At 36.8% G+C, this 118,833-nt stretch overlaps 2 protein-coding genes and 1 long non-coding RNA gene across 3 annotated transcripts; all 3 read left to right on the top strand.

Annotated features, from left to right (window-relative positions):
• Nucleotides 1-16,402: 16,402 nt before the first annotated feature.
• LOC122525272 lies at nt 16,403-22,706 on the top strand. The gene is made up of 2 exons (XR_006305741.1): nt 16,403-16,852; nt 22,618-22,706. It is a non-coding gene; the product is annotated as an uncharacterized LOC122525272 (long non-coding RNA).
• Nucleotides 22,707-22,722: 16 nt separating this feature from the next.
• Nucleotides 22,723-68,172, top strand: LOC122525271. The gene is made up of 4 exons (XM_043647951.1): nt 22,723-23,158; nt 52,256-52,374; nt 59,172-59,265; nt 63,413-68,172. The coding sequence occupies exons 1-4, from the start codon at nt 22,937-22,939 to the stop codon at nt 63,578-63,580; spliced, it is 603 nt and encodes a 200-aa protein (XP_043503886.1). The 5' UTR covers nt 22,723-22,936; the 3' UTR covers nt 63,581-68,172.
• A 30,296-nt stretch (nt 68,173-98,468) lies between these two features.
• Nucleotides 98,469-105,226, top strand: LOC122525481 (synaptic vesicle glycoprotein 2C-like). The gene is made up of 12 exons (XM_043648304.1): nt 98,469-99,095; nt 99,231-99,284; nt 99,566-99,727; nt 100,025-100,187; nt 100,449-100,570; nt 100,684-100,922; nt 102,579-102,742; nt 103,031-103,208; nt 103,401-103,518; nt 103,833-103,992; nt 104,462-104,589; nt 104,857-105,226. Exons 1-12 carry the CDS (start codon nt 99,050-99,052, stop codon nt 104,919-104,921), a joined length of 1,599 nt encoding a protein of 532 aa, XP_043504239.1. The 5' UTR covers nt 98,469-99,049; the 3' UTR covers nt 104,922-105,226.
• Nucleotides 105,227-118,833: the final 13,607 nt, after the last annotated feature.

Raw genomic sequence — 118,833 nt, 5'->3', positions numbered from 1 at the left:
ACGATCGTGTCGAGCGTGCTACCGCCGTTAAAGCTATGAGAAATATTTTTGTCGGATGTGAACACGGTTAAGGCGTCTTATGGTAGCTCGTAAATAGGTTTACGCGAATATCTCGCTACCGAGGAATGAAAATTCCAAAGGAAGATATTTATTACCACCGGATAGCACATTCTTTTATTTATATTTTTTTTCGCGTAGTTATAGAACTACAATCTGATTTATTGTTCATTTTTTTTCATAATATCCAAGGGATTTTTTTTCAATATTATTTCATTAGTTATAATTCTGTCGCGAAACAAATTAGCACGAAACGATAGTGTTTCTATTCGCATGCGTTTACAAGAACTACTGTAGGCCAATATAGTTTGTTAGTTTAGGGTGGCACTCCTTGGCCCGCATGGAACGGATTAAACGGTATAGGTCGTGACTTAACTTACTGTTAGTTAAACCGAGAGAGAACTTTGATGTGCGATTCCAAATGGCTTGCTATGTTCACCGCAGCTTCGAAACCTGGGTCAGTATAAAGAGATTCAACTCATATTCCATAACCTACTTCCTCTCTCTCTCTCTCTCTCTCTCACAGCCTTTTGAGATTCCATTAACGGTATATGACCGTCGGCGAAAATCAATATTTAAATACGCAAATGGAAATGGTCGGTTTCGATGGCAAGAATGAAGGTTTGTGGAAGGTGTATTCTTTTCTTTTTTCCCCCCCCAAGATTCGAGAGATAGTACTTTGTTCGTTCTGGTTATTATGAGAATGGAGTGAATGTAAAAAACGAAAAGAAAAAGTAAATAACAAGAGGGAAAATTTAATTAATCATTTATTTTGCCTCGCGTTTTTCTAATTATCGAGAGAGCTTGATTACTTGGAAACAAAAAATATGTTGCCTCGACAGCTTTCGTAATTAATACTTATACGTATTTGCTTATTAAAAAGTCGTTCGATTGTTTAAGATTATGGACTTTTTTTCTGTTTAAAGAAATTTTGGAAAAAGAGTAGTTGTTAGAAAAGGTACTTTTTAGGCTTGATAATAAAGACGACGAATTAAGGATTCTTTCATGTAAATTGTCGCTGATATGATTTACGGGCAATTTGAATGGAGAATGCCCCATAATGTTGGTTAGCATAGATTTGAATAAATTGTAAGTTATGGCTTCATTAAGCTCGACGAATTTTTATAAGCTTCTTTCGCCTGGTCCAAGTTTCCTCTCTCACTCTCTGGATATTGCGAAGCTTTATGAGACGGTGAAAAAAATATAAAATGGAAAATACTCGTTGCCACTTATTTGGTCCCACGAGTTGCCAGCGTTCACCACAGATGTTTCTTCGTCGATGTACGCTACCCTGATTGGACAATTTTAAAATCCTTATTTTGTTTTTTTCTTTGCGTCATCGTTAAAGACGAACATTTACCATAAAACCAATTTGCCAAAGTAAGTTTTACAATTTAAAGTAAACTTCATTATGTATATCGTTAATAATTCTCATTTTACTTACCGAAGATTTTCATAAATGAGTAAGAAAAGTGTAACTAGATCAAAAAGGACGAGTTAATGGTATCGAACGAATTGGGAAACTACTTTGGCAAAGTATGGGAAACTATATTTAATCGACGTTGCTATTGTAAATAACATCGAACGCGACACGTGGTGGATGCAGTTGTTGACAAAGATAACTGCCGCATATAGAGATGTTTTGCTTTTCGATTTAGTAGACAAAATATAAAGGATTCGATCCCATAGAGTTTAGTGAGCATCACTGGCCCATAGTGGGTTTGAGTTAGCTGCCGTGGCGGAATTGTGCGTGGATCAATAAATCGCGCGTGGAATGGAATGGAACGGTTCGCTGGAGATGCGGAGTAGCGAATAAAGGGAGCTTACGTTGGAGGAATTGGGATAGCAGGGGGAGAGTGCCGGTGGCTTCGATGGGAATTTTGGGATAAAGTCAAGCCAGGCCAACGGGACTTTGTCTTCACCGATCGTCGATACTACTCTCAGTTTCCGAGCTTTTGAATACGCAGATTCGATCGCAGATTCGATCGCAGAATCTGATCGTCCAATGCCTAAGGGGGTTAATCCTTTTCTACGAACAAATTATCGAACTGATTAAATTCGGGGTATTACGAAACAACGAAGAAAACAGGAAGGGATAAGACAAATATAAGTTCATCAATTGGTTCCTTCGAAATACTCGAATAATCCTTCTTGTTAACTACTTACAGCTGGATGCTTATTTCTAACGATTTTCCTTGACTATGTTGAATGTCTTTAGCGAATGAGAATTGTACTTTGTGTGCTGGTAATTATCATTAAAAGTTTCTTTTCATTAAGCAATCCCCCCTCCCCCGCCCCGACTCCCTGTTAATTTCTATCTAGATAGGGAAATGAGATGGAGTTAAGCGGACAGAGTTTCCGACTAAATCATCAATCCGACGTCTGACGTTCGAACAAAATATATGCGAGTTTATATTTAAACGGTGTTTAAAAATGTTCTCTACCGGTCTGTAGATACTCGAGTACCTTGCTTGCGTTTAATCGATTTCCCCGAGAAGGACGTTGTGAAAATATAAGCTTTCCGTGCATCCAGTTATCTCGCACAAGTTCGGTCGTCTGAAAAATCGGTTTGCAAGATCTCGCGGGCACTTAGCAAAGCTTAAAAACCAATTAACCATAATCCCAAAGGTTTTTGGGGTTGGAAGGTTGGATTCCGAGACGTAGGAACGGGGATGGGTATCTTTGCAATGAAGGTGGCTTAATGAGCCGAGAATATGTATCCGTAACTACCCCTCGAGGATCTTTACTAAACGCTAAATTCAACGCGTAGGAAGAAGATTCAAAAGTGTACTCGTAACTATCAGAAGGAAGGAAAGGAAGACCGGAAATAATTGTAGGACCAAGCTGTATTTTCCCTTTTTACTACTTCCAAGTAGATTCGAGAAAGTTTTCGTTAGAAAGCACCGCTGCTCGCATTATTACTAGCATTTGCTTTTGCAGTCAACAGCCGGGTCGCTTCGTTAAACGTAACTCGACAAACGAATATCCGGCCAAGCTGGACGAGGAAGACCGACCGACCCATTTCTCTCTCCTTCTATCTTTCTCTTCTAGTTGGTGGTACTGCTAAGAGTAGCAAAGCTTGCGAGATGGAAGGTCCTTGTTCTCTCTCTCGCTCTCTCTCGTGCTCATCAGAACCGTTAGTCGATCTCGAGTTCTCGTTCGTTGTAAGTTTTGACGAGCATCCGTGCTTCTTCAAAGCCTCTCGACTCGAAGGATCTTGGAAAAAGTGTTGCTCGTGCCAGTTTCCTTCTCTCTCTTTCTTTAGCCTAGAAATACCGAGTCAAAGTTCTCTACCTTTTTGATTTTTTCTCTTATATCATATCTCGATGCTAAATTAATTGCGCATTTCAATAGTCTCGAGTAACCCTTTGAACGATTTTGCAAGCTCGACGCCAAGTTAATACACGTCGTACCTATGATAACTGTTCGTTCTTCGATAAACATTTATATATAATTTTTCTATATAAAGTGTCAAGCGAACGAGAAAAGGATAAAAGAATGAGGTCATTATTTTTAGTACTTTTGCACGGACAACGTGCAGAAGCTTCGAGTATTAATACGTTTTATTAATAGTTAGGTTCGATCGTCGTACAAGGTTGTCATCGAGAGGTAGAAATCAGAGTTCTAGACGTTAACGTCGATGAGTGACGTTCGAAGGGGAAACTCGAGGGTGATCTTGCGATCGATCGAAACCTTAGAAGGATCCTCCTAAAGGATAGGAAAGCCCATTGTTTGCTTATTAGGTTTCGCTTGTCCTCGGATACGAATTCACGGTCGCGTTCGGCTACATTCGCGTAATTGAATTCCGGTCGTTCGGTCGTCCAGTTGCGTATTATTGGGTCAGAGGATACGCAGGATCCTTCCCATTTCCCATGCAAATTGAGTAGACAAGAACGATCCCACCACCCATTCTCGCCCTCGAATTCAACAGCTTGTCCTTCTCCTCTTAGGTCTACCTTCGTCAAGGAGAATGGCCAAGGATCATTATTAATAGCTGCTGACTGTGTGACACCTTTCAACTTGCAAAGCTATGTTATTTTATAAGATCTCCTTTCATTAATTTATTGCCTGATAGGGTCGATGTTTACGCAAGTACCTTAATATCTAGTTATTAGAAAATCTAACAAACGTTTAGCGCAGTTTAAATATGCACGGATTTAATATATTCCCTTATTACGAGCAGAAAAGGTAAGACTTCAAATTCATTGACCAAAAAATACTAAAAACGGGTTGGTACATAAAGAAAGAATAAGGTTTCCGAGACAATCGTATTATGAAAGCATATTGAAACAATGTTCGAAATAGAGAATATTACTACGCGATATTCTTTTAATTATTAACGCATCACGGTGAATTGCATAGGTGTTTTGGGGAATAAAAATAAAGATAAAGATAAAAATAAAAATAAAAATAAATATTAGTAGAAGAGAGAAAATGAATGAAAGAGAGAGAGAAAGAGAGAGAGAGATGGATAGATCCGATTATATTCTCGACAAAATTGAGTATCGATCGCGCATTCCGTCGTAATTGTAGCAAATTGTTCCTCACTAGGGGATTTTGGGAAAATCTGGATCCTAGCCAGTGAGCACACACTAGACACACTCTTTCGCGTGTTGTTCTGGTACATATTCGCGTTCCTTTTTTCTTTCATTCGGAGCCTTCCATAAATTCGCGTACGCTCGCGAGAAACTCGACGACGAGGTTTGAAAAAGAGAAAGAGAGCGGCGTTGTTTTTCGCAAGTGTGTTTTCAGATAGTAGGTACTCGTAAAATCAACGAAACACATTTTCGTTTTCCTCTTTTCTCGCACGCGCGCGTTGTCACTTTCAGATTACACGCGGGACCCACTCGTGTCGAATTATTTCGTTGAACGTTAACGAGCATTTCGAACGATTTTCCACCAAAGTACGATCATTCCTCTGTCCCCTCCGCCCCGGAAAACGGAGAAAACAAAAAAAAACATTTATTAAAAATAGTCGCTAACGAGTTCTGTAATTTATTTGATTGTCGTGCATCGATCGTTCGAATTCTCATCCTCCCTCTCTCTCTATCTCTTTTATACCTTTGCCGCGTATAGTTATATGTATATATAGATATTTTGTTTTTTTTTTATTTTTTCCCCTGTTTTTCCTTTTTTTTTATTCGCTAGGACGAGCATGTCGAGACCGATCAATTACAAGGGATGAACGCGTTCGTATCGAAGGCGTGGCGATTTTCAACGCTCTTTCGTACCGTGAAAACGCTCTCTCGGTCGGCGTATAAAGCTGGTTAAATTCAATTATCTCTAAAGCGTAATTTTCTGGATAGGATATCCGGTTTAAGAGTAAGGCCCGTATACCAACGTCCATCTCTCTCTCTCTCTCTCTCTCTCTCTCTCTCTTTATTTTGCATTACGCGCCAGACTCGTGAAACTTTTCAGCAAATTCAATTTCTCTGTTCGCGGATATTGTATTGAATTTTTGTTGAAAAATGTAAGATAGAAAAAATAGGTAGGAGAGCATTGAAACGCGATTTAAAAAAACATTCATTTTCGAATTTACGAAGCGACGCGAGGGAGGATATAAAAAAATATCTATCGCGTAATACGTAATTGATATCAATAATTGGAAGTTTTCTTTTTTTCTATTTATAAAGAATGGAACCTAACGAATTTCGCTTATTGTACGTACACGTGGGAGTATGTTATACAGGATATTACAGATTCTCTCGATGTTTGAATTCGTCGATGCAACCGAGGGAGGGTCGAAGTACAATGCAGCTCGTATTTCGTTCTCTCGACAAGAGGTGGAGGAGGGAGAAGGAGGAAGGGTCATGAATCATCGTTCCATGGACGCCTCGATCCCCCGTTAAAAGCGCTATAAGACAATAACAGGCTGTATAAGTTTTTTTTCTCCCTCTCTTTCTTCTTCTTCTTTTTTTTTGTCAAGGTTGATTATTAATCAAGGTGAGGGTAAAAGAGAGAGAGAAAGAGAGAAAACTTTCCAGTTAGGGTCGTACGCGGAGGAGGATACGCGTTAAAGGCTCGTCTACGCTCTCTCGTTTCATTATTGAATGCAAATAGGTTCGTTAGGAGTTCGTTTTTGAGCGCTTGGTAGAACGTAAGAGGAGTTCCTCTAAGGACGCGCGACCCTTAACCCCGTCTACAGGGATTTTGAGGAAACAATACTCCGAGCCCTTTTCGAGATACCGACTACTATTATAATACTTTCAGGTGAGACGAAGAAAATTAATTCTCGCCGAGTTTCTAACCGTTTCGAAGGACTGTCAGGTTCAGCCAGATAGGGCTAAACCCTCCTTCGGATAAGTTTTCGGTTTAATTCCGAATTGTCTTATTAAATGCTCGTTAGGATCGATTTATCTCGTTAGTACAAGTAGAATTTCATTATTAATAGATATAATCCTATTTTCCTACGAGATCGAATATTTCACGAAAATCTTTCATTTTTGATTAATAGTAAAATTTTACAATTACGGATACAAATATTATATCTCTTTGTTTTCCTTCCCTTTCTTCCTTTATTTTCTTTTCTTTTTTTACTATAATTGAATAATTATTAGAGAAAGATAAGATCTTGGAAGAGTGTGATTATTTTCGTGAAAAAAATTATAGAAGAGCTTAACGCGAATAAATGTCTTGTATAAGCACCAAGTAGTGGTACATTAAGAGGTGGTTTATGGTTTTCACCATTAACAGAGAGACTTAATACCGTCGTATAATTTTTAACGATAGGAAGACTCCTCTTAACTTTATTCTTATTAATATTACTCCGAGTAGATTTTTTGTTTTCTTTTTCTTTTTCCTTTATTCCTTCCTTTTCGTTGCTTTTTCTCCTTCTTTCGTAGTTGAAATAATTTCTTTCTTGCTAATAATTATACACTTTTCTAAAGCACTTTTATCTCTATATCCCACTGCTCATTTTCTTTTCGAGATAGGTAGGAAATTAGTCGTGAAAATGGTTACGATTATTTCAACGTGTAGCGTACAAACTGGGCAGGGGAGGGAGGAAAACACATTAAGAATTACAGAGCGTTCAATGCTCGTAAAACCAGAACATGGAACGAACGTTACGAATCTGGAAAATCATCCTACCATGTGACTAGATTTACGTTTTACGATCGAACTGGGATCGAATCATTGAGTTTAGTTGAATTTTCTCTATCTCTCTTAATGTAACTTTACGTCGATACACAAATCGTGATTAGTTAATCAAATTCGTTATCGAATAGCTAGATTATTTTCCAATTAAGCTTTGTCAAACAATCGTAATTCTATCGTTTCCTTTTCTAAATTTATCCAAATACGCGTGGCTGATTATTATACGAGTTAGTGGAGAAAAATATATATAAAAGAAAGAAAAACATAATTTAAATCGGAACAAGTACATTAAAAAAGAAACATTTCTAAGAGAAACAAATCGAGATGGATGGATAAGAGGTACGTAGAGGAACTTTAGGGAAATAATTGTTTGCAAAGTAAAAGTTACGTTATCTCGGATGCAACCACTGCGGTCTCTGCTAATTATTCCATCGAAATTAAATGTAAACACTGCATCGGAACTGTAACGTTCCATTACTAATTTAGCCATACAACAATCAAGCTATTTGTCTTCGCGAGTAGATCGTTCCATTATGAGGCGAAACTAAACGGTCGGACATCGTGCTACCGTACAGAGAGAGATAGAGAGAAAGAGAAAGAGAAAGAGAGAGAAAGAGAGAGAGAGAGAGAGAGTTATCCGTGTATACAGTCGGTTGCAAAAATATTTCCAACTTAATTTAACAAAGTTTAAAACGAATTTTACATTTTACAACAGTAACATGATATAACGCACCTGTACATTAAAACGAAGTACATCTGACACGCGATTAGTTATTGAAATAATATATTATTAATTTTATTAAGAATCTCGTATCCATTGGAATGGTGGTTCGATTTCCGTCCAGTATATTGCATAGCTATTTTCATACTTTGAGCGCCGAAAGAAATGTAAAAACGATATTAGAAAAGTATCAAATTTATTTCTCGTATACGTGCGCGTTTCATATATTCTCTATTGACGCAAGAGTGTTTGAAATAATGAAGAAGGGTATATATCCCTGACACCCTCCTTCCTGTGGCAACACGGCCGGACGACGATCGAGATGATAGCAATTTGCACTCCTCTTTCCTGAACGAGAACCCTGAATCGGTTGGAGGACTTACGGAAGAGAGCTTGCTGACGCGAGCCCGTGTCTATTTCATCGTACGTGCTTGTAGGATCTTCTCCTAGAGAGAGATAAAGAGAGAATCGCGTACAATTTCTTCCATGGACGATCATAAATTTCTTTGCACCAACATAGAAGAAAATCGTGCTCGGTAAGTGGCTTTATCTTGTTACGTTTTCTTGGATTTCTAGACGAATACTACTTGTCGAGAGTAAATCGTGAGTTATTTTCGGGAAGTAGTTAAGATCGATTGCATTTTCTTTTGTAATTTACTTCTTTTTTTCTTTTATACATCATACAGTTTGCCAACGGGAATTGTAAGATAAAATAGATCTTATTTAGGAGAAAAACAACGGATTGTTGCTTCATTTCTCGGAAGAGATATTTTGATCGTGGGAAATAAAAAACATGAATAAAATATAATATATATTATAGGATTAGAGTAAACGTTATCCTTACATAATACCAGTTAAGTTTCATCTCGACAATTTAGGGTTAAGAGATTGCTCTGACCGTAAATGTTGAATACTGTACGCCACCGCACTGTACGTACGTCTGTGGATATGTACTAACAGAACTCGGTTTCTCTCTCTTTGTCTGTCTTTCTCCAAAGAGAGAGGGAGAGAGAGAGAGGAACGGACAGAGTTATAGAGGAAACTGCAGACGGACAGAAACGATCGTACGCGAAGCAAGAGACAGCTTACCGCTTAGTTAATTCAACCTAAACCACCTCTTCTCTTTCAGTCTGCTTCTATATCTCTATCTCTCTCTCTCTCTCTCTCTCTCTCGTTGTATCTGTCTCTGTCTATTAAAGTCTTAGCGGTATCCTTGCACACCCTCGATCCTGAGCTGAGCCACCCTCGGTCACCCAAGGCCCAGGGCCAATCCCAGGGCAAGTTCGTCGTCGCATTGTCACGCATTGTGCGAGCCTTGGGCTTTGTCTAACTTCCAACGGTACTTGGATAGGACAATTGCTTCGTCCTCGTTCTCGTCCTCGTCCTCGTCCTCGTCCTCGTCCTCGTCGTCATCGTCATCGTCGTTGTCGTTGTCGTCCTACAACGTGTCACACAAACGAACAAGTTTCGTTTGGTACTTTGGCACGCACTGTGAACTTTCCCGTTCGATTGAATATACCTATTTAACAGACTATTATATTCTCTTAACGAGATCAATTTATCTTACTTTAAAAATGTAATTTATAGATTAATACTAGATTTACGGATGTTTTATTCGCTATTTTTAAAAAACTTACACAAACATATATTTTAGAAAAATAATATTTAAGTTTTATATATATATATGTAGCAAGAAAATTTGAAATCAGTCGAATTGGCTAAAGTCCTTAAATCTAGCGTTTAACGTAAATTCTTAACTTCGAGATAATTTAGATTTGATTATCTTTGAAGATATTTAAAGTGTTCCCTCCCTTTTGGAAAGTGATCTCATTCTTTTCACGTAAAAATAAAGTTTCTTTCCTAAGAACAATTCGAAACTCGCGCGATCTCTTGAAAAGACGCGAAACGGTATTGTCCTTCGGAGAAGTCTTACGAACAAAAGGGTGCCACCAGGAAGGGGTCGCCGTCTTCCACGTTCTCTGTGATATGTACTTTTTATATCGAACGTTTCTCGACAAAGTTCTTCTTAAAGACGCCTGTAGCTGTAGCAGCAAGACCTTTCGAGTTTCGTATGTACTTGCTGAAGTCGTTTGTACCCTAACTTTAAAATGCTTCGAATATCGAGAAGGAAGGGAAGAAGAAGAAGAAGAAAATACGAAGAAAAAGGAGAAGAGTTCGGTGTTCACGTTGGGTGTGCACACGGGGAGGAAAACAAGGGGAATCGAATTTCGATCGATCCCAACGGAGAGAAGAAAGAACTTTCTCGGGGGGAGGAGGGTGGGGACAACGAGTGAGAATCGTTTGAGTTCGAGTGGGAAGTCGTTAAGACGACATCGGTGATTGCTCGATGATCAATAAGCTAGCCTCTCTAATTCGAGAGACTAATTAAGCTGATTAATCTGTCAAGCATCGTCGAGTTTCAATGCTTGCTTCTTTAAATTTCTTCAGAAAGGAAATCTTCCATTGAATCTTTAAGAGAGAGAGAGGGAGAGGGGTTCTATTTTTTGTTTTTTGTCTCTTTCCCTCTCCCTTCCTCTCTTTTGTCGAATTTCTCGATGAAATGGTACAGATATGGCATCGTTAACAAGAAGGGGGATATTTCTGATAAAGATTGCCCGGAAGCAATGCTAGTTTTGTGGGAAGAATTCTTGTCGATCGTAATCAGTACCGACTGAATTCTTCTTCTTTCCCTAGAGAAGAAAAAAAAAAGAATTTTGTTTCTATTTTTTGTTTTGTTATATTTGTTCGATTGATTGCTTTCTCGAATAAAACTCGTGGATTAATATAGGTAGATATTGGATATTAATAACGAGCATATCTGGTATCTCTCTTTCTCTCCCTCTTTCGGTGGTCGGAGTTTGCAAAGAGTCTCGGGGACAATTACAGGTCGCATATGCTGGTGGTTTCAACCGGATAACAGAGAGAGAGAGAGAGAGAGAGAGAGAGAAAAGGTTCTTTCCGTGTCCGTGCAGCCGTGTAAGCAACGTCTTCTCAAATATCGGATACCCGAGAGCGAACATCCTGACATGGGGACCGAAACTCTAACTCGGATTCGAATCTCATTCGAGTATAAATTCCATTCGCGATCGAAGTTCCGTGCATTACCGAGGGAACAGACGTATATAGAATTGAATGTATCGTAAAACCGTTATCAAATCGTCCCATACTACTCCCATCGATAAATCTAATTCTATTAAATAATCGTTCTCAAATAGATAGGTTTTTAATCTACGACTAAAATCTAGTAGACGAGAATTAAAACGAAAATGTCGTAGAACGTATTCGATTAGACGTAACGAATAAAATAATTAAAAACAAAGTTGTCAACTAATTCGTGTGCTCTTTTTTATCCAGCTGTTATTTTTTGTTGTCGTTGTTGTTGTTCTTTTTCTTCTTCCTAAATCGTTGGCATAGAAAAGACGAAAAAATGCGGATGTACGGGAAAGAAAAGACCGCACGAGTACTTTGTATGCCTACTCGTGATACAAGTGGTGCATTATATACGCGGTGTAACACGCCGTGTTGCATCCGGAGTGTGGAACGTGTTACTTAACGTGCCCCTTTAAACGAGACCTTCCGGCTCGCGAGTGTCAAAGACTCTCGTTTCCCGCGTGCGTGATTCGAGTGTTTGCTTCGTCAATTAGGCACGTATTTTTTTCTTTCCAAAAAATCAAGCCTAAATTTTTATTTTTACCTATTTTACATAGTCGATGACGATTAATATATTTGATTTTATATAGGTAAAGTAGCGAAACGTTATGCGGAAGATGATAATAAAAGAGATTCATTATTCAAAGGACACCTCGAAGTATAATTTTGTGAAATGGAAGTAGAAACTCTCGTTGGTATTTATACGATTCGTCTCATTCTCTCCCACTTTCATCCTCGTGGAGTTAGAACAAAGTCTCGTAGGATAGTTCGTAAAAAGTGGTAGGAAACGAGCGAGGAGGAGAGATGCAGTTTGCTTTCGAGGACCACGAGCCTCGAGCAACTTTCCTCTAGAGGAGATAAAAGCAGTTGTCGGGAGTCGCGAACGAGCCTGGAAATGCCGTCATTCCTATGCGAGCTCGTCTTCAAGAGCTTCGAGAGAACCTTATGGGTTGCTGCTTCCCTCTCTTCGAATATTCCTTTTTTTCATTCTTTTTTTTTTTTTTTACTTTTGTCCAAGGAAAAAATAGGTATCCGCCACGATTGGATCTATTAACGAATTTTCGTTAGATTCCTAGATAATAATTTAGGTCGAAGATACGGTTTTTTCGATCGTAACACAAATAGATGTCGCATTGACATTAAGAATATAATTAGATTGCAGTTTGCAAAGAAAGAGAAGAGTTCGTTCACCTTCACGGAATCGTAGAAAAGGGATCGTGCTAAACATGTGCCACCTAAATACGAGCACGATGTCACCGACACGGATCTAAAGATAGAAGAGAGGAGGCACGACGTCGAATGAAACGCTCGTTTATTATTGCTCGGCGAGTAACTGAGAGTTGCTAAAAGAAGAGTTAAGAAACTGAACCAACTAACTAAAATCTTTACGTCCAAACTATTTTTAATTCGATAATAATTGAAAGGAAAAGTTTATATGTGGACACTACATAAATGGTCGTTTATTTTATTTATTTATTTACGGGATAAACCCATTAATACGAAAAGTTTACAAAAGAGGTCAGGTAAAAAAGAAAAAGAAAAAGAAAAATAACAAAGATAAAACGACACGATAAAACGATTGATAAAACCTCTACAAATTTTGCAAACAAACACTGCGTCAGATATCATCCTTCTCTTACTCAATATAAACGTATATTCGTATAACTGAAAAAAGCTTATCGAAAAGTTACTCCAAATAATCAGGACGATTTTGAAATACTTTATCGCGTTTTCTAAATCTATTGAAATTCCCTATTTTTTTCTCGTCAGGTTTTTTTTTCTATACGCGTGGTCCTGCAACGAGGAGGAGAGACACGTGCCAAAATCACATGTGCATTCTTTTAAACTCGCACTCTCTTCGTTGGAAAAAAGAGAACGAGAGGATGGCGGAACGATATCGAGTATCGACTTTCGATGCACGCGCATCTTCTTCCTTTTTTCTTTTATTGTCAGTTTCTATTCCCCCTTTCATTTTTGTTACCGTTCGTAGTTGGTATTTCCGGCGTTACCTTCCATTTTCCTTCTCGTCGTCGTCGTCGTCGTCGTCTTCGTCGACAATGACGAGAACAATAAAAAATATATGTTCCCTTTGAAAAAATATCTCTCTCGAAGAAAAACAGAGTTCGGGGGGCGGGGGCGGGGGGGAGTAGGGGGTGGTAGTGGATACGTCGATCGTCTCGAGATGACATAAATTCTTAAAACAAATAGTTCGATCGTTCCTTTCCTTCCTTCGCAAACCCCACCCGTTATTTCTTCCCCTCTTCGGTCCTTTCCACTCTTTTTCTTTCTCTTCGATATTTCCTCGACCTTTTTCCTTTCGACCATCAGGGATGGTTTTTGTGGAAAAAAAAAAAAAAAAGAAAGAAAAGAAAAGAAAAAAGAAAAGATACGAGATACTACTTCGTTTCTCCGCCACGCTACTACACTCTTACTTTGAAATATTCATTTTTTCGTTAGAACGAAAAAAGAATACGAGCTAGACCTTTCGTGTTTATCGCACATCTAACGTGAGAATTTCTACGTTCTTTTTTTCTTTTTTTTTTTTTATTTTCTTCTCTCTCTTATTTTTTCTTTCCTCTTCTTTTTATCTTCTGTGTTTATTTTTTTACTTTTTTTTTTCTTTTTCCAAAGGGATAAAACGCTAGAAACTTGTCGGGAAAAATCGATAATGGTATATAACGTGAACCGTTCCATCGAACGAACAGAGTTATCAAAGAATTTTGCTACCTATCCGACCTCCCTAATAAAGCATTAGCAGCTTTCGCAAGGGTGAATTGGTTGGGCACGTCGATAAAATCGGGGATGCGAGTTTATAAAATATGAGATCAAGTAGGGACCTGTTTAAAGGTATTTAAGGGGATAGGTTTGAAGATTGAAAGAGATCGAAAGTCGATAGAAATATATTTGCTTCGGGGAGGAAGAAACAATCGTTTCAATTTCTTCATTTCAATCGTCAAATATTTACCGGGATTTTGCGACTCCATTTTTTTCCCCCGCCTAAATGTTTTTTTTTTATATAATCCTATATACTTTCAGATTAGTCGGTCGTATATTTTTAATCCTTTACTGTCGGACTCTCTCTGGATATTTTATTTCAATATTTCACACATTGGAGCTTTTTATATATTATTTTTCGCATATCTCTATTTTTAACTAAATTACGATACTTTTATTTCTATCTAATATATGCTTGAATAATTTATATAACAGATTAAATATATGTAACGTAAACGTTTCGATGACAAGTAAAAATCGTCTCATTTCTTGGCTATGAAAATCGGAGGAGTTGTTGGGGGTCAGTGGCACTCGTGTATCCGTAGCGACAATATCTATTTTCGTGACGCTTGTAACTTATATGCGTAAAAAGAGAGAGTGAGAGAGAGAGAGAAGGGAGAGAGAAAGAATGATATAGTTAATTTAGAAAATTATTTACCTCTTTAGAAATATATTTCTTTTCACTCGTCGGATAACGATATAAAATATTAAAAGATTCAACACGGTCAGATAAACGTACACACTCGTGCACACATCTACGCGCGATTTTCACCGAAGTATAATAAAACGATATAATCGCAGAACAAAGGGGGATACGTATTTGTGCGTTAAACGAAGAAGAAAAGAAAGGAAAAGCGAAGCGGATGCTTCCTCGTGCACTTTTATAAGATTCACGGGCCGGTAGTAGCGTTCAGATACGATGAAAAGTTTTCGGATAATACGTGCAACGCGTTTTTGCGATAGACCGAGGCTTTTCGGGGAGGAGACCGAGTAAAAACGAATTTTTCTCTTTGGCATCCTCTAATTTTTTCCTTTTTCTTCAAAGAGATTACCGAATATTATCAAAAACGGTAAGAGAGAGAGAGAGAGAGAGAGAACAACGGATGAGAGGTGGAATCGGTTATTTTTCTATATTTTCTGTTGTTCTTTCAAGAATCCTAAATAATATGTGCGGAAACGCGAGTGCCGTGTAGGATAAATAAAAAATGGTAATAGGATTGAAGGGGGGGGGATGAAAATGTGTGTGTGTGGAGTGTTTGTAGACTATGATCTAATTAGAGTAGCTTTTGCATTATCCTTAAGAGGCTGATGCTTTTGATCTTGAATCTGATTAGAATAGTCGTCGTAGCTTTGGTGCATATCAGTCGAGTACAGTAACCATTCTCGGTGCAGGGAACAATCGTGCATCCTCCGACGAAGGAGAGCTCGAGGCAACGGGATAAGCCAATGAAATAAAGGACAGATCTGTATAGTACCTTGTCTGACAATCCTTGATACAAGCAGTTCACGGAAACAAGATATATTATATTGTGTGTTATATACTAATATCTACAATCCATAGAAAATGAGTGTAAAGATTCTTGAATAATTTTCAAAATCAAAATAAACCTTTTTGGTCGTAAGACAACTACGAGTATCGAAAGACAAAAGTGTTATTTGCAATTTTACAAATATTTCCGGATAACGATTAGAAAAATTAGAAAGAGAAATAAGGGAAAGAGAGGGAGGGAGAAAGATTGATTATTTTTGTATCTCGAAGATTCTCGGTGATAACAAGCTAAAGAAGAAAAAAGATTAGACCATAATTCACTGGGTGACGCGTTGAAATAAATCTTGTGCGCGTTTAAATTAATCGTCCACGTCGTCTATAGTTAGAACTCGAGTGTAATTAAAGATCGTTATCGCTTCCGTCAGCACGAAATTCCTTGCAGTTCGATCGTGGCAAGATTGCCGAGAGTTTCATCGACTGTCACGATTAAAACCTGGGATTATTAACTATCGAAAGTTGCGTAGATATTACGGAGCATAGTATTTCGATTGAATTTATAGTTAACAAGTAATACAAAGTAGACGAAGAAAGAAAAAGATATCATTCGATTGAGACGAAAATATTTCTTTTTTATTTGTAGTAAAAGTTCGCGTTATAAACTGCACAATGGATCGTTTTTTTGTAACATTTACTTTGGAAATATTAATTTAAAGAACGTACGAATTTTGGGTTCACCCTAATGAGCAGCGTTCGTGTCAATTTAGCAGGACGGATTTTGATTCGCCATCGATCAAAGTAGGTTCGAACGTGAAATACTTTATCTAAGGAAGAATCGCATTTTGCGTGTAATATTTGCGCGTGGGTGGGTGGCGCGCATGGGTGGTTGGTGGCGGGGGTAGCTAGAACGGGTGGTGGTGGGTTGTTGGAAGCACCATAGTCGTCGTGGTCGTAGTCGTCAGTCAGGGTTGCGCCGTCGAAAACGAAGGAAGCGCCGCTCGCCGCCGTCGCCGCGACGTCGAGCGACGACGAGTGTGTGCGGCCTTTTAGTTTGCGTTCGTACGGTGCCAAAGACGGTGCCAACAACGGTGCCAACTACGGTGCCAACTACGGTATTTCTCCCCATACTCTATTCTTTTCTATCTTTCTCTTTCTCTTGCTCTCCGTTGCTTTTTCCATTTCATACAATACACGTATACAAACAGAAATTCTGATTCAACGCACGTACACGCATATACACGAGGACAGAGAGAGAATTTCGAGACAATTTTCTTCACCTTTCCAATTAAATTCTTTTTTTTTCCCCAATTCAACCCCTGTAAAATACATTCCTTTCTTCGTCTTCCCTTTTTATTTCTCTCTTCGTTTTTATCGTTCTTCTTTTGTTTTATTCTTCTTCTTTCTGGTGCATAATACGCGAGAATGATCGTCGGGATTTTTTCCTATCGTGTGTGTTTGACAATCGTGAAGAAGAGATAAAACCTCGTGGACAAGAACGTCAACTGTGGAACCTTCGTCTCTGCCCGTTTTCGTTCGAGGAGACGCATAGCTCTTCTTTTGGACCAAAGGTTCGTTCTGTCTATGTTTTTATTATGTTTCTCTCTTGTCGTTTCTTGCTTCGAGAAAGGAATTGAATTTTTAAATAGCCGTACGCGCCTTTTCTTTCCTTTTCCTTTTTATTTTTCTTTTTCTTTTTATTCCTGAGTTTAATCACACTCGAAGCAGATGTTCTACGGTAGGGGATTTAATTGGCGGAGATTGATACCTCTCTGTCTTTTCATCTCTCTCTCTCTCTCTTTCTCTCTCTTTCCTCTATATTCCGTCTACGTTTATAATTTTCTCTATCTTCGTCTCGCGTACGCAAGAACGGCAACAGCAAGCTCTCGCTTTCGATAGAACTTCGCAGTGAGAAATTTCCATGGCAACCGATCGTGTCTCACGCTAATACAAAGCACGAGCGTTAACGAACGTTACACTCGTGGATTGTCTGCAAGAGAAACAGACGGAGGGACGGACGGACAGACGAACGAACGGATGGATGGATGGATGGACGGATGGACGGACAGACAGACAGCAAGACGAACAACCACGCAAGTGCCCTTAAATAAACGATTCCAGTTTAATCGTCCAGTTAATCCTTTCATTTGTCGCTAGTATATGTAAATAATAAATCAACAAAAAGATAATAAGATTTAGGTAAAAATGAAGAATGAAAAAGAAGGGGATCGCGTTATTAGTCATTAGAGGAAATTACAATATTTTGATTGGAATAACAGGGCAAAGTTATTCCGTTGTTTTCCCCTTCGAGAAGAAAAATATAAATCATTCTGTCCCGAGACATTCTTTCGCTTCTTCCTTATCCCCCTTCCTATCCCCGTTGATCGTTATTGAAATTTTTGGAATGTCTTTCATATTTTTTCCACCCTCTAACACCCCCTCCACTCGAGACACGCTTCACTGCGTGGGCGGATCGATCTCCCGCAACGGAGAGCCATTTTCTCGCGCGCGCACAACACACACACACACACACACATATATACAAAGTTTTCCTCATAATGAGATTTTTCCACGGAACGAAGAGGGATTACGATACCACAACCGAGATATTCCTCTCCTTTCCTTTTATTTTTCTTTTCTTTTCTTTTCTTTACTTTTCTTTACTTTACTTTTCTTTACTTTCCTATTCTCTTACCTCTGTCACTTGACAAATCCTTCTTTAAACTGAACAACACATAGTCGTAGACGAAGGATGACAACGACGACTACTACGACTACGACTATGTACTCACGTAAATCAAACCTGTCGCACGCACGATGCAGGTGCATACGATACGTTTGTTTCCCTCTCTTCCCCTCCCTAACATTTTTTTTCCAACCGTTCTTCCCCGCCCCTTCGTCGTCAATCGATTGTGAAAGCTCGTCGATATTTTGACAACTTTTAAATTAACTGTTGTGAAATATATATATTATATATGTATATATAGGAGACAGAATTTAATTTGTTATACAAAAAAAAAGTATAGATTTTAAAATCATTTCTCGTAATTCTTTTTTGTTATGGTTTTTTTTTTTTTTTATCGTTGAGCTTCGTTTATTTTCTCTCGCTCGTTTCTTTTGGTCGAAAAAAAATAACTACCAAAAAAAATAAACTGACCTGCTACGATATTCACTCAACAAATGTCGTATATAGCAAACGTTTACGCACATCATTGGACCGAATTACGAAGTTGCACCATCACACTCTCGTACAATTCTCGTTTCTATGTAGAAAACTGAATAACCTCGCGACTCGTATCGCCTATCCCACGTTTGTATTCCGCGGTACGAGTTGGCGCTCCGACGATTTTACGACTATGGTTGGATGGGTTTAGGAGAAATACAGGGAAATACAAAAATAGGGTAAACGCGAACACGGACCTTTGAAACAATGCGCGTCGAACCGAGTAGAAATTATTCTTTATTTTCATATTTTTATTATTATTTTACCATTGAATCATTATAAGACGATTATAATTGACGAATTAATTATTATCCAGAAATAATATTTGATTCCAATTGAATCGTCAAATATTATGAACAGTAGACTTTACGGACTGAGCCAATTTGACACATTTCAAATTTTGTTATATATAGATAAAATTGAAATATTATTTTCTAAAAATATATGTCGATTTTTAATGCCCTAAAGAAATATACGTACCTCTACCCACTACTTCATTCAAACAATGTTTGTAAGTTTTAAAAAAGCATCCGCAAATCTAGCGTTAATAATATAAGGATAATCAACGTATTTGATTTTTGTTGTTACTATAAAACGCACTGTACGCGAGAGTGAGGTTGATTTAGTCGATTTAGTCGATTTAGTCGATGGGGTACCCGTGTACGAGCTCGTTTGGAAACTTTATAAATCTCCCTGCAACGAAGTTGACGTAAATAAACGTCGCGTCAGTGCACATCCGACGTGACGGTCGGCCGGCAACTTTGAAACGCGACTCCAGATGTCCAAAGGAACGCGACGAACTAACTTTCTAACGAAGTCGTAAATTCTATGCTTAGAAAGCATCCTCCTTTCACCTTTTTTTTATTTTCTCAGACTGGAAGTGTACATTTCTGAAAATGTTTACGATAGTTTGTTTCATTTAGTTAGCTGGCTAGCAGCGAAAGAGATGTAATATTTTAACGGGGAAATAATATTAATGAATCCTTTATGGGAAATTTTTCGCTATTATATCGTATTTCATATTCCTTTCTACACGACTATCGTCGTCCTTGCTATTTCTCTCAGATTTCATCGTAAAAACGTAACGAGCTAGGAAGCTTTTTATTCGATTTTGCGGTAAAACGAAACAGGTTCTCTTCTGTATCTATGCACATGTCATATATGTACTTCTGTCTGTTAAAAGAAAAATAATCGAGATAAAGAAGAAAGAGAAATATACTAAGCGAGCGCATTAACGTTATGTTTTCAGGGACTAAAAACCTTTTTAGCACGATATCGTATAATATACTCTTAATAATATGTTAATATATACCGCGTAGAAATATATTAAATGGTTTTTATCTTGCATTTGCAATCGCGGTGGTCGAGAAATTTATGTGACTTTAGTATTCGTCAGGAAGAGACGTTCCTTCGACATAAGTCTTACAATTTAATTAAACTGTCTCTCTCTCTCTCTTTCTCTCTCCCTTTCTCTCTTTCGGTCTCTCATCACACGAGATAGCGTCGAAAAATCGATGCGTCGCGGTTCATGATTCCGCTCGACTACGTACGAGAAGTAATTCCAGGGAAACGAGCTCTCACAGTCGGTTTGTTCGTGCGGAAAGCTGCGAGAAAGGCAGGAATACCTGGAAAGAGTGAAAAGGTGGAATTGAAAGTTTCCGAAGGGTAGATATTCGAACGGTAGGAGGGTGGAGGGGTGGTGCTTTAGGCGGGACCGCGTAGAAAATTCGTGATTTCGATGCCGACTATGGGACTACTAGTCCTCAAACTTATTCGATCAGGACAATCGAATTAGTTTTCGATCAAACTAAGTAAACGTTCCACTTTTGGAAAATGAACTTTTCGAGATCGGAGAATTGTTTGAAAGGGAATACCTAAGAAGAAGAGATTCTACGGTGCAATATCTGTCTTTGAAAGAAAAAAGAATGGTCTTATTTGCATGATGCCAGCTTTGCGATTTGCGAAAGGCAAATGTGTGTTTAACGAGAGAAATTTCAATGCTTCGAGTGTGTCGATACGAGTATTCGTCCTCGGATCGAACTCGTCCTAAAAACGGAATTGCAGGATTCCAACTAGTTTCTCCGTTTCTACATTCGAATTGGTGTCTCTCATCTCTCTGTGTTTTGGGACACCAGAATCCGTTGTAGCTCGGTGTCGAACAGAATGTTCGTTCGTTCGTTCGTTCGTTCGTTCGTTCGTTCGTTCGTTCGTACGAGATAACCGACGTGTTCTATATCCTTCCAAATTGTTTTTAAAAACTTTTCAAACTTATCTCTCCTACGTTTGAAAATACCAATCGATTATGTTTCTTTTTCATCGAGAGATACATAGTAGTTATGTATTTTTATTCGAATTTTTCATATTCCCATTAATACGATTCTATTTTATTGACATTGCAAATGGCCGAGTTGAAAAGTTTATGAAGGATAGAATAGAGATATCAGAAGAATCGTTTCGACGAAGACTTGATAAACTACTACCGCTGTAGTAGCATCGATATGAAAAATGCAAAGGAACGAGAATTTGCTAATATAAGATGCAAGCAGTGACGCGTGAGAGATCGGAAGAGGTAAAAGAGAAAAATAGGGAGGGATGGGTTGGAAGAAAGGAAACTGACGAACAAGATGAGAGATGAGAAAGTCCTCAACGAAGATATAACGTTTATCGATAATATTTTTCTGTAATATTGAAAAATCTTTTATCCGAGTAACATTTGACTCCGAGATCAAACTTATTTCTAGACGCGTTAATCCTTTTTTTTTTTTTTTTCATCAGGAATCAATGAAAAATGAAGAAGGATCGACTTTAGGCGTGCACGCGTGTGCGTATTTCAATTATACGAATATGCATACAAATTCACCGAAATCGAATTTCAAACAGGACGATTAACATTTTCTTCCCACGCGTATTTCATATCATTCTTTTTTTCTTTTCTTTTCTCTCAAAGGATCATTTTCGAAAATAACTCTCTCTCTCTCTCTCTCTCTCTGTCTCTCTCGTATTTCTACGGCAATAGTTAGGAAAGTATGGTGTTCCGAGGGCGGACAAGAATTTAATTCGAAGCGAGAGAGAAAGAGGGAAGAAAGCCAGTAGGAGGAAACTTTGGAAACTTTTGCAGCTTTGCTTTCGGAAAACGAGAAAGAGGCGTTTCCATGTTCTTGTCCGTTGACCTTCATGCTGCACAAATCATATTTCAGTTCGAGCATAAAAAGACGTATCGACCGATTTTCTCTCCGAGATCTACTTTTTTCTTTTCCTTTTCTTTTCTCTCTAACGAACTCCGCGCCAAATTTGAATGTAAAAAGTTGAAGCTTATAAAGAAAATGAATTCAGTTCTATCTTTTCTTTTTTTCTTTTTTTCTTTTTTTTTAAATAAAGTAAGTAAAACTTTATCTTCAATTAAAAGACCTCTAGATTCTTGTTTCTTAAGTTCTTCTTGATTTTCTTTTCTAAAGGAGATACTAGAGGAGGAGTAGGGGGGGGAGGAGAGTTATCTTCTTATCGTTACACTCGGGCATGCTTTCGAAAAGGAATCGAATGCGAGAGCGTCGATCTGGGCTTTAATTAAAACTCTTCAGAAAGCTGTGTGTACGTCTTGTCGCGCGAGGATGAGAGAAAGATAGAGAGAGAAGAAAATAAAGAAAAAAAAAAAGAAAGAGTGCTAGCTCCCCGTAAAAAGAACAGCGAAAAGGCTTTGTGAGAGAATCAGCTTCGCCTCGTTCGTTCTCGAGCCTTGGCTCTTTTGTCCGCTCGAATCCGACGAACGCGCTCGAAGGAATTTAGATTTAATTGACCCGCTCAACGATTAAACCACCCCTCTTGCTCGATTCAACTCTTTGTAGAGAGAGAGAGAGAGAGAGACGCAGCGGTGCACGTGGAAAGAAAGAAATACCGAACCCGACGCCCGACCGTGGCTAAAGCCGATTGGATTTTCTTTACCAAGATAGAGAAAGAAAGAAAGAAAAGAAAAGAAAAAAGGAATACTCAAAAGATAATCTTAATTATCGCACGAGAAAAGTATCGGTTCCCTCTCTCCTGAATTTTGTTTCCTCCCTAGGAAGTAGAATACCAATCCTATTGAAATCTAACTTGATGCATTTTCTGTTTTTTTAGGTCCACCTGGTAGTAACGGTACGCGGTCAGTAATGACAAAGATATTAAAAACTTAGATAAAAAGAAGACATTACGATCTCGATTAAAAATAAAATCAAAATCAAAAGTAAAAGCAAAAGCAAAGGCAAAGGAAAAAGGAAGAAATCGGGAGAAGGGAAAGATCGTAGAAGAAGGAAGAAAACTTGGCAAAGCATGAAGACGCGGGACGCGCAAGTCTGCAGGAGGAAGTGAGAGTCGTGTGTGTGGGTGGATCCAGGTGGCAGGTGGCAGGTGGTAGGTGTATTTGCGGGAGTCGGGCTAAAGTGCCCGATCAGTTGTGATGGTCTCAGGGTGGTGCCCGTGCGTGCCGTTAGGGCGCCGGGAATCACCGGCCCAACAACAACCGCCATCATCATCTTCGTCGAGAGGATTCACAAACGACGGTGCTCCCTTCACCGTCAGCGCCGCGACGGACCGAGCAGAAATGGTCCAAATGTTCTATTACGAGAATCGCGGCAAGTGTTGTAAGAAACTCCTCAGATACAACGGCTATCCGAATAAGGTTAGAATTTTTAATATTTGCGCGTGTGTGTGTGTGTGTGTATTTTATTTTCTTTCTACTACATTTGATATAACAAACAACGAATCTTTCATTCGTGATTTATTTAAGAAAATGCTTATTTTCGTAGTCTACTACTGTGGATGTGGAATATATTTTGCGCAGAATATTTCTCCAAGAAAATTCAAGACGAGTTTATAAAGCGCGTTAACACTCCGAGAATGAAATTAATTATTTGATGAGCTCCTCTCCTTGACGAGTTTCGCTTGGGAAAGCACTTAAACTATATTCTCTCTCTCTCTCTCTCTCTTTCTCTATCTGAGAAACTTTTCTCGCTGGACCTAATACGATTCCCGCGTATATTTACATAAATACATACTGTACAAAACTTTATATAATAATAATAATAATAATAATACAATAATATTATATTATTAGCATTCGTTTTATCCGAAACGTTTCGTTTATATCCATTAGATTATTATCGTTTATTTAACCGTTCGCAATTCGAATTCGTACATTTGCTATATAAGTTCTAACATCTGACGATACTTGAACCTAAATTCGGTAATAGAAGGTATCAAAGTAGAACGAAAGCGAGTAAGGATCCATGAAGGAATACGCGTTACGTTTTCCTGCTCGGTAAGAAGGAGCTATCAAAGAAAGATGACCCAACCGAGATAACGTTCCATAGGAGAGGAGTTTCCTAAAAGAGAGAGAGAGAGAGAGAAAGCAAAGAGCAAGAGAGCTATTCCAAGTTCACCGCGAAGAAGGTAGCAAGTTTCCGAAGGCCCCAAGGGAAATAAATCGATTCGATATCTGAATAGCCATTATGCGGACGTGGCTTCCAGGTGAGGTAGGGTTGACTGGGGGGGGTCGAGGGGAGGCGTTGATAGAAGAAAAGAGAGAGAGAGAGAGAGAGTTTGTTTGATATCTCGGAAAGAAGAAGGAAAGTGTGGAAGAAAAAGGGCTCAACCTTATCCGTGATACTCGTGAAACTGGGCTAATGCTTTGAGTTTCAAAACTCTTTCATATCATCCGGAATTTTCTTTCAATAACCGAGTTATTATTCATCGTAGCCATTTATAACCAAGCTCGCATTCCTTTTGTTCTTTCTCAAAAATGGTCGCCCTAAAACGTGCTAGCGAGAAGGAACTACTGGCAAAGCTTTGCGACGAAGCTTTTCATTTGCAAGAAAAGAGAAAGAATATCCGGGACGAATTTTTATGAGAGAGAGAGAGAGGGAGAAAGGGATGGTTATCCTCGATCGCCGATCGCCCGTAAAATATTGCTATGATCCTCGTAAAAATGCGCTTACGTTGTCGAGAAAAAGCTTGCTAGCTCGTTCCGCTTCTTTTTTTTTGTCTTTTCCTTCCTTCTTCTTTTTATCTTCATTTCAAATTTGAATATAGAAATGTAGATTTTTCTTCTTCTTCTTCTTCTTCTTTGACTTATTTCTATCTCTTACCTAAATATTTATCGGCAAGAATTACTTGTGAAAGTTTTCCTTTCGGCGTGAAAGAAACATCGTGTAATATAGTTTTGAAAATGGCAAGATAGAAAGAAAGAGAGAGAGAGAGAAAAGTGTATTTTTCAGTTTGCGAAAGTATATCTCTGGAAATATAAATCTCCCGTGAAAGAAACGTAAAAGAATTTTCTTTTCTTACAAGTGAAATACGAAATAGTATACTGCGAAGATATTTTCTTCCTCGTTTGTGATATAGGAAGATGGAGAGAGAGAGAGAGAAGAGAGAGAGTGTGTATATTTGCTTATAAGTTAATCTTATCGTTAAGCAGTCAGTGTTAAGGTGCTTTCCAACCTTGGAGTACCCAATCTATCTCGAAAGTCTAAAGTTATCGTTGCTGTTATACGAAACGAAACGGATAGCGCGTAGAATTAATGCCCTGGAATAAGAGAGCTCTTTCGAACAATCTAGAATACTATGCGAAAGGAAAAGCAGATTTCGCGATTCCATCTTCGAAATAACCAGCCTCTGATTATGATTGCGTATTACGACCGTGTCTGTTTTATCAAGATTATACTTCAAGAGTCTGTCATATAGACGTAGAAAAGCTAAAGCTAGGCATACTTACCCATCTCTCTTCTCTCGTCATTTTACCCTTCATTTCCCGTAATATCATGATTTATCTTTTGCAAATTACTACCCTTTTTAAATGATCATTTTAGAAAGCATAATAGAGTACTCGAAACATCGAAATAATTATGTACGATATACGCTAATTCATTTTTTTAAGAAGCAAATTTAAATAATATTTTTTTTCTCTCCCTTTTTCTCTCTCTCTTTCCGTTTGTCTTGTAAATTTGTAATACAATTTTCATTAATACTAATGCATAGAACATATACTATTTTTTTTTGTATCGAATACAGAACACCGCGTGTTCTAGAAACGTATCTATCGCGTTACAGAAAAGTTACGTGTACTATAATCCGTGTAATACCTCAAAAAGAACATTAGAAATATTTGATTGAAAAAGTTTCAAAACCGAAATAGTATTATCGTATCTGGAAAGCCTGGCCCGATCGTTTATTTTTCGTAGCTTTGACGCGAGGGAAAAAAGGCTCGCTTTATGGGGTGTTAGTTGATCGAAAGGAGGGGAAGAGGGAGAGGGAAGGTTTGTAGATCTCTAAGGGCGATTGATAATCCACGCAGGCAGGGAAGCGTGGAAAGGACGAAGGAGAACCATGTCCGTAACCTGTAATCCAGGGTGCAGGAGAGGGGGAGGGGGAGGGGGAGGGGGGAGGCGGTACTTCTTGCAGGAGAAAATCCTTTGAATATGTATGAGTACGATTTCCCAGGCTGATTCGCAGTATCCGCAGTGAGTTTTGAAAGCTCTTGAGTTTGCGCGATGCCAACCCCACTGCCACCAGTGGCTTCTCTTTTACCTCGACTTCGCAACCAAAAGGGAGAAAGGAGACTATCCCTTGTGGCCGATCGTCCTGCGGTTTCTATGCCCACTACGGTTATTTGTATTCCTAACCATTTATCGTTATTAGTATTACCTATCGGATTTTTCTTCGAATAAAACGCAACGCGATATAAGAAATATTAATCCTTTTGCGATACGAATTACATTTCAATTTTGTTACCGGCAGCTTTTCCAAAATGCTTATAAATATTTGATTTGAAATTTACGCGAACTACAAAAAATATGGCAATTTAAAGTGCAAAGGGTTAATATTAGTCGAGATTCGATGACAAATGAAGAATAAGAAGAAGAAGAAATAAAAAACGAAGCGATTTATAAGAGCAAGTGGCAAGTACTTGACAATTAAATTTGGATGATCTTCGTTGAATGCATTGTATACGTCTGGGTGGGTAGACCATCGAACGGAAACGTCTTTTTCTCGTTATACTTTGATACTTTTTTGTTGTTTAAGTAAAAGTAAAAAAAAGAAAGAAAAGAGGAAGGAAGGTCGTATTGTCTCTTTCATTGAATGCTTCAAGCGCTACTTTCGTCTCTCTGACTTACTCCAAGAAGACAAGGAGGAAGAAGACTTGCCAGCGAGGCAAGCCAGGCTTTCGAAATAAGAAGGGGAAAAAGAGAGAAAGAGTCTCTTTTTACGTCGCCGCGATTACAGATATCCGACTGAAAAGATTTTGCGACCCTCTCGTAGTAGTTCTTCGCAAAGTCAGACCGTATCTCCTCTATATCTCTCACCCGGAAAAGAAGAAGAAGAAGTAGAAGAAGAAGAAGAAGAGAAAAAGTGCCTTGAGGCTTGGAGAAGGAAGTCGAGAAAGAAAATATCTTTCTTTTACTCTTTCTCTCATAGCTTTACGATCTTACTTTTATTTTGATTTTATTTTATTTCATTTTATTTCATTTCATTTCATTTTATTTGTTCTCCTTTCCCGACTGTTATTTCCAACGAATTATGGGACGATATTCTTAGATTCGTAATAAGTTTAGATCCCTTTATTTTGCGAAAGAAAAGATTAAAACAGCTCATTTGCAGGCTGCTTTTAATCCATCACTTTGAATGTGATTAACGAGCCGAGCACAGTCAGTAGCCTCTCTTTCTTATTGTATTCCAAGGCAGTGACACGTGTTTCGTTAGGATAGTCAAGACTAGGCTGTGTAGGTATAAGAGAAAGAGATAGGGAAAGGAAAAGAAGAAGAAGAAGAAGAAGGAGGATGATGGTATAGACGCCATGATGCTTTTCTGTCGTCCCGTTCCTTCCTATACCCTATCTTTCCTTGATTAATTGTTCTTTCCTATAGCTCGGATGATCAATGTACTTGTACATATATACGTTGAGGAATAATGCGAACGTCCGAGGATTCCAGCAACATTTGTAGAACCGGATACGGAATTCCTCATGGCTACACGTTTCCCTTTGCAATTTGACGTTCGTCCGAGCGTCCGAACGTTCAAGCTATTCTATCCTATCCTCTCTTCCCTTTCTCTTTTCTTCTTTCTCTCTTTCCCTTTTACTCTGCAACGGTTATTAACGAGCCACCTTTTCGCGGTTAGCCGCGTTTCAAACCCACCTCCGCTATGTATGAATATACCTACCTACCTACCAACCTACCTACCAACCAACCAACCTACCTACCTACCAACCTACCTAACGTTTTGCCCCTCGAGCTTGCATTTTCGGCGTCCGTGCGTTTTCCCACTCCCTCGCTTTTTTCCTTCTTTTCCTTTTCCTTCTTTTTTTTCCCCCCTATTTTTCTTTTCTTTTTTCTTCTTTTTTTTTTTTTCAAAACTCGCGTGGTATTTTTCATGCCGCTCGGTTTTACTCTACGTTCTTACGGTACTTGGAATTTTTCCGGAGCGCGAAAGGCATGCGCAAATGTATGCACGTACGCGTGTACGTACAATCTATGCATATAAGTTATCCTATGTGTGCACGAGAAGTGTGGGCCAAAAGGCAGCTCGATGTTGTGGTCTCTTTTGCTTCCCAATGGAATTTTGTTACTTTACCTTTTTTTTTTTTTACTCTTTTTCTATCTTGTCTTTTTTTTTTATTCCTACCGAAAACGATATATTTTACGCGTGAGATTTTATTTCTTATTATCATACACGCATCCACATTTGAATTTATAATAGTTTTCATAGAAAATGTATTTGTAAATTATGTTTTTTCGTTCTTAAATTATACGAAGAATAGACAAAAAAGCATGGGGGGGATGCATCTTCTCCCTCTCTCGTTTTCTCTTTCAGATAAATATCGAAACACGTTCGTTGGATTTTTCCACGTAATTACGAGTTCCGTAAATGTTATTCAAATTACAGTTTGATCGTAAATGCACAAATGAACTGTTCTCATTTCTCTCTCTCTCTCTCTCTTTCTCTCTTTCTCTGTTGTTTTCCAAACTCGTTTAACTTGGCCGTTTCGATGTTAAAACTGGAGTCCGATCTTTTCGTTTCTTTTCCAAGGTGTTTGCCTGGGCCGCATCGAAAAATCCATTCGCGTCGACGTTATTACCAATGCGTTTAAAACCAGATGCTGCGCGTGTTGTCTTCTTTCTTTTATTTTCTCTCTCTCTCTCTCTCCCTTCCTTTTTCCTCATCTCGTAGAAACATAAAGATTTTTTGCCTCGATCGCTTGTAAATAAAACAAGCGTCGCGAATGGGAGACATAAAAAAAGAAAAAAAGAAAAGGAAAGAAAAAATACGCGATGCTGGAGGTCACCCATAGCTCGTTCTCTCTCTCTCTCTCTTTCCTTTTTTCTTTCTTTCTTACTCTTTTTTTGCTCGTATAAATTTTTACAACAACCTGGATACGACGCTTCGAATTTACTATCTTTTCTTTTCCCTCTTGTCTTTTACTGTGTTTTTCTCGTTTCCACGGTATACTGGTTTGGCACTATAAATTCACCCTTTTGCAAATCAAATTTCTGCGTGCTGCCACCCTCCCCTCCTACCTCTTTGCACATCATATGATCCTCTTACAAAACTCAATTTGCGACCAAAATTTTCCTTTCGTCCGTAATTTCAAATTTTTTAACAGGAGAATGTAACTTACTTTGAGCCGACGCGATTTTTCATGCCACTTTCTTGGATATCCACACGATCCTGTTACTAAACCTCATTTACGAGCAAATTCTTGGTAGAATAGATACGAGATTGCTAAACGTGAAATATTTGTTCTCTTCGATAAAGAGATATTACTTTTTCTTTCTACTTTTTGTTCACTCGAAATTCGCGAGTTTAACGTTTTTTTTTTTCAATGGTCTAATTAATTCGACGAGTCAAACTAATTCAGGTGTCCGTCCGGTCCTTTTTTTCCTTCAAACGTAAAAGTTTAAGTAGAAAAAAAAAAGGGGAAGGAAAGGAAAAAAAATGGAGCGGAAGAAAATTTGGGAGAAAGTTTCATACATTTTGACATTTCCCTCGTGGTCTATATATGCATACCACCGACTTTCTTTCTCTTTATTTCTATTTTTTTTTTCTTTTTTTTTTTCTTTTTTTTTTATCTTTCTCTCGCCACTTCTGTCCGTTTCTTTTTTGAATGAGATTGCATAAAGTTTCGGCCGGTAATCAGCGACTGAGATAAGATGGGTGATCTTTTATGAAAGCGTGTTTCTCATTTAAAGAACGTCATTATAGCTTAATGTATTAACAAAACAGAAGTAATTAGTGACCGGAGATGAGAGTTTTCAAAGTATACATAGAAGATTCATGTTATTACCATAAAAAGTTTTTCTTTTAAAAGATGTATATATATATATATATATATATATATATATATATATTACCGTGTGGTATATATCCTTTGTACATTTAGGTATAAATAAAAGTATAAACAAAATGTAAAAGGAAAATGTGTTTTCAGTGCTAAAACTGTAACGCATTTGTCGAGACAATTTTTTCTCATAAAATGTTTAAATTCGCGTATACGAATAGGATTTTTACGTTTGAATGATGAAAAGTCTAGTTAACGAGTCGAAAGTTTTAACAAACAAACAGTTCGATGAAATCAATGCGGTGATTATCGTGAAATAATTTTTCGAGAAAAATTTCTGCTTCGTTGAGGCATCAATTGTGTTCAGGTCTCGTTGCACCAAAGTAATTAGTTTTTAACTAGCACGAGAAGTTGGGTTCTCTCATTAGGGTGTCCTTCGAAGCTTCTCTTCCCCTTGTGACCTCTCTCTCTCTCTCTCTCATCTAGGGTAGGAAGGAAGGAAGGAAGGAAGGAAGGAAGGAAGCGGTGGCTACCCCTATTTGCACTGGCCACGCGAACCTCTTTCTCAATGAACGTCGGTGAAACTACTTTTACCCAGAAATAGAAATGAAAAGTGAAAAATCTAAATCATTCATACGAGTGAAAATCTAACTTTATTAACCAATCACAATTTTTGGTTTCGAATTTCTCGTTCGAAACTTCATCGGATCGATAAATAACAACCCTGGCAAACAATTGCGCGTTAAGCTATTACGTTTAGAGAGGAAATCATTTTTAAGCGTAATTATAACGTCGGGACGATAATAATATTGAATTTCAATGCTACGTTTAAATGGAATAATGATTTAATAATAATGCAAGTATTTTAATATATGAGAAAACACGGGTCGCATCGAGAGAGTAAATGGAAATTGAGTAAACTTTCGAATGATTCGCCCGCGTTCTTTGTTGTTTCAACGAACGATTCAATAATTAAGTATATTACGTGTAACATTAATTATTATTATTATTATTAAATAAATCATTTGTTATTCGCGCAATAATTTCGTTCGTAAATTTTTTCCAATCATAATAATAATAATAATAATAATAGAATAATCATTCCGCGATAATCTCGCAAAAGACAATGAAGTTGTTTCGAGAATGGTGACGATACGGTCTTGAGTCGGGATCGATAAATTCTCCGGACAAATTGTGGGTAACACAAGTAGTATAATTAATGACAGAATGGAACGAATTGAACGGAATAAAACGATTTGCCGAGAACGATAAAGCCGAGTGTTCGTAATAACGGTCCGTCTCCCGATAATGATAGAACATTACAATAATCGAGCTTCTTCCGTAGGACGTAGGAAGGAAATAAGGGCCAGGCGTGTCCCTCCTATAGATCCTTGAATATATCCTTACGGATTGGGATCGGGATCGGGATCGTAAAGAGTAACGACGCGATAAAACGATTCACGTGGAATAGAATATGCTCGAGACACGATAATAAAAACCTGCCACGCGAAGATGATCTTTCGCGTGAAAAAAAAAGAAACCATTACGACGCCGAAACTTATTTTTAGAGATAATCCACAGGATAGATGCAAATTTTTTTTTTCTAAACTAGCTGCGTTATAATGAATTCACGTTAAAGAAAAAAAAAGACAAAAAATCACCTTTACTAAAGTAGAAAATGATAAAACTAGCGCGCAATCGTTGACAATGAAACCTACGACGGAATGGTTCTTTGAATACTCTAATGAAATTGATTGGTAGGAAAAAAGAAAAGAAGAGATCGTTAGAATAAAATCCAATTGACGGAGAGTTTAATATATGAACGGTTTTAAAAGACGTTCAATAGAGTGATTCTCTGTAGGTAGGATACACAAGTACATCGACTAATCATTCTATTCGGTGAGCGTATTCGTTAAATCCATCGACGATGGAATAAAATACGAAGCCGAGTCATGGTTAGACTACGTGGTTTTAAGAGAGAAAAGGCAGGTTAAAGGAAAGCGAAAGAGGGGACACAAAAGGCTTGCTGGATGAAGGGAGATAGAAACAGAGACGGAGAATAGAAGAGAATACGGTTAGCAAACGAGAGGGAGAGAGAGAGAGAGAGGGAATCACGGAAAAGAGGCAAGAGGGTTGATATTCCAGGCTGCACCCCCGTAACCGTCCCAGCACATCGCCATGGCAACCGACCCTGAAACACCCTCCGGTCGTCGTACTACCATCGCAGCTTTGCTTTCCGATGCTAGTAATAATGTATCCTTGCTCTCGTTGATGTAGGTCGCAGGACGTGCAACCTGGACTTTAGAAAGAAAATGCGTGCGAGAAAGTAAGAGAGAAAAAGAGACAACAGTTTGCATGGTTTTACTCAATGGCCAGGAGCTTGCTATCGTTGTAACACGACGTTTTTACGAGCCTGACCAATCTTCTTCCTCCTCTTCATTCTTTTCTTACTTTTATTTTTATCTTTACGTTGTTTTATCCAACCTGTCGTGTCGTATCCCAAAGTGTTTTATCGAAGTTTTATTATGTAGTTTGGAAAATATCGCGATAACGTTTATATATATATATTCCTGATACACGAGAAAATATTTTCAAAATTCTAAACGAGATTAATGTTATTTAAACTATCGATATTATTACTATTCTTGCGAAGAGAACATATCGCATTCCTTCCTTCGTCCATTAAGCAAAGATGTTTTACCAACAACAAAGTTGTATTGTCTAACCGTCGACTATAATTTCCTCGGACTTCCCTGTTTGCTTTCCTAGCGTGCATATAAACGCATTTACGTTGATTACGTTTCACGAAGATTCGTTCGAACGTGATTGTACGCGTACGAAGAAAATTTCTCTCGATGAAAATTTGTAGTAGTTAATAATTGACTAATTTGCGTTATTTATCCTGCGTTAATGAGGACGTACAAATACTTGATTTAAGAGATAATGCGCTATTTACATTAACTTTGATTTATGATCTATATAATAAGCATAATGATTTACGTTATTACGTATATATAAAAGGAAAAAAAATGAGTTTATTAGTTATTTCATGCCGCGTTATTTGAAATTAAATTAATTCGGTTGAATTTTCACGATGTATTGTCAAAAATGAATCGTTGGATAGTGTTTGTTATTTCAATATTATAAAGAATTCATTCGGCGTTTAAATGTAATCCTTGAAATATTTGAAAACAAGAGATGTGTATGACTTATAGACCACTTTCATAATTATATGGGCACATGCGTAGATCGGATCATAGAAATTATTTCCATTTATTATCACAGATATTATTTATCCCGAGTCTATTATTCGCTCTTATCGTGGAGATAGGGAGGATAAAAGTATATACACGGGTAATCGTTTATCGCGGGGTTGTTCGACGATGTTATGTGACGATAGTCGATAACATACGCTTCGTTAACGAGCACCTAGTACACGCGTGCTTATAGTCTTTTGCACGTCGTTACCGTGGACGGGGGGTGACGGAGAGAGGGGGTACGAGATGAAGTTCTAGGAACATAATACGCGTAAAAACTTGCGACTATCGATATTTTCTACAAATTCTTACTACTTTTTTATCACCTTGAAAAACTTTCTATGTCATTTTATTTTTTGCGTCATAGATTATCGTCGAAACGAAAAATCTTCGATCTCGAATAATATCGAGAACGAGTTATAAGTAATACTCTTATTAAATTCGTGTACACACATATATATATAAATATACATAGTCAGGATGAAATTTCAAAGAGTTAAGCTTTTTCTAGAACGATGAAAATTTCGATCGAGCGATCAGGTTTGCAGAAGCATTCTCGAAACACGCTAATTGGTTTAAACTCAATCGTCGATATTTCTTAACGTTTGTAAAAAGGACGAGGGATTACGACGCATCGATTAGATTCTAATGAAAATTTCTCTCGATCTTGACCTAGATACGGGACAAAAAAACATTTCTTATTCTTCGTTCAATTCTTAAACGAATATGATTTTCAACTCGACGACGACACTGTGTACTCGTGTACTCGTTAACGCGAACATTTATAATTCAGGTGATCGCTCGATTGAGAGTTTAACGATTTATTAAAGCTTTGTAAACGTTTATATGCCCCTGTGTGTGTGTGTGCATGCGTGTTTATGGGTTTGCTCGCGTAGTTGCATAAGAGAGAGAGAGAGAGAGAATCAACGACGATCGAGGTATAGTCATTAATCGTTGTCGACGTTTCGCAAACAAAGCGGCTCGTGGCTTTGGACGTTTCTAACGCATATAGAAAGTCCATCGTGAAATCGTTTGAACGCTATTCGATCGAACTCGCTTTGCTTCTCGATGCGCTTGGACCAAACTCAACATAGGTAGTAGTATTCTTCCTTCTTTTCTCTTCTTCCATCCCGACGACCCCTCCCCCGCCGACAAAATCGATTATCTGTCTTTTCGCTTTGCCTATCCCATCTAATGTTTTACAAACTGACGTGAAATTACTCTGCCATTTGGTTTCTCTCTTTCCTTTTGTCTACGGAATAAAATCCTTCCTTCTAGATACAAAAATACAATCGTCCTACAATTTTATTTCGAGCTTTTAAACGATTATAAATAAAAAAAGAAAAGAAAAGAATATACGAGTTTATTAAATTATGAATTATTTCGCGCGGAACAACAGTTTGCAATTATGTCGATATAACGGTTTACGTTCGTAATTATTAATGTAATTATTTTATTGTTTTATTTTGTATTTTTTTTTTCTTGTCACAAATGCAACGCCGTTAATTTTAAAAGCAGGTTGTTTCGAGCATTTGCATAAGACTATAAATAAATCTCATTGTTTTTGTAGAGAATAAAATCGGAAAATAGTAATATTTCCGATAGCGAAGCATGGTATAAAGTAGGAAATAAATTTTCTGGAAAATGTAGTATGTTATTTAACTGGAAACGGGAAGAGAGAGAGAGAGAGAGAGAGAGAGGAATATTCACCTCGATTTTTCTTTTCTCTATTTCTTTCTATCACTCATTCTCTCTTTTTCTCCGAACAGAATCGAACGTACTCATGCATATTCCTACGAGTGAATATTTCAAATTTTTCCTACCGGATCTCCTCCTCGTAAAATACTTTACAAGCTTATGCTAAGAACCGACAGCGTTCCTTTATCGTCCATCCTCCTGATGTTTTCATTCCGAAAAAGCATCGAAGAGAAATAATATTTTCTTCCTTAGCTTCTTTCTCTCTCTTTCTCTCGCACGTATAAAGCATACACGCAAAGACGTATATGTATGTTCACGAGGGAGAAGAAAAAATAATGTTTCTACCGAAAAATAGCTTTTGTTTCGCGGACGAGCTCGATGGGTTCATCCATAAATTAAAAGTCTATATAGAAAAGTATGAAAAAAAAGAAAAAGAAAAAGAAAAAGAGAAAGAAAAAAAAAAAGAACAAACGAGAATTGTCTGGACCATTCAGTTGAAAAACAAGAAAAGGAGTAAGGTCAGTGTTAGTAAAAAAATGTGCGCGCGTTTCTCAGTATGCGTGGGAGAGACGGAAAGAGACAGATAGAAAGAGAAAATGAAAATGTGAGAGAGAGAGAGAGAAAAGGTTCGTTCCGGGTGGTTGTACTACGACGGCGTTGGTAAGTCGGGTGGTGAGCTTGGCTGCAGGGGGTGACTCGAGGGGTTGAAGTGCGGTGAAGGGGTTTAAACAAAGGAGGGTCGTTAGAAACAAGTGGTGCCGATTAAAACGCCGACGCCACTCGCTGCGATGCATCGACAAACACGCGACGACGACGACGACGACGACGACCCTCTGTGTTTTTCCCTTTTCTCATCGTTTTTCTTTCTCCTTTTCTTCGTCTTCTTTTTCTTTCTTTTTTCTTTTTTTTTTTTTCTTTTTTTTAATTGCCAGGTAACTCGGTACCTCTCAAGGGCACCCACACGACCATTAACGTTCTGTCTTATTCCCGTTAATGCGCGTGGAATTTTTGTTGTTTTGTTTAAAGCATAAGTGAAGCAAACAAGGGTTGGACGAAATAACGAAGGGGAGTTCTCGTCGACTTTATTTTGTTCTTTTATTTTATTTTCATTGATTGTTAATTGATCATACCAACGATAGTTTCCATTTTGCTCGCAAAGCAACTCATTCTCTCTCTCTCTCTCTCTGCTTTTATCCATGCCAACTCACGGCCCAGAAATATATATATATATTTATATATATGTGTACATGTATCGCTTGTTGGTGGCTGCTGCGAAAACTGGGATCGCGATTTGTATCGTTAGAGTGCTTCAATTAACAGCTTTACGAGATAATAAAATATAATATTCGTTGGACGCACTGTTACTAGTAGTTCATCCTATGAACGATTTACAACATAAAGCTAAGTAAATAATCGATGAACAAATCGTTAAAAGTGAATGTTTTCGGAATACGGATTTAATACAAAAAAAAAAACCTAGTTTCAAATGCGATCAAATAATATTCGTATGATAACTCGTTAAAATTGATTAGGATAATATCGTTTTCTCTCTCTCTCTCTCTCTCTCTCCTTCAAAGAAATGAATAAAGTTTGTAGGAGATTCTACATAAATTATTATAAAAAAAGAGAGATTATCGGAGAGCTTGTTAATCTTTCGAAAAATTAGCATCTCTCTTATTTCGAATAATCGACGTGGCACTCTATTAAGATAATAAAGTTGCCGTTCTAGAACGATGTAGCTAAGATAAGTTATTAAGAGGGGTTGGTGTTCAACGTGGCATCTCGTTAACGTGGTATCGTACTTGAGAATATGCAAGCTCGATGAAAAGGAAGACAGATATAGAGACCGAGAGAAAGAGAACGTAATAGGGAAGTTGGTAATTCAGTGAATGTAAATGAATTCCCGTAGAAGAGCAGCGATTTCTTGGATGGTAAATGAGAAATGGCAGGGTGAGGGGGGTTGGGGGCGGGAGAAAGAGAGAGAGAGAGAGAAAGTTGCGTCGAGGGGTTGCGTCTAGGAGTAGAGTGCGTCAAAGGGATTGATTGAAATCAATGCCGCGAAGGAATCTTCGTAAAATCGAGGCAGGAAGTAGACCGATGATTGCCTTTAGAAAGGGGAACATTTCCTTCTGCTTCCGCGTCAAAGTAGTTCATACAATTCTATAGTTCGAGGTTTATTAAATCGATGGTAGGGTACCGTGAAAAGAGGGAGAATAAATCATTGGAAAAGTTTCCGAGAAAATCTTCTGGACAAGGATTTTTATTCGACAGCGATTGAACAAAATTGTAAGAAATTGTTATTTTTTTTTCTTTCTTTTACATCTTTTTTACTTTTATTTCTTTCGATAATGGTATTATATATATACGTAGGCAAGATTCGAGATATATTTTGCGATAACTATTTAATAGATATTTACGTAGAAGAGAGAATATATAATAAAAAAAGGAAAAAGATGCGCGCGTCAAAATATTTTTCATATACCTACGTAGGGCATCGATATTTTCAAGCTCGAGAAAGCGGTGTTGTAGAAGGTGAGATTATTTGTGTAATCCCGGCAGCTCGGGGATGGGGGAGGGGGTGGTAGGGTATCGACGGGAACGCAAGTAAGTTTATTTTTCATTTCGATGTAAAAACACGCACGGTGTAAGATTACGTGATGCTTAAATCGGATAGATAGGTGTTCGTTCGGTGTTTCGTGAAACGGCCGCTATTATGCCAGTGGGATAATCTCGTCCTATCTAATTAGGTTTCCGCTAGGGCAGGTGTAAAGTATCGCTGACCGTACGATCCCTGGGATCGAGCCATACGCGATTTCTGGGATTTTCCTCGAAAGCCAGATTTAATCTTGATATATATTTATCGTTAAACGTTTCTATCCGAGGAACATTTTCCCAAGCAGTTAACTCGGAAAATACCTTTTGGTCCTTTGTCTTCGAGAAAAACAAGTTAGCTTTCTTTGGCTGACGTTTGCTAAACGCGAAAACGTCTCCAAATAATTTATTTCATAATGTTATCGCAGCTCGAATTAATACGATTTATCAACTAATAGCTTAGTATTTTGAATACTCGGTGAATATAATTGTATTGTACAATCGTGACGATTGATAGAATACTCTACTATACCTATACCTATGTATATTAATGAAGTAGTTTTAGCGAACAATATGCATATACGTACGTAGAAGAGGAAACGCTAGTCTATTAATCGCGAAATTTATCCATAGTGACATGAAATATAAGCGAAACTCGCATTACTCTCTCTCTCTCTCTCTCTCTCTCTCTCTCCGACTCAGCATCTCGTATAAGCTAACAAGTTGGCGAAGAACAAGTAGCTAATTAAGTACTTACTGAACAATACCTAGGCTGCGTCCAAACATGGATCGATAACGCGTCGCCCCGTGGCGCTTAAACGCGACATCCTTATAACAGATGCGCATAAATTTATCTGGGATAAACATTATGCACAATTGAAACAACATTGTTACTAACTTAGAATCTTTCCCTATCTTCGACCCCGTAACTTTAAAGTTTATACGAAAGGATTTGTTTTTGAAATCCCCGCTTAGCAAATTTTTCTACGCTTGTATAACATAATTGTCGAGAAACAAGAGATGCTTTTGAATAATCGATATTCTTCGATAAAAAGAAGACAACATTTTAATTAGATAAACTTTATGAAGAATTTATATTGAAATTTTTATTATCAAGTAAATACCGATCTCTCCAATAATTATGATAATAATAATCATTTTTATTCTATTATAAAGAGAAACAATGTATTCTCGTTAACACGTTCCCTGTCATGCTGTTTATGATGAGATGAGATCATTTCTAGGCCACGTGTATCATTTTCGGTAAACGCTGTAAAGTATAATAACTTTCTATAAATAGCTCTGTTTTAGAGAAAAATTCAGCTTGGCGTAGAAATGCATTTTAGGGTGTATTGATAAAAAACGGTAGATAATTTGGGGATGCAATTGGAAATATGTAAAGAAAATGAATAGAAAAATGAAAGAATATTTATTTAAAGATATCTGTTGATAAAGTAGAATGTTAACACGATGTTGTATGTATCAGCGATCGATCATCGGTAATTTGTATTTAGATTGACGTAGGAACGCGTGGTGTACGTGCACAGCCATAGGATTAGCAGTTTCGCCGGTCAATAGCTTGGACAGGGCCGAGGCCTGGCATTTACGTCAGATCGTGCATAACGGTTATGCGTGTCAGACGACAACTTGCGGTAACAACGTGCATCGCGTCTAATCGCGCAGAAGAGAGAGAGAGAGAGAGGAACCTAGCTAGAATCTCTGCTCCTGTACGTGTTCGTTCGAGATTAGAGAGTTTCGTGAATGTCAAAGGATCTATTCTGATCATACACCTTGATTTAAATGACGACAATGTGATATTTTTTTAAGAGAAATATCTCGCGATAATAATGATGACGATTATGATCTATTTCCATTACGAATCGATTATAATTTTTCTTGCAAACAAAAATATAAAATAATCTAGACGATTTAGACGACAATTGATTATTATTGGAAAATATTTCGTTAGATGGTACATATCCACGAGTTATTCCGTTGTATTCATTGAATAATTCAAAAATGCAAACTTTTCTCCACCGAATCCTATAGAAAAAAATAAAACATATATATGTACAGGCTACCTTTGTGTTCTCCAACGTATAAAAACTTTTCTTTTTTTGTTTTAAATTTATTTTTATATTGTAGTTAGTTCTCGCATTTCATTGAATTTCAACAAAATAATCCGAATCTATTATTACAACCGAGCGCATTAAAGAAATATCGGGAATTGTAGGAAAAAGAAAAGGAGAGAAAAATGATATTTTTATTCGCGAAAAGTTCTAATCAACTGGATGTTTTTGTGATGTTAAAAAAGGGAAAAGAGAGAAACAAGTATAAAAAAGGGTAGGTAGGTAGGTAGGCAGGTAGGTTTAAGTTGGAAAACGTACTTTCGACGTTATCACGTTCTCCGAAAGCTGGAGAGACGTTCTCTCTGACAAATGGATCTCTGGTTTCCTAGCTCGAAGTCGATGTCTTTCGTACGTGACGCCATCGTTCCCGACGGATCGCTGCTAACCGAGATGGATGTTGGACGATTTTCTAGTCGACAATATCCTTCTACTTTGCTCTTTCTCTCTCTCTCTTGCCCATTCAAAGTTCACGTGTACTTTCGAGAGAACTTGCAAGGCCTAGAACTCATGTTTTCATGGTATCCTTATATGCTTCGTATTACCAGAGACTAGGAATCACGGTAAGTGCGATATCGAATATCCTTGGGCAGGTCCGACCAACCAGAAACCTAAAGGGTTTCAGCCTCGACTGATTTCAAAGTGCAATTCAAACTGCATGTGCTGCTTTTAACGTGAAAGACGCCCATCTCTCTCTCTCTCTCTCCATCCCTCTTTATCTCGCGGTTTCGTATGACAGCATTTGGTTAATTCGAGGTTGAGCTTCTTCCCGTGTATGTATAGTACTTTATTCGATATTCTACGGTTAGTAGCGGAAATTATTCGTATGAATGTATACACATCACGCGTGCGTATATAATACATTCATTAAGCTAAAAATCGTAGTTTGAATTAAAATTGTATATTTTCTTTCGAATAGATCGGTCATCTGCCTCAATAATATAGAGGAAACTTATTCGACACGCGATATTTCGATTACATTGTATTCGTATTTATGAATATTCAGTAGGATCGATCCTACTCTACATGTGTGTTTTGATTTTATGGGATATTTAATATTTTTTTATGACAATGTACGTACGAAGGATCGCGTTGCAAATGATTAATGAAAACGTACGAAATGCACGTTCATTCTCGTAAACGCGTTTAATGCAGTATACCTGGGAAATGTGAAGTTGGTTGTTGGAATATTTGAAAAAATAAAAGCGAAAAAATAAAATGGGTAGGAAAAAGCTGTAGCTCATAACGTTTCTCTCGTTCAACATAAGCAACGAAATCGAATACGCGTGAAAATATTATATAAAAATTCTTATTCTTTCGTTTGATATCATTTCCCAATATGAAATGTCACGCGAATTTTTACACGTATCTCCCCCGACTGTTCGGCGCTACCTGGGTACACGTATAATACATATAATGTAATATTATTTTAAATATGGTATTATATATCTTTTTTTATCTTTTTTTAATTTTCCATTTTGCAACTCCGCGTTTCGTAATTCCGCGCGGAGATCGAACGACGTGGAATAAAATAAAAAATAAATGTGAAAACAAAAATTGTAAAAGATGTGGGAGGATTCCATTAAAATATGTGGCGAAATGTTATTTGACCGTAAAAAAATAATAAATTTGTACTGGAGAAATTTGGTACGGATGAAAACAAGAAATAGGTCGAACAAATTTGACGTAGAAGCGTCCGTTGATTAGAGAGGATAATGACGGGCAAGCAGGATTACCGCATTAACGCGACAGTCGGATCTTTTAATTAACGTGCCGCAATGTACATACAGTAGAACATTCAACGTGTATAGCTATAACACGCTTGTATCTATCTCTGCACATATTCATATATATATATATATACAGACAGTTTGTTCTCCAGTTATATTATTTTCCAGTTAGAACCGAAACCAAAGGTATAAACTAGCCCGCGTTGAATCAAATAAAAGAAAGGAAAACAAACGAAATAATAGGCGAACGGCATTGCGCCATTCCACGCAAAAAAAAAAAAAAGAAAATGTTTAAAATTTTGCAAACCATAGCTGAAAACTGCAAACCGGTTGTTAGTTTTTTTCCTATGTTTAAGCAAAAAAATAATAAAAAAGCGGAGGAAGGATCGCGATAGGAAATAGCGGAAAGGGGGATCGTAAAATGGAACTTCGGGATAGTCGTAACTATTATTCCTTTTTCTGTAACTTTCTTTTGAAACCGTCTGATCACTTTTGATCGGGAATTCTATAGCCTTCATTCCTGTCTGACAAGCGAAACGACGTTTTATGGATAACGGATATTAAGCGTAAATTCAATTTCACATGCAAAACGATCGATCTTGCGTTATTACGCGAAGCTCGTATATCTTCGAGGACCTATTGCGGAGCTTTCAAATTATTATTACCTATCCTTTTGTTTCCTATATGTGTAATTTGAGATTTTTAAGAATCAATCTTTCGCATCTCGGATGGCTCATGATGCGCGACTCGAAAATGCATCTATCTTTTTCTTTGATTAAAACACTTTTTCTATATATTTGTATCGTAGAATATACATTTTGCTGAAATTAATACCGATTTCTCTGGGTATGTAACATAGTTAAACATATATTATTAATTTGATATCGATAGCGCGATTAGAAACGGTAGACAAACGTAGCTCATATTTGATTCATAATAGGATTAAACTGTGGCGCATAGAGAATTTAGCCGTACCGAATTCAAAGTTGTATATGCCGATTGTGTCTTCTAATCCCGTAACGTCGATTTGAAATGTAGGTTCTCGCATGTTACGCTTGCCGATCCCAGAGAAAGCTCGCTAATATTTCATGCTGACAAGCAGATGCTACGAATCGGAGCAGTTCGATATATATCGAGAGAGCTATCCGCAAACGATCCGCAAACGATCCGTACCTTAACTCTAAATCAATCCCCCAAGGACGTAGTCGTAGTCTCGTAGTATTCGAAGATTGCCTCGACGACAGAAACGTCCTTTGACTGGAACCTATCTTCGAGAAGATTTACCATTTTCTCTCAGTAATAATCTACGATTTCTTCTTCTATTTCCTTATACCTTATCGGATTCGTGAAATATTGCATCCCTTCTTTCATCCGTTATATCTATATTGTGAAAAATTGAAAAACAATTCGTTCTTAAATATTCTCTTGGAAGTTACGCAACATTACATTTATCTTCGGTATTGCATTCCAGAATTTTCCGTCATCGTTCGTAACAAAAGCTTTATCGAACAACATTCCAATAGAAAGTATATCTCCGTCAATTCGATTTAAATATAATCAAACTGAAAAAGAAAACAAGGGTTACAAAGGGAAGAAATTAAAATGGAAGTAACGAGATCAGGCGGCGTTCGGTCGGTCGAGAGAGAGAGAGAGGAGAGAAATTCGAAGGGCTGCTGTTGCTGCTGCTGGTGCTGCTTTTAAAGCCGCGTGTAACGCGAAGCGTTTTGGTCCTGTCACGATAAGAGCAACTGAATTTGCCGAAATGTATATAGACGCGTGGGACACGAACGTATGGAGGAAGACGAGAGATATAGACATTGTAGGAGGGAGAGAAGGGGAGAGAGAGGGACGTTGGGATACTACTGGGATGCTGGGCCAATGGACCGAACCGGCAGATTATCGGATTAGCCGGCATATCCATGCGCAACGTGGACAAGCCGGTCGCGTGAATAGCACGCGAGCTATCATTCACTCCTGCGCTATCCTCTACCTTCCCCCCTGCACCCCTTTCCACCACCTTTCACCCCTTTTCCTCCTCTTTCAAAGTCGACTCGCACGCTTCACCAGACACACCGCGTGTATCCGAACAGGATTTTCCTAAATTAAGGCGGGGAATTGCACGACGTCCAAAGTCCTTCTCCCTCGATCGTCTGCACCCTCTCTCTCTCTCACCGATTCTTTTTCTAATCGGAAATGACGTTTACGATGACTCGGAAAATAGAACCGACGAAGTACATTCTTACGGTTCATTTGTCGCGTTAGATTTATTTCCATTTCATTATCGATTTTTTCCTTCCGATAATGGGAAGACAAAAACGTAACATAAATAATAGGATTTATTCCAACAATCTATTTCTTTTTTTTTTATATCCCCCCCCCCCCTTAAAGAGATATTTATACTTTCGATGTTTATTTTATCTTTTTAAGTCGAATCGCGTTTAAAAGATTTCTTTTTCTTTTATTCTTATGGAAATAAAATCTTGTAATTCTTTTCCCCTGACAAATTTATATAGATAAAAGAGAGAGAAAGAGAAAGAGAGAGAAAGATAGAGACAGAGAGGATAGAGATTATATCACGAATCGGAGTTTTGCAACGAGTTTACTTTCAACTTCAAATAACTGTGAAATAACGGGCTATGCAGTGGAAGCGCAAACAAGTCGATGAAAACACTGTGTATCGATAAAAATATCCGTTCATATAATATCTATAGATGCATACATGTATACGTGTATATACGTATATTACATAGAATAGAGGAAATATTCGCCCTATCCGTTTCGTTATGGGCTCCTTACTTTGTACGATCCTTTCGGCCACTACCCTCCATAAGAATTTTTATCGATAATAGCCTATCGATATATAAAACTACTTTCTATTCTCGTTTTTAAAAGCTTCCCGTTTGGAAGCTGACTCGAAACTCGTGTTTTATTCCAACAAAACTCCTCCTCCTCCTCCTCCTCCTTCTCCTCCTCCTCCTCCTCTTCTTTTTCTTCTTCTTATTGCTTTAAAAGTGGTATAGTCGGCAAAGTAAAACAAGCAGGAGTTCGAGACGTAAGAATAGAATAGAATACAAATTCGTTTTCGATGATTCTCAAAGGCAAAGAAGAGAAACCCACTTTTCAAGTATTTTTCCTTTAGTTTGTTACGTTTTAACATGGAACAATACCTTTGTTCTCTGTTATATATTATATATACTCAATTTTTATTACGAATAGACGAATTGTTCTCATAATAATCGTTCGTAACGTTTCACGTATATAATATTTTTTCTTCCACATTGTTCTTTTCATATTTTTGTTGTATAAAATATAATATTATTTTTGGAATAAATATTATTCACCGTAAAAGTAATAGTTCGTGCGTGCAACGGTCCAGAGTTAAATCATCATCATCATCATCATCATCATCATCATCATCGTGCACCCCCTTTACGCGTACACGTATATGGGATAACTCGAAGGGAAATTCTCATGGTGGTAAAAGAAACGAGCACGAGTCGGGACGACGTTCGGGAAAATTTCGCTCGTAAAAAGAGAGAAAGAGTCGCGTGTAAGAATAATGTCACGAAAAATCCAGGGAAACGAGTAGGATGACGTGATGGGGTGCGAGTAAGAGAGGGGAAAAAAGTAAAAGAAAAAGATGAAGAAAAAGGTGTGTTGCCAAGAGGAGAATAAATGTCGTGCTGACGTCTGGTCGCGCGTGGTGTTGTCATAAAAAGGCTGCAGTAGTCACCGTAAATGCAGCAACCGGATTGGACAGACGTCCTTGCAAGGAACTAACGCGAAATCTTCAATTTTATTTTCTTTTTAGACTTACGTTGGGACGATTTTTGTGTCGCGAAAAATATGACGCTGCTTCGATATTGGTTTAAGAATAATATTCGAAATATTAACGGTACTTTCTATTACAGATCATATTCATATATTTCGTATTTCATTATATTCGATCGATAAATTGCGCGTCGAGATTTGAAATGTAAAGTTTTAAATACAATACAAATACGATTCGTCGAATTTCACATCAGTTCTCTCGATGAACATATATACATATATATATATATAAAAGTAATTTCAAATTATTTTCATTTATTTTATAATTTCAATATGTGCGTTATCGATTGATTTTTATCCAATTTGTTTGTTCGCATATAAATATATACACATATCAACGATGAAATATATTTTCAATTTTCAATTGAAAGGGAGATAAAAAAGAAAATGAAAAATAATTCAACGGAAAATTACAGGTTTATTTTAGTTTGTGAAATAATTGAAAGTGAAGGAAGAATCGTCTAAGCATTTGAAATGTTCTTTTTATTGTTCGAGATAATCGTCTTTATCCTACGTAGAATAATCACTTTAGGTCAAAGACACGTGAAACAATGGATCGAAGAAAGGTAGTGAGCAAGAGGAAGGGTTGAAGGTTGGGAGGTTGGGAGGTTGGTAGAGGGTTGGAGTTCAGAATAAACGTGTTCGCGCGGATAGCTTGAATTCATCTACCTTGGCAAGTATTATGGAAAATCGGATCAAGATTATCGTAATGGACTTTTCGAGAGGCGACCATCGTTTAATCAGGTTATTCATCGGAATCTATATTCTCTCTCTCTCTCTCTCAAGTTCCCCCTCAAGTTCCCCTCTCTTTCTATTTCTCTCGGATTGTCTAGTTTCTCTCTCGTCTAAAATTTGGTACGATCGGATAAGCGGATGGGGAATAGTATATGTATACCGAACGATGTCGAAGAACGTTAACGAGATACGGATCTTCGGCTTATTTAGCTTCGATGGTACGATGATTCTCTCTCTCTCTCTCTCTTTACGCTCCCTTTCAAAATCAAGCATGGTTTCCATCACTATTGTAGATTAAAGTTTCTCCCACCTACCCTTACAATATTTTCCTTAAGATTCTCAATCCGATTCGTCTTCCTTTGTTTTCTTTTTTTGAAAACACAAGTGAACCATCGTTAAGTAAAAAACGTTCTAGCTACTGGCAGAAAAGAAAATCAAGGAAACGCGAGTAGTTTTCAGGGAGGTTTACTATTCTAAATTTGATATGAAATATGAAATCAAAAAAAAGTTTATTTAAATATGATTGATTATTTTAGAATTGGTCGTGGAATTTCAATAGGATATTATTTGTATGGGATGCAGTAGATGTAGTAGAGAGAGAGAGAGAGAGAGTGTTGGAGAGAATGATACGAGATGGGTGGTCGTGCAAACGACATTTGGTGTCGAGAAAAGGAAGAAGAGGAGGAAGCAAGCGTAGGCGAATGACAGTAGCGACGTTGATGCCGAATAGGAGCACCAACGACGAGGTAAAATCGTCAACGAGAGAGAGATGACGAGCTGGCCTCGCGTGAGATCCACTTATTCAATCAGTTGCATTCAGCTTGATATAAACGCGACCCCCGTCATAGTCGTTGTCGTCGTCGTCGTCGTCGTCGTCGTCGTCGTCGTAGTAATCGTCGTCGCATAATCGAACACACAGAGCAAAGCGTCGTCTAGTCTTGATTTTCCTCCAACCAGCGACCAATCAGCAGCCAACACACCCATCCGCGTGTTCGCTATAACTGCACTTTACAAAATAATACTCGATTGAAATAAAAAAAAATAATACGAATATACCTATATATATTTTAATCAAGGTAGCACGGGGGTTTAATTGCGACTCCAGTTGATTCGATAAAATTCTATCGAATGTTTTCCCTCAAATTGTTCTGATTTCTTTCTTTTTTTATTCTTTGGTTCATTTTGTTTTATTACTTTTCTCTTTATTATTACGCGAGGAAAAGTCGAGGAAAAAAAATTGGATCGAGTCTTCATCATCGTTCGGTATTTTTCACCCGGTTACATTATTTTATTAACGAAGAATATATTATATTCGTCGAAGCGCGTATTTTTTCTTTTTTGTATTTTTCTTTTCTTTTTTTTTTATTCGTCGTCGTGAATGGCAGCGAATTTGCATCGACGTCACACGGATTTCTGCGTTTTAATTTGTTTTGTCGAGGAACATATCGCACAGGAGAAAGAATATTTTTAAATGTTCAAACATTTCTCCTCCTCCCCCCCCCCCTCCCCTTTTTGTTTATTAATTAAGAATATATAATCATTGATGTCAAAACGTAGCTTGGTTTTGTTTTTCATTATTTTTCTTTTCTGTAGCGACGCCACTCTACCTGTCTCGTTCTTTCAAAACCTACCCTCATAATTTTCCCTGTATAAAGATTCCTACGTATACGCAGACATGCGCATGCATATACATATGTGGAGAAAACGGAAGGTAGAACGAAGGGAAAGAGCATTGCGATGCGCGTGAAAAGAGAAACGAAAATAGAGAGAAAAGGAGAAGGGGGAAACAAGTTTGCCAGGAGGCAACACGTTTGTATTCGCTTCTCGAATCGTATCCTACAATTTTTTTTTGTTTTTTATTCTTTTGTTTTTATTTATATTTTTTTTAATTTTTTCTTTTTTTTTGTTATTTTTGTTCGTTTATACTTATTCTTTTTATTCATTTTTTATTTCCTACGCGTATACTGCCAAAACTATGAGAATTACAAAAGAGCGAGAGAGAGAGAGAGAGATTCTCGTAGGTAGACGAGGGTAGGCAAGTTAACTATACCAAAATTCAAATGGCTTGAATTTTTGTACAAGCCCTCTTTTAAACGTTGAACTCTCTTTACTGCAGTATTTAATTCATTCTTTTACCAGCCCTGATTTTGTTAAAAATACCTCCCGTTTTATTTTATTTTTTTCCTTTCGTTTCGCATTCGTATTCGTATTCGTATTCGTATTCGCACACGGCGGCCAAGTGAATTTAATGAATTTTATATACGCATTTTTATTATTTTTCTTTCTTTTTTCTTTTTTCCTTTTTTTTTTTTTTTTTATTTCTATTCGATGAGAAAATGAAACGACTCGATAAGATTGAATTTCGTTCCTATCGACCTTTACTCTTTATAAGTTTCACCTACTTTGTTCCAAAGTAATATAAAATAACCATTGTGTGTGTGTGTGTGTGCGTGCGCAAATATAATTGTAAGGAAAAAACTGATAGAACTTTAATTCATAATGAAATTACATTCTTTCTAAGCGTAGTCATAATAAAACGCTTGTAATTACTTACGGAAGGAGTTCTTTGTTGCCAAAGAAGAAAAGAGTCGTAGAAATCTACGAAATTGAAAGTCGCGTTATTATTCAAAGTACAATTTTTTATATACATTTATTTAATTTCTCATCTTATCTTTTCTTTTCATTTTTTTCGCAATAAAGAAGAGTTAAAAAAGTTGAGTTCTTTTTCATATAAAATTTGCTTACTAAAACCTCATGCAGTTTTATATTGAATGTTGCAATAAGAAATAAAAAATGAGAAAAAGGAAAAAAAAAAAAGAAAAAAAAAAAAGAAAGTAGATCTATTTGTTCTCGTTTCGAATTGGAGGCAGACGAGTTATGTCTGCTTTGATATTTTTTTTATTGAAACGAAGGGATAGTAGTAGAATAGGTAAATGTTATGGGTATTCCAAGAGGGAGGGAGGGTGAACAGAGGCAAGCCACGAATGTATTAGATGAAACGAAGCAAGGATGCTGTTGGTGCTGCTGGTGCTCGGACTCGGTGTGGTATGGACCAAGTCAGCATCGGTTTACAAACCCAGCAATATTCGTAATTGCGCGGGCTCTTTCTCTTTCCCTTTGAGATATCCAAGCCAAGGGTATTTTCGTAATTATTTTCAGTTAGCACGCAAACGCACATTTATATACCATCTATACTACGTCTACTATACGAGTCTCGTTTTGAAAAGAGCTCAACGGGGAGGAGGTAACATGGATGTGTATAGTAGTAGACTTTGTTCAAACCACGAGGGTGCAAAACCTTCGGAGTCTTTTCTCAACTTTCTACGTTCGAGTCATTCAATGTATATGCACATGCGTGTATTGCGAATACATTGAAAGACACATGTGCGATCGCATTAACGAGGAGAGTTTAGACCTCCGCGTTTAAACGAATAAGAGAGTTCTTTTCTTGTCCTTTTTTTGTCTTTCTTTTCAAAAATTCTACCAACCGATTTTTATAAGCCATTACGGTTCAACGAATGTAGAAGGAAAGAATTCATTGTTATTTAATTTCAAAAAAAAGAAAGAAAAGAATGCGCGTAGTCTCTACGATAAAATTCTGCAACCGTTACGCGTGTTTATCAGAGGTTGAAATGTGTTGTACACGTGTGCAATCAACGGATGTACCAGTCACGTTTAAGATGCAACTGAATATACGTTAGTCTCGTTAAGTGCAATTGCATTCCCGAGCGCAATCGTACGCGCAAATTATTCCTTCGTATGCGATAACGCACTTAGCAATTAAGTATATGTATCGGACTAATGTTTTTTCAATGCGATGAAATCGTTCGATTGGTATTCGAAAGACTCTATTTTTTACTTTTTACATTTTTACGCGCTGCATTTACGTTCCTCTCCTAGGCGTAGGCTTGAAAAAATAAACGTTTCCGGGAAACGGGCTGGATAATCGACGCGTCCGCATCGGCGTCCGTGTGAAATCGAATCGATAGGTGATGGTGCTGTTGGTAATGGTGCTGCTGCTGGTGGTGGTGGTGGTAGTGCTAATGGCGAATGGTGCCGGTGGATTGAAACGTACAAAATACAGTCGTAATCACGCGAATTTGGATGGTAGTTGGTGAGCAAATAATTGGCAGGTAGAGCAGCGAGCTAGTTCATTGGGATTGTTTCCGGCTCTGTGAATACTTCAGTGACCGGGGGCCACACGCTGGATTTCTAACCGCGTCGGCTTTCACGTTTTCGAATTTGAATGGTCGAATACCGAGAAAAGCTGTCTGTCTCGTCGGGATCTGCCTGTAGGATGAAAAGAGGTTCGATAGCGTACGATAGTGTTCGTAATCCGTATTCGTCGACGTTGTTATTTTTCTTCTCCCTCGTCCTCTCTCTCTCTCTCTCTTTCACTTTAGAAACGTTGGCAGGGTCTCTCGTTGCGCGAGCGTCCGATCGAAAGCGCAATTTCTAACTCGTTCGTAATATTATTTCGAATATTGTAAGAAAAGAAAAGTGTCTCCCTCGATCTATCGATAATAATTTAAGATAAATTAATAAAAGGACTCGCTAACGAGATCGAGTTTGATAGTTCGCAAAACGTGCTTGCAAATGAACTTGAAAACTGCACCCGAAAGAGAATTCCTACTTACTTGGTTCGGGGAAACAACTCGTCGTCGTCGTCGTCGTCGTGCCCAATATCCCAAAGTCTCTTACGAATTTGTTAAATCTTGCAGAAGTTGGAAAACGGTATAGAGGATAAAGGTCTTGTGCCAGGATCTCGATATTTCTGTTTACGTGGGTCGAATGCAATTCCATGGGAGTCGATAAAATCGCGACGTGCATTGGTACGTGTTTCGGGCTCCTTCACCCAATCGTTCACCTACTGCAGAGAGTAAATCGTCTTCGAAGCCTTTTCCTCCAACCGTTCGTTCGTTCGTTCGTTCGTTCGTTCGTTCCAAAACGACGAATTAAGAAGTTTTGGCAACGAGACATCCTGCGGTAATTCGGGATTCGATCAAGCAGCTGCCAACCCTCTCCACGTTTCAGCCAGCCCCCCCTTTCTCAGCTGAATCTTGCCTGGCTGATGAAAATTCTCGACTTGGCATAACTTCGACCGGTATTCGCCCTAGTAGGCTCGAGATTACCGGAAAGTCGAAACGTTAAGAAACTCACCGACGCGAGAAAATATTCGATGCAGAACGCGAGTCCCCTTCCCCCCGTTTTCCTTATTCCCTTTTTTCTATGAAAGCATAACCGAGCGAAACGACTTCGCTATAAAGCTCAAAGCTTTTTCTACGAGTCCAACTAATTTATCTTACTTTATTTTCATTCATGGAATTCTATGGAACGTCGTACCGTCGAGGAATATTGGAAAATCATTCAAATCTTCGATTCAATCTACGTACTATGTTATTATTCAAATATTAGTTATGACGATAATGTTATCGGACGTGATGGTGGTGGTGGTGGCGGTGGCGGTGATCGTATAAAGCTTTTTCTTGGAACTAATATCGTATTGACAGAAATACGATTCGATTGTCTTAATAAATAATACTATGAAACGTGCTTAAACGTTCAATATCTACATTTTACTGACAGGTCGATATCGATTGAATTGGAAACCATCGCTGATGATATTCTTTATAGATCCAATTGATCTAAATATTATACTACGAATCAAATAGGTTACATATATTAACTCGCGTTAACGTTACGCGACACATTTAGCGAGAAAAACTATTAATAACTTATATTATCCGAGAAACTCGACGTACTATTTTAAAACAATTCGATACAGAGTTGAATCGAGCGATTTTACTATTCGATGATAAAGTAGAGAGAAAGAAATCTATTTTCTTTTGGGTTTAGTGCTATTGTTCGTTTGTTGAGTACGTGCAAAGATAACTTGATACCTTCATCGAAAGATCACGCGAAAGTCAAAAGTCACGCGTCGGAGAAATTGAAAAGGCTTTCTTTTCGTTCGTCCTTGGCGGACGATGCAGTACAAAAGGCGAGCACCGTGCAAGCGAACATTGTGCAAGCAGATTCCATGAAGCACGATGCCTGGAACGTGCTGCTGTAACTCTCCGACAATCCGTATGCACCTACATAGTACATCCACTATCCTAGCTCGTTTACGTTTCTAGAGTAAAGAATGAGAGAGAGAGAGAGAAAGCGACAGAAAGAGAGGCCCTAGGGTATTTCAATATTCCACTCGCATGTTATTCTCCCTCCTTCCGTCCTCCTACTCTGTTTCTTTTGCACGCGATAGTAGAATTTTCAAAAAGAAGGACCAGGAGTACTCGTCGAGCCAAAAAAAGATCAAAAAATCGAGGAAAAAGAGAGCGAGAGAAATTTTTTGACGAAACATAAAGTGTTATATATGCCGGAAGAAAAGAATATACCCCTAAAAGAACCCTAAAAATCATTCGAGACGATTCAGCGCATTTTACAACTCCTACATAAGGAATATCGTAATTTTGGTTGCAGGTCCTATTGTTTCCAGAAGAAGGTTGGGCCAGGAGTGCGAGCAGTTCCTATTGGACATTGACACCGTTCTGGTGGAGTCGAAGTCGGTGCAAAGTCGTCGAAGTTGCTGGAACCAGAAGGTATAAATCATTTATAATCGAAGTAGACTTTTATTCGCAAAGAAAAAATCTACCCTAGGCTACCCTATTATTTCGGAAACTATCCTAAAATCATTCGTGTTCGCAACCCTGAGTGCGAGGAGTTCAAAGTCGGATTAATCGAAGCGAATATTCGTGGATAATGCCTTTGATCTCGGGCAATGTTCCATTCTCGATGCTTTTCGAAACGTACGTAATATCAATGCGACGATAATGCGGACTACCAATGCTAATGGGGTCAGACGAGAAACAACGTGAGACAAAGATAGAGAGAGGGAGACAGAGGGAGAGAGAGGAAACGAGATAGACAACACGTATGTATACCGTTATGACGTTTCGACGCTGATCGTATTCCTCTTGCAAGCGGAAATTCGAGCTTGTGCAGCTTACGTGGTTGGAATATCTATCAAGGCCATTTCGTGCGTTAAGGTTAAACCGAAAATGACGAGAAAAAAACGACGCCACTGGCCAGTAGTTCCCTTTTTCCTTCTTATTCTCTATTCCCCGTTCTTTTCTTTTTTTTATCTACCTTCCCTATCTTCTTCTTCTTCTTCTTCTTCTTCAACTAACGTACCTTCCTTACCGATCCCATTAACCCTTAGAGAACTCGAGAGAACGAGCTGAATTTTCGATGGCCTTCGACCTTTATCCGTTCATTCTATTCCTTTTATTCTTTCTTGACTCAGAATGAAGCCATTTTTCCCCTTTAACTACCATTGTCCTGAATATTTAAAGAATTCCAAAGTAGGTAGGTACTTTGAAGGAGATTCTTTCTCCAGACTATAAAAAACTTTTATATTACCTCGCATTAGTTATCGTGTATAACTATTGTTACATTAATCACAGAACGAGTCTCGGTATATCGTAACACGATTGGTCGAATAAAATGTTACACTCGTGGCCTGCACATTCGCATATTTCTGAATAATTTCACGAATAACGGGTCATTCTATTCCAAATGTGTTCGATCCATTGGAAAAAATGAAATTTAATCAATCCCACCAAGTTCTTTACTGAATTTTTGTATTTACTATGAAGCGCAGCTTAGTCGTTTATCAAACATCGGCAAGGTACATCGTAAAGACCATCTCTTCTTTACTTTCAGTCGTTTTCTTTGATCTTTTACGTTAGTTTTTCCAACTAATTAGAACTTCATAAAAGATTCAGCAAGCTCATTTTCAAGTAAAGATGTATCGTTTTCATCTCCTATAGACTTAAGTGAGATAATTAATTTAATTATAATATCGATATTTAAAACATACCTACGTTAAACGTTTGCATTTGAAAAATTTACAGTAATTATAATGGCTCTTTCTAAAAACTCGGCATAGGAAAACCATTGGAAAAAGAAATTATAAATTCAATTGCAGGTTTATATCTTTAAAGATAATTAATTTATTCGATAATTCTCCTCTCGTCTCTCTTTTTCTAGTGTTAGATAACGCGGAAGGAAAAAAATAGTTCAATAGGTTGAATAAGATTAGGTTTTAGGAAAAGGTGATTGGAGGGGGAAAACGTATCACCTTAGGAAAGTAGGACTCGCCTAAGTTTCCTCTACGAGCGTAGATTTCCAGAGCCGTTAAGAGCTCGGGTTGCCAGCCGAATTGATAAGGAGCTCGCGATTTATTGCAATCCATCCCTTCGTTCGATCCGAGCCGCGAAAGTAGTCGGGGCATTAGTTGCTCCTTTGCTTCGATTGCTTCTTTTCCGCCATCCTGGTAGTGGATAAGCTTTGAAGAAAATCGAACGAACAAAGGAGAGAAAATCTACTGTCTTCGAAACGGAACGTCCTTCGATGACCTACTTTTATATCTCATACCAGAAACGTCATTTCCTGATGGACATTTTCTTCGGGCCCAGGATGCTTAGACTAATTGAAAATTTTATTGGCAAAAGTAACTTGTCGGATATGAAAAATCTTTCGTCAATTTTTATTTTTAATTAGATACTTTAATTATGTTGAAACTAATACGAATTATATTTTGTTTGGTATCCTATGTTTCGAGCGTGCCTAAGAAAATGTTCTTTTTTTTTCTTTTCTCTTTTAAATATGTATATACGAACGTATGAAAATATACGCTCGATCACGTACGGAGTAAAGAGAAATAGAAAGAGAAAGAGAGTGCTCGCTTGGTTATCTATAAAAAGGTTATCTATACTTCGTCGTAAGATCTCGTTCCGTGCATATTTTCTTAGAGTTTACTTAGCACTAGATGAAGTTTGTTCGAGAGTGTAGGAGTCTTCTCCTAACATTTCTAATATGTATCTCTATTCCTAAATGAAGTTCCGTGACTCACATCTCGAACGATGATTCAACGAGTGACCGACCTTAGCAAATAAACGTTCCTTGCTCTCTTGAAAATCAACTTATTACTCCTATATATATATATGCATCTCTTTCTCTTTCTCTCTTAAATTATATCTATATATTAACGTCATCTATCATAGCTAGTAAAACGCACGAAGAGTAATATACGAAGATGCTCTATGTGTATTTAGATTTGCTGTTTCAACTTAGATTTATTTGCAAAACGATGCGCCATCAAAGGTATTGCTATCGGGTGATACCCTTCTACCATTGAATAGTCTATATATTTCTCTTTCTCTCTCTCTCCCTCTCTCTCTCTCTTTCCACGTTCGTTCATATCGGGTTAGGAAAATCCGCTTACATTGGGATTTCTCTAGCAGCGTATGTTACTCTACATAGAAATACGTGATTAACGTGGGCTAAAGAAAATGTTTACTTCTACGAATGATATTTTTCAAGAAAACAGCATGAATCGGGAAACAAAATAGAGCATTCGTTATAAAAAATGCTGGATGTTTCGATGTTTATGGATCAAAAGAAAAAGATACGAAGAAAGGGGAGGGCATTTGAAAACGAATCAATCCTGTATACAGTTATCCGATTTCTTGGCTATAACGCATAGAGATGACTTTTCCGACACCCTGTTTATGCATCTACGTATTGCATATATATTTAATATTATGCAGGAGAGAGTATCTCTCTGGGTATTCCAATGAAATATATAGTAGATTCTCTTTAACAATACAACGGGAACTGGGAATGAGACAGAGCGAGTTCGATTATTATCACGTTCCCATTATTTCATTAATTAGAATCGTTCTTGTGCACATGGCATATAGGAGACTCGTTCACACAAAGAGACAAAGCATGGCACAAACGCGATTTCGAATAAAATTTTAATTAGCGTCGATGCGAACGAACGCGCTATTACTACCGTCACTATTCTTCTCTACCAACCACCACCCACCCACCCCCGTTGTTATATTTATGATTTCTCTGATTAGAAGCGACGCTGGGATGTGAAAATAGGTGAAAAAGGGGAGAGGCTGAATAGGGGGAAGCTGATAAAATCGACGCTTATCGATAAATTGTTCACGGTAACGCGTCGTTGATTCAACGCAGGATTAAAATTGACCACCTCTCGCTTTGTTTTTTTCTTTTTTTTTTTTGTGCAATCTTCGATATCGTTCCTCTCCTATTATCTTCTATCTAGCAGCAAAGTGTGAGAGATGGAGAGAGAGAGAGAAAAAAAAAGATAGAAGCGCATTGATCCATCAAGAGGCTTCGATCTGTCGCGTTGCAAACCGTTATCGATGCCCAACATTAATTCTGACACATAGCTTGGCTTTAGATCGCATTCCTGACACACTAAATTAGGTTATTTTAAATAACGCCGCATCGGTGCTTCCAATCAACGGTTACGGGATACAAACCGTACACCCGTGTATCTATCCTCGTATTCCATTAGTTTTGTCCGTTATTTGAATTACCAATACTCATCTTTCTCTACTCGATTATTATCATTCATACATTGATAGATTTTTATTTCGCAGTTTGCTTTATAATATTCCAATGATTAAAAGGAAATTCGAACTGCAAACAAAACGACAAGCCGCGTGTATTGAAAATATATTCTTTGGTCAATATTGAAATAATTATTCGCAAACTTTGTACTCGTATATAATTGAAATGTCATCAAATCCAGATGGAAGAAAAGAAAAACAGGATCTATGATTTGAAAAGAAAACTGTCGAAGGGGTTGTCTGGTTGAAAGAAGTCACGCGATTTGACAAATAACAAGTTGAGTATTGAAAATATTCTTCGGACAATGTTGAAATAATTATTCGCAAACTTTGTACTCGTACATAATTGATGTATCATCAAATCCAGATGGAAGAAAAGAAAAAGAGAGATGTATGATTTAAAAAGAAAACTGTCGAAGGGGGTGTCTGGTTGAAAGAAGTCACGTGATTTCTGGGTCAACGACTCGTATCGACATTTGTCTCGTTCTTTGCCGAACACGCGTACTACGTGGGTGGTGGTAGTAGTCTTGTTACATCGAACTCGGGTAACATGGAAAAGAAGGAAAAGGGAAAAGGGAGAAACGAAGGAAGGTCGTTGGAGCGATTCTAAGAGGACGCGCCGAAACCAACCGAGGGTGCTTTTCTGCGACTCGAAGAACGGCGGAGGTGGTGGAGGTGGTGGTGGCGGTAGCGGTGGCGATAAGGGTAGGGGGTGGCGGGTTTGACGGGGTGCTTGATACGCCCCTGGAAAGGGTGACTCGAGGGGCTTATTCCGGCGGCCGCTTGAACCGGCGACGATCATTAAAAGTTTAAACGCTCTCCATTGAAGTGCGCCGGATCCGACACTCGCTTTAAAATCCACTATGGCGGCGGCAGCTTTGACTTCTCTATTTTTCTTTCCTTTTTACTATTTCTGTCTGTATGATCGTGTTCTCACAAAGGAAAATCCTAGAGGTCTCTTTTTAGTTTTATGTCTCTTTATTTTTGTAACCCTTAAATTCAACCACGTGTTGGTCGAATTTCTTTTCAATTCTTTTGCATATCTTCTACAACAGTTTTCTTCGAATTTTCGTAGTCGTGGATCGAGAAATATTCGAGCGATATTCCGCGATGACAAATAAATTGTAAAATGTAACGGGATAGTATCATTAAATGAAAATGTTCTTTGTAGAGAGTAAGAGTGTAAGAGAGAGAGAAGAAGAGAGGCTTATGTTTTAGAGTGTTTCACGCGTAATTCGCGTACGGTCACGCGAGGACACCGGCCGTTTATTCGCTTTTCTTTTCTCTCTCTTTCTATCTCCTCCTCCTCCCCCTTCCACCCCCCGTTTTCTCTCTTTTTTCATTTCTTCCTTGGCACTTAATTTTATGCGAGCTAAAGTGGCGCTCCGGAGCACGGAATGGTTAGAGTAATGGGATTATCTTGCATACGCTTTTGCGAGAGTTCCTTTCATTAAAATTTCAAAACGAATTGCCCGCTCTACGTTACGCCTTGTAAAATTAATACTTGCGTCAACGTGTGGGAAGAAGAAGAGGAAAAAGAAAAAAAGGAGGAGAAAGAGGAGGAGGAGGAGGAGGAGGAAGAAGAGTCTTCTTCTTCTTCTCCAAGAAGATTTCTTCTAACTCTTCATTTTATAACGATGAACTTACGGTTTGTTCCGTTTAACGAGTACCTCTAATATTTTATCCAACCGTAAGAATTATAATAATACGTATTTTTGTATTTTTTGCGAAGAAAAATATAATCTCTCTCTCTCTCTCTCTTTTTCTCTTTGTAAATGATTAATATCGTAATTCGCAGCTGTCGCCAAATGCACGCATATTCGTTGGTAGACAACATTCGAAATGACGCTAGGTACATGTATGTGTATATATATTTAGTAGGTTGGGAGGAAAAGTCCGTAGAGAATCTGGACTCGTAATAAAATATTGTAACAAGAGAACCAAGCTGCAAGCTAGCTAGGTCCGGTGAATTACGGAAATGAATGTAGTGCCAGCTGGAAAGGAGAGAGAAAGCGTCGTTTATGAAACAAATCTCAATTAGCCGACCGCACACGTGGCACGAGCTAATCGTACGGCCGATTTACGCTGCGGTAAAACTCTTTGTGGAAAGTGTCGAAGTACTATTACCAACTATCCTCATCCCTCCCTCCCTCCCTCCCTCCCGTATTTTCATCCCTCTCTAAACGTGAAAAGCTTTAGCGTCGTCTGTCGTCGACAGCTGGAAAATTTTACTCAACGAAAACGTGCTGCTGCTGCTGCTGCTGCGTATTGTATGCTTATATATCTCTCTCTCTCTCTCTCTCTCGCATCTTTTTATATTTTCTCTACTCTTTCTACGTAGACTATAAATCTCACGCTTTTGTACATATATTCTCGCAAGAGGAACGTTCCCGAACAAATCCCTCGAAATTTTGTCCTACCATGCTTTTTCTCAATCGAATATAAATTTAAATCGTACGCACGGTTTACAAATTATTATCACATTAAATATACATTTATTTCCTCGATACGTAAGGAAAAGAAGTTTAAAGTAACGTTACAAATGTTACAAAAATATTTGATAACACAGTTTTTCGACTCTTTATAAATCTTTTCCTTTACGAGACGTGAATGCTACCGTTGTCAACCGGGATAAAAACTCCCCCGGCAAAAAGAGAAAAGAAATTGAAATTGAAACGAAAAAAAAGAAAGAAAAAAAAGAAAAAAAGAATTCGGCCCTCGTTGCTCCGTTACGAGGACACTTTTTTTCTCGCTATCGAAAAGCGACCACTCGAATTTTCAATCACGAGTACGATATAAATCGAATGGAACGATGTCGATCGAAAAACAGTTTTTGGTTAACGTTAACGCTCTATTCTTCTTTTCTATTTGTGTGTATGTGTGTGTATGTCTCTCTTTCTCTTTCTTTCTCTTTCTATAACTATCTCTTTCTCTCTCTCTTGTTTTAGGTATAGTACTCAGGCAAAAATGGTGGATACGGGAACGGGGACCCTTTATATCATCGGCTCGTTCAAAAGAATGACGACGGATCCCGATTTTAAGGTAAATCAATTGAAATGCAATAAAATGCAAACTAATGATTTTATAATTATCTTGAAATTTGAATGACCATGCGATAAGCTTCATAATAATAGTTCCAAATATGAAGGACGGAATCTGTTATTACGATGAATTTTTCATTGAATTCGTGAGCGAGAATGCGCTGAAAACTTTTTTTGGGGATTTTTCTAACTTTTTTTTCTTCTTTTTTCCAACAAAAAGGAAGAAAAAACTAGATGGCTTAAAAAAGTTAGTAGAAAGGAGAAAGATTTTGAGAACATTATCGGGACGTTACAGACTCGTTGGATTATCTCCAGATTTGTCGAGTGACCTTTGTCCTCTCGTAATTTCTTTGTCGAGCCCATAACTCATTCAACGTTCCATGAATTATTTTTTCGCGAGAGCTACCCCGAACGTAACAAAAGGAGATGGTTCGTGAAAATTTCAATGTTAGCCAAGTACCCTCCCTCCCTCATTCCTTTTTCTCTCATTCATTCTCTCTCTCTCTCTCTCCCTTTTCCTATCTGGGTCCTTAGTCTTTTACTCTATTCAATTTTCCCGAGTTTCCATGAACTTTCCAATACGTTGAAATTTGTTTCTCTCGAGCAACTGGTTCTAAAGAATCAACAATTAATCTATTTTCCCCAATGAGAGAGAAAGAAAGAAAGGGAAATCGATTAACCGAGTTTCATGAATAACGACGACCAATGAAATTATAATTTCGCGAGACGATAATTGTGTCGTTAACGGAAATGAAAGTACTCGACGAGCAAATGGAACAGCTTTGTTTTATAAGAGTCATCGAACGAAGAAAGTTGGCGTTACGCGGTAATACGGTTTACGATTTTATCAATTGGAAATTTCCTTTCCTTCGTATAATACATATATTATCGTCAAAATAAAAAGGAAGGAAAGCAAGAGAGTACATTAGACTAGAGAGTAAGAAAGTTTCGTTTAGTTGGTCGTTAATATAACACCACGGCGGTATCAAAGGAAATGTTTCAAATAGCACGAGAAATGTTTTACTCGGTGCAAACGAAAAATGTGAAATATCGCGTGAAAAAACTTCCCGAAGGATCCTTTGTAGCTCGTTCAAAAGCAGAAAGAGAGAGAGAGAGAGAGAAGGAATGCATAAACGTTTCGATAAAATCTCCGATGAGAAATATTTTCACATGAATTATTCTTACACTATTCCTTCCCTCGACAACGAATGACAATCGTTGAAAAATGATTTCGCATTTTATCTTTATTTTATATTCATCGTGTTTCTCTTCTTTATATTATTATTTCATAAAAATTAATTTCAAAAGATTCTCGATTTTTGAGACGAACGTTTGACGAATAAAATTGTACGATAGGAAATTAAAGTGCAAATCAAATCGCAAATCAAATTGCAATTAAAATAGCAACGCTCGGAAGGTGGTCCGTGCCATTCAAAAAGGAGTTTCTTTTTAGTACCTAAAGGAATTTCATTGGAGGGAAATTAGAAACTTCGAATTTGCCTCTCTCTCTCTCTCTATATATATATATTGCAACATTCACTTTGAATATCACGCTACGGTTATTTCGTAAAATTGCACGAATTCTAATACTTCGTGTAATCAAAGCCACGTTCGCGCTTGTAGAAGCAACGTTGAAAACGTTTCTAACGCTTCCAGCAAAAGCAGCTGCGTTAAATCGAGGATTTCCTGGTTAAAGTATCCTCTCCTACACGTAATAAAAAGGAAATACATAGAGTTTGCTCATAGTAGTATGGAGGAGTACTTCTCTTTTGTGTTCTCCAACAAAATCCTCTTTTATCGCTATCTCTCTCTCTCTCTCTCCCTCTTTCATTTTGTTGCCACCCATAAAGGTGTGAATTTCTACGAGATATTCTTTGAGATAATTTTTTTTTCTCTCTCCAAGAAAGAAAGAAATAAAGGAGAGGGAAGAAAGAAACGAAACAAAATCGATAAACGAGGAAGTCATGGTTATTTGAAAAATATATGTAGATATACACACACACATATCTATTGAAAAGTCTCGTCTCGAGGAATCCTCAACGGAAGCCCTAGTCATTCCTAGGACGTGCATGCATTCGTCCTGAAATAGTTCTTATACAGCTATAGCATTTGGATACATATTTGAAGATCTCACGCGTACCTGTTCCTAAAGAAACCTTTGCATCCTAGAAAAGACGAGTTTTGTGGTATCGTCAAATTTTCTCCCGTTTATCTATCCATCCTTTCTAACGATAGAACGCAGCTCTTCTTATACATTCGTTATTATGCCTTAAACCGACTTTTTCTTTCTTATTTCGTTACACCGTGTTTCTCGCGTCGAGTTTCAAAAGTAAAAGAAAAAAGAGATAGATAGTTCGAAAAAGTTTCATTAGAAAATAAATGATAGTAGAATCGATCATTTGAAATATTAATATTTTCATAAAGCATGCTCTAGTCGAAGAATATTTCATTATTATATCGATTAACAAGGATTCTAAATGTTTCCATGAATTAATATTTCTCAATTACTTAATCAATTAAACAAAATAAAGAAACAATTGCTTTTATTTAATATTAATATTACATTTACGTGTACTTTTTGATTTTCTACTGAAAACTTTTAGATTGATGTGTCAAACTATTCACGCACAAGCTAGACACAATAATAGAAACGTCTAATTCTATTTTATTATCTAATATCTTCGCAAACGAGCAAAGTGTGATCTCGTGGGAAGGTCTACAGACAGATAGAGAGAGTAGGAGAATAATTCTAAGTGTTTCTCAGGTTCGTTGTCGTCATCCTAGTCGTAGTAAGTGATAGTAGTAGTAGTGTGGTAGTTTCACGAACAAGTAGTAGTAATAGGAGGTACTATGTTACGCATACGCGTTTCTTCTCGTTAGTAGTCTAGTTTGAAAACGAAGTTCGCGCCTCTCTAATGGCTCGCAAGAGAGCAAGTCGATTATACGAGCTGACAATTTTCACGGCACTTTCATCTTGTTAAAGTTGTGTTGTATCGTTCCTACGAGCGATAATGTTTAATAAATTGCTTTGCCTGAAATTCGATTCAATTATAACAAAGTTTCAAAAGGAGAAAATTGATCGAAAAATAAAAGAAATGATCGACTCATTTTAGAATTTTTAATCGACGATCTCTCATATTTTCTTGATCGAATTAACGAGAGAAGCGTTTGTTTCCTGAAAATTCATCGTAGTTCATCGAGGGTCCGAATTTTTGGATTATGTTTGAACTCGACAGGAGAGGAAAGGTAAAACAAAAAAGGGGAAGGAAAAGGAAAGGAAAAAAACTAGAAATAAAGTAGGCGAGAAAGAGAAAACGCGTACACAGTGGTTCTAGCTTGTCAGTTATGCATTGTTCGGAGTTTTCGGCCGAAAGAGGTCGGCCCGAGGCCAAAGTAGCACGATTATACCAAAGTGCTATGTTATATAGAAATTTATATATACATATATATATGTGCATATACACGTATATACAAAAGTACTTTGAAGGCACGTTATTAAAAGCTTTCTTCCGTATGCTACGTAACACGCGTCCTTTCGCGTTGATGCGATTGTTTAAAAAAAAAAAGAAAAAAAAAACAGGAAAAGGAAAAAGCAGAAAAAGTTATATAACAAAGTAGGTCAAATTTCGTGAAAACCACAAAGAGAGAGAGAGAGAGAGAAAAAACACGGGGCAAGTCCATCCCAGTGTCGGTCATTAAATATTTCCGCGCCGTGTTTAACCCAGTTCTTCGTATTCGAGGTCAACGCGAAAACACGGATGAAAGATTTAACGAACATAATTATAAAGATGGATCGCTCGCGACGTTGTCCTTCTTCAATATTTTTTTCCTATCCTTTCCTTTTCTTTTTATGCCATGCTTGTTATATTTCCAACGAGACTCGAGACGTAGCGTGGAACGTTAAACGCAATCAACATTTTGATCGAATTAATAAATTTGGAAAGAAAAATGTTAAAGGGAAAGAGAATTGTTTTTGATTTTTATACTTCGATTATTTTCCAAGATCCATGATTTTCGTATGATCGAGAGTAACACCCTTAGGCTATAAATCTAGCGGAGAATCGTTCAAAGGTGACAGAACTATCTTTCTCAGCTTGTCCCGTGGAAGGTTACAATCTGACATCAGCACGATTTATCTCTGTTCGCAGTTGTACCTAACGTCGAACGTGTCATCGAGCGACTTTAACATGGGGTACAGCATGACGGGTACGTTGGAACGGGGCTGCAAGAAGACCAACTCCTTCCAGATGACCCATTTTGCAGTGATTCGTCGGCGGGACTACGAAAAGGCCTACGAGGATCCAAATCCCACCTAGTGTCCGTCCACTCCCACACTATCGGAGTGTGGGGATTGCGAACACTACACGTAGGAGTTGCTAATCAACCATCATTAATGCTTACGGAATGAACCCTATAACGTTTAACATAATAATATTCCAACGAACGAGCTTTTCGATTCAATGCAATTATAAATGATCATTTAATTATTATGAAAATGAGTTTCAATCAAAACTCCATTACTACATCAACGGTATTTAATTATTCAAATGGAATTCATTTTTCGAACGTTATAAGGTTCAGCTTGCATAATTATTACATGTGAGTGCGTATAGATATATGTATCGGGTGTCCTTGGGAGACAAGAGTCCAGGAAGCGACGAATACTCGAAATTTCATCGAAAACGTTTCCCAAAGATTTTAGACTTCTCCTTCTCGGACTCGAATCATTTCTCTTCCTTAGTAATCTTTTCAAAGTACGAGTCGACTACAATCTCGTTGATATTCATCTTTAAAGAAAAAGGAAAAAGATTACAAAGCCAATGACACTCTAGGAGCAAGAGAGAGCCAAACGTCCAACCGGTAGTCTTTAATTTTTAGTAAATTAAATGAATTAGCTTCTAACGGCGACTAACGATACCTAAGCGAAGTATACAAAGCGACAGTGATCGAGCAAACTTATACCAAAGTATTAGCAAGTAAGAATTGTAATCTTGCGAGCCGATAATCGCATCTAAGGTTACCTAAAAAAAAAAAAAAAGAAAAAAGAAATTCTCATTTTAAAATCGGGATACATTGCTAGTCGTTCTAAGTCAAGCTCGATAAAAAAGAAAAATCGTTTCTTGCGATCGATCGATGATCCAACAACGAATAATACGAAATATTGCTACGATTGGTAATAAGTGATATATACGAATAACAAATTGCAATATATATAAATATATATAGTATATATAATAAATAGGCTTTGATGCCAAAAATTTGTGCCAATGAATCGAGCTACTATTACTACTACTACTACTACTACTACTACTACTACTAACGAGACCGGCCGGCACTGTATCCCCCATTGATATCATCGTCACGATGCAAACGAGCCAAAAAAAAATATATATATATAATACGAAATAACAAATAAAGCTTACGACGATATTATGATGAAAGCTTTCCGAGCTTGGGTGGAAAAAAAAAAGTAACGTTGATAAAAAAAAAATGGTAGCAAGAGAGCTATAGGTATATATAGATATATATATCAAAAAAAGAATAAAAATGATGAAAAAAAGGAAAAAATAAAGCATGCTTCGCGTAGTAAAATGAACGAGACGACGAGTAAAGCAGATGCCGCGATCGGTCATTATTATTATTATGGGGTGGGGGGAGGATGCGTCGTGTCGGGGTCGTGGGTGAATCTGCGCAACGTTTTTACACAACCAATTATTTTTGCTAAGGACTAGGAAAAAAGTTGCGTTTGCGTTGCGTTATTTTTTCGTGCATAAAGATCGATCGGCATACGAGAAGAAATCATTTCTAATCCGAACACAACGATCGATCGATCGATCATTTCGCGTCATCGAGAAATCCTATTACTCTAATAAGCAGTTACAGAACGAACCCGTTCGAATCGATTTCACTCGCCTTCGACAGTCGTCCTCGATCCAAACAAAAATCTGCTTCGATCGAGAAACTAAACATTTATGCCGATTAGAGAGAAAAGATATAGGAAGACGCGGAATTAAATGTATTTTATTTTAGGGTGAATCCAAAATTATCTTTAATTGATATCACCAAAGTAAATTTTACACAAAAAATAATCCATTGTGCAGTTCATAATACAATAAACGCACGAACTTTTGATTCACCCTAATATAATTTCGAATTCTTACGGACGGATATCATCGTGCGTTGGTAAAAGGAATCAGCTGATCTCGTTTTGAGTATTATTAATTACGTAAATGTGATATATACGGTTCATTTGATTCGATTTTTGGATCGGCCAATATTAAATATTCTCAATGTTATTTAGTTTTCTCGAAATAATTTGAATTTTTGTTAAGACGTTGTACCCATTTGGTGGGTACGGTAAATTAAACGAAATTAATATATACACAATATGTACAGTATTTTAATATTGTAAAATTAATCGAATGAACCAGGACAAGAGTGTATAACACACACACGATATACGTCGTCTCTTTGGAAAATTTTCCTTCGTCCGGGCGCGTCTTCTAATCTTCTAGCAACGTAGACGGTCACGTTCCTGAAGTTGTACCGGAACGAGTAAACGCAAAAGAGTACCTAATTAAGCGGAGTAGATTTTTGCGAATCTCTCTGCCATTGCTTATATATATATACACATATATATATATACATACGTACACACATGCACCAATACATACGTGTATATATATATTTCTCTTCTCTCATTTCGGTTTATTCGGCCGCAATCTTTTTAGATTTTTTTTTTTGTATTTAGCATTAGAAAAAAAAGAGGAAAGAAAAGAAAGGAAGAAAGAAAGGAAGATAAATAGAAAAGAAATGAAAGTTCGATTCTGTTCTCTTCTGCTTGGATTAACAAGGAAGGAGATAGAAGAAGGGTCGGTAGAGAATAGGGGGTGGATAGGTGGTAGGTAAGGGGGCTTGAGGGGAGACAAGGTAATCGAATCCAATCGGATTCGGTGTGGCCATTTAGTCGAGTGGAGTTACGTGTTACAGGGTTTAACGGATTTTTTGTAACTCGAGAACGGCCAGAAAGATTCCTCTCGCGAGTACGTTAAAATCAACAATATAGCTAATCTCACGATTCTCTTCTAAACCACGAAACTCTATCAACATAACACGCACATATATAGATGTATAGAAAAGAAAAGAAACTAGAGAGAAAGAGAGAGAGAGAGAGAGAGAGAGAAATATAGTGTCCGTCTCGTGTTTTACAGAAAAATCGGGTACATGTATATATATACAGGGTGTATCAACAATCCTTAAAAATTCAATTGACTTGAAAAATCATCTAAGAAATTTTGATTCACCCTGTGTGTATAAATATATATCTATATATATATATATATACTTTTACTAAGAAACCTCATCGATGTCTGTATAAATTAGTTTAGGAATAGGTAGATATTTAGAGTTATGTAACTGAAGTTTAATGCTTTCTCTAACCCGATTCTAGTCCTTAGTAGATTTAGCGTAAAGTTCGCTTAGTTAGACGCGAACATCTCTATTCCTTTTGTTTTCATAGCATTTGCCGTCCGACTCGCGTAGATTCGACAATTTTCGTGGATTTCGTGCGAATGAAAAAATTCTTTGATCGATACGGTTGGAATTTTAAAAAAATGATCGAGGATGCTATAAAAATAGCGATCTTACGAAATTGCAGATGACAAAACATACAAAATTAAAAACCTATAAATAATAGATTTCGTCGAGAATTACCGGCGTATTTTTTTATCTTCAAAGTATTCAATCACGCGTCGAAAAAGAGTTTCACAAATTTACGAACCACGGGGCATCTTTAAAGATTGCTACGAAAGAACCGATTTCTTCCAAAGTAATATATCTCATCGCGAAGTTATCTTCTTATTTTTCTTCTTCTTTCGATCGTTTAGTCTTCGTCGAAATCTAACGAAAAATGATCGTACTTCTTATATTAGTTAGAAATAGTCGGACGCGTAATAAAGGTAGTAAGAAAAGCAACGTTTATATTCTCAATTGTCTATTTCGAATGGATAGAAAAATCTTGTTCTCACTTTTCTCGAGTAAAAAAAAAAAAAAAACGTAATTAGCCTCCTAGGGTGGTTTATAAGTGAACGTACGTCCGATATCACGGTCCCTCCTGACTACTTAGCCGTAGTTTAGACCCACCGATGCACGCTTTCCTAAGTGAACAAAAAGATAAAGAAAGTCACCTTATCTTCGTCGGCTGCACAAACGGGTCTCTAGTCTGTTTTTTCGTAGACCCGCTTCTTCTAAATTGTCTCTCGGAATTCTATTCAAATAAAATGAAGAAAATAAAGGAAATATATTTGACGAATATGATCAATCAAATTATTACATAGATCCGTCCATGGTGTCAGAGAAGTATAAATTAAAATCAAAAGAAATATAATAGATACAAAAAGTGAAAATAAACGACAACTCCTATCGTACTATTATATTATACCACACCATATGTATAAATAATTATATATGTATATGAAAGTAATATTTCGATATAATCATAAGCGTTCGATCGTTAATAGAGAAACGAAACGGACGCCTTCGACGGCGTACACTGTAATCACGGGAATTAATTTGGAATCGACGCTTGAATCAGGTTAAGAGGATCAAAATTCAATTCTACGATTTCCGAGGGAAAAGAGGAAGCGGGACGAGTTCTATCCTCGAACGTGTAGAGAGAGATTATATATAGTTATATACATGAATATACTATACACAAGTATATATATATACATATTATATATACTCTCATATATACATATATATATATATATATATATATTACACATACACATGCACACATGCGCATGCACAACAAACATAGAAAGAGTTACATACACATACACGATATACGTAGACGTGTGCGTAGTGGACGTAGTGAAATTCGATGTCGTCGTCTCGTCGAACCAAAGGTAAAAAGAAAAGAGATAGAAAGGAAGAGAGAGAGAGAGATAAAAGACAAATTCGTCGACGAGTTCGTTCCTCTTGGAAAGGAACGTCAATTAAAAAAATAAAAGGAAAAAGGAGAAAAAAGAAATAGGAATTTTTTGTCCTCGTCCTGATGATCGTCGATCGAGTGTTTGCTCCTGCCAACATCGTCGTTCGTCAAATTTTTATTTTTTCTAGGCAGCAAGGATCCTCGATCTTCAATCTCGTGGCTTAACCTATCATCTCGTTCCCTCTCTCTCTCTCTCTCTCTTTCTCTCTATTTTTTCTTTTTAAATTTGACGTCAATCGAGACACGACGAGTTGACGTTTGTTAGATCATTAGGATAGTCGAGTTTAATCGAAATTTTTTTATATATAATATATATATTTGTGTGTTACACGTTTTACATTTATTATATACATGTATATATATATGATTTATTCGTGAGTTATAAAATCTTGTAGATTTTGTTTTCGTTCTTTTTACATTTGATATTAAAATGAATTATTGTTGATTAGAGTATTTAAAAAGTAAACGATATAAAAAGAATTTCTAGTCGTTCGTTTTCTCTCTCGTTTAGATAATAATTTTATAGCTCGACTATCTATCATCCAAGTTTCTCTATGTAATCGATGTCTAGTTTCTAGTATCTAGCGTTCTAGGTAATAGCAAAGAACTGGAGAAACTTATTCTTATGATTGCCGCTATCGAATTATAATTATACTGGTCTTAAAAAATACGAAGCTAAACACATTCGTATTCAAAGCTATGGCTGTGATCCTTATTAATTGTAAAACGGTTCATATTATATTCGATATTATATAAATCTATATATTATACGTATAAATTATGGCGACATAAAATGATAATATTTAGTGACAAATGACGAGGGGGAGAGAAAAAAGAAAGGAAAGAAAAAAGAACAAAAAAAAAAACAAGAAAACGAAAAAGAAAAAAATAAACAAAAAAGAAAATAATTACGAGTAAGACGATATTTTGCCAAGAATCTCACGTTACGTTTTGCATAAATAAAATTTTCGTTTGTTCGTCGTAGTTCGAAAAAGAAAGTGAACGAAATAAAGCCCAAAAATTCAACCGAAAACCAAAAAAAAAAATAATAAAATTATTATATATTACATATACCGTCTCGTTTCGCTCTCATGAAAAAAATATTGAATTCTCGTACCGAACGTCAAGATAGATAAAAAGAGAGAGAGTGAGAGTGAGAGTGAGAGAGAGAGCCGGGATAGATCGTGCAATTTTTATTAATTATTTATCGTCTCTTTGAAACATTTCTGAAAGATTTTTTTGTCGTTGTATAAGCTCATAGAAATAGAATTGATCCGCGTTGTCGGAGTGATCGCTCGCTGTTTTCGTATTTGTCGTAAGAAATCAAAAAAGAGATAAGACAACAAATTGAAAAATTCAAATGACAAGGAGAAGACAAAAATCAAAGCCGTAAAAGAAAAAAAAAGACTTTTATTACGTAATTTTTTATTTTCCCTATTTTTTCCCCGTTCAATTCTAATCCAATTGTAAGACTGTGTGTGTGTGTGTATTACGAAATGATCGCATATATAAATATATTTGCGTGTATATCGATTATAATATTACTTATCGATTTTTTGCAATATTTCTACAATCATTTTTATTCTATTTTTTAATCCGACTGAAAAAAATCCAATCGCATGAATAAGAATTTTTACATATATATATATTTATGCGTTTTTCTTCTTCTTCTTTGTGCGATTCGAACATGAGAGAAGAAGCGAGAAGAAAGAAAAGTAATCTTGTATATATAAAATATTAATAATAATAATAATATAATAATAAAATAATAATAATAATAATAATAATAATAATAATAATAATAATAAAATTAGAAAGGAAATGAATTGAAAGAAATCTCTCGTGGCTGCAGGGTCGTAGATCGATCGATGATCGTATATACATAATATACATACATACATATAAAATAAATACTATACATATTTACGTAAGTGTACAGAAAACGAATAATAATAATAATAATAATTATAATAATAATAGTTATAATATTAATATTAATTATAATAATAACAATATTATAAAAATAATTAAGGTATAAAGGGGAAAAAAAAATATGAATAAAAAATAAAACAATTGTCACGACCCTGCAAGCCGCACGAGTATTTCAAAAAAAGAAAAAAAAAATAAAATATCAAAGCGTGAAGAGAAGACTTTACTGAGGAATACGAAACAGCGCGTTGAATACTCAAACCGAGGAAGCATCGATGTATTTTCACTACAGTCCTGTCTACAGTCAATTCATTTTGTATCTATAACTTAATCTATGTATCTAATGTCATAATTTATGCCGAATAAATGTTACATTTACGCACACCGTCGATTAATCCACCATTAATACGCAACATCGATTTTAAACATTTCATTTATTTTCCATAGGTAGTTTAATTATCGAGATTCGAGCATCCTACAAATCGGTAAGCACGCAAGAACAATCGATTAATATAATTAAATGAATAATTGATCGAGAATAATTTGTGGTTTTTGTATCTTCGAAAAAAAAAAAAGAAAAACAAGATCCAAGATATTGTTAGACATATTAGATTGAAAATTAGGTCGGATAATATAATAATTAATCACGAGTGGAGACACGGGAGAATTAATTAACGAATTTCTATTAAAAACTGTCATCTCACCTTGTTCCACTTTCCACTATTTAAAAAAAGGTAAAAAGGAAAATTACCCCTTTTTGTTTTTTTCTTCTTTCTTAAAGCTTTAAATCCCGACGATCCATCATAATCGATTAGAATGAATTTTCTAGTCCTCTCTAACGTAATTTTGATCCTTCTTATTCCTTTAAAGGTAAACGATTAAAGTCCGTTCGGAGTGATTCATGTCGTAGAATGAAAGCAGCGTTACGATAGATAACTTCCGGGGACGATGGTGATGCTGATGGTGATGGTGGTGGTGGTGGTGGTGGTGGTGGGTGGTGGTTTGGCGGGAGTTTTGAATTATCGACTGGCAAATTGCTCGAGTACAATGGCGTCTTCGATCAAAGACCGTAGGTAATATCCTGGCAGAGTGGAACGATTAATCTAGAGAGGTAGATGCGAGCTGTAAGACTGGAAGTAGAGACTAAAGTCTAGAACAACCTGGAATAGCAGCAGCAAACCCAACCCCCGTTTTCGCGAGTTTCTATCTCTATAGTCCTAGAATAGAATCGGAGAAGGGAGTCAACTATGAAGGAGCTATCGAGTTTTACGGACTAGCACCTCGTACTACTACAACAACTACTACTACTACTACTACTACTTCATTATTCGATAAAGTTACTCGTGATTGTCGTTCGTCCCACAAGCACTTAAGGCATCCTATGGATGTTCCGGGAATTTACCGAAAATGTTAACCTACTAATAAAGTACTCTGCAATACTTTCGTCTCTTTTACGCGAATTATTTATAGTATTGATATAAAATAAATTGTATCGATGATTTTCGAGTTTAATTAAAAAAGAACTTTAATTACTCGGATAGTCGAGATAACGAGCAAGAAAATCACTTATCAATAAATCGTCTTTCTCCAGATAATATATATATATTGAGAAGTTTGAATGTACGTAAGTTAAAGCAGGAACGGGTGCAATCCGATTTGCACTCGTAAAAACTTCCTTATAGATATATTTACGATCGTGCGATCAAAAAGTTTGCCGAGTGAAGGAGTCGAGAAAAAGGAGAGGAAAGAAAAAGAAAAAAAAAAGAGAAGGAAGAAAAGAAAGGAAATACGAGCGTGGGAAGACGTCTATAAGTATTTTGTGAGTTTGTAGCTTAGGACAACATATTTTCGAGGGTAACGCTACGTCGAGATTACCGCAGACTTTGGAAAACTTTTCAATCGGTCCAGAAACGATGCTGGAACTAAAGGATGAACGTCCAGGACGTAAACTGCTTAGAAGTTTCCTAGAACTATAGAGAGAGAGGGAGGGAGATGAAAGTTTTCCATGATCGGACAGGTCACTTTATCGTGGAAAGCTTCGACATCGACTTAACGAGCGAGTTCATCCATCCCAAGCCCTGTTCCATTTTCCACTGGATCATTTTTATTAGCGTACCAAGGAACAATGATCAAACATAATACCACAGATATAATATGATACGATACGATTAAAACAATTCAAATCATATATTAATGAAAGAATGATATATTAATTCTTGAATGATCATCTATCACGATTTAACATCCAACACGGCCAATAATACTCTCGGGGATCTTTGAAAAATTGAATTATTCTGACCAACCGAAATTCCCTTTTCCAAATCAATCCCGATTATTGGGGACGAGCCGATGGACCGTTTTAATGAAAGTAATAACGACGGATAGTAGTAACCGATGATGAAACGACCAAGCTAATGAAATTAAAAGTCCAAATGCGTCCTATCAAAGGATAAAATGTGTTCAATGTTCCTCGCGTTCTTGTCCATCGTCCGTGATGAAAAGCTAAATGAATTAGAGATTAATCGTGCGCCGTTGTCATAAATCAATGAATTCTATGATAGAAACAAGAGAGAAAAAGAGATGGAGAGAAAGAAGAGTACTCTTCGATATCGATAGGACATAAATCCTCTCGCTTTCAAAGGGATTTTTCAACGTGAAAAGCCTCAAATTTACATAACAGAGAGTGCTGTCTCGATTTCATACGAGAAAAATACCCGACACACAAACTTTCGATTTCGTTAACTGAATCAGACGCGCGAGGATCATTCATGTCGAACGCGATGATGAAAGACCATCCCATTTTATCTCTTAAGTGTTCCCAAATGATTCTACCTTCCCAAAAAAAAAAAAACGGGTGACTTTTCGATTTACGATTCATTTTCGAAATCTCGATAAGAGCATCCATCCGACTCGGTAAAATGTCAATCGTTGAGAAAACCCTCTCGCGAAAACACTATCATAAATCATTTTTACATCGTTATTAGGAGACTTTCGTTAATTAATTGATCGATATTGCATAGAAAATAAAAAAAATAAATCAATAATAACCCACGTGGTCGGCAGGACAATAGAAGTTAAATAGAGTATGCGTATACAACTTGACAAGATTGGTTGACGCAAAACAAGTGAGAAGCTTTGCGGTTCGCCACATTTTACACGTCGACGTTTTAAAGCTCGAATAATTTCCTTGTTACCGTATAACAGGATGTGCCAACTTACTTGTAGTTTCTCGAACCGCAAAGCAGCAGCAGTGCAGCAGCACTAGCATCACCACCACCACCACCACCACCGCCACCAATAGAACAGTGTATTTGCATTTAAGAGAGAAGGTAGAGATAGGGTTGATTCGTGTACGCAGATTGGTCGTTAAATTTCCTTTGGAACCAGGGCGCGTGCCTACGTGCCTCGATAAAATCGTCGTTAGAAGCTTAATGGGATCTTAACGTGACGCAAAAGCTCAACTACGAGAAATATAATTATCGTTGCTGTCGTTGTTTCGCGATAGCTACAAGGGTTCCTATAAAACGAGATAAATAACATTCATTCGATGAAAAAAAAAACTCTCTAATTTATACCTTCCAAAACGAGTTTGCCTTTTTAACTTTTAGCTAATAAAAAAATATGAAAGAGTTTGCACGGTCAACGAGACGGGTAATTAATCATTCGAGTCCGCTCTTGCACATTTTTTCGAATATTCTTATTAAATTCTTTACAGTTTTACGTTTCCTCTCCTAGGGTAAAAAATCCAAATAGCAAATAACGGATAAATTAATAACGTCAATTTTCAAAAAGATATAAAATAGAAAAAATAGTTAAAAGCAAAAATATAAATTTTTCAACAAAGTAGAAAGATCAGAAACGATTTCCAACTCCAACGGATTTAAATCTCCCCCAGCCCTTTCTTTCTCTCCCTTTACGATCGAAACGGTCGATTGGCACAGAGAGGAAAAAAAAACCAATTCTCCTCTTTTTTCCCTCCGTTTTTTTTTCACAACACCCAAACGTATCTAGTCCCCTACCGCCACCCCCAACTCGTGGCCACGACTTTGAAACTCGGATGCGTTTAATTTCTCCGACACAAGCTATACGATCGATCGTCGTTTATCTTTGCGAATAACATTGGCCACCGTATATACAGCACGCAATACAACGCAACGCAACGCAACCCCTCTCATTCCATTTCGCCTAACGCGTTGTACGAATGTAGCTAGTATATCGGTGTGCTATGAAAATCCGTGCTGAACGATAAAATGCAACGCACGCGGATAGAATGCGCGATTCGTAGAAAAGGCAAATGTTGAGGAGGGAGGGGGTGCACGGGGTGAAGGCCAAAAGCAAAGCAAAGGGGTTGCTCGAACGAATCGGATTTAATTAGAGGGCGTCACATAATTATTGGCCGATGGGTCGACTATCTAATTAACATGGACGTCGTTGTAAAGTGTTCGGGAGGAGGAGTAGGTTTGGGGAGATTCGAGATGGGGTTAAAATCGAAGGGTTTGGGAAGCAAGCTTAACTTTGGAACACTTTGTATGCAACTGCGTTGCCCGAGCTTACACGCTTTCTGTATTGTAGCTCGAAATAACTCAATTTCAATAGCAGCTAATTTAATTGTCTTTAGATAATATCAGCAGCCGTGGACTGAATTCTAAACGCTTGACGTATTAACACTTCCTTCGAAGTTGTTGCAAGCAACGTCACTAACACAACAACGCTACTACCACCAACAACGGCCCGCAGCCGCTGCCATTGCCATGACTGACGTTGAAAAGTGTCGGAGGTGTTTGTGCATATTATAGGCCACAGCGCTAACACTTTAATTCCACCACTATAAACTTTACTCACCGATACTAGTGTAGTAGTAGTTAACCGTACTATTGCCTCCTCATAGAAAAGCTTTCTAAAGCACGTCCTATTTGAATTCGAGATTATGTTAGTTTCTTCGGTGAAAGAGTAAGTTTTACAGTTAAGGATATATCATCGTTATCCTATTGAACATAGCCCTCCTCTAATGTTCTGGATAGGAAGTGGCGTAGAAAGGTTTATGGGCAGGATTTTGGATTAGGACTCGATTTCTCCCAATGTTTGGAGGTAGGAGAGAATCAAGGCTCGCGTGGGCAGGGTCGCGTCCCTGAAGTAGACCTTTCTTCGCAAAGAAAGAATCTACCCGCTACCCTATTTGGATGTCTCGCAGCTTTCATCGGTAGACCGTTCAGAAATTGCTCGTCATCGTAACACCGTTAAAGAAAGAGAGACGATTTAATATTTATTTTCACGCTACGTTAAATAAAATAATACCAACTATCTACTATTTTAGGAATCGATCCAAGTTCAAAGACGTAAAATGGAATTGGAAGTAGATTCCGTTCTTTAAATGTAAATCTTTGGAATAACATGAAAGTGTCAGTAGTTGCGATAGGAGGGACAAAGTAAAAGGAGGAAGGTGGGATAGGGGATTTGAAATGGTAGAACTGAAATGGTAGAACGGCAATGTAAAATGAAGTTCGGAATAACTCAATGTTCCTTCGCGTTTCGAATCGATTTTCCTTTTGAGGGTGACACGGATCGATGAAAGCGGATGCGATGGAATGGACCATGCTTGTGCTAGATGAGAGCTTTGCCAGAGTGAGGAATAGGAAGCCTCCAAGTGTGCTTTCATAGCTTTCATAGTCGAACGATAATGGTGTTGGTAGGAAGGAAGATCTTACACTTGATTTACATTGAATACCCACCATTATGCCAGCTCTAATTGCACGAACGCAAGTTTAACGACATACCCCCAGTCGAACGGACCACCACGGAAGTTACGAACGTCAACGGAAATATACGACCGGAAGAGGTTCCAATCGATTAATCGAATGTCGTTAGCCATCGAAAATTCCTCCTCCGATGATGAAGGACCTGGCACGATTTCAACTAATGATAAGTTACGATCCGCGATCGTTTAAATGAAAGACAAAAAAAGAAATGAATAACTCAAGAATAATTTCAAGTATATCATTTTATTCGATTCGTTAAATCTTTTATTAAACTTTCCTTTTAAATATCTCATTAAATTTTATAACCCTCACACATACGAATATATATATATTATATTATTATATATTCGTGCGCGCTATAAAATTGGAAGCACATTCATTTTTGACCTAGTTATTTTCGCGTAACGTCACCTTTGCGCAATGGTATATTCGCGAAATAAAGAGAAAAAGAGCAACGCGAGAGAGCAAGATAACCGAGGTGTCCTAGATAACGAATAGTTTGGAGAATCGATTCCCAAGTGTATCGCTTTTCGTTTAAGCATCAGCAACGATAAATCTTATACATCTTTGAAAACTCAGCAGATCTAGACATAGATTAATTTCATAGCTATATATATATATAAGTACGTATAAAGTAACATTTGAAAGCGTACGAGTTAGTTTGTTGTCATTCATTCGGTTAAGAGGATGATTTTTCAAAGAGAAGAGAAGAGAAGAGAAGAGAGTCAAAGCTTTGCATTCGTTTTCTACGTCATCCTTGTTGCTCCTTTGCAAACTCCTGGTCTGCGTCTCCTGTGGGAGGATTAAACGATTCCTGGCAGTAACAATGGGGGAAGGAAACGTGACGCTTAAACTGGTTTCGGCTTATCTCCAAGTTTCGCCGTATTTAAGGAAAACACAGAGCTGGGCCCCGAGATCGTTAGGAAAGTTAGCTCGGAGGAGAACACAATGTAGCGAGGCTCGGAAGCAACAATGGTAAATGCAGTTTGCTGACAGTTTGGTCTCACTTGCTGTCGCACGCCACTGTCTCTTCGACTACTGCTCTCCTCTTCTTCTTCTACTTCTTCTTCTACTTGTACTTCTATCCTTTATAATTCGCTACGTGCCCGCATTTGTCTATCTTCCTCTATTTCTCTCTCTCGAAATCAAAGCTCAACACCAACTACCGCGATTCTACTTTAAGGGTATCGTATGTTGCGCGAGAGCTTTTACTACCATCTCTATATATATCTATTTCTCTTCTCTCTTTCCGTTTCTCTCGGTATTCGAAGCACCAGGTTTCGTATTAGAAAGGAGACTACCAACAGCAGCAGCAACAGCAGCAGCAGCAGCAGCAGTCCGTCCCACGTACTTTCCAAGAAGAAGAGGAACGAGAGAGAGTTGCAAGTTTTCGATTGGAACTTTTGATCTCGCATACTACACACGTTCTTTCCCACTTCGACTAACCTTCTTCTTCTTCTTCTTCTTCTTCTTCTGACTTCGATTAACCTCATTATAAATACTATCTAGGATAGTACCCTCCCAGCGCTATTCGAGTGACATTAATCATTCGAAACATCGAAAGAAGACATCGTTGTTTCTTTTCCACGTAAACGTAATTGATTTTCGACAAAATTACTATTGTATTTTTTTTTAAATCGAGTCGATACCATTTGACCAAGACGATACTTCCGATATACATATATTTATTTCATGTATATTTTAATATCCTTCGAAAGTAACCGAACGAACAGCTTGACCAATCTGGATCTTCTCGATCGTTAAACTTTAAGTTTGATTCAAAGTAAAAGTAACACAGGTCCAGAAAGAATTCCAAGTAGGGAAGTGATTTCTCTCAGGATCCGCCAAATTCTATTAGAGTACACAAGGTGTAACATCAATTTCTGCGGCTCCCGAAACTTCTTCCTTCGTTACCCACGTCCCAACAATCTAATCCCTTCTTTCCTTTCGTCTCGTTTCTCCGAGAGAAAAAATAAATGAAAAGAAAAAGCAAAATAAATCGAGATAAGTAACATTTCGATTGTTAGATTAGAACGATCTTACGTCGTTCGCACGAGAAGATGAACAATCTAACAAGAAAAGAAAATATTTGGAATAAGGCAAACCACTTTTTACCATTTCTTCTTCAATCTGATTAGACTTCTCTGCGGAATAAAGAAGAATTAACTTCATGCTTGACGTAAGTCGATTACTGTATTTCGAAGGAACGCATACCTTTTACCACCCCCACCCCCCACCCACTCCTCCCCAGCCGTTATATCGGTACTTTATACGAGGCTTTACGTAGCTTGTTTCAATTCGCTACTTTGCATATCGACGGCCTAATGGAACCACCGTGATACCGTATTCAATTTATTCAAATTATTCGCCGACCCTCTGATGTAGTACTACAGAGCTATTGGAAAAGTCGTGACTTTAAAGTAATACAGTCGGGATCAAATCGAACAAAAATATCTTATTCTAATATCATTGTCTTTTCCATATATTTCTTATTCACATTTCTTTTTTTTTTTTTACGATCATCGTCGACAAAATAAATATCTCGATCAATTTCCATTTATCGTTTGATTATGTTGATGCGATCTCTCTTATTTCTTCCATAATTTTCACATTTCTATCATTTTATTTAGCGTAATTTAACCTCCGTCCGAGAAAGAATCACATGATCGATCATTCTAATATTGGGAATGTAATAAGTAACGATGGGAAAGGTATTGCAAAGTGATTTGTTGGTAATTTTGGATCGACTGTACATGAGCGATCCTCTGTTTTGAATATCGACGTCTAATGGATTCGTCGCGACGGTAGGTACTATTTATTCAAATTGCGTAGGACCCTCCGGGGCAGCAGCAGCAGCAGCAGCAGCAGAAGCAGAAGCAGCAGCCGCTTCCAGGCACCCGTCAAACACAGTGTAAATGGTGCTTTCAACGAGGATCGATAAGTCGGAAAGGAGACTTCCTGTTACTCGACGATCAAATTAGTAGTCCTCACTTAAGATCTAAAATAAAATTGGTGATCGACGTGACGTCACGATTTCCCACGACTATATACGTGGACACACACACACACACACACATAGATTGTAGTAGTAGTATATTATGTTTTCGAAACTACTATCCACTGGCGAGAATCGAATTAATTGGGTCTTCGAAGTTGGCGTTTCGCATCGGAAATGAACCGATTCGCAATAATCTCCCTCCGATGTTCACGCTTTAACGATAAGCTCACGGGAATAACCGACTAACTTGCGAACCGTGCCCTCCTATTTACCCTCTCTCCCTCTCTCTCTCTCTCTCTCTCTTTGGCACCACTTGATGGATCGCTAAAGCTCATTGACTGACCCTAGGACAACCATAACCACCTTCGCCGCCACCGTAGATATCTATCCAATGAGAGAGAGAAATCGGCTTTCTCTCCACTCGAAAGGCACCTTCTTTTCCTTTGCACTTTAGCAACACTTCAATCGTGGGCGGTTTCTAACGCTTAATGGAACGCACGCGTGATCGATTATCGGTATACTTTAACGACTACCCAAAACTTTGACTAAACTTTCGATTCTCGGATACTTGCTTTGAAGAATTTTTTACTTTGCCGAATCTATCGATCATGGTTATTTTTTTTCTTTTTTTTTTCTATACAGAGTTACGTCCCTCTAATTTTACTTCCTGGTTTTTCTTTCCCTCGCTCCTCCCCATCTCTGTGTTTTACTTTTTCCTCTCCGAAGGTAGAACGATTTTTGAAGGATTTTTTTTTTTCGTTTCTTTTTCAAAAGTATCACGCGTCCCCCCTCCCCCGAGTTTACTTTTTTTTTATATAGAAGATATGTTAACGGTACTGTAATTAAAGTTCCCTTTCAATGATCGCACACTCGTCAATGTTGATTCTTTCGTTAAAGACGAATTCCAATTTGTGACTTTCGCCAAAGAAATGAAGATAGAATCTTTTCTTTACGTCTATTTCTTCCTTTCCTTCCTCTCTTTACCATTTAGTCCTCCTCTCTCAGCGTGCTCGTTTCTTCGGCTTGTAAAAAAGCGACAAGAGTACGTAATATCGCCCAGATTTTTCCATTACCTACCGAATCCCATTTCTCGTTTAGCCTGGAGCTCGGTTGAAAATGAAAAAAAAAAAGAAAGAAAGAAAGAAAGAAGGAAGGAAGGAAGGAAACGAAAAATAGAAATATCTACGAAGGCCACGGAACGGAAAAAGAGAGAAATAAATAGAATGAAGCATTTTTTTCTTTTCCATTCGACTTTTTTCATTCGTTAAAAGATAGCAATGTGATCGATAATTCCGTTCGAAACGAAATCGAAGCTTGTACGGTTAGAAAAATAAAACTGGATCCGTTAGGTGTAGAAAATAGGTATGCATGTGCATAAAGAAAAGGAGAAGTAGGTCGATGAGAGAGTCGTGAAAAGCTCAGGAACCTCCCGTGGCTAGAGAATCGGATCTGCATCGAGAAGGAATCGATACCGAAAGTACTTCATCTTCATCTTCCTTTTCCCGAACATGGTGCGTAACTTCGGTACGAGTATGTACGCATTAACCTCGTCGGGTTGAACTTATATGAAAACCTCATAAGTAGATCGGTCGACTTATTTGCTCCCAATTACTCTCGTCAGACTTAGCAGCAATCGACTTTTTCGCCTATTCTTTCTTTCTTTCTTTCCTCTTTTCTACCGATTGAAATAAAAAATCATTGGAAAAGCAATTCGCGACGATAAACTATTAATTCGTTAATTATATATCACATGCGAATAAGTAGGTCGCTGAATTAATCAGAATATTTGTTTGATTAGATAATTATTCCTACGTTTATAGAATTATTCTCACCAGAGAGAGTTAGCAATAAATAGTTTTGCATTTGCAAATTATTAAACGCTCTCCCTGAATAAATGCAACTGGGATGTGCTAGGATATTAATCAATTAATTAGATAGACGAGTAAATGAGTTAGTGTATTTGATTAATTATAATATTTCAATGTGTAATGAAATGTTCGTGAATAATTCGCAATTTTCAAGTAGACGGTAGAAATAAAAGTATATTAAAAAGAAAAAAATAAGAAAAAAAGGAAGAAAATGTTAAAATTTCTCTTATTCGGATAATTTTCGAAAGAGTATCATTCATGACTGGTTATCAGAATAAATATGAGTAGTCGTGGTATACTCGAGACATTTTTAGAAGGCGAATTCCCAGCTGTACGCTCTTTCGAATCTTCGAGAATGCAATTGGCATTCGAAAGAGGTGCTTAAGATGTCTGGAGTATCTTCCATTTCAGAGCTATACGATGGAACGTTTGAAATAACGTGTTTGAAAATTGAACGGAAAGAGAGAGTGAATGAGAACGGGAGAGAGAGAGAAAGAGAGAGAGAGAGATGGTTTGAGGGAGAATTTGTGCGAGTATGGGTGTGGGTGTGGGTGTGGGTGTGGGTGTAGAAGAGAGAGAGAGATAGATAGAAAACACCGTGGACCGAAGGTACGCAATCGAGTTTGATCAACGGCGCAATGACTGCAGGAACGACGCCAAATTAAATTTACAATCGCTCATGGTTGAGTGCCAAGTATTGCCATACCAGCCCCCATCGAAAGACCCAGGATAATCATTCGGTATAGAGACGAATGACCTATCGACAAACGAATCTTTTTTTCTTTTTTTATCCTTTCTTCCCCGGATAATTCCTATTTTCTATTTCTTTTTAATAAGGACCACATTTGGAACTATTTTCGTAAATGACTCGTCGGTAAATATTTTATTTTACGGAATAAATCCATTAACGCGAAATTGATTGTAAAACAGTACATATATGTATATCGGAAACGTATAGAACGTAGGAAAATTATCTAGACAAATATATCGTAGTTCTCTAGTATTTTCTAGAAACAAAACGAACAGGAAGAAGAACTGGAGAAGCTCGCAAAGATGCTATTCGTAACTCGGAGACTTTGGAGACAAATTCCCATCGTCCCATTTCTCTCTCTCTCTCTCTCTTTCTTGCACACTCTCTCGTCGAGAGACAATTAAACTTTCGTGACGTTTGCCAGACTCTCTCTCTCTCTCTCTCGTGACTTTGCATTAATTTGAATTTGCCGCCACGTGAAAAGCTTCACCGGTAACACGCACGTGACAACTTAGAAAGCCCCGTTCGTTAAAGCGGTCGATTTAATTCAAAAGACAATTTAAAATAATTCGATGGCAAATGGAAATGGTGTTTTCTTCATTTTTCGAATTCTCCAAATGTTCTCGTCTCTCTCCTTATTTTCTACGTTATCGGCGAAACCTTTCAATTTCACGGTACCTTCTTTCGGTTTAACATTCACCGCTTTGTATCGCGAGGATTCGTTCCTTTTACTCAACAACGGACTTCACATTACGGGACCTCTCCCTTCTACGATTTATATTGGCCATCGGATCGGTGCGAAGAGGACTGACTCTACGAGAGGACCGACGATATTCGAAATTGAAGAAAAGAAAGTCAAATGAAAGAGAAAAAGACGTACGGAAAAGCTTTTTCCTTGCTTCCTTGCACGCCTCGTTTCACCTAGACTGTTTCAAATGAATTCGAGGACGTCGACAAATACTTAACAAAGTGTATATGCATGTATATGTATATACAGGGTGAGTCACGAAACGTGACGTTTCAAAATAATTCGTAAAATATACGACGTATGAAAAAATGTCGATAGATAAGCCTGCACGCCTAAAAACATAGCAACGCACGGAAAAAACTTATGGGACAACCTAATACATATTCAAATGAAAGACTTTATCCTTGGAAGAATGAACTACAAACGATTATTTTCTTTCTTTTATATCCAAAAATGTCTAAAAATGAAAAAAAGAGAAACATCTAATTATCGGCGATCTAACTAATCGTAATAATCGTCTTATTTGAGGAAGTTAATTATATTGAAAGTAGCGGGAAACATCGTGCTAAGGGTAAATCCTTTTATCTTAATCTAATTACGTCGCGAGATGACAGGAATCAACAGCGGAGAATCCTTTTGGTCAACAAACGAGAGAGTGAACCCTTTCAAATTTACGTACAATAGAATAATCAAGAGAATTGAAAACTCCCAACGAATTGTCAATATCTGCATAAACTTTTCATCTATCTTGATGTTCTTGTTTTGTTTTTCTTTTTTACTCCTCTTTGAAGATAAAACAATATCGACATAACGTCAATTTTTAACTTAAAAGTACAACATCAGTTTGCGCGTTGAATTTCTTACTTTTAATTAGATCAAATCAGTTCCTATCGATATCTAACACGTAACAATAAAATATAAAATATTTTTGAGAACGCGTATCGAGACGAATCAAAGATTTCGTAAATACCTTAGCAATAATATAAATTAGTTGATTTTATAAAAGTATCTCTTCTCTTCTCTTAAGAACGGTTATTTTAATTTATTAAACCGAGTGGAAAAGAAAAGGGTTAAACAAAAGAAGGTTGAAAGAACGGTTGAAAAAGTACCGAAAACTACCCTCGAGATCTGAGAGTAAAGAAGAGAAGAGGGTCGAGGGAATGAAAATAAAGTCGTAGAAGAAGTTTGGAAAAGCAAGGGGAACGATTCTTCTCTTTTAGAGGCAGCATTAGCCGTCGCTTTGCCGAAAGATTCGGCCTGAGGGCAGTTGGAAACGATGCAAACGGTGCAAACGGTGCAAACGGTGCGAACGTCACCCTCGAGGGACCACTGCGTTCTGCTCCTGGAAGTTACCCCTCCCAAAGAAGTTACCCCTCCCCCGGGTTTTCAGACTACACATTTCCAAATACTCCTATACCTATAGTTAGAACTATTTTTTTTTTACAAAAACATAAGGAAAAAGATATTTCTTAGAATTCAAACTACAAACAACTATGAAAATTATCTGATTATATCATCCAAATTATCACTGGTTTCTATCTTAACTTCTGTGCGAATATTCGTCTGCATTATTTTAAATAAATTGAGAATAAGTACTACGATTTCACACACACTGGTATATTCAACAAAATAAAATTGTAAGTACGAATGAGACGGTAAAGAGTAACTATATAGATCGATAAATAAAACAAACGGAGAGAGAGAGAGAGAGAGAGAATGAGAAAGATAGATGAATAGGAAAGGGATGAGAACAATAGAAGGTAAGAACGATAGATAAATAAAGAAAAGATCGTGGAAAGCAAGGAACGAATGGGGAAGAGAGAGAGATAGATGGAAGGGAAACGAGGGTGCTCGAAGGTAGATAAAGAGAGTTACGATAATTGCCGCAAGAAGATGTGTGTAGAATGGGAGGGAGAAAGAGGGCGAAAGACGAAGGGACTTCGGCAAAACCCAGGACCGTAAGAGCCATACCTACGTACATTTGGAAATATCTTTCCCTGGATGCATTTCATTCCTCCAATAAAATCTATCGATCGATACCAATATCCGATCTATTTGATCTATTCGTTCATTTTCTTTTTCTTTTTTTTTTTATTGACAAAAATCTGATCGTAAATGAGAAAAAAACTTATTGTTCGAATTCGGAATATTAAACCACGACTGACGGGATTTGGATCGATAAGTAACTGAAATAATAATCTTCTTTCGTTTTTAATTAATAAGAAAAAGATATATTTTGAATGTTTAGCATCAAGGGAGAAAGATAGGATTGTTACATCACTGGCCAAAGAGAATCCTCGAATTCTAAAGCAACGGTGGGAGATTTTGGAACGAACGATTGGGAATGGTTACCCTGCTAAAGATTGTCTCTATATATTATACGTGTGTATGTATATGCGTGTGAGTGAAAGCGAGAAAGAGAAAGAGAGAGAGAGAAAGAGAAAGAGAGATGACCAGCTCGAAGGAAGAATAGTTATTCGACGGTGCGATTTGTACGGATTAGTCGTTTTCCGATAGTGCAAGCCGGCTACAGGTACCCGTACAGTTTCAACCTTTAAACATACGGGTATGGACGTTGGTCGATGCATCCAACAAGCTCTGCATATAGATACGAAAGAGAGAGAACAATAACTGTGTTCTCGATGTTCAAGAGAGAGTGAGAGTGAAAGAGATAGAGATAGATAGATAGATAGAGAAAGAGAGAGAGAGAGAGAGAAGGAAGCTGATAAAATATGAATGAAAATATGCCAACAGGGAGAACGTTCGGCCATAAAATATGAAGATATTTTACCGTCACGTGCAAAACTGGTAGTACGCTTGGGAAGGTGTTACGTGATCATCGATGATTCGTGGTTTCTTTCGTTTACCGATAGGCTAGATAGAGATACATAGAGAGAGAGAGAGAGAGAGAGAGAGCGAATTATATCTCGTGGGAAAGTTTATATTGACGTATTTTTATCTATAGGGATTATATATGTATATACTAGCAAAATATCCATTCTCGTTTTTGGCAAATATTTCGTTCAGGAAAATAATGATTATTCTGTGGGAGGAAGTTTGTTTAATATTTTGCTTTTAGGATATGAATTAAGTAATTAATATACAATGGTATTATTACAAATTCAAGCAAGACTCGCATTTTAAATCATTTTTTATTTTTATTCTTTTTTCATAGTTTCTTCTTTACATTTTCTTTTCTTTTCTCTCGAGAATTCGTTCAACATATTTATGGGCCTTTCATTTCCCCTTTATCGATTTTTTTTTTGTCTAAACTCTCTCTCTCTCTCTCTCTCTCTCTCTCTCTCTCTCTCTTGCAAGTCATAGAAAGGTGTACGTTTTATTATATGAAATATTCATGATCCTTTTCGAGACATTTATTATCAATTTTTCTTGCATTCTTTTTGAAAAGAGGAAATAAGGAAAAAAAGAGAAAGATAAAGATAAAGATAGAAGATATGTTAAAAATATAAATGAAAAGATCGAAATAAAGAAGGCCTCGTATAGCGAAGCAAATTTAAATTACGTTCGATCTGTTCGAATATTATTGGAAGTTGAAATTTACATGCCGATAAGCCGATAAGCAGATGAGAAGGGAGGAGGAGGAGGAGGAGGAGGAGTACACGAGCTAGGATGCGGAGATTTTGTCAATCGTCGCAGATTCTTCACCGATGCATCGATAGATATTTCCCCGAGGGTATGTTTTTATGCCGAGGCACCGAAGAAGAGTTCAAAGAATAATGTAATATTAACGGGGAAAAAATAAAATATATCAAAATAAAGAGAAATGGAAGAAAGATAATAGAAATATATTGTATATATCCATATTTTCTCATAGTTGAGTCCACGTATTATTTCTTAACCCCTTCAAATTATTTTTTTTTCTATTTGACAACTCGTCCGGTAATTATCAGACAAATATCCGTTTATTATCAAAATTATTTTCAATCGAATAATTTTGTCGATAGACAAGCTGTAAAATATAATGGATCGGAGTAATAATCTGGTTAATCGAAAGATAAAAGATAAATGAAATATGTGTAAAATTGATCCACCCAGTTTATTTTACTAATTTCTTTATTTATACATATTTATCGAGTCTATTTGATTTTCTTCGAATACAATTAGTCGATCGGCTAAATTCTTATCTAATATTTAGTCGCGAGATTTTTTATGTACATACATATTTGTACGCTCGTTTGCGTTCCGCGTTAGAGAAAACGCGTGAAAAGCTTTGCTCTTATCTTTGTTTGTCTCCGCGTATCGGTGAAAAGTTGGTTTCTAATTTGTAAAAATTTTACGAAGCTTTTGGCGTGATCCAAATCGCGTGACGAGTATAACAAAATTTGTTTGCGCAATCGAAGGGTTTAAAATTCAACAATATTTTCACGAAACGGTGTAATTTAATTAAAGCTTCTGGCATTGCGCTCGCGCGAACAAACTAAAGCGAGAGAAAAATGTTCTATCTTTCTTTCGGAATCAAGTTGCCTTCCATATTGTAGTTCATTCTTCAAAAAATAAAGGAAAAACTAGGAGAGATTGAGAGAGAACTGGGTTCGAAGATAAGCGAGCTAAAAAGATTGCAGAAGGTAGTAGCAGCCGATCGTCTTCCGATCTCGACTTTTCGACGATGAGCAGCAGCAACGTGTGCTATTGGCGGAAATCGAAGACCCCGATACACCACACCTACTTCAAATTGATGAGATTGATAGAAAGAAAAAGAGAAAGATGGAAGTGTATCGAAACGTGCCGATATCTTTAGAAATATTTTCTAACGTAACATTTTTCATCGAACAATCTCCGACTTTGTTCTCACGCAATATTGTCAAAACGCGAAGACGCTTCATTTTGATTTATTCGATTGGAAAACTTCGCTTCGCTTCGCTATTTTTATTATTTTAGCACGTAGAGGAACTCTAAAACTCGTAGGAATTTTCAGCGAGAAAATGTCATTTACGATTGTCATAAGTAAAAATGGTAAAAAAAAGAAAAAAAAGAGGCAATGGTCGAAAGAATAGAAAAGAAAGAAGCGTCGACGGGACGTTGAAGTGTTTCTTCTTATGCAGTTTCTCGTAAGGTCGACGTGCTGCTGCTAAAAGTCGGAGGGGCTCGTATGTAAATTCCAAGCGGAGAAAGTCAATGTCTAAAACGAGAGAAGATAAAGGGGAAGAGAGGGAGGATGGATCTTTTCTCTCGCGGTAGTTCTAAAGAAAGAGAAAAAAAAAAAAAAAAAGAGAAAAAGAAGCGCGCGGGAGTTCGGTCGAAGCTTCTTTTCTATCCTCGCACAGAGAAACTGGCTTCGCATAATGTCTTCAAGCCACTGCGAGACTTTTTAAAGTCTTTTTCCCTCCCCACCACCACCATCATCATCCTCCTCTCTACATCATCAGGTCTTCCTCGACTACCCTCTTCTTCCTCTTCTTCTTCTTCTTTACCTATAATACTCACTCAGCAAGCAACCAACCAGCCAGGCTTTATACCTTCGGTTTGCAAGCACGAAAGAGGAATTTTTCACGATGACATTCCATATATTCATGCCACAGCCCATTATTATTCCCCTCCTCCTACTCCGTCAACTTTTCAAATTATTGTCGCGAGGTTATATTCAATTAAATGGCGAAAAAGGAGAACTAAATTCTCCGTTAACCCGAGCGTGAAATATTAAAGTAAATATATCCGAAGGAGTAGGTGTACTTATCGACGTACGCGTCTCATCCTATCATCTCGTTCGTATGTCGTCCTCAACCTCCACCGGTCTTCTTTCTTCATCTTTTCCTTCTTCTTCTTCTTTTGCTCGATGCGTCATCGAATTAAACGACGCTAGTCAACTATGATGCTAGAATATATCTATATACCTGTCTCTTTCCTTCTTGATAACTCTTTCGAGTTCTTTCGTTCGATTAAATCGGGATGATCGGGGGTAAGAAGATCGTATACCTCGCGCCAGCTGCGAACAAATTAACGGAGACAGCTTGAGAGGAAAGGTTCGAGGAGTATAGACGTAGCTTGAAATTTTTACGATTCCGAGTGGTTCGACGAAATTTCTTCTTTTTTCCTCTTCGTTTCCTACCGTTGGTTCGAGACTTTTTAGCTGAAAATTGGTAAAATCGATTAGAGACCCTTTCTCGCTTCTTCTTCTTCTTCTTCTTCTTCTACTACTTCTTCTTTTTTCTTTTCCCCCATTTCGGTCCTTCCTCTTACCTATATCCCTGCTACTACTTGCCAGGTAGTAACTGGACTGTATGCATAATCGTAGAGAAAGTTCTTCTCGAGAAATCGTACCCGTTACGCGAGAAGAACGGGCTAGTCCTGTCACCCAGCGACTCGCCATTAAAAACTTTTCACGAATTATGCGGAACTAAGTTTAGAGTATGTGTAAGAGCGAGGAGTAGTAGAAGTAGAAGCAGATTTGCGTTGGATGCTTGGAACATTCAAACTTTTCAAATATATAACTAAAGAAACTAAAAGGATTTTGAAGGATTTGAAAGATTTGAAAAATCTTCAACCTTATTATCGATCCGTCTCTCTCTCTCTCTCTCCCTCTCTCGATTATTTCATTAATTATTGTTCAAAATCATTCGAATAAATGTATAAACGCCTGAGAGAGGATCGTAAAAAGGTGAAGAATAAAAATAGATTAGATTTGATTTTATTTGATTTGATTTGATTTGATTTGATTTGATTTGATTGAAAAACGTGTTAAAAGAAGATAAGCGTATGTCTGAGCTTGTCGTCTAGAGTATTATCAGCGAGCTTTGATAGTTTTTGGACCATTTAAGCTGGCATGGCAAGTGGCTCAGTCTCGTTGCTCGTTCATCACTATGCTACGGCTCTGAGAGAATAAGGAGAAGAGCGAATTCAAGACAAATTGCACTCTCGGTGCTTCTGCTGCTTCTTCCTCCAGACCATCTTCCAAGATCGAACCAGATTACTCTTCTTCGCTCTCTGACTTTTCCTCTTCTATTCACTAGATCGCTGTCATCCTTTCTCTTTTCCTCTTTACATTCCCCGCCTACGTTTATCTTCTTTCATCAATGCTTAATATTTTTTTCCCCTAGGAATGCGTGCAACCTAAAGAGCCCCTTTTAATCTTTTCATTTCGCGCGACTGTAAAAAATTATGAAACGCCGTGTACTCGGAAAATGTACAAATTTTCCTTCTCTCGTGATATTGAATTTGGGGTCGTCGCGATATCAGGAGCCGCGCTTGGAATCTTATTTTGTAAAATACGTTTTCGAAATCGTCATTTGAATATAATATTTGTATTCTGCGAGAGAAGGTATATAGGGGAAAGGTAGGAAGAAAAAAATATCGTCCCATGGGATGGAATGGGATGGAATAAAGGTTGCTGCGCGTCGATCGACGCTACGCACGGTTCGTGCTTTTCGAGAACAAAGGGATTCTCTGTAATTAGCGCAAGCTCTGCAATTAACCCGCCCTCTGATTAATTACCCATTTAGAATTAGCGCGCATAGGTGGTAGTATTCTAAGTAGAAGCGAAAATCAAAATCACCGACATTTGTTTTTTGGCTTTTAGATGACTATAACCGCGAATGAAAAAAAAAACAAAAAAGAAAGTTCCACGTACGAATATGTTGTAAACTTTTGTCTCGACGCTTAATCCGATTGACGTTGGCGACTACAAATTAACAAGGCGCGGATGAAAGGAGTGACGAAAGGGGTGAGGAATGGGGTGACGAAAAGGGGCGACGAAAAGGGACCACTGACGACTAGGGAAACCTGACGGATTATCTTTATGTCATTAGCTTTTGACGCAAAGCCAAAGCCACGACGACACCAAGCGTATTTACATACATTGATTAGGAATCAGCATGAACGGTCCGTGACCATGAACGAGAAAATTAATGTCTCTGTAGGGATTTCTCTAGGGATCTCTCTAGGGATCTATCTGGGATGCGATAGGCTAATGATCGCGCGATGCTCCATCGATTTCCTCTGCCATTCCTTACTTCCAATTTAATCGAACGAAACGATATACGTGAAATACGACAAGGAATTCAATGGATCGTTAAATTTCTATATTCGAATAATCTTATCGCGCGGCGCATAATCGAATTTAGAAATCAAAACGATAGATAAAGTATACAAATGATTTAGATCGTTCCAGAACGCGCGTTAATTTTCTATTTTTTTTAATCAAGCACCACCGCGCTTGCACGTGACCATAGAATTGTTAGAAAGATCGATAATCGATAAATATCATTAGGTATCGAAGGACAAATGTATATAGATGTTAATGAATTCTAACAATTGATTGGATTAACAAAGATCCGCTGGACGCGATATTCACGTGATCGTGTCGTGCGATTACTGGAAACGTCAGAGTTTGGATAACCATCTTCGATATCTGCGTTTCGATTACTTAAGGATTACGCACGCGATATCTAAACCTTTTCTTTTTACACAAACAACAGAGCTGACGATCAAAATTTATTGGCAAACTTGATTCTATTGTAATATCTTCGTTGGACAGATTGTTCAAGATAAAAGATAATACAAACCAGAAATAATATTACAAAGATAATAATATTTTCGATAATCCCTATATATAGGTAAAAGTATTTATTCAAAATTCTCGTATAAAGTTTATTTCGAACGAAAAAGAGAAAAAGGAAAATAAAATAAATAATTGTACCTAGGTACACTCCGACGCGCGATGGGGGGGGGGAGATTGAATAAAGAGAGACGAAGCTCGGGGGATGATAATTTTCTCGTTAGCCCGAAGCGATTCTGATTTTCGTTAGAGAACCGGACGAAAATTCGCATTTCGTCGTCGAGCTCTTAGCGAAATCTCCATGACACGTGGCATACTCGTTACACGACGTGGTTACGAAGCCGAGAAACTAACGTCGTGTACTACTGGCCAATTATCTCGAAGGATCCCACGGGACGAACGGTTGGAAGCCTAGAGAGATAGGATATCCTGGAAAGCGAAAACTCGAATCGCGAATTTCCGCTGATTGCTTTCCTCCCAGCCCGATCCTCTCCCTTCACCTTCGGACCTCTTTCTCTTTATCCGGCTGCACCATCAGTAGCAAAGCAGCAACAACAACAACGTCATACAATCCTTTCAGTCGTCTCTATGCAACCATTGTCAGACAATTAAGCCACTCAAATTCTCATTTCCACGAGTTGGATAGTTACCAGCGACGCGTTATTGTATATTTTCAAGTATCCACCCTCTCTGTCTATTTTCTTTCCCCCCCTGGTTCCAACCCTTCTTTCCAACCACTCTTCCAGTCTATTGGAAAAGATACGAGAGACTCCGGGCGCTGTTTCGCTTTCATTCATGACGTCCACAACATTTTTTATTCTATTACTGTCTATTATCTTACCGGCATGCAGAAAGAGAGAGAGAGTTCTCTTCTGTGTTTTATAGTGTACCTTGATTTTAGCGTTATATAATAAATTGTGCTATGGTTAATTGATGTTGGAAAAACGCCGACGTTCGTCCTATGCAATTTCATTTCAAGTTTTTTCTTTTTCTTTATTTGTGATCCTTGCAATTGGAATACACGCAACGTGAGTATTATTTGGAATTATTATCAATTATTTAATGCATATATTGTAATCTATTGAATTCATTTATGAAAAGAAAAATAATATAGAATATCTAAAGAGAGAGAGAGAGAGAGAGAGATATTGTTATTCACTAAAATTGTATTTTTTTCATAAGTAAGATATTTAGCAGAAAAAAAGACAATGTAATTTTGTTCCCTGATTATGGTCAAGATAATAGGATTATTTTTTTCGCCGGGATGTTGCATCGGACGTTAGGTTGCATTTGATTTCAACATAAATCAATTTCCGTTGGATCTTCTGACATTGTATATTACAGCCTTGTCCTTTTCCGGTCTCGTTCATTCTCTCTCTCTTTCTCTCCCTCCCCCACTCTCTATTTCTCCCCTTATTCGTAATTCTACGTCGGTTCGTTAGTCGGCCGCGAGCTAAAAGGACGAATTGAATTTTCCACGGTTCAGAACGGAGATAACGGTTAATGATACAGCGGTTAATTGGTTAGCATCGAATAAACGATGAGAAAATCATACGACACAATCGTGAAAATGAGTCACTAATGAGGTTTTCTTCTCATATTATTTTGCAGAAAATATTTTCTAAAATACATTAATATTCTCTGAACAATCGTAGGTAGACAAAAATGTAAGAACGACCGTTCAATTAGAAAAAAAAAAGGAAAAAAACCAAACAAAAATATCTTTCGTTCCAGCAGAAAAAATATACTCGAACTTAAAATCTTGTTCGGTCGAGAGGACAGAAGCAATGGATCGGAAATAAAAGCTCCTCCGAGATATCCATTATCGTCACAAAGTTTATTACGGAGTAACATTTTTAACAAAAATCAGTTTGTCGCTGGCCAAAATCTTTATCCCTTATTCCATATGGATAGATAATAAAAATACTGAGAGAAATAATATTGAAAGTGTTATATACAACATTAACTTTAATCCCTATTTTAAAAAGAATCGCAATAATAATGAATATCGCGAAATAATAAATCCTCCGTTTAATTGAACCATATGTCATTAAGAATGAAAAAGCCAATTAATCCGTGGCAATATAAAAGTTAACATATTCATATGTTACAACTGTACAATATGTTGATCGAGGGTTTTGCATAAATAGCAGTAGCCAGGCAACGGTACAATAATAAAGACGTTACGTTTGAGTTTACGCAAGGCTAATATAGACAAAGATGACCACACACACACACACGCGCACACACATAGGCATAGTATGCCGAGGAATGGAAATTACAAACGACAGATGGTAACGTACTGCGAGCCAAGGTCCATTAACCGAACGTAGAACAGTCGAGCACAGAGAGAGAGAGAGAGAGAGAGAGAAAGGGAGAGAGAACAAAGGGTTCCAAGGGACCAAATATCGACGATATACGAGACGTAGCTACACACTCGGACGGAGGGGGAGGGTCCTCCTTGCCCGATGGACGGACGTCAGCCGCTGTGTGCTGGAATTTGATGGATTAAGCGAGAGTTCGTGTCCGGACTTTCGCTAGGGTGCATATCATTGAATACGTCAAGTCGGTTCCTCGCAATTAAAGTCCAAGTTCCAAAGCTTGCCCTTCTCTATCCCTCAGCTCCCACCATCCTTTCCTCCTTTTTACACAGAATACTCCAGAGTCTACTACTTTGGTTGCTTGCCTACCTACCTTCCTTCTCTCGCTCTCTGATAAAACGTAATTAAATCGTTGGGGAAAAAGAAATAAGGATAGAAACAGAATGTTGAATATCGTTTGTTGTGTGCACTCGTGCGGATCTCCAATGGGGACAGAGATTATATATCCCCCACCCCCCTAGGAGGCAGAAAATGGTTCGATGCGACTTCCTTCGATTCCTGTAACAGGTGCTCGTCGGTGTATATACGATATTCGACATATTTGCATCGAAACAAGTGACGAAATTTTGGTAAAAAACTCGAGCAAATCTAAAAAAATGAAAAAAAGAGAGTATTTATTGGCAGGAAAGATCAAATGTTATTGAATAATGGTCGTAAACACGTTTCAGATGGTCATGCACGTCGATGAAATCAACGAGCATTGGAAAATTGCATTCGTCGAAATGTTTATTCGAAATCAATGAGCATTGTGTCCGATTAACGATCGGTCCTCGATGGCTAGCGGTAATCGAGAGATCGTTTAACGGCTCGTTGCTTTTCACGGGGGCCAGTAATTTGCAAAATAATCGAAAGGATTGCTATTAAGTGGTGGGAATTTCAAACGAGTTCGAGTGTTGCCTCGGGTTTTGTGTAACGAGCTAGTTATATGTATATATCGTGATTTGTTTTGTGGGAAAGGAAGAAAAATATTACATATATATTGCGGACAAAATAAACAAAATTAATGGCTATTTAAATGATATGAATAATGTCCTGTTATCCGAGTAGCGATGATACGATAAAAAGGCAAGAAATAAAAAAGGAATTCCGTTTGGTACTAAAACTGTCCCTCGTATTATATACTTGAAAATAAGTTCGAGCACAATGGCGTACTCTTCTCCTCTGCGTTCCATCCGCAAGTCCGAAACTTTCTACTTTCCTTTCTTTACCCTCCGGCATAGCGAGCCCGCGCAAATTCTCTCGCAAACACGAGGACTTCTTCTTCGACGAGGGGTTGCCGCCCGCATTTGGTCATTTCCCAGACTTTCGCGATAGAAGGAGAAGGACGAGAAGAAAATAGAAAAGAGAATGGAAAGTTATGCACGTTAAAGGATAAAAAGAAAGAAAACTCAGCCAGTGTTTTCTTCTACGAATTAAAAGTCTGGGAAAAATTATTCCCTTGTTATTTTTAGAAGGAGATAATCAACTCCATATTGAACGACATGGAAAAAGATTTTAAAAGAGGCTTTGTAAGCAACGAAATGTAAAGAGCTGCGAAACGACTGAAATCAATACCATAAACTGACTTTGCATGATTACAAACATAGCTGGTTCGAAATCATACATAGCATGGCACGGAAAGAACTTATGGGACAACCTAATATATATATAGACACGTATCTATACGTATATTTACAACAAAAATACAGTTTTTCGCGTGGGTGGAAAATAATCTCTACTTTTTTGTCTCCTCTCTTCTTTTTCTATTTTTCCTGTAATACAAAAATTAATTAATCAAATTTACGTTCACGTTGAAACGCGTCTACGTTAATTCCATCTTATTGTATTTACAGTTTTTGTAATCTTACACCGAGGAAGATATTTAGATGGTATAATATTTCATATATTCTCTGTGTAGTATTCGCGTATGGTGTGTGTAATAGGAATAAGAGAACGTTTCCGTTTGAACTTCTTCGAACGATACAAGATCTGTTTATATTAGGTATAAGAGACAAATAAACGATTCGACGTGGCTCTTCTTTCCCCAAGGCAAGTTTAGGTCAACAAAAAGCAGATATCGAAGTTTAGCGAGAAGTGTGCATTGCAGTAAGATAGAATGACAAACTTAAGAGAGGAGAAAGAAACGAAATAGGAAAGATACGAATGGCGAATGGAGAAAATGAAAGAACTATTAAGTAGAAATATTTATCAAGATAAAAGTATCGAATAAACAGAAAGTGTTAGTATTGTTGATATTAATCATCGACATTATTGTTTCCATTAAATCTGTCTCTATTCTCGTCGATATATCGTTGATCATCTTTTCCTCGCAAATAACTAAGTTAGAAGTTATAAACTAGCTATGAAAAGAAATTCCAAGATCAAGGCTTTTTGCTTAGAAAACTATAACTGAGAAACTTCTTTACGTATAAATTGATTCATAGTATGAAACGTCTAGAGAAACTCGTGTACCATAAAGAAATACTTTTTCTTGCTTGTAGTAGAACGAAAGAAGGGAAGAGGAAGAAGCTCTTCGTTTATGAGAGACGAAAAAAGGCGAAGGAAGGCGAAGGAAAGCGAAGGAAGATAAAGGGAAAGGCTTGAAAGGGAAAGGCTTGAAAGGTAAAGCCTGAAACGACTGCGAGCAGCACCTTCATCGAGCTAAATAGATGCTCGAAGGCAAGATCTTGCAGACGCTCGGTGTAATACCGTTTGCTAGAATCCAGAAGAGCCGATGCGAAGGCGAAACAAGTTTGAATAGAGCCCGCATTCCGCATCGAATACCCGAGAAACTCATTAAGGGAGTTGCCATTGACTGGGTAGGGTGCCAGCTGTGCAAGTGAGCAGGACTACACCAACGTAGAATCGACAGCCAGGTACTATACTTACAATTAGAGTAGATAGTATGAGTACTCAGCTGATTACGACTAACTTTATAAGATATACCTTACGACAAGTAAATAATTCAAACATATCTGACATTACCGCGCAATGATCGATTCTCTCTCTCTTTTATTTATTTTCTGTTTCCTTCATTTCTTGAAACTACATCTTTTTTTCCTTCATTTATTGAAATTACTTCTTATTTTCCTTCACTTCTTGAAACTACTTTTTTCTCCTTGTTATACCTGACGTCATTTACTTGCATTCTTAATACATTTTTTATTTCATAATATCAGTTACACGCATGAGTAAGACTGTGTTAGATCTACCATAAAGGTTAACGCAAATCAGCCTGTTTGACGAGCATTCTTATATGCATTTGCATATATTATATTTCACGTTTGTCTATCTATACGTATGCTTGCAATAATCATTATCGGTATTTCGCGATATCGCATTATTTTATTACATTGAAAGGTCAGTTTCGCTTTTTTTTTTTTTATCGTGAAACGGGTTTTTATTAGAAGATTGTTCTCTTTCCACGACAATTTAATTCCGATCAACTAAATTATACTTTGATCATATTCGGAAGAAGTTTTCCATTATAACTATGACAAATGTGGTATATGCGAATGCTTTTAAGTGGTATACCATTTGAAAGAGAGTAGAAGTTTAACAAATGTACACGTGACAAAGTGGAAACTGGATAGACCAAGCTGATCCAAAATCTCGTCCTCTGCTCTCGGCTAGAAATTGAATGGCACTCTCGTGTTCTTGTCAACTGGGTCAGGCACACTTTGGTTGGGCTGGAGAAAATGGGCCAAAGGCTACCTAACACCGAATCAAATATCCGTTTCCGTTTCCGTTTCTCCGTTAAGCGGGAACGAGCTATGGCCTTTGGGGATGACAAGCTTACCTACTACATCTTTCACTCTCTTTTCGATACTAATTAACTTTCTCTCCAACCGTTGTATAACCACAACTGAGATTGTTAGTTCGAAATTTCACAAGCTGGCTACTCGAATTATTACTAATTAAACCTTTTTTACCCTCGGGCGAACAAACAACTCTACAAACGATTTTCCGCATATTCGATTAACGTTTAAATACTTATATATATATATTTTATTATAAAATGTTAGCCTCTTACAATAAAGATAAAAAGTATGAAACGATTTTTCATTATCAATCGATTTCTAGCTATTTATAAAGATTTTATCAATTAACAGTAGGCAAACAATATTATCCATATCTCTCGAGGAGATAGAAACAAAAAATGATAAAAGAAAAATACAGTTATATTGCAACATTCTCGCAACGGTTTATACGATTTATTATTATCGTTAGATCATCGGGTAAATAGTAATTACTCTAACGATATCCAGATTTCCATTTTTATTTGTCAGTAATGTCTGCTCAGTTCGCGTCTCTATCATCTTGATACAATTAGCGTCTGTCTAAGTTGTCGCGAATCAAGTATAATCGATTTCTCTGAGGATAATAAATAGATAAAACGGCCTGGCAAAAAACAAACAAAAAAAATGGGAAAATCTTTCCGATATCTTTGATAGAAATCTGACGCGACGTTAGCGAAATCTGTCGGTTATCCATTCACCGTAAGAAAACTTATCTTTTTCAGTTCTTTCTGGAACGTTCAGATAGTCGTATGTACTTAACTACGATCTAATGTTATAAACTCGGATCGACAATTTTATCGATTTGATTTCTATCCCCTCGAGGATTGAGAGATCTATTACTCGTGATATCGTATTCGAGATAAACGATTGCAGATCGCATAATAATGACGTCATTATGTCTCCCATTATTTACGGAAGCAAGAATTTAAATTAAATTTTCGTAAGATACATAACCACGGGAATATCGATGTATCATCTAGCGGTGCAACTGAAAATCAAATACGAGAAACGTGGTAAAGTGCAAATCAACGTGATCTTACCAACGTGTAATAGTTGACGTAATCAAAGAAGAAACTATATAACCGAAGATACCACATTTGGTAGAAATCGTAGTACGTTACTACTTTGTCACGTGCATTTGATCTAATCGCGATAATTTATCAACGTAGTCACGCTTTTCTTTTCATTTAAGATTTTACTTTTTTTTTTTTTTATCGATACATCAATAAGTTACATAGTTAATGTGATTCGTGAATCGAGAATATTAAATAATTCGTAGAGGTAATTCCAACCTGTTATTTTTTATCTATGACCCTGAAAATGACGATTAATAAAGAGACAGAGAAAGGAAATATAAACGATGAAGGTGGGAAGGAGAGAAAAAGAAAGAAAGAAAAAAAAACAAGGAAAAAATAATTTATCACGCAAAAATAGCATATTAAGTACTGTTAAAAATCGGGTATTACTCGTTATCGACTTAAAAAAAAGTAGAGGGATTCCCTATACGTTTTCGGTATTGTCGTTGGAACGATTAAAAGCAGCTCGAGAAGCGCGAGTCCGTGCGTGCGTATCAATTGAATCGTTTGACCCGTTTTTATTGGCAAGTCGCAGCGTGTGTGTCGGGTGGGCTTTAGGCTCCGGGACGGGACGGTTGCCAGTAAAGCTCACTCCTTCTCGCTATCGAGTGTTTCTCGAAGAGGTTTCTCGAGGAGGAGTCCCGTTCTCGCTCGCTTGCTCGCGAATCTTACAAAAATGTGCGTCCCACGTAAATACACGTTTTAATAATTCGAACTCTTTTACAATAAAATCTCATTTGTCAAGTCACGCGCGAGAAAAAAAGGGGGTGACCGGGACTCTTTCTTCTCTTCGTTGATTCATCATCGCGGATAGATACCTTCTTCTACTTCAACGACATCCATCCATCCATCTACGAGTAATATTTCGATTTATAATTCTATTTATAATTCGATTATAACGCGTGGAAGCGTTCGACTAGAGCGAACGTATCTTCTTCTTCATCGTGTCAATCATTTTTCCGTCCAACTCATTGTCTCCTTGATCTTTGGATATGGTCAGAGAAACATCAGAGGAGAATAAGGTCTCTACTATAACTGGTAAGAATCAATTTCTCAATTGTTTCATATATTTGCATAATTGCTAATGTCATATGATGTGTTTCTTTTTCTTGATTATTTTTTTTTAAACCGATCCTCCCCGAGCAATATTTCATGTTCTACGCATTATTTAAGGTAACGTCAACGTCGATGAACCCGCCAATTATGAAAGAGCCATTTCGGTTACCGGTACGTTTTCTCGTCGATAATTACTACCGATAAATACGAAATTATTTATGTGTGTAATATAACAAGTATGTAAATAATTATTAAAAAATGATGAAACATGTGTTAAGTGTTATCCGTAGATAGATTACCTGTTTGTCGAATTATTAAGAAATCACATTCTCATATTTCACTAACTAATTTCGTTAATTAAAAATGATTTATCTAATTTCGTCGAACGACGAATCGACGAAATATGTTTGAACAACAGTTTTTAATATTGCAAACTAAAAACTTATTCTTAGGTTTCGGATTGTTCAACGTTTTACTCTTCGTGGCAACAGTGCCAATCGCGTGGACAGTTCTCTTCGACACGACATCACCGGCATTTATTTTAGCGTCAGCAGAATGCGACTTGCAACTAACATTTTTTCGAAAAGGCGTCCTCATAGCGTTCCCCTTCATAGGTAAAAGCAATTTATATTTATTTTTTCAAAAATCTACACAAATTTTTCCAACCGCACTATCTTTCGCGTTATCGCTTATCCTTAGGAAAATACACATATTATATACATATAAGCTGAATTGCATTATCGTAACCGTTCAAATGAACGTATCGTTAAATAGAACAAAATTATTCTTCGAGTTAATCGACGAAGATAAAAATATGAAAACTGTTTCATGTCATCGAAAAGTCGAGTGATCTTTTTCAAAATGAATACTGCTACAAGGCTTATTTATTTTTTTTGTATATCTCTCAACAGCAATGTTGGCCACTGCTTCATTGTGGGATTACGTGACGATCTACGTAGGTAGAAGGACCTTGTTCGTTCTTGGCTTACTAGCAAATTCTATCCTAAATATACTGAGCACTGCTGTAGATTCGTACCACGTGTTTTTGCTCATCAAATTTATCAGCGGCATTATGTGAGTAAAGAAAGAATAAGAATAATATAGAAGGAGAGGGAAAGATGGAAACACTTAACATGCAACAAATGACACGCCCGCACAAACACAAACACGCACGCACACACGTAGATAGAATTTTTCTTCCTATTTCGCTAGCTTAGTCATTTTCTTATCTCGCCTGAGGTTATACTCGCTAATTCGTACCCGATGTAACTCTATTTTTGCTGTTTGCGTATGCACGTGTATAACACGTTGTGTTACGTATATGGAAAATTTCAGAATCGGTGGTCCACCCTCGATGGTGATGGGATACTTAACAGAATTTCACTCTGCAACATACAAAGCACGTTTTGCCGCATGGTCTGGTTTTGTGTTTTCAATGGGAACTATCGTACCGGCAGGTAAGAAACTACTACCATTTATTTCTACGAGATGAAATTTCACATTCGATAAATATATAGTCATAATTAATATATTTAATCGTTATTGTTAATTATTTATGGTTTGGATATAGCTTTGGGTTTCACTATCCTACCCCTGGAATGGGACGTCGACGTATTCGGTAAAACTTACAACAGCTGGCGAATTTACTTGCTGATTTGTTCGATACCACCTGTTCTCGGATTTGTGACAGCTAGCATGTTACCTGAAAGTCCGAAACACCTGATGGAAATGGGAAGACAGGATGTCGCTTTGAAACTATTTCGTAGGATGTACTGCATGAACACGCGAAAGCCGGCCGATACGTTCCCGGTAAGGTTCGTAATTAATCGATGTGCAGTAGTCGTTATACAGTCTGGGTCAACAACAATTCATTTAATTACATTTATATATTGGCAATAAGAAAAGAAAAGAAAAGAAAAGAAAAGAAAAGACAAGACAAGAACATTTAATATCGATCATTTCTTCTTATCCGCAAAATCAAACGCAAACTATCTTCTCTTGTTGCTTGTTGCTTTATAAAACAATTGTTATCGACTCACCCGGTATATCTTTCTCCTATCATGTCGATCGGTTAATTAAAGACGAGTTTTAACGCAAAAGTTTCGCCCAACACACGTAACTTTAGCGAACCTTCGCTAAATCGAATTTACGCAAACTGTTAACGTGGAACATAGCAAAAAGATAGGAAGAAAAGTTTTCCTAGCTTGAGGATCGTAAAAGTAATTATAACGGTAGCACGCGATAGTAAGGAAATAACTTTCTTTTCGAGCTTCTTCGGAATCTTTCTTCCTTTTTTCTTGATCTCCCCTTTCTCTCCCCATTCTCATTCGAACCAATCAACGAATTTAATCATTTTCCCTTTCTCGATTTACCCTATAAATCGTTCGGAAAATTGTTCGGAAAATTGTACGGAAAATTGTACAAAAAATTGTACTGAAAAACACGCGATAACTTTAACGTTGACTCGTCATTCAACGTACGTCATAATGAAGAAGCATGGTAATAGAGACTATTTTAACGACGTGGTTTAATCAATGCACGTAAATTGCTGAATATTACGCTCCCGTATCTCGTGGGACTCGTTTACGGACGAACGATCGCGTTAATAATCAAAATTTCTGACATTCCTACCGACGAAGCTACGAATATTTAGCCATCGTCTGAATTTTCACATTCTTCTCTCTCTCTATCTCTCTCTCTTTCTCACGCATTTTCCACAGAATCTCTCTCCGTAAGACTAGATATCAAATAAGAATATCTCCTCTCTTGTACATAATGCGCTTAATATCCAATAATTAATATTACAAATTGTTTGATAAATATTTAATTCATAAATATACGGGCAATACGTTATTGAAAATTAAAGTTTCGCGGAGTGCTACCATATTGTACAAATATTAAAATATTCAATATCTATATGCATAATTAAACTATTTACGAATGAAAACGATGAATCATTCGCGGAACGAACGAAAATCGAAATAATTTACCAAGCATATAATATTTCTCAACTGATTTATAATGACGTATCAAGATTAATGACGTGACAATGTCTTATCGGTCGTTAAGTTGTCTGCGAGTTCTCCGCTATGATAGGACGAAAATACGCGTGGCCTTTTTTTTTATTCTTTTTTCCTGCTACCTTTCCCTGATACTTTTAACAAACGGCCATGAGAGAGAGAGATATCCCCACCCCCCCCCCTCCTCGTACGTGGAAAACAAACGACATTTTTTATTTACCGTACCGTCCAGCGAGAAAGCACGTGGCGAGAAAGGGTGGAAGGGTCGAAGGGTGGAGATCGCCGTCTGACTCGAGAAAACAGAGAAACCGGCAAAATCGGATTTTCCGAGCGAATAGAACATTTAGATACCGGTGCGGTGTGCTGGGAACGTCGGATGTATAATTCACCGACGGTATTCTAGACGGCCTCGCATTGTTCTCTCCTCTCGACGTTCGTTTTGCAGATAAAAGCGTTGCTCGTCCAAAAGACGCAATTACCACGGCCGACGTTAAGGGCGAGCCTCGAAAAAATGCGGATCGACCTTTACAACACGAAACTCTTGTTCTCGGCACCTTATCTGTCAGCCTTCTCCGTCCTAACTTTCCTACAATTTGGAAGTATGCTGGGGTAAGTGTTGCGATACCCCAACAACTGTCATTCACTTTTACAATTTTTTTGTTCTTCCTTCTGATTCAATTTTATACAAAATTATGATTGAAAGAACGCTGATATTTAATATACATCGTTTGATATGTTTTAATTAACGTCTGAGAAAACATACTTTGATTGGAAAATGATGTCAATATTCGAACACATTGCAAATGAGTAATATGCGTTAAATGAAGATCAAAATCGTACAAATAAAATGTCTTTTCGTTAAAGATACCACGCGATTATGTGTGTATATTCTTGCAGTTTTAATACTATGAGATTATGGGTCCCGCATATGTTCATCATTTTAAACAACTATGATTACGAGCATTGGAAACCTGTCGGAAGAGCTCCAACGATATGCGAAATGTTGGATAGGCATGCTGCTAAACCCGGCAGACCATATTTAAACTGTACAAACTTTGACGATGCATGCTTCGAGGTGAGGCCAAAACTCGTGATACAAACGAGAAAACAAATTCTTTGCTCGAAAGACACGCGATAATCGCTACGAGATGCACTCTTAGTTTGCACAACGATATCACCGAACAGCTGATAATAATTAACCTGCTTTTCTTATTGTTAGTTAAACGATTCATATATATATATATATAATTTTGTTCGTTTTTTCTAGTGGAAAATCAATCCTTCCGTTTATCAAAATTCAACGATTATAGCATCCTCCGCTGTGCTATTTGGTTTTCTCGTTGGATTTATAATGACCACTAGATTACGAAAAAGAATAATTATATGTAAGTTACTTGATATTTATTTTCCATCAAAGACTCTTTTGTATGTTGGAACAGTCATCTTTTGTATTTTGATAATAAGAACCGAATCAAAATCTTCCAATTAATTTTCAAAAATCTATTGTAATGTTATCTAATTAACGTGGATATATGTCTAAATCCAATTGCGATATCGACAGCAGTTAATAATTTATATTCATTAGAATATCCGTCCTCGAAGAAAATATTAAACCAACACAGTTTGACTGTTAAAGATAAGGGACGATTCGAATAATGTCTTGGTTTAATCCGTGGATTAACAGATGCTACTGTTGCAGTTGTGGCCTTCCTGATATCACTGGCAAGCAGTTTTGGAATAAATTGGGCACAGGCACCTCCCTATATGCTGACGCTAGCAGCCGCCGTTATCGTGACATCAAGAATAGCGAGTAATATCGTTACCGCGGTGAATGCCGACGTTATTCCTATCCCATTAAGGTAATACCTCGCAAATAAAAAGAGATACACTCGCATCTTATAAACTTTATCTATCTCGTAAGCGGTTCAATCCAGATCTCGTATAATCTTCTTCTTCATCATCATCATCATCTTCTTCTTCTTTTTGACTCTTCTTACTTTGACACTTCTATACCAACATTCATTTTGTTTTTTTTTAAATCTTTCGTAACACCCTTTCGATCGAAAAATTTCAACGAGCATAACGAAGGTAAAAAATAAGTCTAATCGTGTTTTTATTCTACTTCCTCGTTCTTAAATAGAAAAATCTCGAGAAAGATTTGTCTTTCCCTCGTCCCTTTCTTTTCATTCTTTCGGGTTTTTTTTTCTCTTTTTTTCTCTCTCTCTCTATCAGGCTACATTTCACTGTAATAAGGATAGATAAAAAGCCATTATAAATACAAGAGGTTCGCGACGTGCTCCGTTAACCGAATCGTTGCATTAATTTAAGGGCCACCAGCGTGAGTATCATCACGTCCTCCGGAAACTTAGGAGTCATATTGGGGAATGTCATTTTCTCTGCACTCCTTGATCTCCAGTGTCTCGCAGCTTTTCTCGGTATGGCCTGCTTTTTCATAGGTAAGTTATTCATATTTTATTTTATTTACATTTATCTCTTTTTAATCGATACTTACTTTATCTCTTTAATACTCGCGCGTATTATTATTATTATTATTATTTCATTTTCTATTAATATGATATACACACAAAAAATATGCATAATTAGGAATATCTTTAATATACTTATTTTAGATAAAATAAGTATCGTTAAATATTTTTAAACATGTATCGCAACGAATAATAAAGTCTAACGGATATTTATTTTCATGGCTAATCATTTTTTAGTCTGCATCCTGGTAACGTTTCTACTTCCAAAACCGATAAAGACATCGCCAGAGAGTTTCGCATAGTACAAGATCGTTAGAATGATTAAACGGAAAAGATTCATATCTACAAAGTGCATATATATATATATATATAAATGTATTTTTTTATCGCGTTTTGATACAGAGCTGAATGGAAGAAAGAAAATGATAGTACGAGTAGTAGCGTGTATTCGGCTGTGAAACATTTTTCGTAGGATGTACCTGACAAACGTTACGCTTTTGTCGATTTCCTAATAAAAATGTGACCAAAGAAATGCACTTTTATCCCATGTGTCATATAAAACACTTCGATAACTTTATTACGACAGTGTAACGAGCGAATATGAGAAGAACCGGAATGGAAAAAGAGAGATATGGAAAATATATAAATATAAATATACATATATTATATAAATAGAATAAAATATTAGGGTATATCGATCGAATTGGAAGGATTTAGCATTGCGTCGATTCTCTCTAGTCCATGATAATTGCATTTCGTTCGCAAACGCGACTCTCGAAAGGCAAGCGAAGCGACAACAATTACAAGAATGACCCACTTGGCAAAGTTCCACCAAGCAAATCATTATACCGGATAACAACGATGGTCCCTCCTCGTTGTTGTCGGATGTTATCTCCACGGAATGCAGTTTCTCCATTGCAATTCTTCCCCCCTTCGACCCTTCGTTTACAAACGATGCACTCGCGTGCGGTTCATTCGACTCGAATTCTCCAATTGCGCGAACTGAACGTACGATATTTTCTACCTAGTTTAGATTATTATTATTATTATTATTATTATTATAGAATATATAAGCCCCACTGTATTTCCTAGATATATTCTATAACTCATTTACATATTTAAGGTTTATATGTGTATTCGTAAATACTTATGTATAATATGTTCCAACGTTACTCCCAAAGTCTATCATAAATTTCATTTTATTTTATTTTATCTCCGATCAAATAATCTGTGTATAATATTAAGATCTCGTCGAAAATCATTAAAAAAAGAAAAAGAAAAAAAAAGAAAGAAGGCATTTGTTATATTTTTAATTAGCGTAATATTAATTTACATTCCTAGTTTAGAATTAATCGTATTTTTACGTTAGATTGTACAACATTCCATAATTTTTGTAAAACGACGTTAGAAAAATTCGATACGGCTATGGACGATTAAATGTATTATATACTGTAACTTTTTTTATTAAGTGGAAAAATATTCTTGTACATAAGAAAAACCAAAAAAAAAGCACTCCGACTTTTCGTATCTTTTTTTTTTCTTTTTAGTACTCGTTACATATTTGATATAAATGTTATTTTCCTTACTAATAATATTGTTTAATCTTTCGAAAGAAAGGATTCTTAGGTTATTTCCTTTTCACGAGAAAGTATAGGAAAATAGCAAGGCTGGCTTTCGTTAATGGGATTTCATGGGAAATTAAGCGATAACAGCTTAATGTTGTGGCAATACTTATCCCGCTGCATGATCTAATGCAAGCTCGTGTACGTTGAGATAAGGGAGTTATTACAGGTTGTCTACAGTGCTGGTTAATTAGTACGATCGCTATCTCTATTTTCATCGGACACGAAATGCCATTCTAATTAATAATACAAATTTAGGAAGGAAAGTCTGTACGATCATTGTACTTGTTCGTCAATGTTCTCTTTACTATCCTACCTATATTCCTCTTTCGAAGCTCATCTTGCTGAAATACACCTATATGTATATACGCGTATACCTGTATGCACATGAAATGCATCCAAAGTGCGGAAGAGCTAACTTTCGATATTGCCAGAAAGATAAACATCCAAACTTACACGATGTTTAGGTATTAGATTAGCTTCCTACGTGAACTTAGAAGGTAACTTCCTTCCTTTCGAGATTACAGGGCCATCCGTTGCAACGATTATTCGCGTAACCTTAAGTAAATTAGTAAAATATTCAATTAATACTTCATTAACGCGACGAGAAATATATTTTAATAATCATTGTAATCTTTTATATTAGTTCACAAAAAATAGTAAGAAAAATGTCGATCTAAATAGGACACTGTACATTTGTTAATAAACCGACCATACAATCTTTCACATTAATCGATATTTTAGTCGTACATCTATACCTATGCATGCATATCTTTTTCTTTGGCTCTATTTCCTACGGTTTAATCTCTCGTCCGTGTTATAAAGTCCGGATCGCGGCAAATAGAGCGCAAGTTCCACAGCTCGATTGCTATGCAAAGTTATGCGACCGAGCAACAAGGACTTGTACCACGGAATACGTTTTCGAAGTACGTGTGTTCGCTAGCGTGTAAGCGCTAAGAGTATGCGCGTGAAAATTAATAAGCACCATATAGTGGATTTTTCCATGCTAAGGTCAACGTTCTGAGAAAAATAATCTAAAAACGTTAAAAGTATTTACAAAAAATTACAAGAACTGAAAAACAAAAAATAATCTGTATTTTATATACAATAATATAGTATAGTCTTTTTTTACAATCACAAAACACCCAAGCACGAAAAGTTGATGATTGTGCTATTTAAAAAAAGCTGTTAGCCCTCACTGATTAACATCTTTTTATTCGCTTTATTTTTTATGTATATCTTCTTCAGAAAGATTATGTAACTGTCGCGATATAAAATAAATAAAATATAATAGAAGTTAATGTGTGCAAAGTCTCTTATTAAACAGTTACCGTATATAAAAGCAATACTTTACTATCTAAATGTTTTAAAATTTTCAGCCGTATATAAAGAAAGTTCGTATGTTTTAAGTATAGATTCCTTAATGATTAAATTATATATTTCCTTAAAAATATATTCCACATACTGAAACTTTAACATTTCACTTAAATATGAATAACTATGAAGACGATTATTTAATTCAAACGGTGCACAAGTAAGCTACTCGAATGAGCCACTATAGTGGCCCATGGACCTGGAAAAAATAATCGCAAAAGCCACTTTAGTGGCAGGCCGGCTAAGGGCGATATCGGTAATTGCAGTGCTCTACCTTTATCTTGTCGGCCGTCGGTAACTGCCACTGTCGGTAACTGCCACCGTCGGTAACTGCCACCGTCGGTAAAAGTAGACTTAAAATTTTTTTTATTCTACGTCGATAATATTTTGTATTTAGGTTCATGACGGTCAATAATATTAAAGTACAAACTCTCATTAAAAACGGTCGATGTTTTATAAATAAGAATATACTATTACCGACGGTAGCAGTTACCGACGGTGGCAGTTACCGACAGTAGCAGTTACCGACGGTGGCATTTACCGACAGTGGAAGTTACCGACAGTAGAAGTTACCGAAAGTGGAAGTTACCGACAGTGGCAGTTACCGACAGACTTACTGAATTAAAAACAAAACAAGAATACAATGAATGCATAAAAAGATACAATGAATGAATCGAATGCAATCTCTATTATAGATCCCAACTTAAATTTCGACAATTTTGGACTACTCCCTGGTATCTGTAAATACATAAAAATCATTAAAAAACATTATAAAGTAATAAGTTTCTGTATAATAAATGGATAAAAAGAAAACAAGGAGAAAGGAATAAGGATATGATATTAACTAGGGATACAAAAGAAACTAATTACAATTATAATGTTTATGGTAAGCGGTCTTTGGCTAGATTTTACTTGCAATGGAATGCATAACATATAAAATATGTTAAACATTATACTGAAAGTAAAATACCATTGCCCAGGTCTAACCACGAGGAGGTAACCGCTTCTGAAGACCCGGGATGTGCATCCTGAAGATGTCCCCATCCGAAATAAAACGAAACCATAGAAAATGAAAGCCCCGAGAACGTTTTTTAATGAGCCCCACTCTTAGGCCCCACCCTTAGAGTTTTATTCGGAAAATCCTTACAATAATTATCGAAAATGAAGAGAAAAGCTTGAAAACTGAATAAGAAGATGAAAACGAAGAGTGCATCTGAATAAAAGTCAAGTAACATCAATGATTTTATTAAAAATCAATACACTTTATTATAATTTCAATATATGCACATACGGAAATTACATGTTTTACGAATATTTTATATTTAATAATTTTCAATCTATCTAAATTATAATATAATAAAAATAAATGTATATAATTTTTGGTTAATCCATGGCATCTGTAAAAAAAAGAAACTACATTAAAAATAATTATCATACATGTACAATGCTACGAGAAAAACAATAAATGGATTAAAATATTTCATTTGCATTGAGAAATAATTGTTTTATATTACCGTTTACCATAACTCTGTCCTCTTCTGGCCATCTTCTAATCCACTTCCCCTTCCTCTTGGACGGAATGGTCATATGAAACAATAAACTGATTAAAAACATTCATTTACTTATAAAATAATTATTTTTTACTACCGTTTACCAAAACTTAGTCCACTTTTGGTCATTTTCTAATCCACATCCCCTTCCTCTGGGTCAGAATTTTATCTGAAAAATAAACGAATTGAAAAAGTTCATTTACTTATAGAAATAATTATATTCTACTACCATTTACCATAACTAAGTCCTCCTATGGTTCGCTTCCTCTTTCTCTTGGATGGAATTTGGCATCATAGTTTATCCTGCAAAGAAAATATTAAAAGGAATAGGAATAGAATAGGGAAAAGTAGAACTTTTGAGGTGGAACTTTTCACGATTTTTGTTTTAAGTGGTTTCCCCCCGATCGGACTAATCCACTGACTCTAATTTTTTTTACGAGAAACCTAGGCTTCACGCAACGATCGACCATTACTCTAACAGCAGACGGTTGAGGCCTGACTAACGGATAGTGACCAAATCGCCAACGCGTGTCGCTTCGGTCCCTATGCTAAATGCATATCTATGCATATCAAATCGCGAATAAAAAAAAAACGTATCTTAAAAATATATATTACGAGGAACCTAGGCTTCACAAGTCGATCGACCATCGTGCCAACGGCAGGACCGGTGAGGCCTGACTAACGGATAGCGACCGAATCGACTATGTGTCGCTTCGGTGCCTATGCTAAATGCATACTTTATGCATATCAAATCGCGAAAAAAAAGGAAATCTAAAAGTTGTTCCACCTCAAAAGTTAAGTAAACTCACTTGAATGCATGCTAATTCACGTGAACATACTTGATATAAAGGAAAAGAAAGAAAGTGAAAGAAATAGGGAAGATATCATGGTTGGTGGGGGAAATTAAAGGTAAGGAATACCTGAAAAAATATAAGAATTATTAAAGAAACATTATAAAGTAATTAGTTTCTGTATATTAAATGGATAGAAGGAACTAAGGAAAGGGGTAAAAGAATATGGTATTAATTGGGAAGTTAAAAGAAACTAATTACAATTATAATGTTTAAAGTAAGCGGTCTTTGGCTAGATTTTACTTGCAATGGAATGCATAACATATAAAATATGTTAAACATTATACTGAAAGTAAAATACCATTGCCCAGGTCTAACCACGAGGAGGTAACCGCTTCTGAAGACCCGGGATGTGCATCCTGAAGATGTCCCCATCCGACGACATAAGTCGAAACCATTGAAAATGAAAGTTCCGAAAAGGGAAATCCTTGCAATTATTATCGAAAATTAAGAGAAAAGTTTTAATACCATATAACAAAACCATAAACGGGGTGTTAAACATCAATAAAATCGAAATAACATAGTACCTATATATACTAATAAAATACATTAAAAATATATTGAAAATACATTAAAAATAATTATCACACGAGTGCAATGCTAAGGGGAAAAGAAGTAACAAATAAAATTAAACATTAAATTACACATTAATATTTTATTATAACTAAGTTCTAGTCTGGTTCTCCTCTGGTCCTCCTCCTATTGAACCTGCAACAAAAAAAAACAAAGGGTTAGGGAAGAAGAAGAAAAGTGGGCCTGAAAACGAACCTGGAAAAGAAAAAGAAAAGATTATTTTAGATTTGCATATATGCAATGAATGATCCATGATATCTATAAAAATTTGGACTTATCCATGGTATCTGTAAAAAGACAGAAGTGCATTAACAATGATTTTTCTCGCACTAACATAAAACTAGGAATGCATCTGAAAAGAATTTAAGAAACATCGATGATTTTAATTAAAAACTAACACACTTCAATATAATTTCGATGAATGCATATAAAAATTACATTTTCTGTGTATTTCATAAATAATAATTTTAAATCTAAATAAAATAAAGTAAAAAATAGAAAAAGTATGCAATTATGGGTCGTTCCATGAAACCTACGAACAAAAAAAATACACTAAAAATAATTATCACACGCTTGCGATGCTACGGGGAGAAGAATAAATAGATTAAAATGATACATTTAATTATACATTAATTTTACATTTTATTATACAAATAATAACTTAACATTATACTTTATTATTACTAAGTCCTCTTGTGGTCCTCGGCTGGTCGTCGGCTGGTATTTGGCTGGTCCTCCTCCTATGTCCTGCAACAAAAAAAACAAAGACGTATGGAAGAAGAAGAAATCCTGCCAATAAAATATTAAAAAAAGGATCGTTTGGTGTGGGTGGAATTTTAGGTAAGGACATGATTCTATCTTGGGAGTAAGATAGAATCAAGGCTCGCGTGGGCAGGGTCGCATCCCTGAAGTAGACCTTTCTTTGAAAGAAAGAATCTACCCGCTACCCATTAAAAAAAATACTGGAAACGAACCTGAAACAGAAAACAGAAAGATTAGTTTAGATTTGCGAAGAACCAATGAATGCATCGAAAGCATATTCCTTTCCTAGATCAAAATCCAATACTTACAAATAGATTGGAATTAATCATATCCTGAAACAAAATAAAATGCAAATTAATTCAATACATAATATAATAATTGATTAAATCTTAATACCTAAAACAATAAAAGAGACATTAAAAAACATTATAACATAATTAGTTTCTACGAATGAAATGAAGAATGAAATGAAGAATGAAAAGTGGGGAAATTATGTGTAATAGGAAATTAGAAAATGATATGATATTGGAGCGGGAATTCGGGAATGGTATTGTACTCTATCATGATTTTAAAGTATTTTCTATCTTTTAAATGAAATATCATTTATAAAATTAAATTTTCTTAATACTCGATTTATTTTAAGGAAAAATTATGTTTGGTCTTTGGTGGGTGGCATGGCAAATCCAACGATGGTCACCTGTAACAAAAAGCAAACTATTTTAATTATTACCATTCTTAATAACCATTATAAATTATTGACGAGCAAAACAAAAAAATAAAACAATAAAAATATCAAATGACCAACGAGCTATTTTCAAGATTCAACCATGCTGTCGAACTTGAAAATAACTCATTAAGTCTGTAGTTGCCCTCTTGAGCCACAATTAAGTGGGGGCCTCTTCGGCTTTTAGCCTCTTCTTTCTTCAAGCCTACTGTCGGACATTCCCTACGTGCGAGCATGAAAAGAATCTTTGACCAAAAACGTCAATCGTTCCAAAAAGTATTCGCATAATTTGGCATATTACAACGATTAATGATATAGAATTAGAATCGTCCCTGATTCTATAATAAAAAAAAACCTAACCGACCCTAACACAACCCTGAAAAGAAAAATGTGATTAGTAAAACATCCTGAGCTTTTTACATAGAAAATAATTATTACCTTTTGGTCGAGAGATATCTCATCGCCGAAAGGAATATTATTAACATGTAAAGTATCGATTCTATTCTAATACCAAACCGTTATAATATGCCAAATTATGGTCGTACAATTTAGAAACGACTTCAAGACATTTTCACCCAATTACTCTCAACTGCTTATTACACTAATATAAATGAAATACATTTCACATTACAATATATATGAAATAATTCCATTTATTTTCTTTCATCATACATCTTATGCAAATAATTCCGATGTTCGTTAAGGGGGTGACTCTATTTATTAATTATTACAAAATGCATTCGCGTTTCCCGTTAGCTATCCTAGCTCGTGGACAATCAACGAACTTAAAAGTTCATCGACTGTGCACATATTACACGAGCACATTTAATCGAATGTCCGAGCAGTTAATTATGCTAATCGATGACCTAATAACACTTCGCACTTTTACTATCGAGTAATATAATCGAATTGAAATAAAAATAATACTAAAAATGCAATGCATTTCTTTGCAATATTTTTATTTAATTTATTCTTTATATTGAATTATATGAAACATTTCAAAGATTAAATCGCGATAGTGCGAAGTGCTAGTTATAATACTTAAAACTAAGTATCAATTCATCAAAGGTTTTGCGGATTTGATTTCGACTCTATCTCGTTCGAGATAGAATCGAAATAGAAATGAATTTCTTAAATGGTTGCAAATCCCTTTGAATCATGATACATAATGCATATTACAGAATTGTCACAAAAAGATTTACAAGTCAAGCAAGATAGAATAAAAAGATAGAATTTTGTGACAATTCCGTATAAAACCCGGAGGTGGGGACTCGCACTGAAAAGTGCAAGTATGCCACGTGCCATTCCGGGGTCCTACCTACTTATAATTAAAGTTTCACATTCGCTCAAAAAATACACATGCATACCCACCCACACACTCCACGGTTCTCACACATACCACCAGGGTGCAAAAGCCTAAACTAGAGAGCATGCCCCGGGGCACCTCCGACACCCTAGTTCAAACGCGTTTTCTAAATTTATGGGAGTACGTACCAATTGCTGTAATCGTCTGTCAAGGCTAGTGATTATTGCATAAATGACTAATGCAAAAATACAAGTATAAACTAGTATATATTGCATACTAGTTATATACGAGTATATCATAGTTTCCACAAATAAATGCGGTAACTCTACTATGCAAAACGATTGTTAAAAAAGAAAATTTCGTATCGTACGCGTGACTCTACAAGTTATTTTTATTCAATAACTTTAAAAAATAATAAACGCGGTATTAGGTATCACGAAACGATGTACAATGCACATTCCTAACCGCACACACATGTGCAATGTACACCGTGCAATCACTAGCACAATGACAGACGCCAATAGGGGGAGAAAAACTTAAAACTAAACCCATACTAACCGTTTCTCACCCATACGTGTAACACCTGGGCACACGTATAAATGAGAACGCAGAAAGTATAGGGGGGAGAAACGGGGATTAGTATATTAATTGCTGAAAATCCTAATCTAAGATTTGATTATTATATAAAAATGTTCTCTCATAAATCTAAGCGGGCTATGACTCTACAAGTCATTTATAATGACTTTTAAAAAGATTTTAAGAATTTAAAAAAAATAATAAAAATCTCGGACGACTCTTTCGTTAAATGGTTGTTCTAATGAAAGAACTGGGCTTTGAGCCACCACTTAATAGCCAGAGTCTATCCGTCGCGAATGGGTTTGTCTTCTTGCTCATTATTTTATTATATCGAAAAATAAAATCGCGATTAAATAAACTAAGTACGAAGCAATGCATGTAAGACATTTATTACATGCTTTATTGGACGAAATCGAGTAAATTAATACTCGATTTCACCACTACTAAACGCGAACGAAACACGTAATAAAAAGGAAAAGTGCATTAATTAATTGCACTGTTAATTAAATGAATTTAACCGATGAGACAAGAAGACCTATCCTGAACTAATTATATAACATACAATAAAATATACAGTTTTCATGAGCAATTTCAAAAAAGGACTAATCCTTTTTTAAAATCACTCATGTGCTCGTCAATAATTTTTTGGAATAATTACAACCAGTAACTCGTGCCGATTGGGACCTTTCATCCTCGGCATGATTGAGCACCGGAGGGACTTTAAATTTTAACTCACGACCTGCTAAATGTTATATTACATATATATGGCATTTTAAAATAAAATGACACATGTATGCAATATGAACAGATAGCATTAGAAGTTCTGCGGTGGCTCCAAAACACTCCTACTTCGTAGCAAATGGTCCAGCTGCATCCCTCGTATCAGACCCATGGGAGAATCCTCGATGCACTTTTCTCGCACTCCCGTGACTCTAATATCGCGGTAAACGAATATAAGAAACTATAAAGAGTTTCTTATCGCGAAACCGAAATTTTTATTATACGGCGAACAACACTGAATCTACATACGCGATACGATTTGAATTTAATTTACGCCCGGTCACTGACTCTACTTCGCGATTAAAATGTTACTTTAATTATTCGTACAAACACTGATTCTACAATCTAATTCAAAGACTGCATTGCACGCAGTCAATGCAAACAAAAATTTCACTCCCGATAGGCGGTCACTTCACTGATGCACTTCACTGACTCTACTTCGCGAACAGTCTGTACGACTGTTTTAAAATTAAAAAACTATAATTTTATACGAACAAACTCTAATGCAATTAACTGCATTGCTCGCAGTTAATTTAATATAAATCTCAAAAATAACGCGAACGCGAACGCGAACACGAACGCGAAACGCGACCGAATTTTAATTAACGAACGATCGTGCTTCTAATCCGTGATTTTAAATTATATTATAAACGATCAAACACTCCCGTTACATTGCTTCGCGCCGAATTGCAATGATGTCCTGAAACAGAAAATGAAAAAGAACGATTAATATCATCGTCGTAATCAAAAACTATTAAAAATTTATCATAGAAAATGTTTCATAGAAAATATACTTACTTCTAATCTTCATTGATGAATGCACGATGGGTCTCCTACCCTTAGGGTGACGATGACCGAATGCACTGACTCTACTCCGCGATAAAAATTGTATTTTAATTATTCGAACAAACATGACTCTACTTCGCGAAAAAATTTTTTTTAATTATCGTACGAACATGACTCTACTTCGCGATAAAAATTGTATTTTAATTATTCGAACAAACATGACTCTACTTCGCGATAAAATTGTATTTTAATTATTCGAACAAACACTGACTCTACTTCGCGATAAAATTGTATTTTTTAATTATTCGCACAACACTGACTCTAATTTTACAACTGCATTGCGGGCAGTTCAAAAATCAAACACTAACACTCGCTTACCTCTCTGAAAACAGAAAAAAGAAAAAACGATTAGAATCATTGTTATCATGTAAAAATTAAGTAATTATTAAAGAAATGTTTAATAGAAAAATAATTTACCTTCTATCTTGATTGATGATGCCCGATGGGTCTCCCCCTTAGGATGACGATGCCGTAGACGGTCCCAACGAAAATCAGAAACTTACGTGTTTCTTATCGCGATCACGACACTGATTCTAATTTTTACAACTGCATTGCACGCAGCAAATATCAAACACTAACACTAACACTTAGCCTTCTGAAAAGAGAGAAAAGAACAAAACGATTAGAATCATTGTTATCGTTTAAAAATTATAAGTAATTATTAAAGAAATATTTAATATAAAAATTAATTTACCTTTTATCTTCAGTGATGAATGCCCGTGGGTCTCCTACCCTTAGGATGACGATGGCACACGTATAAACCGAATAAAAGAAACTTTCGGAGTTTCTTTACCCGAAAATTTCCGATTTTTGTTTAACGATGCAAACACTCGAGTACCTCATTGCCTACGCGCTCGATTGCAATGATGTTCTGAAACAGAAAATGAAAAAGAACGATTAATATCTTGTCGAATCGAAAACTATTGAAAATTTATCATAGAAAATGTTTCATAGAAAAATTATACTTACTTTTAATCTTCAGTGATGAATGCCCGATGGGTTCCTACCCTTAGGATGACGATGGGTGGACGGTAACGAAAATAAAAACTATAAAAACTTTTTATCGCGCGACGAAACGCGAACGCGACCGAGACGTGCTTTACCGACCGCACTGCACGTCAAAAACGTCTGAAAGAATGCACAAGAGATAGTGTTCCTATAAAATAAATCGAGTATTTTAATGTGGGATATAATGTAAAAGGAGTATTAAATGGAAAAATGAAATGAATTGTAATATGATATTAATTAGGAAAATGAAAGAAACTAATTATGATTAATGTTTATGGTAAGCGGTCTTTTAGCTGGATTTTACTTGCAATGGAATGTTTAACATATAAATATGTTAACATATACTGAAAGTAAAATACCATTGCCCAGGTCTAACCACGAGGAGGTAACCGCTTCTGAAGACCCGGGATGTGCATCCTGAAGATGTCCCCATCCGAATTAAATCGAAACCATAGAAGAATGAAAGTCCCGAGAAGGTTTTTTAAGCCCCACTCTTAGGCCCCCCCTAAGAGTTTTATTCGGAAAATCCTTGCAATTATTATCGAGGAGTAAGAGAAAATTGGAATAGCAATATCAAAATGATAAGGAGAGTGAAACATGAATAGAATCGCCTAAAAACATGGAACAATAAATACAAATATAAATGTCATATGTGCTAAGGGGAGAAGAATAAATAGATTAAAATTATACATGTAATTATACATTTAATTATAAATTTAATTATACAAAAATTATCTTACACTATCCGTTATATAACTAAGTCCTCGTGCTGTCCGGTTTGGTCCTCGTGCTGTCCTGGTATGGTCCTCTTGCTGTCCTGGTGTGGTCCCCCCTATGTAACCTGCAACAAAAAAAGCAAAGGGATAGGGAAGAAGTTGAAAAGTAGGCTTTTTAAAGTGAACTTTTTACGTTTTTTTTTAAGTGGTATCCCACCGGTTGGACTAATCCACTGACTCTAATCTATATCGAGGAACTTACGCTGCACGTACAGTTTGCCCACCGGTACTATATTTACTGCAGCTTGAAGAACTTAATCCCTGGGCCCGTCTTACTAATAGCGTGGTAGACATCCCTTCTAATGCAGTTTCAGTTCCTATGCTACGTGCACATCTATGCTTGCAAAATCGCGAGTTAAAAAAAGCAAAGTAAAATAAAAAAAAAATAAAAAAAAAGGATAGGGCGTTTCACTTTAAAAGCTGAGGGAAGGACATGATTCTATCCTTGGGAGAAAGATAGAATCAAGGCTCGCGTGGGCAGGGTCGCATCCCTGAAGTAAATTCCTTCTTAACAAATGGCGCCCTTTGCGAAGAAGAAATCCACCCGCTACCCATTGAATTGTTTCTAAAAAAATATAAAATTTTAATAAACGTTGATATTAAATTTAACATGATTAAAAACAATCTAGTAATTGGGAAAGTTATAATTATGTTACAATCCAAGAACGCAACCAAGCTGAAGACAGTAATCTAAAATCATAAAATAATTCATATTAAAATTTTTCTATATTTAAAATACGTTAATAGGAGAGTATGTAATGTTTAAATAATGTATGTATATGTTTAAGCAATTATATATATATAGTATTAGTAGAGAATAATACTTTGTTCAATATCTTAAATAATTATTAATTAAACGAGAGATAAAATGTATATTGTAATCAAAAATAAAGATGTACCTTTTGATGAACCTTCCTCTATGAAATCTACTGTAAGACTGAAACATTGTCATATAAAAAAGTTTTTTTTTAATGAATGTTATATACATGGCTTTTTCTTATGTATGTAACGAGAAATTAATTGTAAAATAGAAATAAAAATTATATAAAGTTCTGATTTTAACATAATTTCAATTTTTATGTAATTGTTTAAACAAATGTACATTTGTTGCAATGTTCTTGCGCAGTGATGACTTCGGAGGGAGGGGTAAAATTTTCGTCTATTATATAAAAATAGAAATTAATTATATTTAAAGTACGTCAAAAGTTATGTATATTTAAATAAATATATATGCGTTTAAACAATCTTAATTATAATAAGAATTCATTAAAATATTAAAATTATTGTTAATTAAGAATGCAAGTGTCTATTGTTGTCTAAAAGCTCGAGTATATGTTTGTGATCCCTCCTCCTCGAAATCCACCGTTGATCTGAGTATTATCTTCTGTTTAAAGTTTTTTTGGTGAAAGTTGTTATGTGACTTTCCGAAAATTGCGCATGGTGGATAAAAGAAAATCAATAAAAAT

This window comes from Polistes fuscatus, unplaced genomic scaffold (genome assembly GCF_010416935.1).
Source record: "Polistes fuscatus isolate 324 unplaced genomic scaffold, CU_Pfus_HIC Scaffold9, whole genome shotgun sequence".
NCBI classification, from domain to species: domain Eukaryota; kingdom Metazoa; phylum Arthropoda; class Insecta; order Hymenoptera; family Vespidae; genus Polistes; species Polistes fuscatus.
This window is presented reverse-complemented; position numbering and strand designations above follow the sequence as displayed.

Coding starts and splice junctions, on each gene's coding strand:
- LOC122525271 (XM_043647951.1), top strand. CDS start 22,937: ATGGTCTCAGGGTGGTGCCCGTGCGTGCCGTTAGGGCGCCGGGAATCA. Junction 23,159..52,255: donor ACAACGGCTATCCGAATAAG/GTTAGAATTTTT, acceptor TTTTGGTTGCAG/GTCCTATTGTTTCCAGAAGA. Junction 59,266..63,412: donor CGACGGATCCCGATTTTAAG/GTAAATCAATTG, acceptor CTCTGTTCGCAG/TTGTACCTAACGTCGAACGT.
- LOC122525481 (XM_043648304.1), top strand. CDS start 99,050: ATGGTCAGAGAAACATCAGAGGAGAATAAGGTCTCTACTATAACTG. Junction 99,096..99,230: donor TAAGGTCTCTACTATAACTG/GTAAGAATCAAT, acceptor GCATTATTTAAG/GTAACGTCAACGTCGATGAA. Junction 104,590..104,856: donor TATGGCCTGCTTTTTCATAG/GTAAGTTATTCA, acceptor ATCATTTTTTAG/TCTGCATCCTGGTAACGTTT.